This window comes from Pseudopipra pipra, chromosome 9, assembly GCF_036250125.1.
Source record: "Pseudopipra pipra isolate bDixPip1 chromosome 9, bDixPip1.hap1, whole genome shotgun sequence".
In the NCBI taxonomy this organism is placed as follows: domain Eukaryota; kingdom Metazoa; phylum Chordata; class Aves; order Passeriformes; family Pipridae; genus Pseudopipra; species Pseudopipra pipra.
In genome coordinates, this window is record NC_087557.1 from 1,619,325 (window position 1) to 1,741,220 (window position 121,896).

The following is a 121,896-nucleotide window of genomic DNA, read 5'->3' on the forward strand; positions in this document are numbered from 1 at the left end:
ACGGGTGGTGGTGCTGTGGCCTGACACCCGTCAGGAGTTGCATCATTTTAACTGATCTCCTCAGAATCCCATCCCTTTGGAGCTGAGCTGGGCCTGGATCAGCCATCCAAGTGATCTGCCTTCTGGACACACAGCACACCTCTTCCTGCCTCCCTCTGCTTCCCAGCACTCCTCAGGCACAGCAGTAGCAGCTCCCCTTGGAGAAGGTCAGACCTCAAATGTCAGATCAAATTAAAGGAGAGTCAACCCAGGGTAGGGTTGGGCCAAAAAAACATTGGGAGACTGTGCATGGCCACATGAGTTTCACCCTCCTCAGTTTCCCCCAACAAACAAAATATAAAATAACTTCAGAGTGAGACAAGGATTTAAAAATACTCAGAATTTTGGTTTTCTTTGTTAATTATTTCTCCTTGGCAGGGGAAAGGAGTTAAAAAATTCAAAGCCATTTGGACATTTTTAACTGGAAGTTTTCACTTCAAACACAGCAAAATCTTTAATATTTTTTTTAAACTGGTTAAAATTAAAATCAAAAGGTTGTCCAAAGACATCAGTGATTTCAAAATCAAATAATACGTCTTCATATGGCACAAAGTTAAGTCAAAATCATTTTTTAATGTTTTCACTAAAAAAAACCCCTGAAGGTGTTATTTTGGCTCAAAAAAGCTCTTTTTTCAAGTTTCAATTACTTGCTGAGCCACTTCTCTCTTCTGCCCAGATCTATGGAAACAGGATCTGTGCAGTCCATTCAACACATAGATTGGAGCCAATAACAGTGAGCGTGGATCAGATCAGGAGTTTTCCAACAGGAAATAAAAAAGGGTTTTTTCATTTCAGAAGTTCACAATTGGCCTAATAGAAGGGGGAGGGAAAGAGAATTAAATGTCCTTATTTAAAAAAGTCTATGTACCTAGTGTTTCTTCAGGAATCCATGATGTGCAAGATCCAGGCTAAGATGGCTGCACTGAATTTTCTTAAGATCTTCAACTTTACATAAACTCAGGTAACCTCAGAGATGAAACTACTTCTTCTTCAGAAAGAAAACAAAACCAAAATAAAAGAAGTTCTCAGAGCCCAAGTGTTTCTTTTATTGCAGAGACTGAAGTCATAGCAGAGAAGAAAATGAGGAGAAAAACAAAAATAGAAATGCCTGTTTTTCCTTGCACTGTGCTGAGGCTTCCCGAGAAAGGCAAGGGGGAAGGTTCTTTGTTGGTGTGATCCTCAGCTGGAAACATAAAATCACAGGATCATTAAGGTTGGAAAAGACCTCCGAGAACATCAAGTCCAACATTTAAAATCAATCGAGTTACGTCCTTTATTGATCACTGGCATTGTCCGCATACAAGGGTTACAGGATGAACTGTTTCCAATTTTTTTATTGGAAAGCAGCTCTTCCCCACAAGGTTTATAATAGTTCAGGCAATTTTAAAGCCCTGGGCAGGCTCAGCCGGGAGGTTTACCTTGGGGAAGATGCTGCTGACATGGTTGTCCCCTCACCCACGGGGGCTCCCTTTCCTGCGCATCCCGATGGGGCGGCCAAGCCACATGGGCACGGCTGTGCCTGCTGTCCTCCAGGGTGCTCACACTGTGGCACAGCTCAGGATGTGTCCCAGGGCACACTCACACCATGGCACAGCTCAGGATGTGTCCCAGGGCACACTCACACCATGGCACAGCTCAGGATGTGTCCCAGGGCACACTCACACCATGGCACAGCTCAGGATGTGTCCTAGAGCACACTCACACCATGGCACAGCTCAGGATGGGCCCCAGGGCACTCCCACTCTTTCACAGCTCTCCGTGTGTGGCACAGAGGAACCACTCTGGGGTTTGCCGTTCTAGGCAGTGGGAGGAGGGGTGAGGTTTTGCAGGTTCCTGCCCAGCCCTGCTCCCCCAGCCCCCACACCAGGGCTGTTTTCCCACCGTCTGGATGCCAGGAGTGGTTTGTGCCAGACTGGGCTGCGACTTTGCCTAGCAATTATCTCCTATCTCTTGGTGACACGCTGTACCCTCCTCCTTCACCCTCCTCCTTCACAGTCCAGAGCTGTCCTGACACAGTTGTTCTCTGAAGCAGCTCTGGAAACTGCTCTCCCCTCCAGTTTGGGGTTTCCATCCTTTTTCTTTAAATATTTACGTTGGAACAGCCCATTGAAATATGCAAATGTATACACAAAGAGCCTGAAACGGGAGAAGAGAGCCAGTCCTACCTCCTCCATCCACTTGTTCTCTTGCTGCAGCAGAGACAAGCCAAAATACAGGGCTGGAAGGAATCCAGACTTACACCACTGGAACATGGTAATGAGTTTTTTCCATTACTAGATAGAGTCCTACCCATCAGTTTGGAAAAGATTCTTAAACCCTACCAGTGAGAGGTTAGGGAAAGGTCAGGAAAAAGGAGAGAAAGTCTCCTTCCAAAAAGCTCCTGCTTCAGATATTTCATTTTATGAAACTACACAACTAACTCTAAAGGGAGGGAAAAAAAATGCAGGAAAAGATAATGGCCACGACCTTCAGTAACAGCTGTGGGATGTATTTAACTTGGAGAGGGGTTATGATATTGAAAAAGCTTTAAGGCATCTTCCTGGTCCCTTAAGCCCAGGCCGGATGTGCCTGCTCAGCCATGTAACACAATTCCCAGCATCCTGTTGGAATTTAAGTCAGTTTTCCATGACCCCAGGGGCTGCCAGAGACATTGTGAGCAGCAGGTGTTCCCTTGCAGTGTTGCTCTCTGTACCTGCTACCAAAACGAAAAAGGAAAGGAGGAAGAAAATGATGTCTTGTTAAAGTGTTTACTCTATTTTCAACTGCTTGTAACATTGTGATTCTTTATTACACCTGCAAAGAGCAAGATTCATTCATTTCACCTTAAGCCTTCATTTCCCTCATCCTCCTCTTGCATCATCTGCACAGTATTTCTTCATCACCTGCCTGTCACTTGCTACTTAGAAACCCCATTACCTGTAAAAGACTACATCTCTGCAGCATAATTCATTGGTATTGTCTTGAGATAAAAATGAACACTGCTCCATAAAACCCAAAAGTTCACGCAGTTTTCTCTGTTTGTGTAGTTCCTTTAGTAAATCCTTCAGTAAATTCCTTCAGCACCCCCAGTCCAAGGTGATGCTGCCACTGCCTGTGCAGCTGACAGGCTCTTCAGAAGCCCTTTGATTGGAACTATGAAAATAGATGAACTCTGACTTGACATTTCCTCTTGCTCCTGTTACAAGGGTGACAAAGGGACAGTGGGACATTAAACCCCCATCTCCCTGGACTTCTCCACTGGGAGCCTCCCAACACACCTCTACAATGTTTTACACAGAATCACAGGATGGTTCGGGTTGGGAGGGACCTCTAAGCTCTTCTTGTTCCACCCCCCGCCACGGGCAGGGACACCTTCCACCAGCCCTGTCCAACCTGGCCTTGGACACTTCCAGGGATCCAGGGGAGCCATAGCTTCTCTGGGCAACCTGTGCCAGGGCCTCCCCACCCTCATACTCAGCTTCTCCTTCACGCACAAAGATCCACGTGTGTGTCCTGGTGAGACTTCCCTGGATGTATTAACTTTGCTCAGGACACTCTGGAGTTCAGCTGTAGCTTATGAATCATGTTCATAGCAAGAGATGGATGATGTGATGCCTTAAGCACGTTCCTCTCTCATCCAGCAGCTGATGATGGTGAGCTTTTAATTCACCCACAGGATTCCATAGGCTGGGGTTTCCCAGAGGAGGCTGAGGGGGTTAGGTGGTGAGATCAGGGGGTTTGAGGGCACTCAGCACAAATACTACATGCACATCATGTGTCCTTTGGTATGTCCTGACCAGAACTGCTGTTTACAGGCAAATTCCTATCGCTTATTGTCAGAGGCTTCGGGCTCTTGAGTGACAAACAACACACAGCAGCTGCACAGACCATGCACAGACCATGCACAGATCATACACAGATCATACACAGACCATGCACAGACCATACACAGATCATACACAGATCATACACACAGACCATGCACAGACCATACACAGATCATACACAGACCATACACAGACCATACACAGACCATACACAGATCATACACAGACCATACACAGACCATACACAGACCATGCACAGCCCATACACAGATCATACACAGACCATACACAGCCCATACACAGACCATGCACAGATCATACACAGACCATACACAGACCATACACAGACCATGCACAGCCCATACACAGATCATACACAGACCATGCACAGACCATACACAGACCATACACAGACCATATACAGACCATGCACAGACCATGCACAGACCATACACAGCCCATACACAGACCATGCACAGCCCATACACAGACCATGCACAGACCATATACAGATCATACACAGCCCAGGGATTTCAAAAGGCCACCCCTGGTAATATCTAAACCTTGAGGTGGGCAGGGGCCAAGATCTCCTGAGCAAGTTGGTGTTGTTGAAGGGTTTCCAAAGCAGACAACACCGTCAGCTTGGGGATCCTACTCCAAGCTGAACGAGACCTATTTCAATATCAAACTCTTTGGGCAAAGGATCTGGTGATATCATCCAACCTGGTGATCTCAGATCCACAGAAATAGCAGAAAAAATACAGAAGCACCTATGAATAAGTCCTCCGGACCTTTTCCTCTTGCTGGATAGTGAGAATCTTTTTTTTTTTTTGTGGAAAAGAAATCAAGAGTTTGAATACTTGGGGTGATTAGCCAGGCAATCATTACTGATAAAACAATAATAACCACAGCAATAATTCTCAGCATTTCCCTGGATGCATTTTAATTCAATTGGTAATGGAAGAAATAGTGCCAGGATTGATTCCAATGTGCATTTCTACAACCTCTTTAGAAGTTGAGTTAGAAGGGCCCCTATTAAATATTGACAGGTCCATTTATAAAAATCTATAAAGATTCTTGATATGCATGACCTTAGATTTTTAAAATATTAGGTAACCAAGGATTTGTTCAGAAATTACCTTCAGGTTATTCTCTTTCCTCGGATCCAGCATTTAAACATTCATCTAAATAAAGTATCTTGATATATCCTTTAGCTGAACATTTTTGAGCAGAGGAACGTGTCACTCCCAGCATTCCCACTGTTCAGGAAATAAAATTTGTGAGAGACATTCACAAACATTAATTCTCACACAGAAAACCAAACTGCTGCAGACTTCCACAGCCAGTGAAAATAAAGAAGCTGGGTTTGTATTATTTTACATAGAAGTTTTTAGAACCTCAAGATTTTAAGGTGTGATTTTGGTTAGGTAAAGAAAAGATCCAAACCCTTGGAGGCTTATGGAAAAAGGAAAGAACCTTCAGCACAGACATGTTAACAACACATAAATCAGGCAAGAATGGGAGCCAACACAAGTATGATTTAAGAAATGCATTAGTTTAAATAACAGAGAACCCAGTGAAAGCCCCAGGACATGGAGAAAACAATCTCTTTCCCTTAAAATCTAAAATCTGGATTATAGCACCGAAGGGCACAGTGCCATGAACAGCAGACTGGGCAAGAATCCTCCTCCTCAGGCACTGATTGGCAGGTTCAACAAAGGAACTCTTTTGAAAGCCAGATGAGGTAACACAAATACCCAGAGTGAGCAGAAAAGGCCAGGGAACTGTTTATAACCCGTTCCTGTCTTTTGGGGCTTGTGAATCTGCCAGGGCAGGGAGTCAAAGGGAGCTAATCCCCCCATTACCTCGGTGGTACTTGTGCAAAGCCAAAGATTCAAAGGGTTAGATGGGATATTGGGAAGGAATTCCTGGCTGTGAGGGTGGGGAGGCCCTGGCACAGGGTGCCCAGAGAAGCTGTGGCTGCCCCTGGATTCCTGGAAGTGTCCAAGGCCAGGTTGGACGGGGCTTGGAGCAACCTGGGCTAGTGGAAGGTGTCCCTGCCCATGGCAGGGGGTGGCACTGGATGGGCTTTAAGGTCCCTTCCAACCCAAACCATTCTGGGACTCTGTGGCTGCACTGACAGCAGGAGTGACAGCAGGTCCCACTGACTGGGACCCCACTCACAACACGGCTCAGAGACACAGGGAGATGCACATTCCTTCCTTTGCCCATACCATGAAAAGGAATTGAGCATGACTTTCTGCCCAAGTTCACCTGAGCAGGTTCAAACTTGCCCATTCTGAGCAAATCCAGAGATGTCATCATCTTTGTAGACACACCTTTATTTCCTACTCCCCAGTTAGGAGTGACAGCATCCTACTACTGCTTTTCAAACCTCTCTAAATTAAAGAATGAGGCCTCGAGTTTAAGAGCCAATAATAGATTTGGCAGATTAAAGTGTTGGGATTTTTGCACTGTCCTTTCATAAAATGCCCAAGAAATACTGTAAATCAATCAGCAGCCACCACTAGCCCAGAAGCATCATGAAATGTCACTGTCATTGCTAAGACAGCTCAGGTCTTAGTTTAAAAGCACTTTGAGGAAATCCCTGTCTACTCATGAGAACATGGCCTATTAAATAAGAAACATTTTTAATTACCTTTCTCAAGATATTTTAAGTTCTTCTCTGTTGAGTCAATGAAAAATTAATTGATAAGGCCTTGGATTTAGCTTTAATTTTTAAGGTCTTTCTGCTCTAAGGTTTCTGTTTTGATCACAGAGTGGGGGGAAAAGCACTTAAAATGCTTCTGCTGAAGGTGATAGACCAACTAATCAGCAATATCTTGAAAATATATAGAAAAACCTCATTTGGAAAGTATGATTCTGGGCCTGAGATTATATTTAACATCCACTACTCTGCTGTGTGTCCCAATAAGAAAGTTGCGCTCATGCAAACAAAGGGGAGTCAGATTTGCTTAATCCCATGCACGAAAAAGAAATTTGAATCTCAAATACCCAAAGTGAAGTGTGCACAAAGGACCTAAAATCTCAGAAATGCTTTACAGATTTTCTCTCGGATCAGACATGGATAAGACACAGTCTGCTTGGATAACCCGCTGCACCAAGAGGGCTGATCTTGATTGGAAAAGTAATTTTCAATTAATTAAACTTCTTCAACTTCTCAATTCCTCCAAGGAAGCAGAAGTAACTCAAGAGCTCACAAAGTAGCACTCTGCCGTGTCTAAACGTGGGAACACAAACGTATCCAGGTGACATACATACACACACATATACATATATATATATGTTTTATGTCATCCTAGATATAGGACAACATAAACCGACATATGCATCTGAGCCAGAGATTCTTTAGCAAAAAAGCTAAGACAGAAAAAGCCCAAAATTTCAGCCAGAGGACATTTTTCAGAAAACAAAATTACAAGTTTACGTATCGGCTGAAAACCCTCGGGCGGAAGTTCCTGGGAAGCAGTAACCATGGAGCCCACACTGGGCCATTTTTTACTGTCACTTCCCAGAGTTCAACAACCTTCCTCCACAGTCCTTTTGTTTTTAAGCCTTGGACGGTGCAGCAGCTGCCAAGAAACCTCTTCCCTGGACACGACGAGCGCTTGGCCTCCGGCGGCGCAGGAGCGGCTCCGCGGGACTAAACCCTTCCATGACGCAAGGGAGCAGACCCGATGACCAACGGAGGGTTCCTTCCAAGTGTCTTTCTATGATTATGTGCTGATTAAAGGCCTGAGTGTATTGCTGGCTTACTGCCCCATTTTGCTCCAAAATCATCAGGCTTGGACCTGCATCACTTCGTGACGTGCAGTGTTATATCAGGACCTGTGAATAACTGCCCCTCTCCCTTGAGTGTCTGCCCTGCTCACATCTGCCTGGTTTTTTGTCCTTTCCTCTGGTTTTATAATGGTTTCCTCTCCTTGCTCTAACTGTAGCCCTTGTACACAGACCTCCCAGTGGCCCCTGCACACAGAGAACCAGCACAAGCAGCCTGACATTCCTGTGGGGGATTCTCCAAAGAGCTGCCAAAAAGATGCCCTTGATAAACTGCACAAAGCCCACAGCATTAGCACAGGCAATTAGAGTTTCACTGCTGCCCATGACATTCAACTTTAAATAAACTTTGGAGGAGCAGCTGGCCATTGGAGAGATAGCTGAGGAGCTTGAAGAGAGCAGCAAGCACTGCACTTCTCTGCTGCTAGAAGTGATTTGTTTGGGTTTGCTTCAAAACAGGCAAAGAGGAGAAAGCTCCAAAAGTCCTTTTCTGGGGTCTCAGCGACATTGAGGTCTCAGCCTGCCAGAGCTCAAGGGGTGTTTGGACATGGTGGGACTGTTGGGTTGTCCTGTGCAGGGTCAGGAGTTGGACTGGATGGTCCTGTGGGTCCCTTCCAACTCAGCATTTTCTGTGATTCCATGATTGCCCAGCAGTTGATGTACCACACACCAAGTGTGGATCTCTGCCATATGAGCCCTGTGTACTCTAATTTTCGGAGTCATTGTCCAAAGCAAGGGGGGCTGAACAGCCTGGCACTAGGAAACAGCTGTTTCAGCCCCAGACTCTTTGGACCAGGAACACTGACATCCTGTATCCAGACATCCACTTACTACAAGCTACTGTTGTCTTGACAATGTCTGTGTGGTAAATCAACAGCCACAGGAGTTCACCTGGACCCTAACAGGGGAAAGCTTCCTATTTGCTTTTCAATCCTTCACTGAACCCTATGTGGAGCTCTGGTTAACCCCGGGAAGGAAAACAAACACATGCACTTGGCTGTGAAAGTTTTTGCAAAATGGGGTGACTGATGCTCAATTTATTCAATTTAGTTTTGACCCTGATGCTTTTCTTTGTCAAAATACTTTAATTTTGGTACCCACGTTCACAACAGGTTTCTGTAATGCATCCTTTACGCCTTGCCCATGGCAAATGCAGCGTGGCTCCCACACTGGTAACATCCTCCAGCACACAGCACTCATGGCACCAGACTGGAACTTCATCAGATCAACAAGGCCAAGTGCAAGGTGCTGCCCCTGGGTCAGGGCAGTCCCCAGGATTGGCACAGCCTGGGGGATTAAGGGATTGAGAGCAGCTCTGTGGAGAAGGATTTGGGCATGCTGGTGAGATGGCAAATCAGACATGACCCATCCATGTGCGCTGGCACCCGAACCCCTCGTGCCCTGGGCTGATCCCCCAGCGTGGGCAGCAGGGCAGGGGGGGATTCTTCCCCTCTGCCCCTCAGGGGAGACCCCCCCTGCAGAGCTGCTCCAGCCCTGGGGAACAGAACAGCAAGGACATGGAGCTGCTGGAGAGAGTCCAGAGGAGGCACCAAGATGAGCAGAGTATGGAGCAGCTCTGCTGGGAGGAAAGGTTGAGAAAGTTGGGATTGTTCAGCCTGGAGAAGAAAAGGCTTTGTGGAGACCTTCTTGCAGCCTTTCAGTATCAAAAGGGGGCTTAGAAGAAAGCTGGAGAGAGATTTTTAACGTGGTCTGTAGTGACAGGACAAGGGGGAATGGGCTTAGGCTGAAAGAGGAGAGATTTATATTAGATGTTAGGAAGAAATCCTTCCCTGTGAGGGTGGGGAGGCCCTGGCACAGGTTGCCCAGAGAAGCTGTGGCTGCCCCTGGATCCCTGGAAGTGTCCAAGGCCAGGTTGGACGGGGCTTGGAGCAACCTGGGCTGGTGGAAGGTGTCCCTGCCCATGGCAGGGGTGGCACTGGATGAGCTTTAAGGTCCCTTCCAACCTGAATAGCTTTATGATCATATTGAGGGGTGGCAAAATGAGGGTCATACATCACTGTTGTGGAAAAACATTCATGGCAAATCGCTACGAGAAGGCAAGGGGAGAATTTGCTTCACCTCACTCTGAACTGCCATTCAATTTTAGCAAGCAAAGGCCACCAACAGGAATGAAAGAGGCACAAAAGCCTTATCGGGTGGCAATAAATTCGTGTAGAAACTGCAGCGTTGGAGAGTTGCCAGCCTGACCCTCCACCCATTGTCCTCCTGAAAGAGTCTGCTGCCTACAGAGCCAGCAGAAACCGGGCTGAGGGGAACATGCCTGTGCCTTAAGTAAGAGTGCTCCCTTCTGGCTGAAGGTTCCAAACCTGAAAGGAAGAGATCCGCATTTGCCTTGATGTAAATTGAGAACGTCCTACGTCGTGCTGTCCTATGCACTTGAGTTAAACAAAAAAAAAAAAGGATTAAAAAATTAGGATTGGGAAATTAATTAAAAAAAACCACGTTAGGGGACACAAAGCTGGGTGCAAACAGGATTTCAACTCTATCAGAATCCCTCACCCACTGCCAAGACACTTTAGGAGGGGAAAACACTTTTAAGGAGGGAAAATAAATATCAGAAGAGATGTATAAGCACCTTCAGCTGAAGATTTCCACAGCTACATTCCCAAAAGCACAAGGTGCACTGTGCTTTCTCCAAACATTTCATTGATAACCTATAAACTTCACAACGATGAATTGAACCCTAAATACTATTGAATTAAATCAATTGCTTTGATTTTTGTAGAAAAATGGTCACTCTTCAAAGAGAGATTAAGCCAATTTAATAGAGGAACACACAGAACTATTAATTAAAGTACTACTAATGGTAGTTTTTCTTTTATCACCTTGTGTGAAGGACAGGAACTCAGATTATTTTGCAGCCAGTCATGCTGCTCAACATCATTTCCAGTCATTGCACCCAGTGAGGCTGAGGAGTGGTTATTTTAGCAATCAAAGTTTCCGAAGTTTCTTAGATTATATGATAATCTAAGATTTTTATTCATTCATTTAATGAATGAATAAATTCATTTAACAAATGAAATTGTTAAATTTCATTTAACAAATTCATTTAACAAATTTCTTCTTGAAAAAGATTTAGGTGTTTGAGTAGACTGCCATGCACTCAAGCCAGGGGTGGGTTACAAATATGGTTGGGATGATAACGAAGCATGGAGCAATCCACACGATTTTACCCTCACACAGAAACCAATCCTAAATAATATCCCTTTAAACATGCTTAGGAACGTTACCTATGGTTCGTGCAAAGAACATTTGAGAAGGCAGTCCTTGCAAAATACAACCTGTGGTCATTGGTTGCTGAGTGACAGCTTTTACACTTCCCTCACTCAAAACCACTCCACAGACTTTATTTCCCAGCGTATCTTCCATAATCTCAGGCAACCAGGTCATGCTGTCCTGCTGTTACCACCTCTGACACATCCCGGGGGTGGGTGCCAGGATAAAGAGGGAGGGCTTCGTTCCACAAGCACATCACTGAACAGCTTTCATGCTCTCAGCCAGCAAATGACTGCATAAAATATATGTAAGATGATAACTACAGACACGGTTCTCACCCCGAATCATCCTCCCCTCTTCTTTTAGATATGCAAATATTTTATGAAATGTCAAGTTGTTGGAGTTTTTTTTGAAACACCGTGTTTGATCTGCTAAAATCTGTTAAAGATGGCAAAGCTAATGATGCACCAAAATACACACTGGCACCTTCCTTCTCAGTTACGTCTTTAGAAGCTCGAAAGAGATCAGTGTAACGTTATTAGCCCAGGGAAGTGGGGGGAGAGCACACCTGAGGGAAGCTGAACGTTCGGGGACAGACATTGCGGCGCTCCAGGAGCCGCTTTCCCAGGCAAACACCGACCTCTACGGGCAGCACGGAATGGTGCAAAATAAAGCACTACAGAAAGGGCAAACGAGGGCGAAAACAAGTTCGAAAAGCTTGGTGAACCTCTCTGCAAGACAGTCACTACAGCGAGGGAGGATATGGATATGGGTACGGATATGGATATGGATATGGATATGGATATGGATATGGATATGGATATGGATATGGATATGGATATGGATATGGATATGGATATGGATATGGATATGGATATGGATCCTTCCTCTGGATGCAGTGGTGAACTTCAGAGGCAGTTACATCCCTCACCAAAACGCTTCCGTCAGTTCTGTGCTGTCCTTTAGTGGAACAGATTTTGCCTGTAAAGAGACTTAATTCAACATCCAAAGCACTCCAAATGCCAAGGGGGTGGCTCACAAGAGCAGCCCCCCGTGCCTGAACCGCTCCGGATCCCAACCCCATGCAGGAGGTCCTGAGGGACCCCGAGGGAACACGGACGGCACAGCAACACTCCAGACCCTCCTCGCCAAGGCTGTCCAGCCCTGGCATTGTCATTCCAGGAGGAAGGAGCAGCTGTCAGGTGCCAGAGGCTGGCCAGGATGGCTTCTCCTCGTCCCACTTCAAAGACAGGGCAGTGCCAGCAGGTGCAGACCCGCTGCTCTGTCCACAGAGGCCGCACCGGGAAGGAAAACCAAGACACAAACCATGACCCAAAGTGTAAAACCACGGAAGGGCAACGGATGGCTGGGCAGTGGGAAGGTGGGACAAGCCTCTCCCCAGCAGCAGGAGGCTGCTCTGATGTCTTCAGTGAAAAAAAATAACTGAATGGGCCAAAATTGTCAGCTTTGCTGTGCCTTAGAACCGCGGCAGTTCCGTGACAAACGGGATGTGGGAAAGGCACTGCTCCTCTTCCTGCTCCGTATTTTAATCTTCCTTAAGTTAATGACAAGGATGCAAACAAAGGGAGTTTTCCTAATCGGTTTAGGATCAGTCTCCACGTCAAGATTTAATCCATCTTTTTGCAACAAAGGGGTTTTTTGAGCCAACCATGGACAACTGGAATTTTGGAAATATTCTTGCAAGTGCCAATTCTTCATCATTAGATATCAAACTGTCATGAAATAACACCAGTAGTCAATTTTTTACAGAGATATTTTTCTGCAGTCGTGGCACGTACACCACAGTTTACTAGAAGAGAAAATGTAATTTAAATTAAAGACAGTAAGGGCGTGTTTTAATCTAAAGCTGCAGAAGTGATATTGAAAGTAAGGAGAAAAGAAAAATATTTTAAAAACAAACAAAACAAACAAACAAACAAAAACCAACCAAACAAATAAAAAAGAGGGGGAAACAGGGAAAATCCTAAAAATTTAAGAAAACGTACCATTTGCAGAAGACAAAATTGTTTCAAAATGGCATTTTAAAGCCTGACAAAGCTTTTTGGCCATGCTAATTCAAAGGGTTTCTTCCACAAGGCATACTGGGAATTTTTAATGGGTTTTTTTATGTTTCTGTGACCTGCAGTAGGGAGAACACAGAGGGTGGTGGAGCTAAATCCTATTCAGGCCTTGCACTAAAATAATGCTGTCATTATGAACATCTCACAGTCTGAAGCTGTAAAAATGGACAAAACAGATGAAAGTAGAAGGTTTCACATTTAGAAACAGTGATATTCAGCATCCTACTCAAATAGCAAGTGCTCTCAAATTGAATGTGACCTTCTGTTTTCAACAAGTCAGAAGCTGACATGTTTATATTCAGGAATTCCCGGCCTGCCCTCTTCCCTCTGTTCATGTCCTCCTCCTGTTGGGGCCTGGAAAAGCTCCATCAGCTGTTTCATTGCTGAATTGAATTCTGCCAACATGGTGCTGTCGGAAAACAGTGATAATTATGTTTTCACAGGGTATGAAATCCCTTGGTTTGCCCTTTGGAACTGAGCTAAGTGAGCTTCTCAATTTAATGGGGTCTTCCATTAAAAATTAACAACTATCTCATAAGAGACATTTAAATAGTCCATGAGGAAGCAAAAGGAATGAAGCACCTGAAATCTCTGGCAGCTGGTGCATGTCGGGTGGGGAATAGCTCAGGGCAGGCTTAGCAAAGAGAGTCATAGAGTTATAGAATTATAGAATGGTTTGGGTTGGAAGGGACCTTAAAGCTCTTATATGGCATTAAGAAACATTAAATTCAGAGCAATTTTAAATGGAAAAACAGCCACGGGAAGGGCCACCTTCCACTAGATCAATAAGGAAACAAAACCAGGCAAACAAAGAAAGAACTACATAAATTCTAGAAGTTGAGGGGGGATGTCACTGAACTGGAATGCCTAACTTAAAAAGGAACCATTGTCATTTCAGCTTCTCCAAATTATGATTTTTTTCAAATTGGAGCACAGTGCTTGGAGCAGGCTCAAGTCCAAGCCCCTGCTCAAGCAGGGTTACCTAGAGCAGGGTGCCCAGGACTGACCAGCTGGGTTTGAGTACCTCCAAGGATGGAGGCTCCCTAATTTCTCCTTTGCCACGGTAAAAAAGCATTTTATGTTCATAGGAATTTGGTGTGTTTCAGTCCATGCCTGTTGCCTCTTGTCCTGTCACTGGGCACCACTGCCCACGTCTCTCTCTCTTCTTTCTACCCCCCCATCAGATATTTAGAGACATGGATGAGATCCCCCTCGAGCCTTCTCCTCTCCAAGCTGAGCACGCTCAGCCCTTTCAGCCTCTCTTCATCCAGCAGATGTTCCAATCCCTTAGTCATCCCTGTGGCCCTTCCCTGCACTTTCTCCAGTGAAGGCACACCAGTCTTGTACTGGGGAACCCCTGTCTGGACACAGCTCTCCAGATGTGTCTCTCCAGTGCTGACACGGGGCCAGTGGCCCTGCAGTGACGTGAGCCAGCTCCCTCAGCACCTCTGGGTACACTCCTGGGGACTCGATCCCATCCAATTTGGGTAAATGTTCCCTAACCTGATCCTCCTCCACTGTGAGAAGGAGGAGCCTTCCTTGTGCCAGTCTTTCCGAGATCAGGAGGATGAGGCTTAATGAAGGCTGGTCTTAACGAGGACTCAGACCTCTGGAGAGCTTTCAGTTTTACCAAGGGTCACTGCAGGGGGATAAAAGCAGGACTGGCTTTATCACTAATATTAGCCACAACTCACACAAAACCTTGGATAACCCAAGCTCCCAGACAGCCACTCCAGCCACCCCTCCAGAGCCACGTTTCCAAAAGCTCTTGGTACCCTGCATCTCTCCCTCACTGTTCACATGGGCCAGTAACCCTCACATCACACCTATGTAGGTTGTTCTCCTTCTATATTTTTTTTGTTTAGCTTTGTCAAATTTGCCAATTTTGGTGCAAAAACAAATGTGGAATGATAAGACATGGGGGAATGTCTTTAAGCTGAAAGACAAGAAATTTAGATTAGATGTTAGGAAGAAATCCTTCCCTGTGAGGGTGGGGAGGCCCTGGCACAGGTTGCCCAGAGAAGCTGTGGCTGCCCCTGGATCCCTGGAAGTGTCCAAGGCCAGGATGGACGGGGCTTGGAGCAACCTGGGCTGGTGGAAGGTGTCCCTGCCCATGGCAGGGGGTGGCACTGGATGGGCTTTGAGGTCCCTTCCAACCCAAACCATCGTAGGATTCTATGATCCCATGACCTTCTTGGTTGCAAACCATCCAACTACGTCACAGCCACAGCTGCAGGTGTTTAAACAGAAGTCTTCCATTTAAAACTGCTCTGAATTTAATGTTTCTTAATGCCATGTAAGACATTTATAGACTAAAATGCTCCCTCCCCATTTTTTCATTTGCACTGTCTGTACTTCATTTTTTAGCCATGAGTAACTAGGTATGGTTGGGTGATTTATTTAAATATTAGCATCATTTCCATTAATAGTTTTATCCTTTTTATAAACTGGAATCTCATCATAGTTCAGAAATATTGAAAAGGCCATCAGGGTTGCAATGGCAGCTTCCCTTCATCCAGTAAGAGGTTCTCACACTGTGCTTGTAATCCATCTGTATTTCTTCAGCATGTTTAATACACCTGGCTGTGCCATACCAAGGTGCCATCTGTAGCTCTGCTTCAGGCTCAGTTGTTTTCCCCCCTTCCCAATTAGATGTATGCACCAAATCCTTTAAACCTCTAGGCAGTCTGCAACTCCATTGGCTCAAACTAATGAGCAGAATTTTCTAATTCCCTCCTGCTAATCCTATTACCTGTCCAGAGCTATTTCTGCAAGGGTCATCATTAGAGGGAGATGTAAATCTGAGAGCAGGTCCCTCTGTGGTCAGTTGTAATCCAGCTCCTCTCCTGGAAACCACCGAGGACACCGGGGAAAGCGGGACTGAGGAACTGAGCCTCTCAGGTACAGTGATTTGTGTGTCATTGCCTCGAGTTTTATTGCAGCAGGGGAACAAAATATGGTGTTTTGAAGACGCATTAGTGGTGTATCAAAAGTTCTAATAAAGAAATGGAACTGACAGGGTCTCCCAGAAGAGCCTCACCTTCGGCATCGGGCTGGAACGTGGCTGTTGAGATAAAAACTAGTGCCAGAGTTCCAGCTGTGGGTTTGGCAGGAGGTTTTGATTAAGCTGAGAATAACAAGCTGCAAGAGCTCTCATTATTCGTGCTTTAAACAAATGCAGGTTTTGCTCTAGCATGGACAGTGAGTGGTGCTTCACTCCAGCTGGAGTCACCGGGGGGAAAAGGAAACAAGTTAGAAATGAGCCCCTGCGCTGCTGACAGTGTGTGCCCAGACTGTTGGGAGTGACACCTGTATCTAATTTAACAGAGCTTTTATATTCCTTGCATGGAATCCTCTCCCTCTCTATTAGATTTTGTCACTGATTTAATCCAAAATTATCTTTTTTAACCTGCCTTTGAATACCAACCTGGATAAGAATCTGCAAGAGACTAAAACCACTCCATTTCTGCCGGTGCTGGGATGGAACTGGGTGCTCTGGGGAAGGGTGAGTGAAGGGCTCAAACCTCTGGGATAATCTCCAGAACATTTTCATGTCTGGGTCCCTTTTGGAGCCTCCAAGAAACTCTAAATGTTAACTTTAGAATGAATCCTTCTTACCCAGGTATCTAATTTCAGCGGGGTTTTGCAAGTAATTGTTTTCTTACAAAAGAATATTTTGGTGAGTATAAATACTGGTGTGAAAGAATAATAAACCAAATGGACAATGGACAAGACATTTCCCTGTGTAGCTGGTGTGGCAGCACTAGTTTTAGGCAAGTTACAAGTATGTAAATAAAGGTATAAATGCTGTGCTACATAAAAAGATGATGAAAACCCCCATTTTTTGCCCCTGAGGGATTGCTTTGCACAGCTGAGATCCCCAGAAGATGAACATGGTGTGAATTGTACAGGTCTGAGCAGTCAAGAAATTACACCTTGGGAAAAATTACACCTTGGGTTTTTGCTTCCACCCCCTTACACAAAATATCTGATCTGATAAATCAATGGCTTTACAGGCTTTCTGCAAGTTGTTGACATTTTTTGGACAGGAGGGAATGGTTTCAACATAAGTCACCCTTGTGCAGCTGATCTGCACCAGATTGCCAGAATTGTATGTGAACACTTCATCCTGGTTCAGAATGGGATTTTAAGCTGATCTCTGTTATAAATATTAATGTCTAATCCCAGCAATTATAATTACAGCACAGCTGAAAACATGGGGAAATGCATTAGGGAATGACAGATAATCATCAAAATAATACAACTTGAGAGCAAGTTACATAGCTAAAGATGATTGCTATCCACCAGTATGTGCAACTAGTGGTTTCCACAGATAAAGGGAATTCACCTCTAGCAACAAAAGATCTCAGAGCCATCACATGGTTCCCTTATTCCTCTTTTTCAAAGTGCAAAAACCCTTCAGGTGTTTTACACCTTCAAAGTACTCATTATCCTGTTCATACCCTCAGCTCAACTGCAAAGGTTTTCTCTGGGTGAATCACAGCATCAAAGGGCATTTCCTGCCCCTTTCCAGCCTCCAAAGTAAAAAGAGCAAAGAGAGCACCAATTCTGAAAAAAAAGGGCCTGACCAATGCAAACAGTGCAGGGATAATTCTCCATAAATATTGCACTAGACTGGATCACAGGGATCAGTCAGCTCAGTGGGGTTATAAGGAGTTTCAGGAAGCTGGAATTCTCACCACGTGCAGAAGCTGAGCAACTTCAGGGGAGCCTTAAATGCAGAAGTGCAAGAACTAAGAAAAAAATCTACATCACCCTTAGATTTTCCTCCCTTCATCCTTAGATAACACACACATACACTTTTTTTAGACCTATTGTCTTCTCAGGCCACTTTCACACAGCCAGTGGTACAATTGCAGAATAATAACTCCATATTGCACAGCCCCCTGTGGACAGAAACCCCTCCAGCCTGTGCAGCACTCTGAGTCAGCCACTGGTGAGCAAGGAGAGGACAGAAAATCAGCTTGTTCTCCAAGATTTGGTTTGTTTGAGGTGGTAAAAGGACACAGGGGAACTCAGCTGCAGAGTTGGGTACCCAGCTTTCAGTACTATCCCATAACAGGCCCATTCTAATGGTGAAGTGCAGTTAGACTGAATCACACCCTTCATTCTGAACTCCTTGAATGAGCACAAAGCTTTGGCCTGAGTTCAGATACACAGAAATCTTTCTCACAGGTTTAAACATAAGCTGAAACATGCTATAAACCAATATATTGTTATATTGTGCAGAGTTATATTGTGCAACTTCTGCCTTTAATGCTCGATGCCTATGGAGGGCCAGGAGAGCTGTGGAGCCATTTTCACAGTCAGCATCCAAGTCCAGAGCAATTCCTACTGTTCTGCTTACTGGAAGGGAGATATCAAAGAACTATGAGCAGAAGAACACAAAATGAAAGTGAGAAATGGGGTCTACCCAATACCCATTATGAGCAGAGCTGGCCAAAATTAGGGAAATAGCATTTCTGGGTAAAATTGACAAAAATCAACAGAAAAAAAAAAATCCTTTCCACATATCTCAAGTGTAGGACTTGGTAAATTCGTGTCACCTCTTGTAATAATGCTATTTTTTTCTAAGCTAAAAGGAAACAATTCAATTTTTCATTGGCATTTTTTTGTTATGGGCAAACATGGAAGATGAGGGCAATGGCAAGTAGAGGGAATATGATGACCTGAAAAATAGCTCCATGTATTTGCCTGCCAAAACAAGAAACTCTTTTTGATAACTCAGAACCTTTTCCACTCTAAGAGCCATAGATAAAAGAAGAGAAAGAAGGAAAATGCAAGAAATGGCAGTGAGAAAATAGTTTTCTCCCTGCATTCTTTCAGAGGAAGGGATGGCAGGAGTGGTGATTCTTGCAGAGACAGCTGAACCTCCAAAAAGCAATACCTTTCTTTTAAAAACATTAAAGCAATAAATTCAAATGGCACCTGGAAATGAAGTTTGTTTCTATTTGCATAACCCTGCCATTTCAGTAGAGTAAGTCATTTGTAATATGGCATCTTAATTAAAATATTCTCAAATTATTCCATTTGTGCAATATCTTACTTTGCAAGGAATTAAAGACTTTTCCTCAATTCGAGGTGAAAGGATGTTATAATAAAGGCTTGACATTTTGACACAAAGCATCAAATAAAACAATTTGGGTGCTGAGTCCTGTCCTTCCTAATTGCTGGAATCCCACTAAAAATCCAGTGGGACCCAAAGATCCCCACCCATTCCCGTTTCTCCTTGGAACAGGGATGCTGTAACATAAAGCAGTAACAGTACAGCTGTTCCTTCCCTCAGAGATTCCTTAGGGAAGGCTTTGGACAATTAGAAATGAAGGGAGTGGAGGCTGTTTTAAGGAAGTTCTGGGATAACTGGCCCTCACCTCTTTGCAAGCACATGGCAGTGAAGGGCCTTCCCTGGCAATTTGGAGTTCAATCCAGGCCCAGTTCACCAGCTCAGGAGTGGGTCCTGTGGACACCCAATGTCACACACAGCTGGTGTATTTTGTGACACACCTCCTTTGGTCACAGGCAAAGAGGCTGAAAATACAGCCCAGCTGAAAATAACCCGGCTAAGCCTTAAGCCAAACAGGATGAAGCAAATCCCCAGAAAGAGTTAGGAGAAATCAGGCTCTGTGGGATGAGGAAATGAGCCAGACATGGACTGTCCAGGGTCTAAATTTAGCACCTTCAGCCCCTGGGGACTTCCTTGGTGCCCACGCCACAGCCACCTCCAGGCACCCTTTGCTGCCAGGAGACCACCTCTCCCAGGGAAAGCAAATTTTGGTCCCCTTTATGCACTTGCATCCTCTCAAGATCAGTTGAGTTCTGTAGCTCATCCAGAAAAGGGCTTCAGGCCACTGAAACAAGTTGTCTTGTAACCCACAACCTATGGTAAAGGACACATTAGGATGTGTTTATTCAGATTTTGCTTAGACGACTTAGTGGAAGTGTCCCTGCCATGGAACAGGGTTGGAACAAGGTGGTTTTAATGTGCCTTCCAACCCAAACCATTCTAAGACTTAATTCATTTCAGAAAGTGGCTATCTATTTAAAACACATTAGCAATCATTTTAGGACTTTAAAATTTGATTATACTCTTCTGTTTAGTGTGAATATTGATGTGTCACCCAAGATTCTCCTACAATATTTAAAATAAAGGGATTAATACAGCCTTGTTGTCAGACAGCCCAACCTAGTGCTTATTGACTGTTAAACAGTTAAATGGATTATGATCTGCTTTTTTTTAAGAGAACTTGTTGGAACACATCAATCAATGAGGCTCCTACAAACTGATTCACAGCTGAACTGTTCCACTGGCACAGTTAATGCTGTAACACTCATTTATCAAGTAAATCTGACATCATGGCACTCTGACACAGCGTGTTTTTTCTCTGATCTGTGATAGTCTCTGATTTTGTGTCTGAGCCTGACTGTCCCAAGGGCAGAGGGAATGCTCTCACGTGCATTCACATCTCATTCTTTAGCACCAGAGAATCCACAAGCAGAGCCCCTTGAAGTGCTGACAGCACAGCATTTTGGCAGCTTTTAGATGCCAAAATAACTAGAAAGGAAAGTCCTAGAAAAATCGGGTTTCATTATTCCCAGAATTCCCCTCCTTTCCCAAGCCCAGCACACAGTGAAGGGCTGCACCTCCATCCTTGGCCCAGTCTGCTGCAGCCAGGCTCAGGTGTAACCACATGTCACACCCGGCTCCATAAACAAAGGTGGAGGGAGGAGAAGAACCACCCTCAGAGCACCTTCAGTGTCTCATGATCTGCCTTCTCCTGCTCCCATGGCCACTTCCCGCAAGCAGAAGAGGTCAGGACATGGCTTATCTCCCCACGTCAGGGGCAGGAGCTGCTCTGGGACAGGGCAGAAGGTCCCTAAATCCTGCAGCACACAAATATCATGTTCAGGCACTTTCCGCTCATTGCTATTTTATTCACTCGCACTGTGGAGTCTATCTTGCATTCCCAGGAACCAAAGGAATGCAGGTGCCTGTGCCCACGCCCAGAAGGGCGGTATCTGTGATACTGTTATTCCCTGGGTGTCACGGGAGTTTTCCCAGCAGGCAGGTGACGGGAACTGCAGCAGGCCCTGCTCCAAATCCCAGCCCCGGGAGGTGAACTGGCACTGCAGTGCTGTGAATGGGTGAATGAATCAGAGGGGTTCTCAGCAAGAGCCTTTCTGCTCAGATCACTTTGTTCCCTTCATTTTCCCTTTCCCTTCTTTTCCCCTGCTCTCCCTTGAACAAGGAGCTTCCTGTCCTTCCTCCTGCCTGTTACAACAAGCCCTTTGCTGCTGATGCTCTTGTGCTCAGTGAATGTCAGAAGCCTCCAAGAACAGATCACTGTCAGATGGCCTCTTAGGAGGGGATACAACTGCAGCCTGAGCATGGGCAAGGCTAAAATATTTGGAATTAATTTTAGGATAGAGCCATAGCAGTGCCTGTGAGGAGGTCTTAGAAACAACAGAGTGGATGCAGAAAAACTGGCCCAGCATTTGCACTCCAGTTTCTACATGAATGAAAGCAAGTCCCTGGGAAAGGATTTGCTCTGCTGTTTATGTGAGCTGTGCTCTGGAGCAGGACAGGGAACACGTGTGTTTTAAGCCATCAGCCTTTGCTCCAAATCATGACATTTATTTACGAGTTCAGATAAACTTGTGTACATGCTTTAGCTGCTGCATAATTGCAACCCCAGCTTGCTTTGTTTGGTCTGCAAAGGAAGCGAAAACATTTATTCTCATTTTATGCAGTTTTACAAGGCATGTGTAAACATATTTACAAATCAGCAGGTGAAGGTTCCCCATTTATAATTAAAAGTCAATCACAGGATCCAAAAAAAAAAAAACCAGGAAGCCTCTAAAATGACATAAATGGTATAAAATATCTCTTCAGGAAAAGGATAAACTTTTTTATTGTTGGGGGTGACTGAGCACTGGGACAGGCTGCCCAGAGAGGCTGTGGAGTCTCCTCCTCTGGACAGACTCAAAACCCACCTGGATGTGATCTATCTTCTCCAAAGGTCCCTCCAAGCCCATCTAGTGTGTGATTTTGGGATATGAGGAAGCCACAGACCTGATGTAAACACTTTGGTGGCCACACAACCCTGTGTGCTTTGGCTTTCAGCTCCTGATTACTGAAGGTAACACGAGGAATACATCCCTGCTATCACTTTTATTTCATGCTGCTGTGGTTGCCACAGGGATGTCAGGATCATTCAGTGGAGGTGACATTATTTCTGACACTGCAAGCCAAAGAGCCAGGAACCCTGCAGGACTTCCCACTGGGAAGCTGCAGCTGGTTGGAACAGGACCAGGACATACATCATTTAATCAGTGACATTATAACTGCATTTTGTGGTAAATGGCCAAGTAAAAATAAAAGGTGAAAACCCATGCAGCTGGTGACAGCTTTACCGTTCAAGAGGAAACTTTTCCTTCTCTTTTGGCTGTACTGAGCCCAACTCCAGACTGCCAGCACCCTCCTGACATTGTAGAAACTGCCTTTGGACAAATACAGATGCACCTCTTTTACACCTGGATCCTCCCATTCAAGATAAATATGGAAATTAATCTGTCAGCTCTTCTGAGACATGGAGATGCACTTGGTAGAGCCTCAGGACACTTTACCAGGGAGATAAAACAGGATGGAGGAAGAGGAAGCAGCTGGCAGTCACAAGCCAGCCCTACAGGAGCAGTTCCAGCAGGCTGGGAGACACCAGACATTCCTGAGAGCACAGGTTGAATCATAGAAGTGAGGTTGAAAAAGCCCTCTAAGATTGAATCCAACCATCCCCAGCACTGCCAAGGCCACCACTAACCCATGTCCCCAAGTGCCACATCCACACATCTGTTAAATCCCTCCAGGTATGGGGACTCCACCACTGTCCTGGGCAGCTGTGCCAGGGCCTGACCACCCAAAGAGACCCCTCCTCCATGGATACCACTTTCCTTACCACAGCAAGGGCTTACTTCACCTGCTGTGCCTTCCTTTACACCTGAACCATTGCCACAAGACACATGTAAGTCTAATTAAACTGCCAAGAAGGTCATAAATACTCCTGGGCAGGAGTACTTCCCAGTGCCCAAAGCATTAGGTGCTGCATTCCTTTCCTTTCCCACAGGGGTGTCCAGCCAGGGTGAGGAGGCCCAGCTGCAGGAAAAGGTACCAATTCAATGGGAGAGTGTCACAATTAGAAGATAATCTACCTTTTCAAACCATGGGAAAGTAGCAAACAAAATCTTTACACACCTCAGAGGATGCATGTAGTGCTCAGAGAAAGCCAGGAATGAAGGATACACGAATATGAAAGCTGTCATGAACAATTTTATCTTTTTTTTAAATTGCTTAGCTCTCAAATTTGAGATAAAGACTGTTTAGACCCTGCATTTATAGGGAACCTGTTGGCTAGGTCAAGCCTGCCTTCTGCAAATAATGATAGCAAAGTGTAAATATGAAAAAAGGCAAAAGCACGAGTTCCTACTGATTTACTTCACAGTTCTAAATATGCATTTAAAAAAAACTTCAACCAGGCTAAAATAAAAAAAAACACAAACAAAACACAAAAAAACCACCAACACCCCCCGACAACCCTCACCAGAATTAAATATTATAATTTCTGAGCCAGAACTATTTTCTCAGCTGTTTTCTGTGGGCACTTTTTTGCATATGCAGAGCCTTAGGAGGCTTTCTTGGTCAAACCCTCCCCCAGAACAGTGGATGTTCTTCCAGCTTTGATTCCTCCCAGCCCTGCCCAACAGGCACCTTTTATCTTTTGATGGCAAGGAAGGGTAAGAATCTGTTTAAAGTCCATAAAAGATAATACCACTTCTAGATCTGTAATTAACCTCACAAAAATCTCAAGATTCTTCTCTTTTCCCTCAAACACTGACCATCAACCTCTCCAAACACCTGTCTCCAGTCACTGCTAAAGTTACAGCTCTGACAGGAGTGATTTTTGACAAATTATAGGGATTATACACATTGCAAACATCTGTTTGGGATGTTTGGGAGCTTGGGGAAAAAAAAAAAAGTCAAATCTGTGCCCTGGGCTCCTGCCATTCATCAGGACTTTGCGAAGTACAGCAATAAACTCCAGCTCTGGAGGACGTGTCGACTTTAGCAGTGATCCCTTGGAGTTCAGAAAGAAATAGGAACTTCAACATCAACTGAGAGCTCTGTCCAGACTTTTAGAGGAATGTGGGGACATGTTCAATCCATCTGACAAATCGGGCCAGGCACTGAGGTTAAACATGGATTGAGGTTCCTGCCTTCAAATAATCTGCGTTTGAGAACGTTGGCTGCTCTGCTCTCACTTCAAATAGACATTTTCTCAGTATCCAGCCATGTTCCTCTTCCACCCCACTTGATACAGCCACGCTTTTTTAAAAAGAAGATTAATGAATAATAGATTTCCTGACAGAATAATAATTATAAAAAGCATTAATTCATCACAATATTAACAACTGTGCAACCGCTCCAACAAATCTGCCACATGCCCCAAAAATTTTAGCTCTGAGCTGAAAAAGATGTTCATCACTTAATATACAAAGCTAAGCTTTTTCAAATAAAAAAAAATTGGCTAATGTTAATTGAAATTTGACATTATTAATGTCAACTAATATTTTTTTCCTGAAATAATAAAATGAATCCTGATTTAAAATATCTGCATTTTGCCTTTCCAGACAAAAACAGTAGTCCTTTGGTAGAAGCGAATCATAGGATCAGAGTATGGTTTGAGTTGGAAGGGACCTTAAAGATCACCCCATTCCACCCCCTGCCATGGGCAGGGACACCTTCCACCAGCCCAGATTGCTCCAAGCCCTGTCCAGGGCTGGGGCAGCCACAGCTTCTCTGGGTAACCTGTGCCAGGGCCTCCCCACCCTCATAGGGAAGAATTTCTCCCTAATCTCTAATCTAAATTTACCCTCATCTGAAAGCTATTCCTTGTAGTCCTGTCACTGATTGATGTGAAAGACATTGAGCTAATTTCCTGTTTTGGAGTGATATCCAAAAATAAGTGTGCAGTCCAGAAAAGATGAATAATTCCTGGTGCATAATTATAGGCCAGACTTTGAAATAAATAAAAGAGGAAGAGAAAGGGATATTTTTTTAATCCTATGACTTTAAACCCAACACAACGCTGAAGCCAGGGGTAGTCACATAAAGAATTTCCTAACTGGCCAAGCCTTAAGGATAAATGAAACATTGGACTCATCTATTTAAAATGTTTCCACCTCACAAATAAAGAACAGCATAACTCTGCTAAAGCGGATAGAGGGAATAATCCAATCCCATAACCCTCTCATCAGTCCCAGTGACGTGCAGACACAGAGGAGCTGCAGCTTTCTACGTCAGCCCAGCTTGCTTTGTGTTTTATTCCACCCATGATCTCTTCTTTTGCAAATAAAGTCCCATCCTGGTGTTTTGAAACCATGTTTTTCCCCCAAACACAGTGACCTCATCACTACACCACACATGGTGTTTTTCCTTTAGGTAAGCCCTGGAAGTTTCCATTTTTCCATACCACGAGCCTGTCCTTGCACACTGGGGTGACACAACACCGGTGTGAGTGCTCAGAGCGGGCGATTGCAGCTCTTAAATCTGTATTTAGCCACCTCCAGGTAAGGGATCTGATTGTCCCTGATGCTGAGGGACCTGCAGGTTCTTCTCTGTCCCCTGGAGAGGTGCCTGGCAGCCGGAGCAGATCACTAAAGGTGCTTATATGGCTTTGGCAAGAGGGCTGAAACTCCAGCCTCTGACCTTGGCATGGATCGTGCTTACGTAATGGTGCTAATGCCTCTTACAAACCCCAGAGCATCCATGACCAAGGGGTCTGGGAAATTTGTCCCTGCTGCAAGCACAGGAGGCCACTGACCCTGCCCAGGGTCCCTGCAGAGCCTCACACACGGGGACTCGCTCCGTTCCACTGCCTGGTGGGGGAAATGATGCTCTCTCCAGTTGTATGTTGTTTTACCCAACTCCCCCAAATCTCAGCGTGGTGAATGTTTTAATCCACAGCTGCTCCTTCTCCTGGCCACAAGGTCCATCTGGTGGCTGTTACCATTTGAGAGGGGAAAAGAATAACCAAGGAAGTCATTCTGAAACTGGAAATCAGGGAGAAATCAAGAAATCAGAGAGAAGCGAGTTCAAATCAGTGTTTGGGAAGAGGGAAATGCTGCTTGGAACACTCCAAGCACATGTAACCCAGCTGACTGACCACCCACCCAGATCTCAAAACGTGCAACCACATCCCACTGACAAACATCCCTTACTTTTCATCCTTCCTCTTCCATGGGTCCCCAAAATTTCCTACTTCCCTGTTTATCATTGTCCCACTGATGGCTGGGGTTTCACTGCTGATGTACAGCCCAAACCCAGGCACAGGGCAGCATTTTCGAGGGGATTTGCACGTCTGGAAAGCAGCAAATTTGTGCCTAGAACTGTTTATATTTTAAGGAAAATCTTTCTCATGTTTACTTATTGGACTAGTAGCAAAACCTCTTATTTTGGAACCAAGTTTTATTGGCTTTGTCCCTTGCAGAATGCAGCTTGCCTTTTGCAGTTTGTTTAGAGATTTTTTTTTTAATTTCCTTCTGCAACTATAATTTACAACTAGAACACACTATTTTTGTATTTACAGCTCCAACCTGTTACAAGGATTAAATAAGGCTTCCTTACAAGTACACGGCTACAGTGATTTCTTCCTGAGCTATCTCAGAAATTCAACATGTAAAATAGTAAAAAAAAAAAATAAAATTGTGTTTTGGGTAAACAGAAAACTCTCTGTGAAAGGCAAAGGCACAAAATTATGCTCCATCCCTGGAAGTGTCCAAGGCCAGGTTGGACAGGGCTTGGAGCAACCTGGGCTAGTGGAAGGTTTCCGTGCCCAGGGCAGGGGGTGGAACTTGATGGCTTTAAGGTCCCTTCCAACCCAAACCATTCTGGGATTCTGTGCTTTGCTGGATAAAAAGGAAACAGTCTATTAAATGTTTATATCTACCCTGTAGTAAGGCTGGTCCATCCAGTTTAATGACACCAGAAGGATGAGCAGCAGTAACAGGAACTGCTGCTCCTGAGCTACAACTGATCCAAAGCTCACAGAAATTAAATGGCAGTGTCAGGCACATACTTTGGGTTTGGGCTTTTTTCTTGCTGAAAAAGTGACTTATTGGCACACAAAGACATCTCAAATCTCCTCCACATAGAAATTGTAACTTTTGCTTTCTTCCCTCAGAAAATCTGACATAAAGACAGAAAAGGAAGAAAGTTATAGAAGTTATAGTCTCTTAAAATATGTATGTGAAGTCACCATACACATGACAAAATATGCCTTAATATATTAATAAGCCACAGACCTGATAAGGAAAATTTCTTCTCCCCATTTAAACTTTTCAGGAGCCATTTTCAGTTGTCAAAAAACAATGACAAAAGCTAATGAAAATACAACAGATCTTCTAAATCACCAAATTCCCCCCTCCCCGGAGATTGCTGTTCATCTGGAACGTCACGTGCTGTACACGTGGTGTGAAGGGGAAGCCTGGGATCAGCAGCAGTGCAGCTGATCACAGGACACCCAGGAAAGCTTGTGTTTCCTTCTGGTTAGCTGGTGGAGCCATCGCTATGATCTTGTTGATGACTCCTGTTGGAATCTGATGACATCCATCTTGCCATTTCACCCCTAAGAACTGGATCTCTCTGGCAGGTCCCTTGACCTTACTCTTTTTGATGGCAAAACTGGCTTTGAGGAGAATCTGGATAATTTCCTTTCCTTTTTCAAAAACTCCCTCTGCTGTGTCCCCCCACACGACGATGTCATCAATATACTGTATGTGTTCTGGAGCCTCACCCTTCTCTAGTGTAGCACCATGGCAAATGGTGGGACTGTGTTTCCACCCCTGGGGCAGTCAGTTCCAGGTGTACTGTGATAAGTGGAAGGTCTGTGGGTGCTTCCTTAGAACTAGGAGACATAATTAACTCCAGAGATGGCATTAATTAGCACGTTACCATCACTGCACATCATCCTGCATTGCTGTTTGGCTCAGCTCAGGCTCCCCTGCTCTCACCATGAGCTCTTACCGTGAGCAAGTTATTTATTGGGATTGAGAGACTGCATATTTACATGAAAAAAACCCAAAATAATCAGGTGCAAAGAAGTAAGGAATCTCTAAGAGGAGCTTGCAGCAGCCAGGGATGGAGGTTCTCCAGCACACAAGCCCATCCCTAATGAATCCAACCATCCCCTGACCCCTGTGCTCCATGACACTCTCAGGCGGACTCATTTCAGGGAGGCTGCATTTACAGGTGACCTTAATGAGCAGAAATTCATTAAGGTCAAAAGACAGCCCTGCCAGTCAACTCGTTAGGACCCACTTGCACCCATGTGAGCACCGTGGCCTCTCCACAGGGTTGCTGCTCTTACAAGAGCTGCCATCTGGTGCAGAGGAGGGTTCCATCCATCCCCCCTGCCGGGCACACCACATTCCAGCTCACCTGTAAAGCCAGGGAGGTGCCAGCTCGGGATCTGAGGCACCTTGTGCGGGTCACCCCCAACTGCCCTGGCCCTCTCTGCTGTGCTGACTCAGCACCACGTGCTGACATTTCTCACAGGGGCACTTGCACAACGAGCTCCAGAGCTGGCAGCACCCACATTTCCCCATTTATTAGGAAGCTCATATTTTCTTTGGAAAAATGCAACGTGCCCAGCATATAAAAGAACACCTCCTCACCACCCATAAAAAATCCCACCCAGCAACACAACAACTCCACCTCAACCCTTCAGGAGAATGTGGGAGAATTCCCAGCCCGGGTGGCTGTGCCCACACACCTCCTTCCCTGTGCTTCCCTGGCAGGGCAGGCATGTGCTCAGGGAGAGCCAGCTCAGCCTGGCACCTCCCAGGGGCCACCCTGCAGTGACATGTTCCTGTGCCTGTGCTCTCAGACACCTACCTGGGAAACACCTGGCTTGGCCAGCCCAATCCTCACAGCTGAGATAAGAATGATAAATATTTAGGAGAGTGCTTTGCCTGCCTGGCTCTGGGCTCAGGCCTGACTCCATCACAGAGCCGGCATATTCGGAGTTCCCCAGTCCATGGTCAGCTCCCAGCCTGTGCATGGTCAGGAGTGTAACCTCATGTCACGTTGCAGGAGAATGGTGAATCACAGCCTTCTGTGCTGTTATGATTCACTTAATCTTTTCAAATTTATTAGGTACAATGGAGCAAATAAATTTCACAGAGAGCTTTCATTTGTTAGGCAATCTGCTCCCATCTCTGGGCAGAGATGTTTCACCAAAAGCCTGCTCAAGTGATCTGAGTTTCATATCCTGTATTTTTAGTGCCTTTCAGGGCTAAAAGCTCTGAAAACAGCAAAGCACAGAGCGAGTCCTCCTGTTCCTCCTGGCACAAAGACAATCCGCAGCAGCAGCAGACAAGAGCTTTCTGTGGATCTTTGTGTAAGCCACGGGAATGACTTAAGGCTTTGACCCAGCATATCCACATTATCTGTCCATCCCTGACATGGCAAAGATTCTTAATCTTGCCTAGTGAGAAGGGATTAGCTTCAGATTTCTATTTCAGAACTGAGGGAGTAGCTATTGATCCAGAAATCTGGATCTATACAGCGACAAGAATTTATCTATAGATCAACCTACAGAATTTATACCAATAAAGTCTAATTCATTACCTGCTTTTCTTCCAAACTTACTTGCAATGTTTCCCACAAGTTTGGATTGATTGCCATGGTTATATGCATGGGACAACTTATTTGCATGTTTACTAATCAGCTTTGGTCCCAATACACGCAAGAATCGGATTCCTTGTGTCCAGCTCAGCCATTATTCCATGTTATCCCTTGATGCTGGTATGGAAAAATGAAGGTGCCCTTCCTCCTGTGCATACACCACTACATCACTCCAGGCTAACACCCAGTCAGCTTTTAAATAAGGCATTCAGGGCATGAGAACATCTTAGCTTAAAGACAGTATGTACTGTGAAGTCAAACAAAGCTTAACTTAGCGTACGAACAGCTAAAACTACTCTAGACTAAACAGGAGCACTCAAATCACCTGCCTTAAGAATCCTTGGTGCTCTGCAGTGCTCTGACAACACCCAGCTGGGATCATCTCCTCAGTGGGAATACTCAAAAGCAGTGGTTCTGCTGCAAAAACTCCACCTAAAGATAAAAAGGGTGTTGCTGTATCACAGTGCCCCGGGATTGCCACCTGGTTTAAAGAATGGGTGGGACAAGAAAGTGATTTTGATTTATAACCCCATCATTTCTGCTGTTTTGCAACAAACATGGCCCAACCAGCTCCAGGATGTTCAGAAGTCTCTTGCCCAACAGGTTCAAATTCTTGACTCCATATCCTGTATGTGAAACGAGCAGTTCGGGCAATAATTAAAAGTAAATACTTGCAGCACTTGGAAAATTAATAGGTTCCTGGTTCTAAGGGGGATTCAAAAAAAAAGAAAATACTCAGTGCACATTCCCATTGCAAGAAGTTTTACAGCCACTATTTCCCACCATGTCCTAGATGACTGGGAAGGAACAGTATAATGAAGGAACCCTCACCCGGGTACTTTCCGTGAGCATCTGGCCAGACGCCTTTTGAAGGAGACTGACACATATCCCAGTTGCTTTCTACGGGACAATGAGCAGCTCTATAATTATCACGTGTCTTTTGATCTCCACTGATACTCACTGCAGGAAATTGCACACTCTGTTGGACCTGCTGATCCCTTTTCCATCCTGTTATTAACTGTCCTCCTTTGCAACTCGCAGCATCTCCTACTCCAGCCACTGACATGGAAGAAAATGCCAACACCAGCTTGGAAGAAGACTTCGAAGGACAGGCGACACACACAGGCAAGGAAACTAACTGCTTTTTTTTTTTCCCCTAAAAATAAGTTAAACTGTCCCTGTTCACTGGGGAAGCACAGAATTCCAGTGGATCCAACGGATTCACCAATCCCCTTGAGCAGAAACACAGGTTCCAAACGCAGTGAGGATGCATTTTGGGGTAAGGGCAGGTAACACCAGTCTGATCTTTGTGCCAATCCTCCTCATACCTGAAGCAAACAGCCAACACAGGAGACACTTGGCAAAGCCACCAAGAGCAGTGGAGCTCCTGTGGGTTGCTCCTGAAGGATGGCCTTCCTTCTCCTGAGGAAGAGAGAAAACCAAACAGCAACAAACCCCAAACTAGAATATAGCGATAATATTTCACTATAAAGGCAAAATTCTGTTTTCCTTCTTATAGAAGGAACACTCAGAACTAAAAATGAACCTGTAAGTCCTCTTGGCAAACACAGCACAGCATTTAGAAGCTTTAAGAGAAGTCTTGCTCAAAATCATCAGTTTTTTTAAAGCAGCACTCAATCCTCAGGATTTTTATGAGTCCTGACACTGTGTTCAGCTCCACACCCAGGGATCATGTCCTGTGTGTAGAACATGGACACCAGCAGGCAACGAGATGTTCCCCCCCTGCGCTCCAAGGGCTTCCTTTTCTTGGAGCTCTTGTGCTAACTCTCTCTGGGACACTTCACCTCTGAAAACACCAAAATATTCCTTGGTTATGCCTTATAAACTAAGCTGCAGATTCAAATGCTTCATTTTGAAAAACAGCACTGGAATTCGAAATTAATTTTCCCCTCCCCTCTTTCAAAATTTAACCATTTCAGTCAACCAGCTCTGCATTACAATCAGAACTATTGTAGCATTTGCCTTATGGGTTACTCTTCCAGTGGAACAAGTATGAGTTTAAAAAGAAATGTCAAGTGCCCTGTATTCTTAATTTTACTGTGAGTTCTTATACAATTTATTTATATAAATGCACTGTCTACAGAGACATGCAAATATACTTGTATGAAACACAAGCTTTGGCCAACATGGCAATTTTACCAGGTTTCAACATTCTCATCCTTGTTAACTACTGAAATAGCTCACCAAAATCCGTTCATGGGCTCCTGATAGGAAGCAGAACCCCAAAGTGATCCAGGTTAGAAAAAACTCTTACTTTTTGGGACACATTAGTCCCAAAGTTTGAGTTCTCAGCACTCCTGGAGAGAGTTCTGGGAGGGAGAGGGACGGACAGATAAACTGAGGCACAGAAGGACAAAGCAGCAAAGAGCAGAAACTTCTAAAGAAGCTCCTTGTTGCAGTTTCTCATCCAGCTTCATCTCTCTTAGGGCCCAAAGGTGTGATCAATGACTGGAGGAAGTTTAAATTAGAAAGCGAAGATGGAGAGTCCTTATCCTTAAGCAAGAAAGAAATGCTTAGACAAATGTCTTCACCACACAGATCCTTCAGTAGAGATGATAAAGACACCAGAGAGAGATTCTGCCGTAAGGTAAGTAGAGCAAAATAAATGAATTTTGATTCTAGATAAAACATACCAGTTATAAGCTAGAAAATCCTGAATTTGCCAGACTCAATTTCTGTGTAACTTAGCAGAGCTCTCCCAGCACAGAGAGAACAAACCACATGCAAACCAACGGAGCTGGGAAGGGGCTGGAGCCGGGGGGGGGGGGGGTCGGGCTCTGCTCCCAGGGAACAAGGGACAGGAGGAGAGGGAACGGCTCCAGCTGTGCCAGGGGAGGCTCAGGTTGGACATAAGAGAAAAAACTTTCACCAAAAGGGTTGTCAGGCATTAGAACAGACCACCACCCAGGGAACTGGTGGAATCACCATTCCTGGAAGCGTCCAAAAAAATGGGGATGTGGTACCTAGGGACATGGGTTAGTGGTAGATTTGGCAGAGCTGGGTTAATGGTTGAACTCAATGATCTTAGAGGGCTTTTCCAACCTTAAAGGTTCTCTCTACCCAGTCCTCTCTCAAGCAAAAGACTCCAGTAAAACAAACTACATTGCACAACAACCTATCATAGCACAGTTTGACCTTTCTTCCTCTCTTCTCTGCCACAGTGATCTATCCGTGGTTAAGGTAAAGGAAAACATTTAACCTGTTTAAAAACCTATTAGTCAGGGACAGAGCTCTGAGCCTGAATGTCACTCATTACCACCTGCCAGGTCTGAACGGGGGGGACCCAAACCCCCAAAAACACAGGAATTAAACTTTGAGCCCACTGCAGTCAGTGACAAAATTCCTACCAACTCTGGAAGATCCAGAGGTTTTTGTCAATGTGACAACTGCCTCCAACACTGTCATGTTGACATGGAAGCGTTGAGGCAGGACCCTCACCCGTGTCTTGAGGAGACCTTCCAGAGTCACTGCAGGCAGTGACGGCTCTTCTGGGTCAGCTGGGATGTTCTTTAGACAACAGCAGGGGCTCTTCCCACCTCAGCACCGAGGGCTTAGCCCTCCCTAACCCGACACTCTCTGGCCCCCCAGATGAGCATGCAGGAGTACGAGCTGATCCACGACGCGCAGGAGGACGAGAGCTGCCTACAGCAGTACCGCAAGCGCTGCATGCAGGACATGCACCAGCGGCTCAGCTTCGGGCCCAAGTTCGGGTACCTGTGCGAGCTGCAGAACGGGGAACAGTTCCTGGAGGCCGTGGAGAAGGAACACAAAACCACCACGGTGATAGTGCACATTTACGAAGATGGTGTGAAGGGCTGCGACGCCCTCAACAGCAGCCTGACCTGCCTGGCCGCAGAGTACCCCACCGTGAAGTTCTGCAAGATCAAGGCCTCCAGCACCGGGGCTGGAGATCGCTTCTCCAACGAGGTGCTCCCCTCCCTGCTGGTCTACAAGGCTGGGGAGCTGCTGAGCAATTTCATTAGTGTTTCTGAACAGTTCAATGAGGAGTTCTTTGCTGTGGATGTGGAGGCTTTCCTGAATGAGTACGGGCTGCTGCCTGAGGGGACGCTGCCCGCCCTGGGAAATGGCAACACGGATGAGCAGGATGTTGAATAGTCAGAGCCACAGCGCTCACTGTCTCCCTTTCCTCCTCAGTAAGCTGTAAATCAATGTCAGTAACACCCATCTCGTTTAGAGAAGGCTGTCTTTGCTAACTTATTTGTAAGATACAAAGATACAAAATTATTTAACTGTTAGGATACGAATTTTACTTCAAACACACACAACTGGCAGTCCTGCACATAATTATCTCTATGCCATAAGTAATAGGAAGAACAGCAGACAATGCTGGTGATCTTTAAGATGTGAAGGTAAAAAGGATTAAAAACTAAGGGCCCATGCCTGTCTCCAAGAAGCACAAGACCTTCATTTCAGACTGATCCATCCCTCTGTGCACACAAAAAGCCACGTCCATGCCCTGGATTATGGCTCCTCAGATACACTTCTACCAACTTCGGTAGGAAAAAGCAGTTTGAAGGACAAACAGCCCAAAGTCCTCGCATTCCTAAATATTTTATGCTTCCACGTTTAATATTCGATATTCACAAAAAGAAATAAATTTCTCCCCCTTCTTGTTGTCACTTCTGTGACAACACTGCACAAGTGTTGCTCTCACAACAGCAAACACAGACACAGCATCAGCTCCTTTCAGTTCATGGGTGCTCCACAGGTTGAGCAGCAATGTTTAAAATGTCTGCAGTATCTGAAAAAGTATATTGTGCTTATGTAATAACTCTGAATAAAGCTTAACAGCCCTTGAGACCTGCCATTGGAAGTGTGAAATATATTGGTAGTACACAACCTTAGCCTTAAAATATGTGAAATATTAGTAAGCACTCATTAGACATTTCCTAAGCCCAAAGTTTTGAGTTTTGTTAAAGGGAAGCTGCTGAGAACTACAATTTAACAATCTGAGGGAAAACTCACTATAAACCCCTCCTCTCGTTCTGACAGAACACAACAAAGCATTGGACACACTTCAATGGCTTTTGCACACTGGCAAAGCTGAAGGCTGAATTTGACTCTGTATCTGTAACTTTTGATCTCAACAGCACAGTTTTGCTGATAACATTTGGGATTATCAGAAAGTTAAAGATTATTTCTCTTTTTTTGTTGCATTTTCAGAAACTATGAAAATGCCGCTGATTTTCTACTTTTAATATTGTTTTTGCAATGGATGGATGTCTTAACAGAGCTCTAGAAACCTCACCTCATGTACACTAAGCTAACAAATGAAGTTCCTTTATCAGCTCTTGTACAATCTTTTTTATAATCTGTAAAACAGTTCATGATTTTATTCCACCAAGAATTCCAACAACATGTTCTCAAAATGTTATGATTTCCGTGCTGTAAATTGCTGAGTGAGAGAGTGTCATAAGTCTTTCTGAGGGAACTCCAGGTGGAATAAAGCTTTTCCCTTGGAGCAGTGCTCAGAATATTTGCAGATCCACCATTTGCAGATCCACCCAGCATAATGGAAATCCAGTGATCTTATAAAAGATTATGTAGAAAATAATGAATTATCTCTGTCCATCACAAAAATAACCAGTTACCTGGGTAGCAGGTCAATATTTCACTTGTATTTTTTTATGACATGTCTTAAAGAAGATTAGTGAAAAATTTCTGTCCTTTGCACACCAGAAAATCTCCATGTAAGTGGTGGGAACTTAAAGTTCTTGAGAACTTTCCCTCTTTATCCAACTTGGTTCAAAAGCCATTAGGCTGCACATCAGCAGCCTTGTAACATAAACTTCATTTCTCTGAAAACTAGGCTGAAAGCAAAAAAACCACCAATCCCACCACAGAAACTGGACCCATAGCTACTGTAAGAAATAAGCTGACACTCCAGTTTAAGAGAAGGATTAAGCATGCTTAAGCAGGATTTCCTTCAACCTGTAATTTCAAACAAAAAACAAAGAGAGAGAGCAAACACATGTGGCACCAGGCCTCAACAGCAGCTCATGACTAATGAAGTTGCAAATAAAGCTCTGATCACAGCAGTTATCCAGGTTTCTGCAGGGAAAAAAAAAAAAAAAAAAAAAAAAAAAACTTAAAAAAAAAAACCAAAAAGCAAGACTTGACTCAAACATTTATTACTGTACAAAGGCTTTTTGAGTAACAAACAGTAAATGCTTCAAAAAGCACATGGGGGCACTTCCCTGCTGCCCTGGGCTATGGTTCCTCTTCCTTCAGACTCAAAGGCACAGAGACCCTGAGTGTCCCCAAATATTCATCTTATCACTGGTGTCACTGCTGATCAAACCCAGACAAAACCTCTGGTAGATCCAAGTGTCAGCTGGGGGAGTTATTCCTCTTCCCAGCATCCAGCACAGGGAGGCTGTGCTTTGGATGCAGTGGGTGGTGAGCAACTGCCTTGGGCATCCCTTGTCTCTCTGGGGTTGTATTCTTTTTGTTATGTCCCTTCTCATTACTATGATTATGTTTTACTTTATTTCAATTATTAAACTGTTCTCATGGCAACCCAAAAGTTGTCCCTCTGTCCCAACCCTCCTCCCCCTGCCCCAAGGAGGGGAGTGAGCCCCATGTGGTCCTTTAGTTGCCAGCTGGGGTCAAATCCCCCCAGCCTGTCTGTTCCCACCACATCAAATGCTGCCCTCAGATGTGAGGGACCATAAACCTCATTGACCCAGACCACTGAGGCTTTTCAAAACTACATTTGAAAGCCACATAGCCCAGAAAATAAGGGCTTCTGTAAAATTATTTTGTAACATCAATTTTAGAACTATGCTTAGAAGAGCCAGACTTTCAGCTGTTGAAGTCCAAACCATTCCTCTGGACTCTTACATATTAAAATTAAAACAGATTTCCAGTGCTGCACACGAGTTAACAAAGCTCAGTTTTCACAGACTAAAAGCTTCACAGGATTGCATAGGAAAAGGATAAACTTGTATGAAACCTGAGCTAGAGTTATGCAGTAACCCAAGAGACTTTTAAAAGGTTCCTTTTCTCTTACACACACTCTTTTCATTTCTCCTAAGCCCTCATTTTCTTATGTTCTCAATGGCCAACAAAAAAGGATGAGACCATGAAATCCCCTCTTGGTTAGTCCTGTAATTCTCAGACAAGTAAGAACTTGCTTTCTTCCACATGCCCTGTTTCCTCATGGCAGGATGACTGGAAGGCTCAATCTGTAGGTACAAGTCAAATTACTCATTTTTACTTTGACAGGGTTAAATTAATTTCTTATTGCACATATTCTTATTCTGGTATGAAAGCAGAAATCCCATCAAAAGCAATTTCTTTGCTTTCTTCCAGGTTCAAATTGGAAAACCAGACTTCCACAGCTCCTTGATACCCGGTTAGTTATAAGCTAGGGGGTTAATTTGACCATCTGTAGTAAGACCATAGAGAAAAGGATCATTCACTAAACACTGAGTGAGCTTGCAGGGGGGAAGAAAAACAGAGTTCTCTGCTAGGGGTCCCATGGAATTATACATCCCAACAAGCTTTATGTTTTACACAAGTACTAAAGGAGAAGAACCACAGGATGAGTGTTCCATGACCATTTTCTTCTCTGGTGTCAGACACTGAGCATCTCAGATGCTGTACTTCACTTCTGTGGCTGAGTTGTGTGCAACAGGCAACTACAGAAGAACTATTTTATATTTTACCTCCAAAGTGTTGTATTCTACCTCCTCATCCCACCCCTCCCCCCCCAAAAAAGAGACAAAAGACAAACTCTTTGCTTTTCATTATGCCCCTGCTCCTCCTTCTAACAGAGACTTTAGCAGAGCAATTTTTAAGCCAACCCTGCTTTGAAGCAGGTTACAAAATTAACCCCATTTTCTGGATAACCCTCAGCCTCCCCTGGAGGAACTGCTGTGCATGATGCCATCTTGCTTTTGATTCCACCCACTGGCACAGAATAAAATGCACCTATAAAGCCCACAGAGCTGAACCCAGTGCCCCCATTACAACATCCACCTTCCTCCAGCAGGCCCTGCTTGAGCAACACTGAGCACGAAAGGTCAACACTGTGTTTCAAAGGACACTCACAACACTAAAAGCAGCTCTTTTTCCCAAACATGTAAAAACAGAATACACAGATGAGGCAACACCAGTTAAGACACCTTTCTCACAGCTGCCTTTAATAAAGGTATCCCAGTACATCCTTGATTACGCTTTAGAGCCAAAGTGTTTATTTTTTCTTTGTGTTCCAGTGCCTTTAAACAAGAAAAGGTATTTGCAGTGGTATTAAAATGCCTTAAAATCTGGAACTCTCTTCTGTTGTAGCTCAGGTCCAAGTAAACATCACATTTCATTTACAAATTATCTTTATTAACCTTCCTAGAATTCTTCCCTCCTTCACCTCTCCTCATGGCAAGTAAACCTGTTATAGCCCAGTGTACCCTGGAAAATATCCTATAATGGAAAGATTTCTGTTTATAGTCTAAAAATCCTGATTAGCAATAATTTTGACAACTTGCATGGGCTGCCTACATGTAGCTGTTGCTGAAATAGTTAATATTCCAAGAGAACAATGATTGAATAAGAGATGGACAGAGAAATTTATTGATTTCTGAGTTCTCCAGATCTTGAACTAAGGTATTTACAGGCTGCCTTGGTCTAGTCTTGAAAATTCTAGAAACTATTTGTATATCTTTTATGCTAGTTAACCAGTATTACCTAAAAGTAAATCTAATTTTTTCCCCAATTAATTTTAATGAGATTTCTCTTAGCAAATTAAAGCAGGAATTGTCATACCAGGTAACTACACTAGTCTTATCAGTAGCCTAAGAAACACCAGGAGCAGCATTTTGCACTGAAGGAGCCAGCAGGAAGAAAATGAAGGTTCCATATTTCTTTTTAAGGGCTCCTTCTAGAAAATAATATTATCATTCATTTATATGGAGCGACAGGGTTGGTTTCTTGTAAACTTGATTCACTTTCTACTTGATTCTGTACCTGCATAATTCTACTTGATACATGAAGTGCATGCTGGAACAAGGTAACTGAGCCTACCATTACACTGATATTGCACATCTACCTGGGGATATTTAGGCAACAATGAATTACCAATCCATTAAATCCAGCTGTTTCCAGCTTGGAAATGGCCAACGTTTCCATGGAGCTCCAGGGGCTGCAGCTCAGTCACTGAAGTAGTTGAAAGAGAAGATGGATGCAAGGATTGCAACAGCAGCTGCCACCACCACACCTGGAATAACAGAGAAACACAGCAGTGAGGGGCCAAGGGCAGCATGGGCAGGGCAGGGGCAGGTGGATGTGCCCGAGGAGAAACCAAAGAGTCACCCCAAAAACTGCTTTTATCAGGAAAAGGTTCTTCCCCCAGAGGGTGGTTGGCACTGCCCAGGCTCCCCAGGGCAGTGGGCACAGCCCCAAGGCTGCCAGAGCTCCAGGAGGGTTTGGACAACGCTCTGAGGGACAGGGTGGGATTGTTGGGGTGTCTGTGCAGGGCCAGGAGTTGGACTGGACGGTCCTGTGGGGCCCTTCCCACTCAGGACATTCTGTGAGCCACCTAACACCATTAAGCCTCAATGTAAAGCCACAGTGTTGGATAAATAAATTATAAAAGCTCCACATGACACTTCCAATCAGAGTAGGACCCTCCCAGAGATCCAGCTGGCTGCACACTTCTGTAGTACCTTGGCCATAAAATAATGCACTGACTCCATTCTAGGAATCAAACTGGGAAAAAATAACTGAAAGTTTAAGAAACAAAAGGTATTAATTTTTTTCTTTTCTGTGCAGCACTACATGTACTCTGTAGGTCTCTGTAGCACAACAGTCATTTCCCTGTTGACTAACTTGCTCATTACTGATGCAGCTGAGAAGACACACAAGAAAACCCCAAAACACCTGAGTAATGATTTAAGGAAAGATATTTATATATCTACATCAAACACACATTTAATCTTCCAGTTACCATGTTCTACTTCTAAGAATAAATAGAAAGCAGAAGTTACTGCTTTGTTGACTAAAGTGTAACTGTATTTTAACACTGGAAGACTTTCAGCCAAGAGAACTGTACTGAGTGCAGACATATATGGGGGCTGGACAAGGGAGTATGGTGGAGAAGTTGCATTGAAAAGGAGGGTTCTGTGGCTGAATTACTGAGGCTGAAAATTGGGATGCTGTGGGAGCAAACACAAAGGGCCCACTGTGAGTTTGGCATTGCCACAGCAAAAATCTGGGAAGCAACATACCCATATTTTGTTGAACCTTCAACAGCAACGTTGCTTTTGTCAGCTGTGCCTGTTGTGTGTCCTCCAGGTTGTCAGGAACTGGACAAATATCAACTGCATGGAAATCAAGGGAAGAAGTAAATACCAGGGGGAAAACTATCAGTTGTGTTTTACAATGAACTAATGCAAAAGGCCCAACAACTTCACATCAACTACATTTATGGTACAAAAAGCAGTTTACTGAAGCAGTACATTAGCAACAACACAGTGCTAAATTGTTCTATATGGGTGTGAGAGTAAAACTAAAGAGACAAAGTACATTTGGGGAGGAGTTCCTCTTCTGAAACTCATCTTCCACACCCTGCTTCCATGGTAACATACCCAACCATATTTGCATAGCATGGGGAGAATTTGACTGCTCTGAGGGGGAACCACCAAAATTTACCATTAACCACTTTCCAGGATCAGAGTTTCCTTTCAGAGCCATCTGCCCTGAGCTCAGGCCATGTGCCAACCCACTGCCACAAGGATGAGCCCAGCATCACCTCCCTACCCAACAGCCATCAATGCATTTCTTCAAACCACAGAAACTTCTTGTTGAAGATCCCATAAAAACACCCTTTCTGAGCAGGCATAGAGGCCTCATTCTTCTTTGGAGTGATTACTAAATCCTTAGTCTGCTCAGCCAGGATGTGAGAGAGCTTGAATCTATTTCCAGACAGATGGGATTCAAACCTGTATCTATTTCCTTCCCCAAGATTTCCCTCACCACTTGGCTATCCCCAGCTTGCTAGAGACAGGGAGGAGAGAAAGAAGGGCAATAATCTCCAGTCCTCCCCCTGAACTGTTTGTGCCACCCAGAGCCAGCATGGAATCCCAGCTCAGTGCTAAGGTTACTCGATGGTGGTGGGCCAAAGGCCTTCAGTTTGCATTCCCATTCCCAGGAGGGTTTGCTAAGGCATCACCTGTCAAAAGTTTGGATTACAGTTCAGTAGCTATGACTGCAGACAACTTCTGGACAAGCAACCAGCCAGAGAAAGTGTTTGTGCTGTTGCAGTGAGAGCTGAGGGTCTCTGGGAAGAACAGAACAGGCACACTGAGATAAGAGAATGAGCCTAAGGGATTGTCCAGAAGACAAAGAAATCCCCCCAGCAGTACTAGATACCAAGTTTGAGGAGTCCATGGAACACTGATCTAAATAAAAACAGAGCTCCTGTTTCCCAGGAGGGGAAACCACCCAGTGGGGTTGTCCATCAGCAATAAATTACAGGTTACATACTTGAGTAATAAGACACATCCTTTGTATGATTCATATGCAAATGATTAACAAAATACTTTCTCTATCATTAGCTGTAGTGGAAATGTATAACCTAGATGTGATCAGAAAGGTTGTTTCTGTCATCTCAGATGACTCATGAGGACAATTGTCTTCAAAATCTTCTCAAGTTAACCTAGACAAGACCTGTTACAGCGAAGCAAACTAGACTTTTAGGATCTGCTTTAGCCATTTTTATCCCTAAACCCACTGAATTTGTATAGGATGTGCTGCAGCAGAGCAATTAATAACTGTCTGATATGAAACTTCATAAGATATTGAGATATACAGATATCCAGACACATACATGTCCATATATTAAGCAAAACATAGGTTGGAGATCTCTGTGTAAGCTGCACGTACATGTAAAATCAAAACATCAACACAACAGTTCAGTGCATTTCAAAACATTTCAAAGTGTGCTGTTTTGAAGAGAAATTATCAAATATCACTGAATCCCACTGGTCCTTAATGAGGTTTCATCAATGAGTGGTTTCATCATTATTTTTTCTGTGCCAAGGACTGTCTAAAATACGAGCAGAAATGTTCAGCTAGAGGAATTATTAACTGTTGCAATACAGCTTTTTAGTAAGTATCTTAACTAGCACAGTGTGAGCACCGCATTCTGTCCAGTTCTGAATTCCCTAAAACATACCACTTTGGGATAAACTAAGTATTTCTGGGGTCACCCAGATCCAGTAGGTTCCTTTCTGCTTTGGGTGTGATGAGCAGGTAGGATGGTCTGTGCCCTCTAACTTCATGTTTCTTCGTGCCTTCCTAAGAACTGCTGGGCTTTTCTGAAGGCACCTTTGGAAGCTGCACATCAAGGCAGCTGCACATTCCTCAGAGGGGAAAATACACCCAAAAAAAAAAGGGAAAAAGAAAAAGAACCAGCCTTGAGCTATTTAGTTCCCAAAGGCATTTCTGGAAGGACACGCACGTGTAGCAGCTGTAGCACAATTCATACGAAGTTTTAATAGCAGGTGTTTTCCAGCAGCAATTCTATGAATCCTCAATTCTTCATTAAGTCTTCAGTTCCCTAACGAAGGTGGGGAGGTGATTACCACTGCTGAAGGCTTATTCCTGTCCATCCCCACCCGCTGCACCGAGCAGGGGCAGGGATTTAGTAAAGCCAATCAGAAATGCAGAGCTTTCAGCTGCCTGTTTTAAAGCACTAAATACCTTGAAACTACAGTGTTAGAGCTATTTATGTCTCTCATTTATAAATAGCTTGGGTTTTACTCTCTATTTTCCACATAACAATTTTAAAGCACGACCCAGTAGTGTCCTCACTGGAGAGATGTCCAAGGAATCAAGGGAATAACACCGGAGGAAACAGCAGCAGAGGCCAAGCTCAGTAAGCACATAAAAGTGACCTTCTCAAAATTTCCTATGTTTTGACTAAAAGCTGTTTAAAAAGTAAATCTTTTGCCTATACTGGTAGATCCTTTTCTTCTCAAGAGCATATTTTAAAGAGCAAAAATAAAATTATTTCGAAAGCCTGCTCTTGAATTTTAGACAGTTCTTTATATCAGCAAACTTTCCCCAGACCCTCACCACAGAGAGCACTGCCAGTTAATTCAAGGTTGGTGCCTCAGACCACAGGAATTGTGATTCAAATAGAAAGGCTGGTGACAAACCAACAACTGAATATTGGCTATTATTAGTAGAGAACCACCATACGATGCCCAAATCAGAACTGGAAAAGCCTCCACACAAGGGAAACCCCCAACTGCTGTTATGCCACAAAAACCTGGTCACAGTAATACTTGGACACTTCATACCAAGGCAACCACACAAAAATCAAATTGCTTAACAAAATGTCTTCTCTTAGAATGCAGAACACTTTTCTTATGCAGTTAATAGGTCTCATTTCTAAAATGACCCTTCTGGTGGAATAGAAGTGTATAAATACACTATGATTTTAATAAACCACAAGTTAATGATGCCACATCAGTAATTATCAGAATGAACAGATCCCATTCTATGGACAATCTTTATGCTGTTCTCCAGGACAAGGCCAGGTTTTCCTAAAATCCTGTTTGTATGGTTTTCCTTCTTCTCTCCTATGCACTTACTTTAATTTGTGGGTTGGGTTTTTTCCCCCCCTAAAGAAAATAAGCACTTACTTTAATTTAGTAATTAAATTAATTTTAAATTTGTCTTTTTTTTTAAGTTAAAGAACATAAATCCCCCCCCAGACTCTACACCCAGCAAGCTACAGGAGCACCCAAGCTCATTTTGTGGCCATCCTTTCACACACACAATGTTGGCAGCAACCTTTGGGAGGCACTGCTGTCAGTGCAAAGGGGTTTTCTTCTCACCTCCAGATCACACAATAAAGCTCAACTGAATCATCTCCTCTCTCCCTCCCACGCCTACAGCCACTGCTACAATACTAATTTGCTTCCCTAAGTTCCACTGATTCCCTAAAGCTCGGGAGTAATTAGCTGTAAGAGTATTAAAGTTACTCTAATAATGCCAGAGAGATTTTTATTGGCTTTCCTGTTTTCCTTGAGGTCCCTGAGCTGTGGACACCTCTTGCTTCTCCATATAATGAGTCAGTTCACAGCTGACAGGTTTAGTTAAAGCCCTGGGGAGGAACTGATTCATTTAGAAAGATAAAAAGAATTTAGGGTGAGCTCTGACATTAAGAAACTCAAAAACCCCTCCAAGTACACAAGTGGGTCAAGGAGAATATCAATACTCACAGCTCACCCTGCACAGCAAGTCATGGCTGCACTTCCCAGTTTTTGTCCTAAATACCAACAAAAAAGTATTCTGAGCCCTTATATGAGAATTGATGCCATTCTTTTTAAATTTAAATTATAAAACTGTAACCTGCAGTTCGTATTCGTGCTGATGGAAGAGAAAAAAGGGAGAAAAATCTCTTCCATGAGATCACAGGATGCATTTCAACATCAGGTTTCACTTCTACATTAAAATCAACATCACACGGGGGAAAAAAAAAAAAGCCAACAGGGAATGATATAAACCAGAAATATTCAGAAAAAGGAAGTCAGTGACTAGATTATAGCAAAGTATCTGTTAAAGGGAATATAACAATCTCATAATCAGAACATAAACTTGTAAGACATTCAGCAGAAAATGAAAAGCCCTCTCAATTTTCTTTTCGTTTTGGGTGAATCACGTATCTTCAGGTTTGGGTACTGCATTTGTTATAAAACACTCAGAACAAAGAAACTTTTTTTAAAAAAAAGTCAGATTTAGCATGAAAATTTCCTGAAGGACACAGAGTATTTGTATTTTTTGCAATAGATTTTTAAAGCATTTTTTAATTCTGTAGGGAAGAAATAGTAGATTTGACTAAATCATTCAGCTTCTTCTTCTAACTTATTTTAAGCAGTATCAGAACTATCCAGCTCTAAAAAAACTGGACTACTGAAAGAGTAAATATATATATTAATATAAAGAAAATAAAGCTTTACAGGTTTTTCTTACAGTTTATTTGTCAATATAGGATCATCCCTAACTCATGTGCAGAGTAACCTTGTTGGACCATCTCTTTATGCACCTCCTGCAGTTCATGGGCTGCAGCCCTGAGTGCACAGACAATGCAGTGAAAAGGGAAAAAATACTTGAGAAACAAAAGTCTGTTACAAGAAACACAGAAACTGCAAGAAAGTTACTATTTGCCACAAATTTGTTATTAGATATAAACCCTTAGAGCTCTTATGAAGCAAGCTGAATTTGGGCATATCCACATCTGGATAAAACTGGCCTATGCCATCAGTCAAGGTTTTCCTAAGAAATGATCCAGCCTGTCCTGGTTGTCAGCCCCTCACCTGTGCTGATCCCCTCTGCTATGTGGATTTCTTCAGCTTGCACAGCCTGATCCAACAGCTCCACAAACCGCTCCTGGATTTCTCCAGCGGCCTCGTCGCCGAACTTGTAGTCGCTGAGCATCACACTGGACCCAGGCACGGGGACAAAGAGTCTCTGAGGCAGGACATGGTATTCCCTCTCAAAACCTACAAGGAAAGGGGGAAAAATACCATGCCAGTTATGATAAGATTCCTCCTTGATCCCTGGCCATAAAATAAAACTATTGCAAAAGAACTGCTCAAGGCCTCCATGTAAAAATCCTGATTTCAGGCATGGCTTGTTTAGCTGTTGCTGTTTTGTGGAAGTTTTGGCTGCTGTGATATTGATTTATTATTAGTTATATAACTTACATTATTAGTCTCTCCAGAAGTATCCAACAGAGCTCTAAAACAGACCATAAAATTTCAAGTAGAGCTTTTCTCCTGTTTGGAATGACCAGCAGAACTCTGGGAGAGCCTGCAGGTAAGGATTTCAATACAGGATTGCAGACACAAAGTTCGGGTGCCACCTAAAGAGCAAACTCAGAACTACATGCAAAGGAAAAGGCTTTCCTTCACCTAAGATACTCAAACTGCTATTTCAATTCACTAATTTTTTATTTAAACACAACAACGAGGTAACTTGACACCACTGCCCTTTAAACTTAAAGAAGTTTAAAGAGTCCCCAGCAGGAGTGCAGAGATCTGGTCCCAGCACACTCCTCCTCAGGTTTCAATATAATCATGATAGGCAGTTTTATTTCCATTTGCACCACACTTAGGTCCCTGCATGATGCTCTGTTCAAGACAAGTTAATGCAACCCAGCAATTAGTTATGGTGCTGAAATAAGATCCACTCCTATAAAAGACACAAATCTGTAAAATAGTATTTGGTGCAGAGCAATAAGTTCAGGGGGCAGAGACAACACAAATGATATATTTGTATAGTTAAAAAAAAGAAATCAGGATACTTCTTTATACCATAATTATCATATACAATGCCAATTTAATTTAACAGAGATGAAGTCCTGAATTTCAGGGCTCCTGTCCAGTAACACTTGTAACACAGGTGACAGAAAAACATGCAAAGCCATGCCCAGCTGTTTCTTTTAATCCTACCAAGTTTTAACATCCTGCAATATTATATGGGAATGCCATACAGTGATTTCAAAAATAAAAATCTAAAATGTGCAAGTTGCAGTTGGAACTTCGGGGACAGGAATTTCAACTGTGGAAGTTTCAAAAATCACAATATTTCCAATCAGTGAGAAAGAAGGTGAAACTGTCTTTTGTGGTCACAAGACCTGAATACAAACATGGGGTGAGAGCTGTGATGCCAAAGGACACATCTGAACTTGATACAGGTTCTCCAGATTTAGGTAAAAGTCAAGGCTGCCAAGCAGAAATTGTGCCTTTTGCTTTTTATTCTGCTCTAACCACACTGGATCTTCACTATACCAGCAGAATTTTCCACAACAACCAAAATTCACTGCAAATATAAGTTGCTGGGGGTTTTATTTTTCTTACTTTTTTTCTGAGGTCCTTCATTTAAAATCAGATCTTCAAACAGTATTTCACACCTATCACTCAATGTGTTTATTATGTCCCTTTTCAAAGCCTGCAAGGACAGAGTGAAATCATCAGTAATATAAATATAATTATCAGTAATACAAAAGCCATTTGCAAATTTTGACTAGTAAGAAATAACCCCAGTCCCTCATAGGCTTAAACCCATGGTGAAAGAATAGTTTTTCCCAGAAAATCAGAACTAATGTGAATTTTCAAAGCTCAATAAAGAGAAGCTAACATCAAAAGAATTAATATCCAGAAAGAAAGCAACAAAACAAAAATGAAAAGTTGAGGAAAGGTTTAGGAATTTTAGGATAAGATCTGTCAACTTCTAGACAATTAGCACTAAAACCAAACAAAAATAATCACAAGGCATTGACACAATAACGTGCAAGGGGACGAACATTTTGACCCCTTTGCTATCAACTATTCTGGCAAAGAAAAACCAGCATGGCAAATTCCACGTATTTCAGAGAAGTGTTTGTGCTGAACTAACCCCCTTTTCAGTACCTGAATGGCTTCTTTAACCCTTGGCTTGTTGTTATGGATGTAGGCTCTGCATTTCACAGCCCCCCTGAGGTTTATGGAACCACTGCACACCTGCACTGTGGCTGTCGATCTGTGACTGGAACCCTGGCACTGAAAAGCAAACATTTCAGCTTTATCTGCTCACCAAGGCACCTGCACCACCAGCAACACAGAACAGCACTAGGAAATTAATAGCACACCTTCAGATGTTCACGTACAACCCGTTTCCCTTTATAATTTATAACTCTAATTTTACTTTATCTTTTAGTTTGTTTAGGTAAGACTCCAAGTCTCTTTTGTGTTATGGAAAATGTATTTATTTTCCCAGATGTTTCAAGGATTTGTGCGTACAAGCCTTCTAAAACTTTCCAGTATTGTAATCCATAAAACTTTTTAAGCCTTTCTTTTTTCAGCAATGAGGTTTTAATGTTTACTGTGTAGTCAGTGTAACCCAGGGTGCCCTGGGAGTCACCCCATCAGTCAGTACTAAATTATGCACGTGGCCACATTTAGAACTGCATCGAACTGTTGCCCAGCAATGCTCCCCCTAATTACCACAACAGTGTGTGCCTGCAGGCAGCACTCTGGGCCAACACCTGGAAACACAGGGATGCACAACTCCCACACCCACTGCACCAACTACTCCTGCCCAAATCAAGTTCTCCGTTCCCTGAGGCAATTAACCTGAGCACAATACACAGGAACAACAGAGAAACAACACAAGAAGCTGAGATACTCAACAAACCTCTAAAATGGCATCTTACAAATTTCTAGAAGTTTTTCTGAACAAAACTGAAGAGAATCCAGGAACTACCTGATGAAACAGGATGGCCTGTGCTGTGCAAAGATGCCTACAAAGTAATGCCTGGACACATTTGGGCTTCAGGACCCAGGCTGGGGCACCAAATTCAGGGCTCATCACGATCTCTGGCACAGAGGAAACCCCTGACACAGACCCAGGAGCTCCACACGATGATCCAGCTCACAGGATCTGTGCCCTAACCCAGAGCTGGTGACAGCTTCTGACAAAAGCATCCAAATGAATGTCCCAGGTGGCCAAGGCAAGTTGAAATGTGGGGCAACTGTGAACTTCAGATGCAAAGTCACCCTGAAATCAATGTACACAGGTACATACAGGTATCCTACTACCAAATGAATTAGTTTGAAGGACTTCTTTTTCCATAACCTGTTTTCCAGTCTTTCCAAGTTATGCAACTCACTGACAACGTGGTTTTCACACCACGAGAATTTCTAAAGGCATGAAATATGCAGGTCTGTCAGCAAACAGCAGGATCATATCAAACACTATCCTCAGGAGCAAAAACAGTCTTATGAATAAGTAAGCTGGATTTCTGGACAATAATTCAGAATGTTTTTTTAGTTTTTATTCTATTTTATAATCTAACAGCAAGGTTATGCTTTGCAAACCACTAAACGCTTACCAGCTGTGTCAGCACCTTGACATCAGAGAACTGAGTGCTGGACTGAGTATTTCCTCTTGACTTTTTCTGAGGGGAAAAAAAATTCTTTGTGTCATGAAACTGGAAAGAACGCCACTGAATCAAGTCTCCTCACTATGGCATAAAATGTGCCCTAGTTTATAGCCTTCAAGAGAGAAAAATGCCACATAGAAACCAGCCATGAGAATATAATCACAAAACTAAAAGGAGAGATGGATGCATCAGCCAACCAAGGTGCTTCCACTCTTCGATAAACATTCAGACAGATGCAGGTCTTTGAAACCTCATCACCTACATTCACACCTGACTCATGTTCTTTAATAGCAACATTTTAGTCAGACTTCACATATAGTTATTGTGTGCAAGTTGCCAGAGGAAGAACATGGAACCTGCAGCAAAGAACACAAGCAGTCCTGAGTATCAGTGACCTGGAACAGGTCAATTAGATCAACAAATACTGTATGGAAGGTGTCTCAGTCAATGCTTCATCACACTGGAGGTTCCAAAAACACACCTATTAGAGCTCAATTCCTTGTTGTTTGGGACTCACCTGCCCTTCCAGTAGCTCTGTATCATCATCTTTAACTTGCCCATTGATGAGGAAAACACTGTCTTCTATCTGCCTCGACCACCGGTTTAACCCGTTCTTTGAAGTAAGTGAAAACACAAAAATCTCATCAGAAAGAGGAAAGAGAATTTCACTAAAGGGTTGGGCAGCATCACACTGAATATTACAGAAATACATGTTTCAACAGTTACTCCAAGGGAGTTTTAAAGTCTGTGAAAAAACAGTCTCTATGTTTTTTCCCCAAAGGTAACTCTTAGACCCACCATGTTCAGAACACAGCCATTAAGAAACAAGAATTACAAAACACTGAAGGGCCACCCCAGGGATCTGAGGTTTTTAGGAAGGGTTGCAGGCTACTGAAAGTCAATTCATACTAAAAGCACCCCATGCCCTCCTCTAATTGGGTGTAACCTTTCACTAGGTGAGGCAGCAGAGACGTTATTTGGACTGCGCATGACAATTGTTAAGTAATTTTGAGCCACGGAAACTTCTGACTGAGCACAGCAGAAGAATTACATTTACAAGAGGAATAACTGCTAAATATTCTCCCCCGATTAGTACTACTTCTCTATGGCACTATTCAAATCTTTTCTCTCATTTCATTTTCAACAGAGTAATTACTGTAGTAATTGGTGCAGTAACTGCTGCAGGCAGCTAGTTACCTTGGTATTCTTCTCCAGGTCATGGTTTGGGGAAGTAGCAAGAAGTGGAATGTGAATATTAACATTTACTGTGCAGCCCAAAGCCAGCCAGGAGGCAGACAGAGAACTCTGGTATTTCCAATCTGCTGGTTTAGCTGAACTCTGAGAGCAGAGAAAACAAAAAAAGCCATAAAGCATCTACACAAAGCACTGTATAACTCAGAGGCCAATGTATTTTTGGAATATTACTTGCCATGCACTAAAAGCTGCCCATGGCACAGGAGGATGAGCTCACCTTTGGATCTTGCACGTCGTAGGTTCTGCAAACTACTCTTTGCTACTTAAAGAAAAAGATTCAGTGAAAAGCAAAAGAAGTAAGAGCAACTCACAATTAACTTTGTCCTTTACTAAACTTCCCTGTGGAGCTAAGTGATGCCCTCAAGGAAGTTCTCACCTTTCATGAGTGTAAAAAAGCGGAAAAACATTTGCCTGTAACTCCAACTACCACAGTGATGCTGCCCCAGCTCTTACAAGTAAATTAAGATCAAAATGTACTGCCAGGGAGAACCACCAGGGCACCAATTCGTAATCTGTCCTTGTCTCTCTCGCCTCTCTAAGATCCTCCTTTCTCTCCTTGCACTATCTCATCACCAACAGACCCTGTACTTTTCTGCAGCACTACTACTGATCCCAATGCCTGCTGCTTCCCTAATTCCATGGAAGTACCATTGGTAACAGCAAGATCAAGGTGCTAAACACTATTTTAGATGTTTTCTTCAACTTATGCTAATCAAGACTGACTGGGGAAGGCATAATGTGATGCCACCACACAGACAACCCTAACAGTAAGAAATTATGGGAATTTTGCAAGGATAAAAGGGTCGACAGCCTTACCAGAAAACTTCACAATTTCAATCTGATCTCTGTCTGTCTGAACTCAGATAACTCACCCCTCCCAGTTTCTCACTAATCAGTAATGACACAGGTCAGGGGTAGCAGCCTCATCCAGTAAACCTTGCTCATAAAGGATACTTCTTTGTAGCAGAGCAGATTTGAAGAGCTGCTCTGTCTGAGACCTCCTCCTCAGCAGGTTTCCAGAGCCTTCTTTTAGTCAGGGACTTTTCCACTGAGAAGATTAGCTGAAGACCAAAAAATATTAGGGACTTTTCCACAAAAATACACGCTATAATTTCTGGAACATAGTCTTGTACAAAAGTTTGAAGTCCCAGTGATATCAAAATTATGTATCAGCAGGAAACACAGCTTATATGTCACCAAAATGTCATGTTAAAGGAACGTTCCACAAGGATTCATAGGCAACCTCTCCCAAAGTGAAAGTGGCTTGTGAAATCTTAATTCAGCTTCCTTATACACCAAACAAAGTAACACACATTCACATATCCAACCTGTATGGTTTTCTGCTTACAGGAAAATTACAGCTTTCTGCCTATCCATCAAGGATCAAGAAAGGCAGCTGTGCAAAATAATTACCGATTAAGAGAAACCAAACGACTAATTTAAATTCAGCAGCCACTGATCAACTGGACACACCTTTTTTTAGCCAGCTCCTCGTTTCAGTAAGCACAACTGAGGTGCCAGTGCACTGAACTGCCAGAATTGAGTCCTGAACCTCAGGCTACCAAACCTGCTCATGGGTAAATCACTCAGCATGCTTATCTCACCAAAATGATAAAATGAACATACATCTTCAGAATGGACACTAAATGTAACACTATACACCCCATATTGTAACAAAAATGTATTTCGAGTCTATCAGACAGTTTTAAATTTAACCCCATACACCCAAGGCAAATACACTAATTCTAGACAAGATATTTCTTTTAAATGAGTAAGAATTATAAATTTTTCACTACTGTAAACATCTCTAATCTGAGCAATTCATTCAGATATGGAAACCTAACATCACTAACACCTGTGTCACAAGGATTTAGTTTAATATAAACCTTGAAGATGCTTTTCCTATATTTTTATTTTCTGACTTAAAACAACAAAATATACTCGAGTATATACTCAAGCCAGTGATGGGGAATTCCTCAGCCAGGCAGAGATGCTGCTGCCTGCCCAGCAGGAGTTCTGCTCACCTTGCGCAGAGCGTTCTGCCCGTCCTTTGCCAGCTCTGGGCTCGCAATCAGAAACACACCAAGAACCAGCAACCCCCCAGGGAGCATCCTGGACACCTGCAACGTGAACAGGAACGTTTATTGGCAGGACTCAGGGATCTAGAAAACTTGCAACTCAGCAAAAAGGAGACAAGCAGGCAGAAACAGGTGAGGCTGGCGTTCACTCATAGGATCCTTTGCAGTGTAGGAACACACCCCACAAATGTTCTCCCTTCAGTGCTCTCAAGGCTCCTTTCATCAAAAAATCTGAAACCAATACAGGTATTTCTGGTTTAAAATATCTGTGCCCAGCGTGGTGAGGGAGGTTCTTTCACTTGGAGAAAAAGGCTGGAGAGGACACAAGTGATGAGATACTCTGTGACCATCTCATTTCCCTTTTGTTCCACCCACCCTTTTGTTGTCCCAGAGGGTGAGTTCCTCACCTGGCTGGCGTGTGTGGTTATCCACTCCTCATCCAGGGATGCCAGTTTTGGAGGGATGTTCTGCTCTGTGTGCTGGTCCTTGGGAGGGGTGCGGACAGCCCGGATGACGTAGTCCCGTTGTGGGGAGCACTGTCCACAACATCCACGTGAGCAAACACACCGTGAGCGACACCAAGAACAGGGGTTTCCCAGTTCCCAGGAGAGACTGGAGCAGAACCAGCCACGCCACACTCACCTGCCCTATCAGCAGCCCAGTGACATAAGGCTTCACCGCCGCGCTGAGCTCAGACAGGTACTGCCCGATCCCCTCCTCCACAAAGTAGGTCCTACCCATGGCTCTGGGCTAAGCTCGAGGGTTGTGGTTCCAACCTACAAAACAAATAGTGCATAAAGTCAGAGAAGGTGGATGTACTGCAACAGAAAAACAGCCTCACACAAAGAACCTCTAGAATTGCTCAGGTTGGAAAAGCCCCCTGAGATGATCCAGTCCAACCATCCCCCAGCACTGCCAAGGCCACCACTGACCCGTGTCCGCAAGTGCCACAGCTACATGGCTTTTAAATCCCTGCAGGGATGGGGACTCCACCACTGCCCCGGGCAGCTGTGTCAGGGCTGGACAACTCTTTCAGTGAAGAAATTTTCCCAATATCCAACCTGACCCTCCCCTGGCACAGCTGGAGCCGTTCCCTCTCCTCCTGTCCCTTGTTCCCTGGCAGCAGAGCCCGACCCCCCCCGGCTCCCCCCTCCTGTCAGGGGGTTGCAGAGCCAGAAGGTCCCCCCTGAGCCTCCTTTTCTCCAGGCTGAGCCCCCCTCCCTCAGCTGCTCCTGCTGCTCCAGCCCCTTCCCAGCTCCCTTCCCTTCCCTACACACGCTCCAGCCCCTCAATGTCTCTTTTGCCATTAGGGGCCCAGACCCGACCACAGGATTTGAGGAGTGGAACAACTCCAAACAACCCTTTTGAGCTGCATTTTGTCTCATCAGAGGCCAGAACGTAAAGGATGCACTTTTCCATTCACACGGGGACTTGCTAAATTCCACACTTGTACTTAAACGTGCCACGCATCATTTCCATTCCAATTCCCAAGGCATCCCAAGCACAGCATCTGTGGACATTCCACACAGCCACCTTTGCAGCTCCCACCGTGAGCCCAGGAAAGGGAACTGCCCCAAACCCCCCTCCTTCCATGCAGGGCTGCTCTGAAAACTCCTTCACGCACCAAGGGCTCTCACAAAGAATCACCACGAGACAGCTGCAGCCCAGAGCACTGGGTGAGGAAGCAAAGGGCCTCCTGAGCCTCCACCTGGGAGGCTCTCACACACCTCACCGCAGCCCCCACAGCCTGGGCCGCGGGTCCCCACACCCGGCTCAGCACCTCAGGGCTCAGCCTCCGTGCTCAGCACCCACTGCATTCCCGGGCTCCCCAGCCCCCCGCGCTCAGCCCCGCCGGATCCTGGAGCTCAGCACTGTCAGATGCCAGAGACCAGCCCCTTGTTCAGCCTCACCGAGCTCGCCGTTTCGGCCCAGCCGAGCCCTGATGTGTCCCTCCCACGTCACCGCCGGGGCGGCGCGGGCCGATGACGCGCTGCACTGCGGGGCGCGGGCCGATGACGCGCTGCAATGCGGAGCGCGGGAAAAGGGCCCGGCGGGGGGGCGGGCACGGCCCCGCCATGGCGGGAGCGGCGGGGCGGCCCCGGCCCCGCAGCATCTCCCGGGAGCACCGGGAGCCCCGGGGGCACCGACGGCCTCCCGCCCGCCGCGGACACGAGTCCCGGGGCTCTCCCGTGCCGCTGGCGCCGCCCCCGCGCCGGCGGCGGCGGAAGCGGAAGCGCTGGAGGGCGGGCGCGGTGAGGCGGGGCCGCGGCCATGGCGGCCGTGCTGCAGCAGCTCCTGGAGCGCGCCGAGCTCGCCAAGCTGCCCCGCGCCGTGCAGGGCAAGCTGGAGCGCTTCCTGGGCGACCAGCAGGGCGAGATCGAGGGGCTGCGCGCCCGCCACGAGCGCTTCAAGGTGGACAGCGGTGAGTGCGGGCCGGGGGCGCGGCGGGCCCGTGGGCCTGGCTGAGGGGAGGGAGCGCGGCGGGGAGGGGGGGGCGGCTTCCAGGGGGTACTTTGGGGACTGTGAGGCTGAGAAGGGGCTGGGAAGGACACTGCAGTGGGACCTGGTCGTGTTTGGTCTCTCTCGTTGGCTCCTGGAGTCTCTTTCTTTTTTCTTTTTTTTTTTCTCTTACCAAGAATGTTCAGGGTTAAAACTATTTGGAGCGGGTTTAAAGAACATTGAGGGACTGGAGCGTGTGCAGGGAAGGGAAGGGAGCTGGGAAGGGAAGGGGCTGGAGCAGCAGGAGCGGCTGAGGGAGCTGGGGGGGCTCAGCCTGGAGCAAAGGAGGCTCAGGGGGGACCTTCTGGCTCTGCAACCCCCTGACAGGAGGGGGGAGCCAGGGGGGGTCGGGCTCTGCTGCCAGGGAACAAGGGACAGGAGGAGAGGGAACAGCCTCCAGCTGTGCCAGGGGAGGGTCAGGTTGGATATTGGGAAAATTTCTTCACTGAAAGAGTTGTCCAGCCCTGGCACAGCTACCCAGGGCAGTGGTGGAGTCCCCGTCCCTGGAGGTGTCCAAAAAACGTGTGGCTGTGGCACTTGGGGACACAGGTTACAGGTGGCCTTGGTAGTGCTGGGGGATGGTTGGACTCTGACCTTTCAGGTCTCTTCCAGCCCAGATGATTCTGTGCTTCAGCCTGCTCTGATCCTTGTCGTGGAGGAGAAATAGTTTTGTTTTCCCACCTGCCAAGCAGCCTCAGGTTTATAGCTTTGTGGTACATACCATGTTGAAAGCCATTCTGTGAAATGGTCCCGAGAGAATCAATGTTTTTATGTTGATTTGGAGGTTACTTGGTCACAGAACAATAGTACCAGGAGAGAACAGGAGAGAAGAGTGTAATGTTGGGAATGAGTTCATTTATTGGGAATGTGACATGCTTCTGATGTGAAACTTTACTTCCACCTTTCTTTCAGCCTCTTTCACGACAGAAGTCTTGCTAAATGAATTATTCAAGTGCGGTGTGAATTAAGGGAGCCCACCAATTTTAGCAGGGTGCTCTTCCAAGTCCATTCTTCTCATGTGTGGCAGGAGGGGCAACATTATTTGAAGCTGAGAGGTGTGAGAGGAAGCAGGAGATAGAGAAACATCTCTCAGGACTTCCTTAGGAGTCTCCCCAAGAGACATTCTCCCCAAGAGTTCTGCTTCTACTGAGTATTTTACGGTGAAGCTCCATGACACAGTTACTGTTTCAGATAAAAGAAATTCAAGCCTAATCATTCTTTTCAGTACTCAGGGAATAGAGCACAGGAATTCATTTTAGGAAGTGTTCATTACAACTTTTCCCAGTCAAACCCCTTGATATCTGGGATTATGTGGGGTTTATTGTACATGCAGATAAATACTTCAGAGGTAAAAGAAGTTGTAAGCTGATGAAAGCACATTGCATAACTGTGCTGCTACAACATCTGTGGCTACATCAGAAATGTTAAAGAACTATTCAGATTCATTAGGCTGTTATTTGATGGATCATTTCATAGAATCACAGAACAGTTTGGGTTCGAAGGGACCTTAAAGCTCATCTTGTTTCAACCCCCTGCCATGGCTGGAACCTCCCACTAGACCAGGTTGAAACATATCACAATTTCTGGAAACTTTTCATGCTAGCAAAATATTTTAAACAATGTTAATTCAATGTGGAAGTGCAGCTTTTTGCTTTTAAAAATGCTTTTTTTTTCTTTGAATTCCACTACAGTCTTAGTATTTTTAGATATTTTCTTTATAAATGCCTTTCTTTGGTAGAAATGTCTGTTAATAAGGATTCTTGGTAAAGGTGAGAAAGAAAAGGAAGTGTTTGTGAAATGCAACTGAGCTGACTTTGTTACCCTGCAGAACAACAGTACTTTGAAGTGGAAAAGCGACTGGCTCAGAGTCAGGAGAGGCTTGTGAATGAGACCCAGGAATGTCAAACTCTGCGGGAGGAGCTCAAAAAGCTTCGTAAGTGAACTGTGCATTCCTGAAGAATGGACAGAATATCCATCCTTTAGCCCAGTTTCTGCTAGAATTCCTTAGGAGTTGAAAATCCATCAGCAGCTGCACTTGTGTTCCTGCTCGTAAAGAGGTGTTTTGGTTTTGTGGTCAGGTCGGCCTTTTTAATGAAATTTTTTGTCCTAATGGAAAAAAACCCACCTTGCTTTGTGATTTTTGTAGTAGTGAATTAATGTGCATAATAAGTGGTTTACTCTAAAGATTGCCTTAGTCTGCCACACCACCACCCTGTCCATTCAGAGGGAAGTCTGGAATTGTTTGGGGTTTTTTTTTTATTAAAGATTTTAAAGGGAATTTTTGACTCGGTTCCATTTGAAGAATGAATGTTGTCATATTCCAGTGGAGATCCCTCACTACTGTTTGTTCTCACCCAACAGATGAGCAGCTGAAGTCACTCAGTGAGAAGAACAAGGAGCTCGAGGCTGCCCAGGACCGGAATGCGACCGTTCAGGTACTGGGGGAACGTGGCCATGACCTCAAATCCTGGGATTCACCTGGATTCTCTGTGCAGCACAGAGTGCAACCAGTTCCCAACTGGGCTGGGCCAGTATGTCCCTATTTACATGTGCACAGGAAAAGCATGTGGGCTTACATCAGTAAAAGCTGGTGTTTTAGCAAACTGAGTGACAGGTGAGCAGCTCCTTTTGTTTCAGTTGGGGTGGATTGTTCCATTCTGGCTGAAACCTGTTGGGAAGTGACTTTAGCCAAACCCTGAAAATTCAGACAAAGGTATAAACAAGAATTCTGTTTTTCCCCATTCTTTCCCACTCTCAGGCACAGTTTTCCTTTTATGCTCAGTGTTATGCTCTCAGTGTTATGTCTGGGGTTGCAGGATGGGTCATTGAGCTGACTGATCCAGCAGACCAGTAATTTTGGAGCAGGAAGCAAACCCAAGATTATTAGATTGATTTTTCCACAATAACAGGACTGACCTGATTGTTTCCCCAGGGGGGCTTACCTAGGCCTGACTGAGGTGCTTTGTAGTGGCATCTTGAAGGCACAGGCACTGCTGTTGTCTATAAATAATCCAAGATCATTGACTTTGATTTGATTTTTATTTTGATTTTTTTTTTTTTTACACAGATTCATTTCTTGCTTACTCTGTTACCTCTTTTATTGAACCAACTAAAACTGTTTCAACAAAGTCTTGAGTATCAAATCTGTCTTTCAAAGAATACTAAAATTAAATGCAGTTTTGAACAGTTCCTATTGTTAGACTGATTCAGCTCCCCACTCTGTAAGCCTCTTATCCCAGTTTCCAGTTGTCTAGAGTGACTTACTGAGGTTTAGCTTGCTGCTGTGTGATCCTGAGTGTGAGTGGTGACTATAAACTGTTGCAGAGAGCTGGTCACGTTTCTTTATTGATTTTTTTCCATTTTTTTCAGAGCCAGTTAAGTAGAGAGAAGGAAGAACTGGAAGCTGAGAAGAGAGACTTGGTTCGAACAAGCGAAAGGCGATCCCAGGAGGTTGAACATTTAAATGGTACAGCCAAGTCATAAAATACTGAATAAAAAGACATGCTTGAGCAATTGAATTAAGTGGAGTAGCCAGGCAGCACCAAGTAATGGATTAGCAGGAATCAGTATTTAGAGGAAAGGAGAGAAGGCAGGAAATAACACACTAATTGCAGAAAACCAGCAGTTTGGTGCTTGTTTTTGTAGATTTAAAACCATACCTTACACGGTATCTTACTGCCCAACATACAATTACATACATTACGTCTTGCCTGTTCTCATTCTTTACAATTTAGTTATGTGAGTAATCAAAGCTGTTACACAATTAAGGTGTTTTTAACACTGATTTCCCTCCTCCAGAGGATGTAAAACGCTTAAATGAAAAGCTTGCAGAAGCAAACACAGAAAAGGCCAAACTTCAGTTGAAGTTGGATGAGCTTCAGACATCAGATGTTTCCATGAAGGTGAGCAGGACTCGGTGTGCACAGTGTGTGTGTTCTGAGTTGTTTGGGTGTGATGTAATCATCTGGGCATGATTCCCTCTGAAAGTAGGGCAAGGGAGCTCCTGTTATTTATAGCAGATTGCTTTATTATGAAGTTGGTGGCTGTGAGTGGAAGTGAGGTGTGTATTCACAGAAGACAAGGGGTATCAAGTTGGGCAAGCATGTCCAAGCCTCAGTGGTGGTAGTGGTGGCCTCTCCTACCCACTGGGAAGGACTCCAGGTTCAGGAGGGCAGGTAGAGAGGAGAAAAATAATTGGTTGTGAACCTGCACCCTTTCTCTGTGGGCAGAATAAACTCCATAAAGAGAGGGGGAAGGGAGAAAAAAGGAGGAAAACTTAAATACGCTAAATAATTTCCTTTAGCTAGGTATTAATCTAGTTAATCCAGCTAACATAAACTTTGAGGAAACTAACTGAAGTAGCAAGAATTTCTTGGTAACTTATTACCAATGTAATAAAGACCACTGCCTGTCATTTGGTTTTATTTACCAAAGTACAGTACATTTTTGCTGCTTCTGCTCCGATCAGAGTAGTTTAATTTGTTTTCTGGGGAACCAGCACAATTTCACTGTGCAATTTGCCTTCTTAGTACCGTGAGAAAAGGTTGGAGCAAGAAAAAGAGCTGCTGCAGAATCAAAACACGTGGCTGAATACTGAGCTGAAAGCCAAAACAGATGAACTTCTGCATACTGCCAGGGAGAAAGGCAATGAAATCTTGGAGCTCAAATGCAGTCTGGAGAACAAAAAAGAGGAGGTAATGTAACTACTGAATGCTTTTGTCATTTATACCACCTGGTTGTCATTTTGTCAATTATACCACCTAACTAACTGTATTAAACAAAGCCAAGTACTTTAATAACTGTATTAGAGTTACCATTTATGTTCTTCCTGCGAGTTCTGGGGTTTTTTTTAAAGTAAAAAGCAATGAGATGGGTATTTTCCAAAATAAACTGGACTAGAAAGAAAAATATCTGTATGGTGTTCTCATTTCTTCTTTGAATAGGTTTCCAGACTGGAGGAACAGGTGAACAGCTTGAAACAGTCAAATGAAAACCTTCAGAAGCACGTGGAAGAACTTTTGAATAAACTGAAGGAGGTGAGACAACTGGAATATATGTGAATATATGGAACAGCATTATTGTTGCTTCTACAAATGGAAAAATAAAATGTGTGAAACAGAAGTAGTGGAATGCTCCCCTGCCCTGTCTCTCCTTTAATTTGCCAGGCAAAAGAGCAGCAGGCAAGTATGGAGGAGAGATTCCACAACGAGCTGAATGCCCACATGAAATTATCCAACTTGTATAAGGTGAGTTTATTGATTCTAAGTGTACATCTGGGGCTGAATATCAGTGTTAAGTGTAATCAGGCCAGTGTGGGGTTTCTTCCCCACAAAGGGTGGATGTGGGAAGGACTGACTTCCATTGCAGAACACTGCAAAGCATCCAAAATGTTGTTTTTTTGCTGCTGTCTTAGTCAGCATTTGATATCTGACATTGTTTGGATTATCTTGTAGATTAAGCAAAACTGGGAGTGAAATATTAATTTTATGTTCAGTGTTTTGAGGCTTCCTGTAAGAATGTGGTTATGCCTTGGGATAAATTAGGGTATAAAAGTTTGTGTGTGACGTGTGACTGTGCAAGTGATGTTTGGTTAGTAGAAGCTGATTTCAGATAACACAGTGACCTGATTAAGACACAGCTGAATGTCCTGGATTCTGCCAAATAATGACACACTATCTAAACAAATAACTTACATTTGTTTTGTTGGCTCAAAGAGTGAAAAACACCCTGTAGTGTATTGACTAGGACAAGGTCAGCTAAAGCAGACACCTGCTTGCTCTTTGTTTTACACAAACTATGTTCACAGCTTGCTGAGCTCTGTTGCTTGAGTTTTCTTGCTTAAATACCCACATAAACATTGTGGTTTGTGCTTGCACTTGTGAGATCTCTAACTGGAAGCAAAGAAACATAAATTATTTACATAAAATTGCCTCAAAATACCGAATTTTTCAGACTGACCAAAATTGAGTTCTCAAAACTTCTCCCACATTTCTTTGGTGAAGAGAAGGACCAAAGCCAGAAGCTAAAGGCCAGACATTGTATTGGGAATTTTCATCTCAAATCCATGTTTGACACTTCTTACTCTCAGATGTGCAGTTTGCATCAAAGTGAGACTTAATCCAAGTGGAAAGGATTGTCCAGTTTAGTTGAATCTGTTAGCATTTTACTCAAAAAACTGTGTGTTCCTAATTTTTGGTCAGTTTAAGCTTCCTTATAAAGATCCAGTTGCTATTTCTGCGTACTAAAGGTGGGCTAAAATGCTTTTTTTAGAGTGCTGCTGACGACTCTGAGGCCAAGAGCAATGAGCTGACAGGAGCAGTGGAAGAGCTGCACAAGCTCCTGAAGGAAGCAGGGGAAGGTAAGCTGGGAACGAGATGGCAAAGGGAGGAGAGCAGTTGTGCTCCTTTTTGGTACCTTGATGCATTGAAAAATGGGGTTTGTGTGTTCAGGGAAGGGACTGCACTGGGCTTCTGGGATGATGAAAACAGCAGTCACTTCGTAGTAAAAATTTTAGCTGACGAGTTGAATTTACTCGTGTTTGGGAACTACTTTCAAATATACCTGGAATTTTACTTTGCATTTTGATGAGAGGATCTAATTTTGCAAAATATGTCTTCGCTTTAGTTTCTTATTTTAGATTCCCTTTCTCTAATAAAAGGACAGTTCAAACTTTTTACCCTTTTCTAAGCAAAGGTGACAGGCAGTGATTCTTGCTTCTCTCATGCTACTGTATTTTTAATCACATGAGCTTCTGCAGATCATATACAGTTAAAGTAAAATTTAAGGCACATAGGTGAATTTTGGTATTTTTAAAAATAAAAATAAATAAATGAAACCAACCACAACACACAACCTGCCTGTCTGATTTAATTGTAGCTAATAAAGCAGCCCAGGAGCATTTGGCTGAGGTGGAAGAGTCCAAAGCTGTGATGGAAAAGGAACTGAGAGAGAAGATCAGTAAGCTGGAGAAGGAGCTGGAGAATGCCAACGATTTACTGTCTGCTACGAAACGCAAAGGTGGGATCCTGCTGGGACTGAAATACAGAAAATCTCAGCCTTCCTGTTCTCTTGCATGAGAATACTGTGCTGAAGGATGGAAGTGGAAATGATAAACTATTCATATTTTCCTCTTTTTAAAAAAACCCCAAATAACAGAAAACAAAGCTTTAACGTTAAATCTTACTCAGTGCTCGCTGTTCTGGTTTTGTCTTTGTTGTTGTTTGCCTCTTATCAGTAATTTCTAAAGGAAAAAGAGCAGAGCAGTAAGGAGCAGAAGAATGAAGTATATTTGCTGTATCCCTATGTTAATTTAATGAAAATAAACCACTGTTCTGCTGCTCTAAAGCTCTGGCAGTGTGATAAGAAACCTGAGGCTAAACTTCGCTCCAGCTTTTTCAATTACTGATGTTCTGAAATGATCTCAGTTTGAAGAGTCCTAATAGTAAAAGCTTTTCAGCATTTCCAATTAAACTAGACAGAGACACTGATAATGTATGCCTTGGAATATTGTAGGTAATACCAGTCACTTGCACGTGAATGTGTATAATAGAGATTACAGAAAGCTCTTAAACAGAAACTTTAGGGGCTTAAAATAGTAATTGAAAATACAGGAGTTAGAAAGGTGTATGAGACATGGTTTAGATTAATAAAGCATACTTATGGAGGGAATTATTGCAGCTTTTTAATGGGATTGTGTCTCCAGGAGCCATCCTGTCTGAGGAGGAGCTGGCAGCCATGTCTCCCACTGCTGCAGCTGTAGCCAAAGTGGTCAAGCCTGGAATGAAGTTAACTGAGGTGAGTGAGGAGAAATTCTTCATTAGCAAGGCCCTTGAAATGCCATCAGAGAGACACTAATAAAATAAAGGTGCAGCCTTGGTTCACTAGTTTGGATTTGGTGTGATCCCTGAAGTCAGTGAAATCTTATTTGAAGCAGACTTTGCTTGCTAAGTTACTGGGAGTTTTTTCAATATACCTTACAGTTTTTGTTAAGTAGATCAAATTCAGAAATAAGTGGATTTTGCTAAAATAAACTTATTTTATATATGCAGACTTTTTTTGCTTATTTCCATAATTGTATAATCTGTACTGCTGTGCTTTTGGCTTATACTTGCAAAAAAAATTAATATAACCATAGCTCATACGAATTCTAGGGAGTTTTATGTTTCTATTTATGTAATTTGTGTTTTCATTATTTGCTGCTGATGGTCTGTCCAGCTATTAAATTACTTTCTTTTGTGTTACTAGTTTTGATGTTTCTGTTGTCTTAAATTTGTTTAAGATTTGTGCCTTTTACATCGAATTCTTTTATTGCAGACAGTTGCACTATAAAGCTGGCTATTTTTAAATTAATAACTGTACCTGTTTTGCCGTGGTATGAGCCCTAAAAACATACTGTTTTGAAAGTCCAACTTGTTTCTCTGAATTAACTGGTGTAGAATTATATAAAATTATACTGCCTTAAGGTATAAATTGTATAATGACCAGTGGTTCTTTTTAAGAGAACATCTATCGATAACAAACCAAGAAACCTTTTGTTGCAGCTCTACAATGCCTATGTAGAATCTCAGGATCAGTTGCATATGGAAAAGCTGGAGAACAAGAGAATCAATAAATATTTGGATGAAATAGTGCAGGAAGTGGAAGCCAAAGCCCCAATCCTGAAACGTCAGCGTGAGGAATTCGAGCGATCCCAAAAAGCTGTTGCAAGTCTGTCTGCAAAGCTTGAACAAGCTATGAAGGTCAGTGGAAAATAAAAGAGCATGTAAAATGATGGAAAAAAATAATTTTTAATTCTTTAAGCCCAATTGCTGTTGGAAATGTGTAAAATGGGTCTCTCAGTCCACTTCTGTTGTGGGAAAAGACCTGTGGAACTTTGTGGCTTGCGGTTTATGGGACCGACAAAGAATTTTACAAAATCAACATAATTCGTAGTTTTTTATAGTGAAGATTTACAATCTCTTATTTTCTGAGCAAGTAGTTTAGTATTTGTCTGTCCATTGACATAAAATTGAAGTTCAGTGCTCCCTTCCTGTTAATTTTCATCCATGTAGCAGTACAGCATGAAAGAGTGTGGCTTTTGATTCCAAAACACCTGGAGTTTAACCTCGGGAGTGTAACTTTAAAGAGCAGTTTGGTTCACAAGGCATGTGTGCACATGATGTTATCTGTCCTTAGAGGAATGTGAGGTGAGTGGTGATGTGTTCCTTCCTGTTTGCTTGCAGGAGATCCATTGCTTGCAGGATAAGGCAGATCAAGCCAACAAACACGCCTCTTTCTTTGAGAGAGAAACCCAGAGACTGGAAGTTCGAGTAAAAGATCTTTCCCAGCAGGTGAACCAATGTTGTTATGGTTAAATGTGCTATTTGTGATTGATTTATTAATATGGTGCTGTATTTTTGATGTTTGTTTGGAAGTTGTGTTCAGCCATGTGTAGACTTTGGTTGTCCTAAGTGCCTTGGTGATATTAAAAGCTTCTCCTTAGAACATCATGGTACTGCTATTTCTGCTTTCACAACTTCAGTAAGATTAGCTGGGTAGAAGTGATGCTGCTGTAGGATAATACTGTTAAATATCTGACATGGGAAACTCACATATATACCCTTTTGACTGAAATGTCCTGTTTCCTGTTTGCAAAACTGAACACAGATTATCCACTTCTGATCTTGTTGCCTTTTGTCAGACTCATTTTTCTAGAATATAACTATCTTACAAGGATTTATTGGTTGTAATTGTATATTGTAGAAAAAAACCCTGAATTTCCAAGTACTTTATTTTTCACATGTTGTTTTTCAGAGCAAACTTTTGAGTCTGTGTGCAAACTTCACTCTAGAACATTCTCTTTCAGATTTGTGTGCTGCTGATGGAACTGGAAGAAGCCAGAGGCAATCACGTGATCCGTGAGGAAGCAGTGAGCTCTGCTGACATCAGCAGCTCTTCTGAAGTGATCACTCAGCATCTGGTCTCCTACAGAAATATCCAAGAACTTCAGCAGCAGAATCAGCGTCTCTTGGTGGCTCTTAGGGAGTTGGGAGAAGCTAGAGAAAAAGAGGAGCAGGAAACAGCATCATCTAAGTAAGTCACCCCTTTCCTTCTAGTAAATTGTTTCTCTGCTCATGCTGCTGACTTCTGTGAAGTTATTCCCAGGAATAGAATTGCCTGTATTCTGCTTTTCATGGAAGAGGGCTACTTTTGTTACCATCTACAAATGGCAGCCCAAAGGCCTGTCTTCCTAGAAGTTTGCAGGACTGTGTCAGAGAATCACAGGATCGTCGAGGCTGGAAAAGACCTCATGGAATCCCCCCTGTGCCCCATCCCCACCTTGTCCCCCAGCCCAGAGCACTGAGTGCCACGGCCAGGCCTTCCTGGGACACCTCCAGGGCTGGGCACTCCAAACCTCCCTGGGCAGCCCCTGCCAAGGCCTCACCACACTTTCCAGGAGGAAATTCCTCCTGATGTCCCACCTGACCCTCCCCTGGCACAGCTGGAGCCATTCCCTCTCCTCCTGTCCCTTGTTCCCTGGGAGCAGAGCCCGACCCCCCCGGCTCCCCCCTCCTGTCAGGGGGTTGCAGAGCCAGAAGGTCCCCCCTGAGCCTCCTTTTCTCCAGGCTGAGCCCCCCCAGCTCCCTCAGCTGCTCCTGCTGCTCCAGCCCCTTCCCAGCTCCCTTCCCTTCCCTGCACACGCTCCAGTCCCTCAATGTCTTTCCTGAAAGGAGGAGCCCAGAATACCTTGATATCCGTGAACACCTTGCTGTGTGTGTTACTGAAAGCCGCTGTTGTTCCAGGATTTCTGAGCTCCAGAGCCAGCTGGACGAAGCCCTGGGTGAGCTCCACCAGCTGCGGGAGTCACGGCAGCACCAGCTGCAGCTCGTGGAGTCCATCATCCGGCAGCGGGACATGTTCCGCATCCTGCTCACCCAGACCACGGGAGCCATCATCCCTCTGCAAGGTAACCCCATTGCAGTGGGGCTGTGTGATCTGCTTCGGCAGGAATTGTTGCCTTTAAAATCCCCTCTGTGTTTCTTTAGCTTCAGGTATGTTACCAGAGGAGCTCTGTCTCACCTCCACTCCCAAGCGGCCCAGTTTACCTCCGGCCATGTCAACTCCTGCCCCCGTGTCCATGAGCGAGTCCGTGGAGACTGTGGAGGCTAAGGCTGCACTGAAGCAGGTACATTTTTCAGCAGGCACTAGAAAAAGCTGTCACTGTTTCTTTTTACTCTTGGTAACACTTTTGTATCTGTTCTTTGTCATAGTTGCAGGAAGTTTTTGAGAACTATAAAAAAGAAAAGGCAGAGAACGACAAGCTACTGAATGAACAAAACGAAAAGCTTCAGGAGCAGGTCACAGACCTGAGGTCCCAAAATGCCAAGATATCCACACAGCTGGAGTTTGCCTCCAAACGGTAAATCAGCTGTTTTAACCCAGCCTTAGGTCTGGGTTCTCTGGCACAGAATCATGTTGGCTGCTTGATATTGTTTGCTAAGGAAGAATTGCCAGTTAAACATCAATATTGTCTATTCTGTGTAAGAACACGAAGTTAATAGTGAAGGTGGGAGCAAGAGTATAACCTCCAGCAGAGTGAGGCACTTCTGAAAACTGCTGCATAAAACCATGAAACAGCTGTGTGCGTGCACCTCCTGCAGTTAAACAGTTGGATGTGGCAAACACGTGCTTTGCTTTGTTGTTCCCTGTGAAGGTATGAAATGCTGCAGGACAACGTCGAAGGATATCGCCGGGAAATCACCTCTCTGCACGAGAGAACCCAGAAGCTCACAGCCACCACTCAGAAGCAAGAGCAGATAATTAACACCATGACTCAAGACCTGAGGGGAGCTAATGAAAAACTGGCAGTGGCAGAGGTTAGTAATTGTTTGTGGCACTGCTGGATATTTCAAGCGAGTACTAGAGTTTTTCTTATGATTATCTTGAAATTACTAAGTGAAGACAGAAGAATAAGGTGTTTCAGTTCACAGAGAAAACAGAATATCCAGCAGCTGTATTCTTACTCTTCTTAGTTAAATTCACATGGATTTTAATATGCCATCTATAATATGAAAACCTTTTATTAACATAATATTAACTGATCATAAAAATAAATTAATGGGTAGATTTGGGATTGATAACAAAGTTCTTATTACTTGTTGTCCTAAAGGTACGAGCAGAAAACTTGAAAAAGGAGAAAGATATCTTGAAGATGTCAGATGTGCGTTTGACTCAGCAACGGGATTCTCTGTTGGTGGAACAGAGAGGACAGAACTTGCTGCTCACTAATTTGAGAACAATTCAGGTATGTGGTGTTGAGTCTGTCCAAATTGAGTCTGTCTGTCAGAGTTTTCAGTGAATACCCATCAAAATCAAACAGTCATGGGATTGGGTCTCAAACTGGATTTTTGTATGGTTACAAATCGACACTGAACATAAAATGCTTGAGCAACTTGTTTCAACAAGGTTGTGATTCCTATCCTACTCTTTTATTTACCTGGGCAAAGTCCTGAGAATTTTGAGTTGATGAGAAGGGTTGTCTTAATAAAACAGAAACAAAACATGTGGAACAAAGTGAAAGGAAAAAAATCTGTTAATTATTAGCAAAATTTACCAGTGCCTGCCTTGGTAGTTTATTTTCCTATTACATTATATTTACTTTTTTACTTTTATATAATTTATTATAAGGTATATTGACACTTATTGTGTATTTAGGGTTGCACATATTATCGTGTGACTGAATCCTATTTCTGTAGTGGATCTTTTGGGGGAGTTTTAATCCATGGAATTAGACTGCATGAATAATAGATTTCCTTACAATAATATTTATTATATCAGTATTATTAAAAAATTTTTCAAAACTAAGTCAGACATTGTAAGTGCTACTTTTCATAACATTCTGTATCTGCCTATTATTTATTTTGGGGATAGGAGAAGTGTTGTGACAACTTTGTATGAAGTGCTGCAGTAATTCAGAAGAAAATCATTAAAGTGATTTTAAGCATAGTGCATCATGCTCTTTTATCAGGGAATACTGGAGAGGTCTGAGACAGAAACAAAGCAAAGACTCAATAATCAGATAGAAAAGCTGGAGCGTGAGATATCTCAGCTGAAGAAGAAACTGGAGAGTGAGGTGGAACAAAGACATTCCCTCACCAAAAATCAAGAGGTGAGTGGAAATGTGCTACACTTGTTTTGGGGAAGATAAAGTTCATGGCTTCTGCCAGCTCACAGCGTGTTCCTTTGTAAACACATTTGGTCTTTGTGTCATTGGGAATAATTACAAGTTGAGGAACCTTGTGTTTGCAGGTTCAGATCCTGGATCTTAAGAGGCAGCTGGAGACTGAGACAAACCGTCACACTAACACAAAGGAGCTCCTGAAGAATGCCCAGAAAGAAGCTGCCATGCTGAAGCAGCAGCTTAACAACACCGAGGCTCAGCTGACATCTCAGTCATCACAGAGGCCTCCAGGGAAAGGTAAGATGTTCTTCTGTATTTAATTTCTCTTTATGGGAAATACTGCTGCCTGCAGAATAGTAAAATTCATAATCCATAGTAATTTGGAATTAGAGGGCAGTACACTAAATAATAAACCTCTTGGCTCATCACATATTCAGACAGATGATTACAGGATGATTTGTTAATGTGAAACTCCTGTCCAAGCAGTCTTTGACAAAGGGGAAGAATAAAGCAAAACTTATTAAAGGAATGCCTTTTATTTTTATTTGAAGGAACTTAAGTCTGTTAGGTTAGGTATTTTTAAATAGTCAACAATGTTTATTGTAAGCTCTTATTTTGGTTAGGGGTGACAGTTGTATTTAGGGAAGCTTTGTGAAGGTGATTGTTTTTTCCATATTATTATCCTAAAAAGACTTCAGTTTTTGACAGAACAGTGGTTTAAAAAAACTGAATTAAACTTCCATTAATGAATGTGCTCTAATATTGCAGGTCAGCAGAGTCCAAATGAAGATGTGGATGATCTTGTAAGTCGACTGAGACAAGCTGAGGAACAAGTCAATGACCTGAAAGAGAGACTCAAGACTAGTTCTAGTAATGTGGAGCAGTACAGGGCCATGGTTCTTAGTCTGGAGGAATCCCTTAATAAGGAAAAACAAGTAAGTAGTTACCATTGTTTATTAGTGCCATTATTCATTGCTCTTTGTGATTCTCCATATTTTCAGTGTTGTTGGTCTAAATGAGATGCTCAGAATACCTATTCTGGCTTTAAGTTGTTAATAAATACTGGTTTTATATCAGAATAATGTATTCAGTGGGGGGAAAATTGATCTCCTGATGGATTTTAATGCAGGTGACAGAGGAAGTTCGTACAACAGTCGAAGCTCGTCTGAAGGAGTCCTCAGAGTATCAGGCACAGCTGGAGAAGAAGTTGATGGAGTCAGAAAAGGAAAAACAAGAAGTGCAAGAGGAGAAACGTAAAGCTGTGGAGAATATGGAACAACAGGTATGCACTGAGCACCCTCTTCCCTAAATCCCCTTTCAGAGTCCACAGCAATGTGCTTTTACAGGACTTCTTGGTTTTCACAGTATAGTAGTGCCCAGAACTAAATGTTTCATAGTGCACATGGGGCTGACTGAATTTGGGAGAGAGTTCCAAACAGGAGTAGTACCTTAACCCTGTCACTTCGTTGGGGTGATTGTGTGTTCAAAGCTGTCTTCCTGAACTTTGAGCACAGTTTGCAGAAAAACATGAGTAAAAGCCTTTGAGAGAGGTTTCAGAAACAAACAAGATGACTGTAAGTAGAATTACTACAGGCCCAGCTCTGAAAAAACACGAATATATTTTTACCAGGAAAGAGCTCTTTATATTAATAAGTCCAAATATTGGAAGTATTTCTCTGCTTTTTTAATACTAACTTTAATTTATAAGTAACTAATTACCCTTCAGTTCTACATTATTAATGACTGTGTTCAGTACTCTGTAAAATACTTTGTCACTTAGTGTTGGCTTTGTTTTTGTTGTTCCCCTGTCCCTGCAGCTGTCAGAGCTGAAGAAGAGTCTGTCAGCTGTGCAGTCAGAGGTTCAGGAAGCTCTTCAGAGAGCCAGCACAGCCCTGAATAATGAACAGCAGGCCCGTCGTGACTGCCAGGAACAAGTACGTTGGTAGTATTTGCCTAATTTGAGCCAGGGACAGTAAACCTCATGTTAGTTTTGTAGCTGAACTCAAAGCTGAACTGCTGCTCAGAGGCTGGTGGAAGCAGGAAAAGTTCTGCAAGAGCACATTCTCTATTAAATAAGCAACTGCTTATTTAATGCTTCGTTCTTCTGCTTGATCAGTATTGTAATATCAACTGAACTGACTCTGTGTTGCAAGCACAGTTTGTGTCATTTAAGAAAGCAACAGATGGTGCAATAGATTTCTGTTTCTAAAGCCTGTTTCATTATGTAAAGAAATCGGTTGGGCAACGTAATTAATTGGTTTTAATTAATTACTACCTCAGTTTCCTGAGGGGGAAGCAAAAAAGAACCCTGAATTCTCACAGCAGGACAATGGGGAAAATATCTAACCCAAAATGTAATTGTCATCTTTTAAAACTGTGGGGCAATGTGATATTTAGCAGCAGCTGATAGGACTGTCTTGTTACCAGCTAGTTTTTTAAAGGGAATCTACTTTTCTGGAGGTGAAAATTCTGGCAACACTGATCAATGTCAAGGATGTAGAAAAATTTGGACTGTTTAATCCAACCCAAAATGTAGTAAATGGGCGTGGCCATGATTTCTGTGTTTGAGAATAGCAGAGGTTTTGACCAGTGGTTTTCTTTCTCATTAGTGGCCTCTGATTTTGTCTCTTTGTACATATCTAACACACAACACTGAAGATAACAGAGTTTATTTTTGGTGGTTTCCTGCAGGCAATGATGGCTTCTGAAGCTCAGAATAAATATGAACGGGAGTTAATGCTCCACGCTGCCGATGTCGAAGCTTTACAGGCCATTAAAGACCAGGTTGCAAAGAACACAGCAGTGAGGCAGCAGCTGGAGGAGGCTGCTCGGAAAGCTGAGTCTGAGCTGTTGGAATCCAAAGCCTCCTGGGAAGAGAGAGAGAGAATGATCAAGGTACGATGGTTTCAGTGGCTTTTGTTCAGCGAACAGAAATTCAGCTGCAGAAATCAGTCACTGAACGATTTTGTTGTAGGATGAAGCTTCCAAACTCGCATCCCGCTGTGAGGATTTGGAGAAACAGAACCGGTTGTTACATGAACAGCTGGAGAGTATGAGCAACAAGATGGTGACTTCCATGAAAGAAGCCATCCCAACTGCAGCCAATGTTTCTCTCAATGAGGAAGGCAAATCCCAGGAACAAATCTTGGAAATTCTTAGGTAACTTCAGCTCTGGGTTCCTTCTCTCAGGGGTTATAAATCAGTTGTGAAATTAAATAGTTCTGTGTTGCTTTATATTTGAAGGACAGTGTCTAAAATTGAAGCACTTTTTTACTAGGTGGGAGGTGTTTTGCTACATGAGTAACTAGCACAGGAGATTTCTTTCTGCTCCTAGGAAAAACGAGTCAGTTATGACAGGAACCTGCACATGTGATTGGCAGACAAGTTAGATAAAGGGGATCTTTTTTCTCATTGCGGTTTTTATGGAGTTTACGTCAATGTTGAAGAATTTTTGATCTTCCTGACCCAATTTCTGTACTAAATAGGCATAAGATTCCTTGTCCTGCCTTTCCCCTGGCCTGACATGGTGTTCATTTCCTCCCTGCAGGTTCATCCGGCGGGAGAAGGAGATTGCAGAGACGAGGTTTGAGGTGGCCCAGGTGGAGAGTTTGCGTTACCGGCAGAGAGTGGAGCACCTGGAGAGGGAGCTGCAGGAACTGCAGGACAGTCTCAATGCTGAGAGAGAGAAAGTCCAGGTATGGTTGGATGTTATGATTGCAGTGAGTGCAGAGGGCTGTGCTCTGTGTTCTACTCTTTGTCTTTGCTGCCTATGCCCAAAAATGAGTTTTTGAAAGAATTCAAGCGTTTTTTAAGCTGGGGTGGCTTTTAGCCAAATGGAGCAACTCACACTTATAATAATAAAGACAATAAAAAGAATTTATCTCCCATTTCTTAAGCTGTATTTGCTTGTTTTGAATGCCCATGTGGAGTGTTATGTGCATGTGCAAGCAAAACAAATGACTGAGTTCAATCTTTCCAAAGGTAACAGCAAAAACCATTGCACAGCATGAGGAATTAATGAAGAAAACTGAGACCATGAACATACTGATAGAAACTAACAAGATGCTGAGAGAAGAGAAGGAGAGGCTGGAACAAGAGCTACAACAAATTCAAGCAAAGGTTAGTACTGAGCTTCAGGTAAACTTCTCAGATATTCAGTGGACGAGTTAGTGTCTGGATATACCACTGCTAATTACAGTCAATACATTATTTAGCTTATGATTATTCCTTTAAGTCATACACTAATGAGTGAACTTCCCATTTAGAATTTTAAAAGACATCGGTCCACCTAGAACATTGAAAAGAAGTTCAGTTCCACTTCCATGAAACAAAATCAGCATTTATATTTGGCTAGAGGTATCCAGGAACAAGGATATTATCAGCAGTTAAATGAAAATTGGTATAAGAATACATAAAAAGCAAATCCCAGCTTTATTAAGAGTTTAAAAGGGGGGTGCTGCTTATTTTAATGAAATCCTGTGCAGTGTTGCTTGGCTTCTAACATGACATTAATAATCTGTTTCCTGTACCAAAGTACAAGGAGTGAGAATCCACGATTGTGAAGTCGCACCAGTATTTTTTTGCTCCATAGGATCATCCCCTGCTCTTGTCCTCACCCCACTGGAAGGCAGAAAGTTAGGAAGGAAGCTATGTCATGACTTCTGCTTGAGGGATTCCTTCAGTCTCACATGATCCAGAGTTTAATCCCCTGCTGTGCTTTTCCAGGTCCGCAAGCTTGAGGCAGACATCCTACCTCTGCAAGAGTCCAATGCTGAGCTGAGTGAGAAGAGTGGAATGCTGCAGGCAGAGAAAAAGCTGTTGGAAGAGGATGTTAAACGCTGGAAAGCCCGGACTCAGGTGGGAGATTGCATTTTTTCAACAATGTTGTGGGGGAAAAAAAAAAACCAACAACCAACCAACTGAAAAAAAAAGTTCTAAACAAGAAACTAAGAAACGCATTTGAATTATAAAGCATTGTTTCTGTAGCTTCAAAATTGGCTGTTCCATATCAAAATGCAAAAGCAGCAGCTTAATTCAAGGAGATATTCTGGCTATAACTGTATAATCATCTTGTGAAAAAGGAGACTCTTTTCTCACCCTTCCAGCATTTGTTGAGTCAGCAGAAGGACACGGATCTCGAAGAGTATCGAAAGCTGCTCTCGGAGAAGGAGGCCAATGCCAAGCGTGTCCAGCAAATGAGTGAAGAAACAGGCAGGCTTAAAGCAGAAGTAGCCAGGTGTGGTATCAATTAATAAAAGATTTTGTGCAAAGCAAAGTATTTTAATTAGAGCTGTATCTGGAAGTGTGATTTCTTAACTGTCTCCATGTAAGTATGAATCCTTTTGTGTTCTTACCGTAGCTTGATAATAAGCAGGTAAAACAAAGTGAGAGTTGTTTTGGAACCTGTCATTTAACTGAATTTATTCTAAACTAATGTATTGTAGAATTATTTCTATTCTGTACTGCAGAATCCTAGAAATCAGAAGTCACTACAGATAATGCCTGTGATATTGCATAAATCAGCAATATTGAAATGTGTGTATGATTTCAAGCATCTCATTCGCATCTTCCTCTGGCTTCGTGTTATTTAGAACTAATGCATCCTTGACTACAAGCCAGAATCTCGTTCAGAGCCTGAAGGAGGAAGTAACTAAAATAAGAACAGAAAAGGATACTTTGCAGAAAGAACTAGATGCTAAAGTGGCTGACATACAAGAAAAAGTGAAAACTATAACACAGGTCAAGAAAATTGGTCGCAGGTACAAGACTCAGTACGAGGAGCTGAAGGCACAGCACGATAAGGTAGGGAGAACTGAACTTTAGCCTTCCTTGGAGTTCCTGGTGTTTGCCCAGGACGTTTAAACTGACCCCTTAGTACACAAAAGCATCTTGTGAGACAGTATCATTCTGATCAGATGGTCTCTTGGTACCTTGATACCTTTCAGATGGTCGCTGAAGCGTCAACTCAGTCTTTGGTGGAACAACAAGAAGACCAGGTTTCTGCCCAGGAGGTACAAGAGCTGAAAGACACTCTCAGTCAAGCTGAAGTGAAGACAAAGAATTTGGAGACTCAGGTTGAAAGTTTACAAAAGGTAAGAACAGAGTGGGCAAGGTAAGAACAGTGAGTGATTTCAGAGTGCTGTACTCCAATCAGTCGAAAATGTGTAACGGCGAAGAAGGTGAGGGTGTTTTTCTGTGTGTGCACAGAAATATGTGAAGTGGCCTGTTGTGCCTCTGCCTTGTTGGGAAAGACAGACCTTAAACCTGGTTTAAATCCTATGTCTAGTGTGTCTCGCATTATTTCTTGGAATAATAAGCTGTTACATTCAGAGAGGACTGGACACCCGATTATTCGTTAGAAGCCTTTTAGCCTTAATCCAGTGGCCAGCTAATACTGGATCCTTGGAGCTTATTGGGTTTTGTATTTGCTGAAAAGCTGGTTGTGGCCAACAGCTGCAATCTCTCTCTCTCTCTAGACTATAGCAGAAAAGGAGACTGAAGTTAGAAATCTTCAGGAGCAGATAATGCAGCTACAATCAGAACTGGCCCGTTTTCATCAAGATCTGCAAGAGAAGACTACACAGGAAGAACAGCTCAGGCAACAAATCACTGAGAAGGAAGAGAAAACTAGGAAGACCTTGCTTGCAGCCAAGCAGAAAATTGCACAGTTAGCTGGTATTGTAATTTTTTTTTTTTTTGTCTCTAGGGATTTTTGATTATTCCTGTGGGAAAAACCTTTAGACAGGATGTTTGGGAAAATATGGCCTACTTCATATTTTACTGAAAGATGTTTTCTAGATTAGATGTTACAGGAATTGTTCTAAAACTGAAATTTTTTCAGGGGATGATAAAAGTATATAACTAACTGTACACTGGAGGTAAAAAAAGTTTTGCTTACTTTTGGCCAACCAACATGATAACCCCCATTTTTTAATCTTCTGTTGATTAGAGCAGATTGACCCTACTAACAACTCAGATAATTCCCCCCTTCCCTAAATGTACAGGTCCAAACCATATTGCCTCCTCTATTTTTAGTTGTCATTGAGAGGAATGATGGTGTAAGAGCTTGCTGAAAACACCTCGTTCTTTTGTGTACAACACAAAAGTACACCAGCTTGTACTTCTTTATTATTAAATATATATTTATTACACGTTTTTATATCTTGTCATTAAATAGAAAAATGGCACGTGGAAGTTATAACTGCCTCTGAGAGTTCCTTTGATAGCTTAACATTAAGGTTTCAAAATCCTTCAGTGACGCAGTAAAACACCAGGTATCCCACAGGCAGACTTGGGTTACAGTGACAACACCGAGTCCCTTCCTGCTCACCCAGGTACAAAAGAACAGCTGACAAAGGAAAATGAGGAGTGGAAGCAGAAGAGCAGCTCGTTGGAGGAGCAGAAGACGGAGCTGGAGGTGCGGATGAGTGCCCTGAAATCCCAGTACGAGGGGCGGATCTGCCGCCTGGAGAGGGAGCTGCGGGAGCAGCAGGAGCGGCACCACGAGCAGCGCGATGAGCCCCCGGAGTCCACGAACAAGGTACCAAATCCTGAGGGCACCACTGTCCAGCTGGGCTTGGTCAACAAACTGGGCTCTATTCATGTTCCACTGTTCCATGGTTTTGGAAGTACACAGGTTGGTTTTAGCGAGGGTTCAGAACTTAATTTAAAACTTATTTCTTGCCATAATCACAGTTCCCAGTGCTAACAAGCAGATGGTTCTGTCATTAACTGAATTGGCCAAGGAGCTATTTGCACTCTGCTCTCTATTTTTGCATTTTACTCATACATTGAATATAGTGGGTTCTGACTGCCATTATCTCAAAGCCTCAGAAAATAACAGAAATTACTGAGTCAGTTTAAAGACTTGGTATGGCTGGTGTAGTTTGGTTTGGAGAACTTGGTTTTGAAGAATGGTTTGCAATAGTCGTGAGGTCTGACCAGGTAAAGGCTAGCAGGCATTTCTCTAACAGACTTGTTTGCAAAGAGATCTGCTGCTCAGGTGTTTTCCAACTTGCTCACTCTGGTTCATGTGTATTGACAGGACACTTGTGTTTCTTACTTGACAGGTCCCAGAACAGCAGAGGCAAATCTCACTCAAGTCCACTCCGGCTTCAGGTGAAAGAGGAATGTGAGTTCAAGGGTGTGGGGGTTTTGCAGAGTTTCCATTGTTGATATTTCTTAGTTCTGTCTTTATGTAGTTGCTCTTTTTAGTAAACCATAATTTTCATAAATGTCATGGCTTCTCATAATTTTTCTTAAGCAGCTGAAGATGCTGATTGACATATGTTCTTCCTGTTTCTCAGCTACATCTAATCAGTAAAGCTTTTAAATGTTAGACTGTCATATAAACCACCAGGAACATGGTTTCTGGGAAGCATAAAAGATTTTTTTAAATGTTTTCAGACGTTCCTGAAGTTATCTAACTTTGATTGTTACCTTTAACCTTTTTGGGTGTAGGGAGGATTTTCCTTGTGCAAGAATGTCAAACCTGAGAAACGGACTGAACAGATAGCAACTCTTAATAACAGATAAAGTGGTCAAATACCTAAGCTTTGAAATGGGAAATATTGCTGTCATTATATAAGTTTGGATAACAAAGTCCCTCTCCGTTTTTATGACAGCATCCTTTAGGTAGCAAGGCTTTCAAAAATGCCTCCTAAAGTTTGGCTGATCCTTGTCTCAACCAAAAGGTGATGTTGCTCTATACTGAGTGAATCACTTAAGATGTATTACTCACTGTCATAAAGTCCCAGCACAACTAATAGTATGACCTACACCCTCCTTTTGATCTGCTTTCAGATTTCTAGTTGGTTACCTTTGAAAAAACCTATCAGTCCTCTAAGCTGCACAAAATGCTACTGATGGCATAGTGTGTCTGTCTTTTTTCAGCTATAAAAAAGTTTGGAAGACAATTCCTTTGGCTGTTATCAGGCTTTCAAATTTTAAGCCTTTAAGATTTAGTGTCTGTGGCTATGAGAATATATTTACACTTGGTGTATTTAAAACCTGCTTTCTGCAGCACCATGGTGAAAGCAATCTCCTGTTTTTCAGTGCCAGCACTTCAGATCCCCCAACAGCAAACATTAAGCCAACTCCTGTCGTGTCAACTCCCAGCAAAGTGACTGCTGCTGCAATAGCTGGGAATAAGTCTACTCCAAGAGCCAGTATCCGTCCAATGGTCACTCCTGCTACAGTCACCAACCCCACCACTACCCCTACAGCCACAGTTATGCCCACAACACAGGTGGAGACTCAGGAAGGTGAGCTTTTTGATATAGTGTAAGGATCTGCAGTGCTCATAAATGCTGCCTTTGCCTTGAAATCTGGTGGTTCTTAGTTTGGAAGCACCTCACGTAATGTCGTTGTCCCGCAGCAATTTTGAGTGTTTCGTGACCACTTCTGTTGCAACAGAGTTCGTGATTCCTCAGCTGAAGATGTGTATAAGCAGTGTTAATTCATCTACAGAACGTTGACTCTGCTAATCTAGAGCATTCTGAGTGTGCTGCTCTTTGCCTTCCAGCCATGCAGTCGGAAGGGCCCGTGGAGCACGTTCCCGTCTTCGGCAGCACCAGCGGGTCCGTGCGCTCCACCAGCCCCAACGTGCAGACCTCCCTGTCCCAGCCCCTGCTGACTGTCCAGCAGCAGACACAGGCCACTGCCTTTGTGCAGCCCACTCAGCAGAGCCACCCCCAGATCGAGCCTGCTGCCCAGGAGCCCTCCCCTGCCATCATGGAGGTCGTGCAGAGCTCCCAGATCGAGAGGCCCTCCACCTCCACGGCGGTGTTTGGCACAGGTTGGTGGGGTTTTGTGGGCCTGCCTTTTGGAATAGTTCCTTTAAAGTAGCTCCAGTTGAACCCTTGGCAAACCAGGCCTCACTTCGGTTTGGGTTTTTTCTCCCCTCCCTTAGTTAAATGCCCATTTTAAGAACTTCTGAGTTGAGGCTCCTTTCTTGAACCATCAGAAACGGTGCCTCTGAAATGCTGTTGGCACTGCATTCCTCAGAGCAGAGAATAAACCTTATGTGTGTGTTTGTTTATTCAGGGCAGCTTTGGGGTTTAATACATTAAACCTTGCCTCTGTTTCCATGGTGCTGTGGGAGCAAGGTTCATTTTAGGAGCCACGAGTAAGCTACTTAAGCTTGAATGTAAAATATAGAGAAGGACTCTAAAGCTACTCACTGTAATACATTGTTGCACATCTGTTTGTCCTATGTAATGTAAATAGAACATTTATTCTCCAAAAACACCCTTTTGCAGACTCAGTTTTTTTGTTTTCCAGATTATCAGTTTTAGGTCTGTTTGTCCAAAGCAAAGATGTAGGAAGAAATATTTGAGCTGTACCCTGAAGTTTACATTTGGGGTCAGTTAGGACATGAATGTAGGCCCAAGAGTGTAAGACTTGTAATTAAAGGGGCTGATGTTTTCATGGCTAGGAAACAGCACAAGGTGATTCTGATTCTGCTTTTTATCATCCAGTGCAGAAATAAAGATGATATTCCAGAGGAAAATACGAAATTTAATCTTCTGGTTTGTACATTTATTGTTCTGAAAATAACTGAGAGGCTCTTTAAAGTTTCAGCTACCCCGAGTTCTTCACTGTCCAAACGTTCCCGAGAGGAGGAGGAGGACAACACTGTGGAAAACTCAGACCAAATCTCTGAGGAAACAGTGGATGCACCTACTTCGAAAAAACTGAGAATCATGCAGAGAGTTGGACCTGAGGTTTGCAAGAAGATAAAATGCTACTGCTTAATCTGCTCCTTTGGAGGATTTTAATGGGAAAAGCAAGTGTATTACTTAAGAGCAAGTCAGTTAATTCTTAATGTGACTTTCTAATCTACTGAGGAGAAAGCATTTGTGTCTGGTATCTTTAAAGGTAGAGGTTATACCAGTTGCAATGAATGATGCAAATCCTAAAAACTGTAGGAAGAGAGAGGGCCATATCCTAGTATTGAGGAGGAAGAAGGTAAAACTTGTTTCAGTTGGTCTGGAAGGTCTTTATCTACAGTTATTCTGGTGTGTACTTGAGGAGATGAAAGTAAAGATATGTTGCTGGAAAAGCTTACAGAAGATGCCTGTGAATATTGGTGTGAGGAATTGGGATGTCCTGTGAAAAAGGGATGAACTTGAGAGAGAACCTCACAGCAGGCAACTCATGAACAGTGTTAGAGAAGTCAAAGATGTTTTATTAACTCTGTGCAAAAGGGATGCTGCAAAGGAGAAAAAAAGAAAGATTGTGTCAGAACATTATCACTTACTTAGCTGAGAGGCTGGAGATGGAATGGGAAATCTTGAGGGTTCCTTTGTGGTCCTGAAAAGATTGAGAGTCCCTGAGGTCCAGTGGACTGGAATGGGGAAATTGTATTTCTCCAGGGCAGAGAAGTGGGATGTTAGATAGAGGCAGAGCTAAGGAAGGACAAGAAAAGGTTGTCCATGCTCTTTGTGGGAAAAGATAATTTATTTTAAAGAAGTAAAAAAAAAAAATCCCAAACATGTTAAAGAACCTTTAAGGTTAATGATGTCTTTTAAACAAGAAAAAACGTTTGTTCTTTCAGGAGGAAGTGACAGCAGAAGAGAGCACTGATGGAGAGGTGGAAGCACAAACATATAATCAAGACTCCCAGGACTCAATTGGAGAAGTAAGCATATTTGAAAAGAAAAGCTCTTCAGCAGAAATAGCCATCTTCCCCCCAGAACTCAGTATTTTTAGAAGTGAAATCTCAAATTGGATCCTTCAGGTTTCCTGTGGAAACCACTTACAACCTTTTGAAGTTTAGACTTGCACTGTTCAGTTGCTGACAGACACATTGTCTTTTGTCCCCAGCAGTAATTAGTGTTTCTCCTCTAAGCCTCAGAATCTCGTTCACTTTTTGTTGTATGTGTTGCTTTTGATTTTGTTTGTTCTGGTAACTTCTTTGATCCTTGGCAGGGTGTTACCCAGGGAGAGTACCCTGCCATGGAGGACAGTGAGGAAACTTCCCAGTCCATCCCAATAGATCTTGGATCTCTTCAGTCAGATCAACAGAACACTTCTTCATCTCAGGATGGTCAGTCCAAGAGAGATGATGTCATTGTGATTGATAGTGATGATGAAGATGATGATGATGAAGAAAACGAAGGCGAGCAGGAAGTATGTATATATCATGGAATTAGTTTATGAGCTACTTTATGGTTTTTGTCTTTGATCAGATATAAAGCTCACCAGGCAGGACTAATTGAATCAGAATAACTTTTTGACTGTATAAATAGTTTATATGCATGTGGAGTGAACTTGCAGTGTTTTTAAAACATCTGCTAATTCGCCTTGGAGGGGTTATTTTTGCCTGCCTTTATGTTGACCCTCAAGTTTTCCATCTGCTTTCCCACCCTTGTCCTTGTTGAAGAGGGAGTGAGGGAGTGGCTGGGTGGGTGTTGGTCTGTGCTCCACATTCAACATTCCACTACCCTTTCTGCACTTCCTTAGAGCTCTTTTATTGTCTTATCATAGGACTATGATGATGAGGAGGAGGAAGATGAGGATGATGACGAGGACACAGGGATGGGAGATGAAGGTGATGACAGTAATGAAGGAACTGGTAGTGCTGATGGTAATGATGGATATGAAGCAGATGATGCTGAGGTGAGATTTATACCTTCCTTTAAACCCTTTAAATTTCTTGCCTTAAATCAGTGCTGTAGTGCTTCTGCACAGATGTGAATGCTTGGAAGAGAAAACCCTGCTAGGAATTAGTCCCCAAAAACCGAGGCTGCTACTGGGTGATAGTAATTTCTTCTGAATGGTGTTTTCATGAAAAAAATCGATTTTAAATGTTTTAAGAGGACTGAATGAAAATACAAAATGCAGGAGCCAGCAGAAAATAGTGTAGTTGCAAAGTTGGTAAGGCTTCTAAAAAACTGGATATTTCATTGGTATTATTAAATGATGATGGATCCATTGTCCCTGTTTCTGAAATCTCATAGAGTTGTATATATTTACCTAATTTTGTAGATATTTACAGAAATATTTTAAGATTGTCCTATATTTGACTTTGTTTACTTTCTGAATACTTCTGTATTACTTTTATAGATCTCTTTAACAACCTATAATTTAAGTGCTATGTCATACTGTGCTTGTGTGGGTTTTTAGGGTGCTGATGGTACAGATCCTGGAACAGAGACCGAGGAGAGCATGGGAGGAGCTGAAAGCAACCAGAGGGCAGCAGATTCCCAAAACAGTGGTATGGTTATTCCATGTCTCTTCAGTCTGTGCATGTGAGGAGAAATATAGAAGCTATTTTGCATGTGTTAAAATACGTAATAATACACTTAAAAGGAGGAATGTAAGGTGAAGTACTAGAGGCCATTTTAACCTGAAATGTGGATTCTTTTGAAATGTTCTTTCTGGGTTTATTCTAATGCCTTTGAAAACCCTGAGAGCTCTGGTTGCTGTGGAAACTTAATGGGTCAGTAGATTAATCTCTCTCTAAACAGCACCTGAATAATTAATAGTTTTGTTTTAGTGCTGATTTTGTTACTGGCACAAGTCCTCTTTTCAGTGATTTTAAATACCAGTACTGAGCTGTCCTTGCTGTTGCAGGGGAACAGAAACACGTTAACATGTAGCCGAGCTTGAAGATTTGCTTTCGTGTTTTTGACATGGTTTGTAGGGCACAGCTTTACCCCTCTGTGCTTGGTGTTTTAGGAGAAGGGAGCACGAGTGCTGCAGAGTCCACTTTTCCTCACGAGAGCCCAAGGGAGCAGCAGCCATCCTCTGCCTCCGAGAGACAGCCCCCCCGGCCCCCCCAGTCCCCCCGCAGGCCTCCCCACCCGCTGCCCCCACGGCTCACCATCCACGCTCCTCCCCAGGAGCTGGGGCCTCCAGTACAGGTAGGAACCAGCCCTAGCAGTTCATGAGACTTTTAAAGAAATTACTGTATTATTTCTAATAAATAAAACCTACCAGGGAAACGGTTGGCATCTGTTTAGCATCCTGACAATGGGAGCTGAGCAAACCGACTGCACGTGGCTCGCCCTGCAGGTTGTGGCTGGACAGGGAACACTGAAAGCAGTGAGACACTCAGGGTGGATTTATGTCTTAGAATTATTATTACATTATACCAGTGCTCTGTCAGTCACAGTGACTGCTGGTATTTCCACTAAAAAAGAGTTGGGTTTGAGCAGCTTGTAACTCAGATTTGGAACAGTTTTTATTAAGTCTCTGCCCCAACCAATACCAGTGGGCAAAGGGATGTTGCCATTCATTTTCCAAGTTAAACCTTTCACAATCAGTGCCTGACCCATGATTATGCTTTGACAAAGACCTACACAATGAGAATTCTGCAAAAATGTCCTGACTGAAATGATCCTTTACCGTTAACCAGTGCTGAGGCTTGGGGGTCACAATATTTCCGTGGGCAAGTTTTCTGTCCTCAGGCCAAAGTTGAGTAAAATACTACTGTCATTTACCCAGAATGTACACGTAAAACCCCAGAGGGTGGTTGGGCACTGTCCAGGCTCCCCAGGGCAGTGGGCACTGCCCCAAGGCTGCCAGAGCTCCAGGAGTGCTGGAGCACTCAGGGACAGGGTGGGATTCCTGAGGTGTCTGTGCAGGGCCAGGAGTTGGACTGGATGGTCCTTGTGGGTCTCTTCCAGCTCAGGATAGTCTGTGATTCCGTGGTAATCACTGCACTTACTCATTTAGCTGCCGTCCTTGGCTCTGCTTGAACACTTGTGTGTCACTAGAATTCCAGGCCAGCATTCACACTCCTGCCTTTTTTCTTTCCTGTGAAGAGAATCCAGATGACTCGAAGACAGTCGGTGGGGCGAGGGCTTCAGCTGACCCCTGGGATAGGTGGCATGGTAAGTGTATTAAAATCTACTGCTAAAAACCTGCTTTGAGGAGCATTCCTAACTCTTGGGGTTTGTTTTGGTTTTTATGGAAGTGCAGCTGCTGACTAAGGTATCTTTTCTGAGATCAAAGGCATCAGCTCAGATTTTTTGTTGGTGCTTTACTTGCTTTACCTGTCCCTGGATTTCTGCTTGGACCTGGCCTCAGAACCAACTGCCCTTTGCCTGGACAGTGACTGAGCACTTGGGAGGGACTTTTGGGAGTACCTGGGAGAGAAAGGTTCAGAAGATTCAGGAGGGAAATGCGGGGAATGCCTGGTGAGGGAAGAGGGAGCTGAGGTTGCTGGCTTTGTGGGCAGTGCAGGAGCAAAGGACACAAGAGAACAGGGAATTTATTCACACAGGGGAAGATCCTCTGTGCCAGGTACCTTACAGCAAGCTGTGTTTAGGCAAACAATTCCTGTCTGTTTAGGAATGAGTCACCTTAAGATTCCTTTGCAGTGGCACTTCAATGGTAGGATGATCTCATGGAATAGATGTCTAAAAAATCTTTGGAAAGATGGGTGCCTTGCAAGTTTATGGGGCTTATTTTGGTTTGGTTTGGGTATTTTTTATCAACTGTAAGGACCATCTTTATAACTATCTCAGATTTAGATGTCTGAAATTAGACAAGAATTTTGTTAGGGCTGAATCTGTCTTTGTTTTGTTGGACTGTGTGGAAGAATCAACCTTTAACTCAGCTGGTAGAAATTGGAAATACATTGTAGGCTCTCATATCAGTCTCTTTTCTTCCAGCAGCAGCACTTCTTTGATGATGAGGACAGAACAGTTCCAAGCACACCAACTCTTGTAGTTCCACATCGTACTGATGGATTTGCAGAAGCCATTCAGTAAGTAGATTAAATTAAAAAAAAGGCTTTTCCTTATTCTGTTTTTCAGTGGAATGAAAATAAATTCAAATTAAATGAACTTGTGATTGGCTAAAAAATGCTAAGTAGTATGATAGAAAATCATTGTTTGAACTGTATGTCATATAACTGATCATCAAATTAGGAGGTGGATAATCTCCAGTGTATTCACTGTATTAAGTCAGTAACTTACTGACTAAAGAAGAGATTAGACAAACAGAAGAAAGTTCCATCTAATTTCCTTCCTCAGTCTTCCCCCCCTACCATTAATATTACCAATAAAAGTAGGGAAAGTTACCCCCATTTTTTATTTTGGGATGTTCTGGACACATTCAGGAATCCAGTTAAAATTGTGAGAATTCAGAGGATGGATATGTGAAGAGTATTCTCTTCAGGACTGTTCTACTGATTTTGAATACATTCCAAATCATTTAAGAAGATGATTGTTATTCATTTAGCAGTAGTTTAGCTGATTTTTACAGTCAGCAGGAATTCATTTTGTCTCATGTATAATTTGCTGTCTTGGTTTGGTTGGAAAGTTGTCTTCCCCCCCACCCTGCCCTGATCATGGGGGAAGCTGCAGAATTCCTTAAATCTTTATTTTGACAGTTCCCCCCAGGTGGCTGGAGTTCCTCGGTTCAGATTTGGACCCCCTGAAGATATGCCACAAACTAGCTCCAGTCACTCTGATCTGGGTCAGCTTGCGTCCCAAGGAGGTAAACCAGCTCTGTGCTTCCTTTGCCATGGATCTTGGAGTGAAAAAGAAATAATTCAGTAAAAAAACCACAACAGTTCTACCTCGGGAAATTGTTAAAAGTGTGGAAACTTGCAGCTCTTAATTAATTGTAAGCAGAGGGAGACTTAACAGAAAGTGAAAAGGAGTTTCCTTCAAGCTGCAAAATTTCTACTTGTATTATGATTTTAAAATGAAATGAAATATTGAAGGAATGGGGTTTAACTTTAATTTTGGTTGTAGCTTTCCTCTCGTAAAAAAATAGGGGAAAACAGCAAAACCAAAGAAATCTTTGGGATATATCCTAAGCTGCTGAAAAGTGTCCAGGCAATGTGTCTCTACTGTCCTGATTCAGTCCCTTTCCCCTGTTCCCTGTTGACATGGAACATACACTGCTCCCTGAAGAAAGCTCATGCAAAATAATGGCATAAGAAAAGGATGACAGTAAAAAAACCAAGCAGTAATATTTTCATCAAGTTTTTACCTTTCAATAAAATACAATCAGCTCTGACATTAAGCCAATAAAATTATAAAAGTCTCTGTAAGTAAGGACAAATTGCTGGATTTCAGCAGGGGGAAGACATCAATTATATTCTGGGTTTTAGCTGGTTATTTTGATGATTGTCACTGACCCTTTGTGTTGCAGGCTTAGGAATGTATGAAACCCCACTGTTCCTTGCTCACGAGGAGGAATCTGGGGGTCGGAGCGTCCCCACAACCCCGCTACAAGTAGCGGCACCAGGTGAGTGGCAGGAGGTTTGCAGACCAAAGTAAAGGCTGCAAACCTCGACTGCTCAGCAAATAATGAAATTGCAGTAGTCCTTTCCCTGCCCTGCCTGTGGTTTCCGTGGATTCTGTGCAGGGAATGGGGACTGACAGGCTGTTTGTTGCCCCGAGCAGTGACGGTGTTCACGGAGAGCGCCTCGGCCGACGCCTCGGAGCACGCGTCCCAGTCTGTGCCCATGGTCACCACGTCCACTGGCAACCTGTCCACCACCACAGAGCCTGGGGCTGGGGACGATGGGGATGAAGTGTTTGCAGAGGCAGAATCTGAAGGGTAAAATACAACTCATTTGCTTCACTAGCACATTTAATGATTTGTTTTCATCCCGGTGTGTCTGTGAGTCATTGGCAGTTTAACCTGTTCTGGTAGGAAGGACAGCTCAAACAGGATTTAGTAAGCTCTGAAGCAGTAGAATCTGACCTTTTCATTCAGAAACAAAGGGTTTTTTCTGATTTTCTTGTGGTTTAACAAAGCTCATATAAAAGTCACAAAAATAAAATCTTTAAAAATATATTTCTGTATTTTTTAGAGAATGCAGAGGGATCTGCAGTAGTCAAAACTGATGGTAAAGGGCCAAGTTGAAGGATGGGGGTTTGCTGAATAAAGGCTAAAGCATTTCTGTTTAATGTAGAAAATCACTCCTCATTCAAAACACAGATATGTAATGAAGTCAGTTAAGACAGTGCAGGTACAAAAGATCTAGCGGGGGGGGAATATGAATTTCGTAGACAAATGGTTTTGTCTTCCATTTTACGAGTGCAGTTTTTAATATTTCTAGTAATTGCTGTATTTTGTATTGTGATCAAATGCATTACAGATCTAAAAGGGGATAGTTTATCATTTTTCCCATATTTTACTTTTGATTTTCATTGAATCTTTGTGTTCCAAGACAGTGCCTTTTTTTCCTGAACGTTTTGAAAGTATGTGAATACACTTCCATGGTTCTCCTCCCCCTCCTTCTCTCCTAGCATTACTTCAGAAGCAGGTCTAGAAATTGATAGCCAGCAAGAAGAAGAATCTGTTCAAGCATCTGATGAGTCAGATCTTCCTTCAACTAGTCAGGATCCTCCTTCGAGTTCATCTGCAGGTACAGAATAATTGTTGGGAAGAGCTGTTTCATTCCATTGCATTAAGTGTGGGAACCTCTATGTCCAGTAGCATGGCTGGTAGCCAAGATACACAAAGTAAGAGAAAACTCTTTGAATCACAGACTCATGGAATGATTGGGTTTGGAAGGGATCTTAAAGCCCATCCAGTTCCCATGGGCAGGAACAACTTCCATAAGACCAGGTTGCTCTGAGGACAATTCCAGGGATGGGGCAGCCACAGCTTCTCTGGGCAACCTGTGCCAGGGCCTCACTGCCCTCACAGCCAAGAATTCCTTCCCAGTATCCCATCTAACCCTGCCCTCTGGCACTGGGAAGCCATTCCCCCTTGTCCTGTCCCTCCAGGCCCTTGTCCAGAGTCCCTCTCCAGCTCTCTTGGAGCCCCTTTAGGCACTGGAAGGAGTTCTAAGGTCTCCCTGAATTCTCTTAGAGCAGGATCATGTTTTGCTGCCTGTAAATTCTGTGCTTTGGCAAACCAGTTTTCCCTGGCCCGCAGTAACTGGAGTAGGCCGAGTAAGAATAATGCTTCAGGGAGCAGAAGTTACTGATACTTTGCTGATTTACCCACTGGTATGTTTGATGTCAGCTTTAAAGCTATTTTTCCTTCAATTAAAACAGTAATGTAAATCAGTGAGTTACCCATTTACCCCCTTGCACAAGTAACAAAAGAAGTGCCAAACTCATTTGTCTTCAGGCTTTTATTTATATCAGAGGACATGTCAGTGAGATAAGGAGGCGCCTTCATGATTCTAAAGTAAATTAGAGAGCATAACTCCTATCAAATCACATAAACATTGAGAACCTGCCAGGCACAGACTTCCTCTCTGCATTCCCCCCTCTCCACAGACACGAGCAGCAACCAGCCCAAGTCCCTGCGCCGGGTGCGGCTGCAGCCCCCGACGCTGCGCACGGGGGTGCGCGGGCGCCAGTTCAACAGGCAGAGGGGTAAGTCCTCGGGGGCTGCAGGCTTTGTGGGACTTCCTTCCTGGGGGGACACTCTGTGAAGTACTTTATAGGCTGTGTTTGTTCTAGACATGGAATGATGCCCTGCCCTAGGTTCTGGTATGTGACCCTAAAAGCTCTAGTTTTGTTTAAATGTGCCTGAGCAGTTTTTAGGCAGGCAAACTTTCTTCTTCTCTGGCACTTGGTTCTTATCAGTGGAGAGAAAGTAAAGGGCAATAGATCTTACACTTGCAAATGTTTTAGACAGAAGTCTAGAAATCTTTGGTTTTAGTTACAGAGCAGTTCCCATTTGGCACTTTTAAGAGTTCCAGTTATGACATCACTGTGTCCTATACTGATTTAAAAAAAAGTTTCTGGAAGTATTAAAGATTTTTTATAGTGCAAAATAGAGTTCAACCACAACAATAAGTTCTTGTTTGCAACTTCTGTATTAAGAAAATCTTTAGATGAATTGTATTCCATTTGTCATTATTTTAACATTGTAGAAGACTCGATTTTAACACTGAAATATAGTTTAGCTGGTATTTTAAAGGAAAAAAAAAAGTGAGGAGGTGGGCCTAGGATAGATTTTCTTTCATCTGTCACCATAATTTTAATAACAACAGCAACAGCTGATTTCAGGTGTGGTAAGAATGCTCTGCTGGTTCTTTCAGCACCCAGCACAGGATAGTCAGCCCCCCTTTTACATAACAGAGGTGACCTGTGTGTCACCAGGCTCAGGGGAGAGAGGGGAACTTGAACTCAGTCAGAAAGGATCTGCTCCTCTGCAGTGGCCATTCCTTAGGGAAGGATGAATTGTCACAATGGCTGATTAACTCTAAATCCTTTCATTCCTTTAATGCATTTGTTTTCTTTCCCAACACAGGTGTAACTCATGCCATGGGAGGCAGAGGAGGCCTGAACAGAGGAAACATTAGTTGAACGATCTGTAAAGTAATTCCAGCTGTGTATACAAAGTGCCAGTTTGCCTGTGGTTGCTTTAGTGTAATGAAGCCAGAGCTTAAAGCAGCATTTCATACTTAGAGTTGTGTGCACACATTTCATTGTCTTTTATTAATAAAATTAGAAAAAATGGTGACGTTCAAATGGCATCTCTTTTTTAAAATCCTCTGCTGTGCATCACTTGCTGGGACAGTTGTACCAGTCTTTGGACACAGTCTTTCCTGTGAGAGCAGTAACAGGTCTTGCTATTCTTTTGCCAATATCCAAACTGTAGTACCGATCTGGAAGGAAGAGAGGTCAGGATTAAATTCCAGAAACTACATTTAATACATGGAAAGAATCCAGAAATTAAAGCCTGCATTTTAATGGCATTTAGGCCCGAATAACAGATTTTTCATTCCACGTGCATGTGTGGAGTTGGGAGGCTCTAACAATAAACTTCTGCTCTCGCCTTTATTTTTTACAAGACCTGGGTTGTATTAAGTTTTATAGTACTGCTAATAATTAAATCTGTCCCAAGAACAGGAGTAGGGAAGAATACTTTTGTACTGGTTGAACACAGAAATAGTCTTGAGAATTTGGAAATCAAACAAGCTAAAAACAAAACAATCCTGCACTGACTACAAAAGTGGGAACTCTGTGGTCCCCAAGTGTGAATGGGTGTTAAGGTGAGGAACTGAATCATCCTGACAGGGACTTTAGTATCCTGTATTTGGATAGTTGTTAGAGCTTTTTTCCTGAATAATCCACTCTGAGGAGTGCTTGTACATGATCCTGGCTAGAAAGAAAGAATCTACCTAATCTGGGATCATAAATAATGCTTTCCTGGGAAGCAAAGTTGTTCATGTCCTTCCCTTTTGTCAGAAACACAGAAGCCAGTGAAAAAAGTATTGCTGTGGGGTGATCCAAGGATTTCAGTCTATCGTTTATATAATTCTGCATTTAAATATTGAGGGTTTTGTCATTTTACAAGCCTGGACTCCATGGCAATACATTCCTCATCAGGCTGGTTTGAACCACTGTATTTCATTGCTGCTCGCTGTCCTGTAACTATTGATTCTTATTAGAAACATCTCTTGATTACAGGCAACATTTGAATTCTCAGGACATTTTAGTATTGCTTAAAATCAGTCTTGTAGATCCACAAGTGATAACATGGGCTTCTTCCTCATCTCTGTGTCTTTTGAGATCTATAGCAATGTGCTTTAGCTTTAACTTACTGTAAGAGAAGGCATAGTAATCGTAGCCATCGGGCTTGTTCTGGTTGGGTATGGAAAGAGTTGAGTGGACAACTTTGGGGAGGCCTCTCCAGTAGGTTTGCATTCGGATTTCCTTGCGCAGAACTCCTGCAAGCAAAAGAAACCCTCAGTGAGGAGGTGTCAGTGTCTGCTGTGGCTGCCGTGTGCTTGTCAGCCGCAGCGAGAGCCGCTGCGTTAAAAACATCTAAAAGTACTACATTTTAAAAAGGTGAACCAGAATGTTGTTTCAGAACCTACTAAGGTTACAGCAGTTGTATAAAAGACCCTTAACAAACATGAGTTACCAGTCGGGTGCGGGTTGACTCTGACAGTCCGGATGACGGTCGGCATTCGCACGGCACGTTGGAAGCGCCTCCGGATGACAACTCTTGGCACAAAAGCTGGGTATCTGATGGTAATCCGTGCTCTTCTCTGACACTTCTTGGCTGGTTCTTGTCTGTACACATACTGCTGCATGTTCCCATCTAAAGGAGGCATTTGTTTCATTAGTTTAAAAACAAAACCCCAGGAAACACCCAACAGTCACTGATCAGATATGAAGGTGTCATTGGTATCCATATTACACACACAAAATAATGTTATGTTGGTAGTACAGCATTCATGTACGAGAAGGAAATGACATTAATTTAAAACACAAAATAAGAAATAGGGACATTTCCATACATAGTTATGAACTAGTAAGATTAAAACCTCCCCTCCTCTAATTAATTTGGGACTAAAATAGTTTTACCACCAGGTAGAACTTATTTTAATGTTTGGCCACTGCAGTGCTGGATTCTCTCCTGTACAGACCTGTTTTAAAATGCACTGAAAGACCTGTAAGTACTAAGAAATGTTTTTACATCTTTAGGCTATTTTTGACCACCTGGAACACTGACATCAGTTATGTCTTTGTTTTTGAAAGAAATTGGTCTTTGGGTCAAGAGAAACGGTGTTTTATTCCTGACTAAGGTAATTCAAGCACCTTTTGATGATCCCTGGACTTCAGAAATAGGAGACATACCTCTCTTGATAAAATAAACAGATTCTGGTCTGTTGTTGAATCTTGCCACAGGTAAGGTTGCTACTATTCTCCCACTTAGCCCTGCAAATCCATTGGCAAGAGGTTTGGGATAGCCTGGATCCATAACTCCATTAGTGAAACGCCAGTACAGGGGGCCCTGAGGATTCAAGGGGAAAATGAGCTTTAGAGGAAATTATTCTTAGTTATTGAACTTCAACACAAACCTGAAGAGTAATCCATAAATAAACAGTAGGACTTTGATAGGTACATTATAAATCTGACTGGAATCACTCCTGCATCCATTACAAACAGGAAAAAACTACTGCTACTTCATAAAATACCTTCTGCAGTCTTTTAACATTTGAGTCAGGCTAGAGTATGTTAGAAACTAATTTTTAAGAGAGGTTACTGAAGAAAGGGATTTGTTTTCTAAATCTCCTGATTTTCATTAATATAACAAGCTGCTTGAATTCCAGGCCTGAATGATTCCTTGGGAAATGACTATATAATATCTTTAAAGAGATGTGGGCATTTCATTATTTTCTCTCAGGAAGGGAAACATACTAGGAACAAATCTGGGTCCAAGTTTTCCCAATATCCAACCTGAGCCTCCCCTGGCACAGCTGGAGGCCGTTCCCTCTCCTCCTGTCCCTTGTTCCCTGGGAGCAGAACCCGACCCCCCCCGCTCCCCCTCCTGTCAGGGGGTTGTGAGAGGGAGAAGGTCCCCCCTGAGCCTCCTTTTCTCCAGGCTGAGCCCCGCAGCTGCTCCTCATCAGTCCCGCCCCGGGCCGGGCCCGCGCCCACCTTGATGAAGAAGGTTTTCCCATCGCAGTTGCACCTGGAGAAGACGGAGTCGATCGGGGAGGGGATGCCCCAGCCGTCGGTGATGCGGCGGGGGTTGGTGCTCGGCGGGCTCCGGCCGTTCAGCAGCCAGTAGTAGTGACCTGGGGGGCAGAGGCGTCAGGGGCGGCGGGGACGGCGTGTCCTGCCCCGGGGACATCGCCCTCCTGCCCCGGGGACATCGCCCTCCTGCCCCGGGGACAGTGCGGGGACACGGCCCTCCTGCCATGGGGACAGTGCGGGGACACGGCCCTCCTGCCCTGGGGACAGCGGCTGAGGCGGCTCCGGGCCCGTGAGGGGCTCAAGCGGCCGGGACAGCTGAGGGAAGAGGAGGAGGAGGAGGAGGAGGAGGAGGAGGAAAGGGGAAGCGGGAGCAGGGACAGGTGAGGGAGAAGGAGGAAGGGGGCCGGGGCAGGTGAGGGAAGAGGAGGATAAGGGGGGCAGGGGCAGGTAAGGGAGGAGAAACAAGAGGGACGGGGCAGGAGCAGGGGCAGGTGAGCGAAGAGGATGAGGGACGGGGACGCGGCAGGTGACGGAGGAAGAGGAAGAAGAGGGATGGGGCAGGAGCAGGGGCGGGTGAGGGAGAAGGAGGAAGGGGGACGGGCCAGGGGAGGGAAGAGGAGGAGAAGGAGGGCCAGGGCAGGTGAGGGAGGAGGAGAAGGAAGAAGAAGAGGGACTGGCACGGACAGGTTGAGGGTGGGGAGGAGGAAGGGGGCTGTGCCAGGACAGGAGGAGGAGCAGGAGCAGGAGGACGAGAGATGGGGACGGTGAGGGAGGAGGAGGTGCGGGGCAGCCTCACCTCGGAAGACGGCCAGGGTGCCGTTGGGCAGGGCCACCATGCCGTCCGCCGGCCTCCCGCTGCACAGGTCCTTCTCGTCGTCCTTCCTCTCTGCAGGACACAGGCAGGTGGACTCGTTCAATGTTCGACAAGGATTGCATTAATTTTCCCCCTTACCCCCACCGGGAGCCGGGGTTTAATCACTGCTTGGAGGTGTGTTCTGGGAAAGTTTGGCTCTCGTGTTGCGGCCCCAGCGGTGCCCAGTGACCACGTGTGGTGTCTTTGCTTATTTGTCACCTACGTACCCGTAATTCAGAAAAATACCCACAAACAGCCCTCATGTAATTTCTCTGTGCTCCAGGATTTTATTTGATGTTTCCCCAAGCTGCTCTAGTGAGCTCTCTTCCCTCTCCTTATTTCTTTAAAAAAGCATTTACACTTACTTTCAGTTAAACATAAAGGAAGGATGAGCTCTTTTGGACAGAAATCCAAGTATTTTCCCATATAAAACACTTTTTCCCCCCTCCAAAATATCTTTCAATATATGACTGAAAAAAATGCCCAAGAACCTGCAGGCTATATCTGATTAAAATAAATAGTGAGGGCATGAAAAATGTTGTGGTAAAAAGCACAGAGGAAAGAGAATACAAGGAAAAAAATCTTGTCTAGCTTATGTCTTATATGTTTTGGATGCAGCTACAAAATGCCAGGTTAGGTTCCATTAGTGGTAGATATTCAGCCTGACTCCCTAGTAAGAAATTTATCATCTTTTTTCCTTGACTTTTTCTCTGTTTGCATCTTCGATTGTACTTACAGCAAACATTTTTCAGCAGGGCCAATTACTGAAACCAGTTAATTCAGATCACGTTCTAAACTACCCAGAGAATTGATTTAACTGAGGTTCCCATTTTCAGGACAGTGGCAGCTGTAGTGCCATGCTTGTGGCTGGGCACCGGGACAGTGCCATGTCCTGGTGAGTTACTGGTGATTTGTATCTGCTGGAATGCAATTACCTTGTGTTTCTCCAGGTAACATTGGCAGGTCCCCAATTGGTATTAAAGGCTTGTTTATCTCGGGTTCTTTCACAGGCAGAGTTTCAGGGTCAGTAGGATGAGGCTCCTCTCTGCTCTCAGTGACCTCCTGGAAATGTATTGTTGGCTTGGATGTCCCGTTAGAAACAAGATACATTTCTTCTATCGTGTCTTTTTTATCCCTGGTAGTGGTTTCTTTGGCAACTGTAGTTACCTCTGCTTTGTCAGTACCAGGGGCCTTTTCAGTGACCTGTTCCAGTTCTCTGCCAGGTGTGGTGCTCACTTCTTTGGTGGTTGTTACCTCTTTTTTGCCAGCTGCTGTCATCACCACCACACAAGTAGCACCTGCGCTCTCTGGAGCTGCTGCAGCCTGCTCCGCTTCTGTACTTGTCTCTTTTTCACTGGGTGTTACCACCTTGCTGGGTTCAGGAGTTGACTCTGCTTTGGTGGTTGCGGGCTTGGGCAAGGGAGCTGTGGCTGCTGTTGTTGCTTCTGATGCAGCTGCTGCAGTGACAGGTTGCTTGGCTGCATTTGGAACGTCATCTGTACCTTTAGGAGAGTCACCTGGCTTAGCTGTTGTCGCCACAGCTACAGTAGCCAAGTCTTTCCCAATTGTGGCTGTTAAAATGTCTTTAAGCAGAGTAGTTCTGTCTTTCTTGGGTGTTGTTACCTCCTTGATCTCCATTGTGGTATCTGAAAGCATTGTGTCTGCTCCAGGCGTGGGAGTGTCCTTCCCAGCTGTAGTGGCTGCAGCACTGCTGGGAGCTGCTGTGTCTTTATCAGCAGCTGAGACTAATCCGGGGGCAGAGGTTGTCACTGCAGTGGGTGTTGTTGTCTGTACCACGGTGGTGTCAGCCTTGGGGGCTGCAGGGGTGGTCGGAGAGACTGTGTCCTCTGTTTTAGGGGTGGAGGGGCTGTCAGCCTTGGTTGTGGCTTCCTCTGGAGTTGTCTCCTCAGGCTTGGGAGTGGTGAGAGAGTCTGCCTTGGCTGTTGTTTTCTCTGGGGTTGTCTCTTCAGGTTTGGGGGTGGTGGGAGAGTCTGCCTTGGTTGTGGCTTCCTCTGGGGTTGTCTCTTCAGGTTTAGGGGTGGTGGGAGAGTCTGCCTTGGTTGTTGTTTCCTCTGGGGTTGTCTCTTCAGGTTTGGGGGTGGTGGGAGAGTCTGCCTTGGTTGTGGCTTCCTCTGGAGTTGTCTCTTCAGGTTTAGGGGTGGTGGGAGAGTCTGCCTTGGTTGTTGTTTCCTCTGGGGTTGTGTCTTCAGGTTTTAAGGTGGTGGGAGATTCAGCCTCAGTTGTTGGTGCCTCAGTTGCCTCAGGGGTTGTGTCTTCAGGTTTTGGGGTGGTGGGAGATTCAGCCTCAGTTGTTGGTGCCTCAGTTGCCTCAGGGGTTGTGTCTTCAGGTTTTGGAGTGGTGGGAGATTCAGCCTCAGTTCTTGGTGCCTCAGTTGCCTCAGGGGTTGTGTCTTCAGGTTTTGGAGTGGTGGGAGATTCAGCCTCAGTTGCCTCAGGGGTTGTGTCTTCAGGTTTTGGGGTGGTGGGAGACTCAGCCTCAGTTGTTGGTGCCTCAGTTGTTGGTGCCTCAGTTGCCTCAGGGGTTGTGTCTTCAGGTTTTGGAGTGGTGGGAGATTCAGCCTCAGTTGTTGGTGCCTCAGTTGCCTCAGGGGTTGTGTCTTCAGGTTTTGGGGTGGTGGGAGATTCAGCCTCAGTTGCCTCAGGGGTTGTGTCTTCAGGTTTTAAGGTGGTGGGAGATTCAGCCTCAGTTGTTGGTGCCTCAGTTGCCTCAGGGGTTGTGTCTTCAGGTTTTGGGGTGGTGGGAGATTCAGCCTCAGTTGCCTCAGGGGTTGTGTCTTCAGGTTTTAAGGTGGTGGGAGATTCAGCCTCAGTTGTTGGTGCCTCAGTTGCCTCAGGGGTTGTGTCTTCAGGTTTTGGAGTGGTGGGAGATTCAGCCTCAGTTGTTGGTGCCTCAGTTGCCTCAGGGGTTGTGTCTTCAGGTTTTTGGGTGGTGGGAGATTCAGCCTCAGTTGTTGGTGCCTCAGTTGCCTCAGGGGTTGTGTCTTCAGGTTTTGGAGTGGTGGGAGATTCAGCCTCAGTTGCCTCAGGGGTTGTGTCTTCAGGTTTTGGAGTGGTGGGAGATTCAGCCTCAGTTGCCTCAGGGGTTGTGTCTTCAGGTTTTGGGGTGGTGGGAGATTCAGCCTCAGTTGTTGGTGCCTCAGTTGTTGGTGCCTCAGTTGTTGGTGCCTCAGTTGTTGGTGCCTCAGTTGCCTCAGGGGTTGTGTCTTCAGGTTTTGGAGTGGTGGGAGATTCAGCCTCAGTTGCCTCAGGGGTTGTGTCTTCAGGTTTTGGGGTGGTGGGAGACTCAGCCTCAGTTGTTGGTGCCTCAGTTGCCTCAGGGGTTGTGTCTTCAGGTTTTGGGGTGGTGGGAGATTCAGCCTCAGTTGCCTCTGGGGTTGTGTCTTCAGGTTTTAAGGTGGTGGGAGATTCAGCCTCAGTTGTTGGTGCCTCAGTTGTTGGTGCCTCAGTTGCCTCAGGGGTTGTGTCTTCAGGTTTTGGGGTGCTGGGAGATTCAACCTCAGTTGTTGGTGCCTCAGTTGTTGGTGCCTCAGTTGTTGGTGCCTCAGTTGTTGGTGCCTCAGTTGCCTCAGTTGTGTCTTCAGGTTTTGGGGTGGTGGGAGATTCAGCCTCAGTTGCCTCAGGGGTTGTGTCTTCAGGTTTTGGGGTGGTGGGAGATTCAGCCTCAGTTGTTGGTGCCTCAGTTGTTGGTGCCTCAGTTGCCTCAGGGGTTGTGTCTTCAGGTTTTGGGGTGGTGGGAGATTCAGTCTCAGTTGCCTCAGGGGTTGTGTCTTCAGGTTTTGGGGTGGTGGGAGATTCAGCCTCAGTTGTTGGTGCCTCAGTTGCCTCAGGGGTTGTGTCTTCAGGTTTTGGGGTGGTGGGAGATTCAGCCTCAGTTGTTGGTGCCTCAGTTGTTGGTGCCTCAGTTGTTGGTGCCTCAGTTGCCTCAGGGGTTGTGTCTTCAGGTTTTGGGGTGGTGGGAGACTCAGCCTCAGTTGCCTCAGGGGTTGTGTCTTCAGGTTTTAAGGTGGTGGGAGATTCAGCCTCAGTTGTTGGTGCCTCAGTTGCCTCAGTGGTTGTGTCTTCAGGTTTTGGAGTGGTGGGAGATTCAGCCTCGGTTGTTGGTGCCTCAGTTGTTGGTGCCTCAGTTGCCTCAGGGGTTGTGTCTTCAGGTTTAGGTGTGGTGGGAGATTCAGCCTCAGTTGTTGGTGCCTCAGTTGCCTCAGGAGTTGTGTCTTCGGGTTTTTGGGTGCTGGGAGATTCAGCCTCGGTTGTTGGTGCCTCAGTTGCCTCAGGGGTTGTGTCTTCAGGTTTTTGGGTGGTGGGAGATTCAGCCTCGGTTGTTGGTGCCTCAGTTGCCTCAGGGGTTGTGTCTTCAGGTTTTTGGGTGGTGGGAGATTCAGCCTCGGTTGTTGGTGCCTCAGTTGCCTCAGGGGTTGTGTCTTCAGGTTTTGGGGTAGTGGGAGATTCAGCCTCAGTTGTTGGTGCCTCAGTTGTTGGTGCCTCAGTTGTTGGTGCCTCAGTTGTTGGTGCCTCAGTTGCCTCAGGGGTTGTGTCTTCAGGTTTTGGGGTGGTGGGAGATTCAGCCTCAGCTGTTGGTGCCTCTGAGGCCTCAGGGGTTGCGTCTTCTGTTGGGGGGATGTTGGTAGAGTCCAGTTCAGTCACTGGTTCCTCGGTGGCATCTGGGGTCATATCTTCTGGCTTCTCTGTGGTGGGAGGGTCTTCTTCAGTCACTGGTTCCTCAGTGGCCTCGGGGGTTGTGTCCTGTTCCTTTGGGGTGGTGGGCGGGTCTCTCTGGGTAGTCGGTGGCTCTGTGGCTGCAGGGGTTGTCTCTGCCAGTTCTGTAGTTGGAGCAGGAGTGGTCTCTGGGTTTTCCAGTCCAGTGCCAGGATCTATAAGGTAAATACAAATGAGTTTCAGCCATTGGCATTGCTGTGCATGTGACTGTGGTGTATAAATGTATTGCACATCTGGGCAATAGGTAGTATTGTTGAATAATTGTATTTTTTTAGAAGGGCAAAACTCCCCTGGGCAGGGTTCCACACGAGTCCCTGTGGTCCCTGGGGGACTGTGCAGCAGCCTGGCTCAGCTGAAGTCATCCCTTTGCTAAGCTGTCACTGCCCCAGGGGCAGTGCTGCAGGGTTTGGTTTGGTGCTTGTAGGTGAGGCTGCCTTGTGGTTCCTACCTTTTCCATGGTGTGAAATACAGTTCTTCTAACAAGGCACTGCCCTTCTCAGTCTGTTATTTTGATTTATCCCACTGCCCTTCAACATAACTTTACACCTATGAGCTGAACTTGGAGGAGAGAGGTTGGGAAACAGGAGGAAAATAATTCCTGAATACAGAGCCCTGACTATCTCCTACGGTGTCTTTATATCTTGGATGGTTTTCCTCTTTGTGATTTATGGCTTTAAGATTCTCTTTACTTGTATTTATATAGTTACATTGACTTGGGTCAAATTATTTATGTTCAGCAAAAAGGAACAGTAAATGTTTCTGCATTTCAATCTTCAAGTATTCTCTCTCTGAAGTTTTGCTGTTTAGCTCTGTTTTCACACGGGTTTTGTGTTTGGTATGAGCAGAGCATTACAGAACAGGTTTTACTCCCACCCAGCAAGTCTGAAATACCATAAGCCAACTGGCATTCTGCTAATGGTTATTTGAATTTCCTTAATTTTCTTTCATTTAACCCAGTATATTGATCTTTTTTTTTTTTTTCAATAGGAAATTGCAACAGCAGAAGCATAAATACTCCAAATTTAAAACAATTAAAAAAAACAAAAGGGGAGGTGTGTTAAAATATTGGCCAGCCAGTACTGACTTCTGGTCTCATTTTGTTCTTGTTACTTCAGGTTTCAAGTTCAAACTGATCTCCTGAGTTATCACTTCAAATGCTGAAACACGATACCAAAGAACACAGCAAAGCAACATATTTTCCAGTTAGAAAAACAAATCAAGTGTTCTCTGAAGTTGCATAAGGCCTGGCTTGATTAAAGCTAGGGAAACCTGCTTAGGACATTTTCCTGTCGTGGTCCTGACAGTTCATCACTGTCCCAAAACACAACACCCTTCCTGTTCCAGCCATGGACCTTGTCCAAAACTGACAATGGCCTGTTACACATTTTGGGAAGATGTGTGTGAAAATCCATCAGAGGCACCGGAGACATCACCACACTCCACCATCTGTGCTGGGTGAACTCTCCGAAATCCTGAGGGCTCGGTGAGGTAATCAGTTTATAAACCGAGTGGTTCCAAGCTTGGTAACTGTCTGGTAATGTCTAGGATTGGCTTCCTATTTCCAGGGCAGGAAAATGGTCTTTAATGTTCCTTCAGGTAACGCCCATCCTGTTTCATCCATACCCTTGCCTACCTTCCACAGCTTCCTCTGGCGGCTTGTCCTCATCGGTGGATGACCTTTTAGATGTTGCTTTGTTTTCGGGGGGAGTCTCCGGGGCTGGCTTTTCTGTGTGTGCTGAAAGAGATAAACACTCCCATTAACAGATTGTTTTTTCTTTGTGGGTACTTGGGGTCAACTGCCTGAGAAGAAAGTGATTACAAAATGGCAGTGACCATCTTCCATATAAATCTAAGTTTCTTCCTATCTATAGGATTCTTTACACTGTTATTTATATGAAAAAGTGCAAAAATACCCTTTGGATCCCCAAATGTTTCATCACATATGGGAGTGTTGTTTTACCCAGAAATTTGAGGTGAGGCATTCTTGGCTAATGGCAATTTTGAGATGGGAAAAAGGTGAATTCTGGAGTTCTACATTCTGAAAATTTGTCTTTTTTTTTTGACTACAGATGACTTGGGACTAAGTCACTATAGTGGAACTTGAAGAGTTGTCATGTTAGCCAAGCATTTACTTTGATAATCCCTTAAAGATTCAGTTACATTGTAGTCCTCCAGATGTGATAATTCTACACAAATGATCTTTTTTGAGAGACATCTCAATAGAAATAATTTCCTTGAAGGAGACAGGCATGGATCAAAGGAAAAACACAAGGTATCAGTATTAAGCTAACTTCTAGTAGGCTGAGTTTTAGGAGAAACAGGAAGTTGTGGTCAGATTTTCCAGCTCTGAAAAATGTGTGGGGTTTCACTTGCAACCAGTAAGAGCCAGATAACATTTTGTAATTAATTGTTGGGTCAAATTGTACAATTGGAAATGAGCTTGTAGAACTTGTTAGTTGTGAAGGAAGTGTGCTGGAGCTCAGGGAACTGGCTGAATTTTTTTATCCAGCTGAAGGAGTTGGTAACTGCCAGAGGTGTGTGTAATCAGCTTTTGACAAAAAGAATGGGTTTTTTTTGTCTCAAAGTGATGACCATGGTGTCAAAGGATTTATTTTCACAGCAAACTCAAAGCAAGGAAGGTTGGGTGTTGGACTATATCCTGAAGCTTTTATTGAGGGAGAAAAACTGTGGTTGTTGAATAAAATCATTTAGGGAGCTGAACTGGCTTTCAGAGCAGTCAGTAGTGGTGGAGGGGAATGTTTTGGTTAGTCCTCAGCTGTGCATGTGTGTAGTCAGGGAATAAGGGGCTTCTGGAGGGTAGGGAAGGTAATGGTGATATCTAGATAGATGATGTACATTTGACTTTGCTGTACAGAACAAAATGTTGAGAGGATGCTAAAACAGCAAATCTATTCCAAGAGGTTTAGCAGGTTTCTCAGTTATTCACACATAATATAAATTCTCAGATATTGAGTACAGTGGTAGGCTGGCTTTGAGGTATTTTTGTTGGGTTTTTTTTCTTTTTTTTCAGAAATTAATATTAGAGCTTAATAAAATACAGAAGAAACTCTCTAAGTTTAGGAACAGTTGCTTAATTTTTCATTATATTTAACTGAAGAAAAGAGAAATGATTTAATAGTCTTTTGTGAGTGTTTGGGTGTGTTAAACTCGGCAGAAAGGGGGAGACATTAAACAACTTCAAAGGCAGGAAATTCACCTCAAGACACTTCCAAGACACTCATCCTCCTCTAGACATTCAGTCAAAAATGCTGAAAGCAGACTCTATTTCAGTCTAAATTACTGTGTAAGTGCATGGCAAAGCCAAGCCACTATCCTGGGACTGGGAGTGGTGGGTGCAGTGCACCAAATGATAATCCCTAACTCCGGTTGTTTGTCACACCGCAGGCTTTGGGAATTGGCTGCCGTGGAGGTTGTCTGGTCTGTGAATGCAGTGACCCAGTGCCAGGCATATCTGCCAGGTGTGCTCACAGAAATGAATCCAGGTCTGTAGGTAGACCTAAAAAAATTTAAGGACATGATGAAATTAAACATATTCATGTTTAATGGTGATGGCTTCCAGTATATCTCCCTATATGTGTCCATAGTGCATCCATGCTTGAGAAATTGGCCAATTTACCTTTGAAATTAGATTTTAATATTTTTTCAGTATTTTTTTTTGTTATCCTTAACATCTCGCGTCTTAAGAAGCCCGCAGAGTTTGTTTTCTGAGAAAGCAAAGCACCTCTATTTAAAGATCTCTTCGAAAAACACAGTAATAAAGCAGTTGCTTACCCTCTTTGCAGTGTTTGGCATAGTCTGGGCAGCATTTGCCGTATCGTTCGCAGTCGGCATCACAGTCACACTGCCGTCCTCTCTCGAAGGCTTCAAAGCACCGTCCTTCACAGGAGAGTCCTGCACGAGGCACAGCAGCAGGGTCAGGGTGTTTGCCTACCTCATGCTGAACGCTGGCACCTTCCTACAGTGAAGTCATTTGCTCTGGATGGCATAAAGAAGAGCCCCATAAAATCAGGTGCTTATTCTGGTGTGATCCAGGATTTGTCTGTGGAATTGTGGGGTTTGGATCAGGCCGTGCAGCCAGAGCTGCGCTGTCACACTGCAGTGTGTTGAAACCACTCAAATTTGTGGTGGAATAAAACGTGATGCCCACGTTCACTTTAGCCAGGTCCCACCATAGCGGGCTTCCATTCCCTCACCGCAGAGCAGTGACCTCAAAATTAGATTTAAATTCTGGGTTAGGTTTGCAAAAAGGTGTTGGATCAAGAGTGATGTGTCTGTCAAAGCATTTCTGAAAAATAATTGGCCTAATCAGGTCACAGCCAAGTGTACCTGGTGTGCCTGGCCAAATACTGCAGTTTAATTGTGGGAATGAGTTAACTAAGGTACCCAGAGTGACTAGAACTGTTTAACACAGTTCTTAAATTATTAATGCTGAAGGAGTATCTACCATGTTCTGACATGATTAATACCCACATGGGTTTAATATTTTATTATTTGTTAACTTCTGACAACTTCAATCACTACAGTGCTTCTATTTCGCATCAAATAATGACCAAATTGTTTTGGAAAGAGTGTGCACAGCTATTACAGACTTCAGAAAAAGTACTTTCTGTACATAAATCCCTATCGAAGTCATTGTCTCTGTGACACCCAGGGCACAAAATCATGTTTTACAATTAAATCACTATCTAGCAGAAGAGGATTACTGTGTAGGCAGATTCTGAGCATCTTTTGATTACTGTAGATGTGGAGTCAGTCTGTTCATGCCAGTGGATTCATTCCACATGCACAGGTGAGGATTTTTTTTTATTTTATGATGTTAGGGCAGTTTTTGTTCATAAATGATGTCTGGCATTTCTCTAATTTGGTCAGCATTGATGCCACACTAACTGGGCAGCAATCCTTAGTCAAACTTCCTGCATCCTTTCAGGATGACACCTACTGTGCTTGCCTGAACTCACTGACTTAGGGTAGAACAGGGAAGACTTTTAGCCTTAAATATTTGATTAAACGTTCTGTAGAATCCGACCCACAATAATAGCTTACATAATAAAGTGCCTCAGGATGTACTTTCAGCTACGAGCAATGCTGATGTTCCCTCACAAATCAAAATGAGGATGGAGAGGACTGAAGCACAAAGTGTTTCCAGTGTGTGTCAGGGCAGCAGAACTGGAATTTTAGGGAGTGCTGTGTCTGAATTTTGAACAAAACTCGACCCGTGTTGCTGGATCTGAGAAGTCTTATGTCACCCTGTAATCCTACTGGAACAACAGTGTAATGTAACAAACTGCAGTTATCCAAATAACTGATATTTCTGATATTGGTGCTTCCCAAGAAAATGGTTTTTAACTCTCAATAAACAATACTTGTCGTTATTTACACTGTATGGTTTTGTAAATATATAAAGCATAAAATAATACTCATCCAACCATCTTTTCCAGCAAGCTCTGGACAAGGTTCTGATCCAGAGTCAGTTTCTGTCCATGGAAGGACACCCTCAGGCTTTGGGTTAGACCCTACAGCATCCATACTTCTTAAATTTGAGTCGGAATGTGCCAGAATTTCTCCCTGCAAAACCCTGAATTTGCTTTTACCACTTTTTTTTTTTTTTAATAAGACAGACAGATACAGTAGAAATGCACGAAGGAACAAAAAACAAGCAGTAAACTGTTTCACCCCCTCTTGCCTAACTCTGCTGTTGTGAAAAGCAAAATCCTTTGCTTGGGAGTAACCTGTGGATACACAATTTTCTTTGGATTGCAAGAGGTTATCCCTGAGTTTTTGAGGAGGAGAACAACACATGTATGAGAGGGAACAAGGACACAGCGAACTAACACACATTGAAGCATTCAGAGAGGAGACCTGGTGCGGTGGGGAGCTGGGAGGGGGATTTTGTGGAGAGGAACTGGCTGTGTTTGGGAACTTACCCACTGTGCAGACTTTCCTGAAGTCAGGGCAGCACTCCATGTAGTGGTGACAGTTAAAATCACACTGGCAGTCATGCTCTCTAGAATACCCTGCCCCACATCTCCCTGTACAGCTCGACACATCTAAAATCACACAACACTGGTGTAAGCATTGCCAAACCACAGTGGGGCCTAAGGGAATGCTGGGCTGCAAAGGAGTAAAGCCTCTCTTTCTCCCCTGCAGAATGTGCTTTCTTGCCTTGGTATTGCAGGAGCTGAGGGCCTGGTGTGACCCCTCCTGAAGGTGTGTGGAGCAGAGGTTTGCCCTGAGCCAGCCTGTGGACCAGCAGGAGCATGTGTTCAGGTTAGAGGGGCGTTCCCCTGGGGCTGACTTACCCTGTTTCTCCTGAAAACTAATGAATCCTTGGGGATTGGTTCTGTAGCATGGCCACAGGCATCCAAACCAGCCTGTGCAGTTTTACCTTAGGCAGCACATCAGCCACTCACTTTGCTGCTTTGCTGACTTATTTTCCATCTTAATTCACCCTACCTATGGTTATAGGTGTGAGTGTGCAAAAGTTTCCCTGGCAGACCCATTAGGGATCTGATTTTCACTTTTGGTAACGTTCTTCCTAATAACCAAACCTAATCAGGTTAGCTTGCAAGCTGGAGAGCACTGTCATAATAAATACAAAGCCCCGGAGCCATTTCTGCTGGGAGTTTCAAAGTCTGCCTACCCTCTACACTCTGTTTTTTCCCTGCTGTCAGAGAAGAATTTGGTATCAATACTGAGGTTAGGAACAGTTGGGATCTAGTCTTGCAGCCTTCTCCAAAGTGCTGTCTGTTTGTTAATTAAGAGATTACTTATTAGCAGGCCAGTATAAAAGCTCATCCCAGGATGGCTTTACTGCCAGACTGCTGCAGTGCTGGCAAATGCTACATGATAATATATGGTGCAGATTACAGTTGGAAAAGCAAGACATCAGGAGGTCTGCTTTCAAACTGTGAGCATTCAAGGCTGGCAGTGCTTTGCTACCCTTCTACTGCCAGATATTCACCCTGCAAGTAATCCCCTTCCTGTGCAAAATCTCTGCTAACATGACATGCTAACAGCTTCTTCTGGAAACGAAACATGCAGGGCCACAAGTGAAGAGTCCCTAAATACAAACAAAGAAGCTGAACAATCAGCAAGCTCAAACAGAGTCAAGATAATCAGCTGACACATTGAGGAACTACGAGGAAATAACAACAAATAACATGTAACACAACACCAAAGACAATTTCTAACAGCACACACTCCACAGCTGTGTGTATGAAGGAAGACCACAGGATAACAAATAATTACATATATTGTGATTTTCAACAAGTAGTTATAATGCTTGTTACCACTTCTTTGCAAACAGCAAAATGGGACTAGGAAGTAACTGGAGACATTAGTGGACTGAAGTTAATGGGCCCTTAATACAGGAGTTAAAAAAAGAAGATGGACACCTTCCTTTATGACATGTGCCCTACAAATTGCACCCTTCTTCCCTTATGGAAAGAAAGAAAGTCCAAAATACTATACCTCTTCATTCACTTATTCAGTTAAGTTTATGACTTGTAAGGTACAGAGTTACTCCTAAGGAAAATGCCTGAATGGTTTAGTTTGCTGTTGGTGAGAGCTTTGATTTTTGCTGAAGGCAGAGGGAAGGCTCCCATCAATGAGCAAGGGGTCAGTGCCAGCCTGCTCTGCCCAGCAGGTCACATCTGGCATCTGCTGTGCCCTGGTGAGCTGCTCACATACACGATATTGTCCCTTCTGCTAGCAAGTAGTAATAATAAATTATTTCCAGCCAGCAAGGAATACACAATATTATCCCCATAACAACTTGGTAGCTACCTGAGAACTGCAGAGGACTGACCAGGCTGCAAGTTCTGCTTCTTCACAACAGTGCAACTTTAGTACAAAACCAGTTATAGAGCTTGGAGAGTAAATAAAAATCTGTATCATTAGACAAATGATTCCCAAAATTACCTCAGTGGTGGTAACAGTGCATTTAATAGCAAAGCACTTAGCAAGGTATAGACAGTCCTCTCCCCGAGCCTACTGAAATATTTCTGACCGACTTATGTGGATATTGTCATTTTAGATTTTCCTTGAATTACCCTGCAAATCACGGCGGCTAAAAATGTCCTGAGGGCAATGGGATCTGTAGAATATGTCTACAGAAAAACAAACTGGTTCATATGCAGTTTGCATTACATGTATGTTTTTGTATAATTCCTCCTAGAAGGAGGACCATGCTGCAGTCAAATTTGTTTAGGAAAATATTCACTGATGATAAAACTGAATCATATTGCCTGGCTGAATAAATATAACATTCTAGAAATTAGTATTTTTATAAGGATTCTTTTGGAGCATTCTCAGTGTGTGTCAGATATCCTGGAAACCCTCCCTTCTACTTTGTGTGTTACAGTACCTTGAGAAGACACTTCTTGAATCAAGGACAGAGAAAGGAGCACCAGGGATATGCAAAGTATGTTCCATATGATCATTACTTTCAGGTACGACATCATTCCTGAAAAGAAATAATCTCATGTCACTATGTGCAATTCAATTAGTCCATAAATAAAAAAAATGCAGTGCCTATCTTGTTATATAATACTAGTTTGATAAAAACATAAAATAAATAGTAAAACTGTTCAAGGCCACGTTGCTAATTTAGAATTACTCTATAAATTCTCTTGATTATTAGTTGATTAGCCTGTTAAATTTTGTACTAAGACTATAAAAATTCATTATTAACAAGTAACAGAAGTAATTTTATGCAGAATTTTATTATGTGAAGGCTGCAGTCAGTCTTCTCCTTCTAACATGGGTATACTTCAGCTCAACAATTTGTCAAGTTATAATATTGATAAATATAAATCTAAAGTAAAAAAAGTACAGAATGTTAGTTATTAAGCCACATAATTTTGTAAACCTTACTGTATCATTGAAATATTAGTGGTCAAATATAACAAATGGAAGGGTAGGCTAAAAGTAAACCTTTCAAAAGGAAAACTTTGGGTTTTCTGTTTCAGTTTTCCTTTTGAAGGAGAGCTCTGAACAGAAATCAGTGTAACACTTACCTAACAGAGAGTGTGTCTGCTCCCTGGGATGCTCCAGATGCCTTTTATATTGCTTTGTAACTGTGCTGGGGGTCAGTAATTAGACAAATTAAACCCAACCGCTGATGACAGCTTATGACAGCAAACTTTCCACAGGAGTTGGAGGAGGTCCTGGATGACTGGACTAGCACAACATCTGGAAAATACTCCCATTAAAAAAAACGATTACAGAAAAACTAAATAGGGACTTACTAGTCAAAACACATTTTGATTTCCGAGTGAAGTGAACAAATTGTCCTGAATTCAGCTGGAAGGACTCAGAGTGTATTGCAGAGCAATAAAAAATTATCCCAGGCCAGTGCTGAGGGTTTTTTCTTTCCTGTCACACGGAGCTTAGGTGACAGTAACCTGAAATTGTGCAGCTTTATCTGCTACTGATGGTGTATCTTCTCCAAAAAGCTGTGGGAGCTAATTCATACAGACAGAAGTAATTCACCAATCCTACAGTGAATATGTAGTGCTTTTCCCTGAACTGAATGGAAATGTTGCCAAGGTGTTGGCTAGAAATCAAAGAATTTAGTCAAATCTCACATTTATTGAATGTGTGGCACGTAACACATCAAAAATGAATGAAAGAGCCTTAAATTGTTTCAATGGTCTTTGTGTTTATTGGTTCCAGATCAAGGATACTGGAAGTGGTTCTTTGTAACTCCCAGAGCTAAAGGAGGTTTTAATTGAAACCTTTAATGGTCCTGACTCTCAGGGCTTGGGAGAGGAACTGTATGAGAAGCTGCACTAAAGGCCTGAGAACTTCCATATGTCTGTCTTATAATATTACTTGAATCCCAAATAGTTCTGTTAGCCCAAAATAATAGATATGGCATAATATCTATTATCTATCCTATCCCAGCTGAGGAAAGGAGTTAAAATGAGCACGGGTCTCTTAAGGAAAGTAAAGAAGACACTTCTGAACAGGAGTGGGTTTAGGCATGTGCTTGAATGTGTCCCTCACTCGGTCCAATGACTGTGCAGCTTTAGGGTTTTTATGCTAGATTTTCTTTCTAACTTTGTGTTATCACAATAGAGACAGTTTCATTCAGCCTTTCTGCATTGTGTGCTTAATGGAGTACTTATTGCTCTACTTTGTGGAAAAGGAGAGGCTCTGAGATTTCATGGAGTTTGTTCAAGGCAATATATAAATAAATGTATATTACATGTTTTACAATAAGAGTTGCAGTGCTGTCTTTAGAGGAGCTGACTGTAAGCTTGATAAAGAACCCCAGGTTTGAGAAGAAAGGTACCTGTCTATAGGTATTTAAAGCCTGGAGAAGTAGTACTGTTTAGAGGAGATAAATAGGATCAATCTGATGAGATAGCTTTCCTAGAAAAGTACTAAAATGCTTATTACTTAATTAATTTATAATATGATAAAGCAAATCATTTATGACTACATTACTGAGTATATCCTTGCTTTGATATCCATGATATGGAGGAGACTTGTTGTCTCTTCCATCATTCCAGAGCTGGTGCTACTGTGAGCCCCAGTTAATACTGGCTGGCTACCTGGGGTGAGAATATCTGTATAAATTAGTAAATAAAAAGTGACAGAAGATCAAAAGTATTCTGTTAACAGGCCAGGACTCAAGTCATCCAAGGACAATTAGGTCCATTCACAACTTGAAATATGGGTAGTCGTGACTGGCTGCTTCATTTATTGTGTTGTGGATACGTTCATTTTGGTAGGGTGGTATTGGCTCATTTCTCTTGTGAATTAAGTTTTTGGGTTGTTAGAGGTGATGTAGGGTTGCAAATTCTGAGTGACAATAATTCCATAAGTGGCTCAACAGGAAGTGAGCAGCACTTCAGACACGTTTGAATTGTAGTGTCACAGCGGGATTGAGGTGGTGCCTCTGCGGGCACTGCACAGAGTGCGGTCAGACACAGCCAGATGGGGCTGGATCCTCACCAGCTTCTGCTGCTCTCCCCTTTGTTTTCAGGCATAGACTTTGAAATCCCGCTTTAAATTATTCTTATGGATTCTGGGAGGTGGCAAGAAATACTCTCAGGGCACTGGTGCTGGGCAGAGTGTGCTCACTGCTGTTGTGCCAAGGTTAGCGTGCCAGGGAGAAGGGCCTTGAGAGGAACGGTGGAGCAGGGGCAGGTGGGGACACATCCCAACCATTTGTGGGTTGAGCTCCATCTGAAACAGAGCTATGAAATAGGGAAAGCAAAAAATGTCCCATTTCCTTATTTTGATTTCAGCTGCATTTAGGGAAACAGGACTCATTATGTTCCTGGTGAGTAAATAAGGATGCATGGCTTCACCAGCATTTTAATTTGTCTTGAAGTAGCACAAGGGACCTAATATTGTGGTTAGTCACTCCAACCAGAAAGAGAGAACCCTATATTTCATCTGATTTCATTGCTTCAGTTATCTTACCTGTATTTCCCAACTTCAGTAGTTGATTACATTTTTCAAAAGAAAATGTAGAAAAGAAACCTTTCCTTACAATCCCTGCTCTGTTTATGTCCTGAGATCATCCCAGTTACAGTCCTATTGCTGTTATTTTTGATTTCTGGACTAACATTCCTTAAATTGAGGCCCATGACTTGGCTGTGCCTTTTCAGGCCTGGGCTTTTTCCAAAGCACATTGGTCAGTCCCATTTATGATGGTGGGTTTGGGGGGTGTTCATATGCACTGGGATCACATGGAAAATGTGTGCCAGTGAAATCCCAGAAAACAGTTGTAGGGATAATGTGGGTCTGGTCTGACAGAGGCCCTATTGCTTTTTCAGTCCCATCATTGATCCCCACTGTGAACCCATCAGTATCCTCAAAATATCCCTTAATTTTCCTGTGAAAACTAAGTTACCTTGGAGTGCTCTGAATGCCTGTTAGGGCTCAGTTGGCTGTGAGATCTGCTGGAGTGTCCCAGAAGTGATACAGAGAAACTGAGCTGAGGAAGGGGAAGAGGTAGCTGGAGTAGTGTTGGCCTGTTAAACATTCACTGAGTAATGAACCTTTATTTCATCTTTAACTTTGCAGGAATCACAGCAGGGATGTAACTGCACGTTAAATGAGAGTGCTGGAAGCGTCATTTAATGAGTTACTAAGAAAAACTATCAAGAATCACAGATAATTTTTGGTCTTGCAGGAAGGACTGACACATTTTCAGGGTTATGGTCTTTAAGGGGCAATGATGTAGAGGAGGTAGAAGCCCTAATGTGGGAAGGGCATGGGATGGCAATAGGTTTTTCTGGGACAACTGCTAATTGATCTAAGATGCTTCCTTGTGTTGCCTTCTACAGCTGGTCGTTTTTTCCATGCACAACTGGCTGCATTATAGTGCCATATTTTATTTAATTGATTTAATTGTAACAAAAAAAGTAAATTATGAAGAGCACTTAAATATAGCGACTTTTCAGACCGAGGAATATTAACACCATTGCTTTGCTTTGATTTATGAGTAGAAGTAGCATTGCAATGAGTTCTGTGGTAGCAAGCTGCTGTAATAAGGGTCAGATGCTCACATGCATCATCCAGTTGATGTAAATATAGATTTATTGTATTTACAATCCCTAAAAAGTTCAGAGAGTTGTATAATAGCAAGAAGTAGAGAGAAAAATCAGACTCAGGAAATACATTTGTCCTCTCAGAGATACCAGGTGAGCCCATCACAATGAGTGGAAGATGAAGGATAGAATCTGCATGTTTGGGATATTTTTATAGTACTACCAAAATCAGTAGGAGAACTGTTTTTATTCCAGAAGAGCCTTTCAATTCAGTCCAGCTGCAGATATTACTGAGGATCTTGAAGAACGGGAGGATGTATGGAACTGGACTTGTCTGGAGCCTTGGCCCCACCACCATCACTTTATTGCTGTCATAATATTTCTCAGTGGGCCCTAATGAGTTCCTCTAAGAGAATTTTAAAGGTTTGCATCCCAAAGCTAGAGCATGGACTTATCTGAGCTAGACTGGAGTCTCATTTTATATGGAATCTGTGCTCTGATTCATACAACAGGGCAGATTTTAGTGACAGACAGTTACAGGGGAAAATCTTTTGGAGGATGTCTGGCAGAACAAGACCTTACTAAACAGGAAATATTCAACTTCTCTTTCGTTCCCACTATAGGAATTATTCCTATCCTAGTTTGGGCCTGGAAAATGGGTTTTGCTTTGGATCCAGATAGTCTGACAAAAAGTGACTACTGTTTCTTTAAAATGTCTCACTAAATGAAGTACATTCCACATTGTTTGTTCTTTTTTTCTCATGCAGTGTATGGGCTCATTCTGCTGAATCATAGCTGGAAGAAAATGAAATTTAACTATAGGAAGAAAAAAATCATACAAGATTTGATTAATGTGGAGGATGACAGAGAATAAGAAAAATAGAGAAAATGAACATGAGAAAGGTAAGAGCATGAATTTTTTTATGTCTCTTTATAACGTAAGAAACGATGAGTTAAACAAGAATTCTCAGTTAAACAGTAGTAGCTGAATTAGCACAGGCTAATTTGTGAATAAAAGATGCAGCAAATTCTTTCAGATTAGTTACTTCATTGCCCCTTGGGGACAGTTAGAGACTCCCAGAAAGAGTCACCACTTTTTATATGGCTGACAAATAACACCCTCAGTTTGGCAAAATAGCAGTGAAAAGGTGTCAGACAGGGGTTTTTTTTCAGACTTGGTATGAAGTAATTTTCTTGTAACATGAAGAATCATCTTTCTTAGACATCACACTCAGGCTACTATAAATAATCCTTTTAACACATTTTCAAGCTTTCATTTTGTACATATTTAAGGAAAAACTGTCTGTTTAAATGTGTATATTCAAGGGGGAAAACCTTTCTGGGTCAGTATAATTGTAGATCATGTACATCAGGTAGATTTTAATGTGCAGTGCTCTGAGAAGATTAATTTTTTTTCTTTATTGGAACTTTGCTGCTGTTGCTTGACTTCAGAGTGAGAACTGAACAGTAACTTCTGATGTGAATTCAACAGGAAGGTCTCAGAGGTTAAATAATAAGTTAATGTACAAAAAACTCTCTTGGCAGTATTGAATACTGTATATTAATGGTAGTGGAGAAAGCTTTGGGTAAAGCTGCCAGAGGCTTGTGGAAGCTGCTTTTTTCTTATTGCAAACACCTAGGTTTGATCATTCATGAGTTTACAGAAGTCTGAAATGTTCAGTACTTCTGCCTATTAGGATTCTGTTGTTTAAAAGACACCTACAGTGAACAAGGGTTGCCTGGGTGTTTGGCAGAGTGAATTGCCTCAGCATGATAAATCCCCTTTCCTCTGGCAAAGCTAAAGGTATTTAAGACATGGAAAAATTCTCATTTCCCCTTCAGCTTCAATGACCTTTGAAATAGTTGTATTCTCTTTTAAGTGCTTTCACCGTGAACTCTGCCTCTGAGAAATCAGTTTTCTTCTCCATCCTCCCACAAGAGTTGCACAAGCACAGTGTGACTGCCCAGCTCAAAGCAGGGCACTGAGGCTCAGCAGCCTGTTTGCACTTTGAATATAGCAGGAATTTTCTGCCACCAAATAAAATGAGGGCAGGAATGTCAATTATTCAGCAAGGCTGTGGTCCATCAGACACTGTGCAGTGCTGATCTGAAACAGGAGTGATCTGCAGCAAAGGCAGGATCCTTGAGCTGATCTGCTGAGGCAATAATGAGGCAAAAAGAAATTAAAAACCCCAGTTTAAGTTGTTTACCATCCAAATACGTTTCTGCTATATCAGGAGATACTGGCCTCTGTTTGTCTATAATTAAGTCTGAGGTTAGAACAGAGCAGTAGATTTTAGAAATCTCAAACTGAATGTCCACTTAATTAGCTGTTTCTCAGGGGCACAGGTAGCAGGGAGCATGGATGGAAGGAGCTCCCTTCTGGTAGGAAGTGAAGTTCTTTACCTCTCCTAAAAATTCTCCTTCACAGCATGGACTGCCATCATTAACAGCTATCCAGATTTGGGATCTCAATCCCATATCCCTCCTTGAAGCTGGGGTCAAGGTCAAGCTTTGGAAAGATGAGTCTTCAAGAGCTCTTGACATTTTACAAGTCCCAAGAGTTAAAAGGGGGCTGGCAGCTTTTCTGTTTAAATGATTCATCCCCCTTCTAGACTTCAAATTAAGTTTATGACTTGAATGAAAGTTAGATTATAGGACTAGTAATTCAACTTTGTGGTGTCCAGTTTTAGGGAGGGATCTGGCAGGGCCCCTTTAGGGATTGATCAATATACTGATTTACTAAGCATTTATTTGGGCTCAGAGTTAGGGCTTCTCATGTTGAAGCTCAGGTATTAAGGGGTTAAAAGGAGGGCTGAGGACTGATGAAGATCTTATATTCTGTGTTATTGGAGAAATTCATATCCAAAGGAAAACTCAGGGGTCCACTCTATTAAGATTTATGGCTACATTCACTATACACTTACTAATAGCACTTCAGTGTATTTCGTTAATGTTCAGTTTATGTTTCAATCTAAATTTTCAGATATTTGTGTGTTTCTGTTGCTTCCCATGTCCCTCACTCACTGCAGAGACTGGCTTTGTTCTTGTAATTGAGGTTTGCCTGAGGATGTGAGCTGGAGGCAGTATTTAGGCATCTACAGCATTAAGAACCAAAAAATGTGGGCAGACATGACCCAAAGCCACATATTTTACTTTTATAGAAGGATTAACCTCTGGCTATAAAGAAGATTGGATTTAGGTTTCAAGGATTTAACAGTTCAGCACATCAATATATATGTTATCTGGGGACTTCAGAGACAGGGTTAGAGTTAGGAAAAAGCTAATTTAGTACTTAAACTCAGGGTTAGAGGCTATAAATTCAGATTATGAAATTTGGAGCCCTCTCTGGTGCAGGCTCTGGGGTGAAGTTTGCAGATTTTCCACTGCTGACACATCTGTCCCTCAGTTTTAGCTGGGGATTGCCTTCGTGTTTGGAGTCTGAAGTCCCAGGACTCTGGTTTTCTGGTGTGCTTTACAGAGCTATAATTTACACTGATGTCAATCTTTGGCTGTAAATATGTAACGTTTAAGTATGTAATAGTATTTTTTACTGCACAGATGGGTATGTTACAGTCTGGTTTAATGGTTAGGAAATCACAGTGTCAGAGACCATTTTATTGATTGCTGTTATTGGTATTACTTATCCTTCCCAGGGCTTAGACTAAACCCAGCACAAAGTGTAGCCTTAACAAGAGCCAGCAAATCCCTGTAATGTTCCCAGAAAAAGAAAGCAGAAGCATCTTTCCATCCCAACTCCCTCACCCCCCGTGCAAGATACGAACATGCTGCATGTCTAGGCAGTGGAAGGGCTCCCAGTTGCTGTGCTCTGGGACATGATTAATCTCCAGTTAGCAACAGGAAGAGCCCTGTTTCTCTTCCCCAAGGCCCAGCATGGAGGTGTAGGTACATCTGACAGGTCCGTGCACCTCAGTGGGCATCACTGTGAAAGGATGAGGGACAGGGCACCAAAGTCTGGCAACAGATTCCTGTGTTTTCTGTAACCTCCATCTGAGGATGAATCAGCAGCTCACTGTCACCAAACATGGCCTGCTCTGGTTCTGGCACAGTGTTCTCTTTAACTCAGCTCTCTGAGGGACTCTGAGGTGTAATGAGGATTGCAAGTAGAAGAAAATCTCTCCGGTGTGTAGAGAATCGAGGATTTTACATCACTCCCTGATGAGTTGACAGGTTTATAGATAATACCTGCCTGCAATAAAAGCCTAGTTACAAAAAATTGCTTATTTGCCTTGACTGGACTGTGAGGATTCCCTTTCTAGCATAGACTGGAAAGAATCTCTTCTCTTTTTTCCCCAGAAGAGTTAGAACAGGCTTTGGAAGTTGGATTCTGGAGCGAGGAAGGAGGTACATTTGCAAAGGGGATTCCAGGAGAGGTGTTTAAGGGAAGTAGCAGGTCACCCTTAGAAGCTTCTGTTCTTCCACAGACAGTCTCATTCATGGCTTTTCTGCCCCTGACAGAGTATTCTTTTGCAGGGTCTCCTGTGCTGGGCACTCCTAAGTTGGTAGCCAGTATCTTCTTTTCATATGTGGCTGTGTCAGCCAGTGTTCCTGAGTACATCAGGTTTTTCAATTACAATTGTTTCATAATTTGCATCACAACCAGGTCTGTTAGGTGCTTTTCAGAACAAACAAGAAAAAGTCCTCACCCTGTGGATGTAACAATCTCATTTTTCGCACATCATCATCAGAGACGTGTCTGGAGGATGGGACTTTTTACGGGCAGCCTTCTTTTATTCTCCTCAGAATGAGTCATATGTTTTTGTGAGCAAAGCAGTGGGTTTGAAGATGAAAATCACAAATAATGCACCACCCTTAAGACAATTCTACTCCAGAAGGATTGGGCTCAGGGAATTGTCAACATCCGTTGCTCAAAGTCAGTTTTCAGAAAATAAGAGAAAATCCTAGGGATGCTGGTAAAGAATATGGGTTGACATCAAAATACTTTTACAAGAAGACACCATTTCTCCCGTGTTTATGGGTGCTGGCCTGAGAAACAAATTTAATACAGGCTCGGTGAGACTGGAAAGAAAAGAATTAGCATAATCATAATAATATATAATCACTGTGCTGCTTAAAAGACATCCTGTCATTAACAAAGTGGCATATTGTGAATTGTTTCCTGTTCTGCTGAGGAGGGAAAACCTTGAGCATGGAGTGAGTGTAGGTGTGTGTGCTGAAATATTGACAAGGGACGTTACAGCCCCTGCTCTGCCTGTGCTCCAGTGAGTGAATCAAACCAGTTATTGCTGCTGTCAAATCCAGGACATGAGACATGGGCAGGATGGACAGACATTTTATGGGAAAGCTCAGTGTAACAGATGCCAAACCCAGCTCCTGTGGGAGCTCAGGGACGACATCATGAAGTGAAATAACAGTGAGAACTCTCAGATGGATGTGGGGGCCTCATGAGGACAATCAGCCCAGAGAAAGATGCTACAATGGTCATTTCTTGGTGACCTGATCATCAGTTCTTGGTAGGTCTGAACCCACTGAAAGGAAAATGAGTTGGAAAGGGAAGCTTGCTTAGCCTTTCATGCCAAGCTCAATGGACATTCAGATCTCTTGATGTTTTAATTCATATTTTTCCTTTATTCTTCTTTTCAGAAGAAGAATGGCCCTGCTATGCCACAAGTAGGCACAGCAAGTATCTAAGAATATAGCATATATTTCAATTAAGGGTATGCTACAAACTCACAAGTCTTTTTAGGAGAACAGCAACTCCTTCTGAATGTTTATCTTAACTTTTACATTAAAATAATTTCATGTAAGTGTGATATGAGCTCCACACCTTCAAAATGAACTTCAGAATCCTTGGAGTTGACATCCACTAACAGGAAGAATTATTAGGAAAGGGGTAAGGATGGAGAAGCCGAAGCAATGGGACTGCAGACAGTCTGTCAAATTCTGGGAAACTGTTTTCAGAATGCCCTGAAAAATGCAACTTGGGTGAGCAGATAAAGAAAGAGTTCCTGTGAAGGCAGAGTATTTTAAACTAAATGAACCTGTTCTCATGTGGAATTATAAGATGTGTTTAAACTAGCAAGTTGTAAACTATAAATAGAGATAAGGTGCTGCTCCTCACATTTTGGGCAGAAGTTTGTGACCTTTTCAGCTGGGTTATTGTACTGCATACTCTTATCTGTTTCTATGAATTTTTTTTTAGCTCCATTGAGTCTAGAGAAAGATAAATTCGTGACTTTTGCTTGAGTAAAATTAGTTTTACAAGCAAAGTGTTTAAGACACAAATATTTAAATTCCAAATCCATTTGATGCTTACTCTTAATGCATGGCAGTGACTTTTCTATCCAAATACTGGAGTTGTGAGAATAGGACAGGTTAAAGGGTTATATTTCTGAAAAAATCAGAGCATTATATAGGATATTTTTCCAAGCTTATGTCACTTTCTGTAAGGAAGACAGAACAAATTTGCACATTATTCAACCTCTGACGAAGCTTGAACACTTATTCCTAGAAGTACATTGCAAAAGAATGTGTAAATATAGTGCCTGATTTGCAGAGTGAGGAACAAAGAGGAGAACTCAGTTATTTGCAGTGCTTCATAAATATTTCATTTAGGACCTTGCAACAAATAATTACTAAATTATCCTATTTCCATCAGTAAAATATATACCTAAAATAATAGGTGTTATTGTCATGTATTCCAGTGAAAAACCACAAAACATCCAAGCATTTTTTCCCCCTCTGTATATAATAAATTTTAACTTTGCAATGCTTTTAAATTCCCAGGAACTTCACAGAAAATAAGTAGGTTCAGAATATATACAAATACTGAATATTGTCTTGAAGGTTTATTGAGATCATTGTGGTGGTTCTTTCCGGTATTTTTGATGAGGGAAACAGGAAGGACAGCCTGGCACTGTCCTGGTTTTTGGTGGTGTGGATATGGGATGAGCCCTTTTGTTTGCCCTCAGTTTGCTGGAATACATGGGGATGGTGGTGCTGGTTGCCTTGTGTTTTAACCAGCTGCATTATTAGACCCAGTGACAGATTGGGCCAGTTCAGGTGAACTTTAAATGCCACGTTAAGGAGAAGCTGAGCAGGAGGGAGGTTGGACCTGGAGCAGTGAAGGTCAAGGAGAGCCTGTCAGCAGAGCCTGAGCGGCTCTGGGAGCACAGATGAATCCTCAGTGTTGGTGGAGATGATGTAGTGGTTTGTTTAGCCAGTGTTGATGGGAATGGGCTGGGCTGCAGACACAGGATGGCAGAGAAGTAGAATTTGGCCTCAGTGACCAGCTACCAAACTGTAGGAGCAGGGACTGCCTGGAATACTCAGTCATGGAGGGAGTGGGAATGGCTCTCACTGCCAGCAGATAGGCTCGTGTGTTTTTGTCTTTGGGAATCCTGAGGGGCTGGGGGAGATGGCTGTGGAATGTGCAAAGATTGCAGAGTTTGGCACCGTTTGCAGGTGGATGTTACACTCATAACATTCTGTTCCAGGGCTCTGGCTGGGGCTGATGACTCCGTGTTACCTCATGGTAACGCCCTGGTGAAACGCTCCTCGGGGCTCGGGTTACTCACTGAACTCAACTGTATGGCCAGATAAAACTTCACCATTATTGGGACATGCTGCTGAAAGTTTTCTGGTGACATTTAGACCAGCACAGTTCAGAAATTCAGGGCCTGAATTCAGTGAAAGTGGAGAAAGTAGTCTAAAAATATTAACTGAGCCCCATGGTCTGATAGGGAATACTGTGAGTGTTGCTGTCTGTGCTGAAGCCACTGAGGGTACTGACACTAAGACAGATGAAAAGAGAGGCTGCAATAATAAATAAAGCAATGGAAAGATGCAGGAGGAAAGCATAGAGGTTTAGTTTGTTAATTCTAGCAACGGATGGCTTTGATTTCTGTGTGTAAATACCTCCAGGCATCCATCTGGGGGACTGAAAGAGAATTACTTAAACTTTTAACTTAATAAAACCTTTAGCAACAGCAGACAAAAGTCAAATAATTTTAAGCAGTTTTTAAGAAAGATTATGCTAGAGTAAGGTTCTTAAGCATTGTATCACTGAGGTTTTGAAACAGCTTTCTGGCCAAATGAGCTTTAAGAGGGAGTTGGATGCAGTTTTGAACGAGGTGGTCGAAGGATCTCAGTGAGGCAGGAGTTCCTTCCCTGGCTCTCCTCAGTCACTGGAGGAGAACAGTCCAGTGGAGGCTGTGGCAGTGCCCTGGTGTGATTTTGGAAGGCTGTTACTGTAGGGCAGCAGAGAGGACAGTCGTTCTGGAGACGTTACTTCACCGTAACTGGGTCTGATCTGTGTCCGTGTCCTGAGCCGGGGATCGCAGCCGTCTGCTGAGGAGTCTTATTTGGGCAGGCAGGAGAACTTTGCCATGACATAAGTACATGGAGAGGTGACAACAGTCATTTCCTGGGGCTGGGGCACAATCACCAATGGCCCCAGTGTTTTCCTTCAGTCCTTCTGCGGGGGGTAGTCGCATCTTTCTCAGTGGTTTGGGGTACCTGGGGTGAGGGAGGAGAACTCCTTAGTCGCCCCTCTGAAATTTGTCCTTCCACCTCTGTGAACCCTCTGCTTCACTTACTGGCTTCTCTTGCTAATTGTGAAATTTAAGCAAGTTTTGATGAGAATAAGAATATGAAAACCCATCACAGTAGTCATAAAAGATAAAGTGTGTACCACCTGCAGCTTTCTGTGTTATATGAAGTTGTGAAAAATATTCATTCCTGCTTCTCAACAGTTTCACAACCAGTGGTTTGTTGCTTTGGTTTGGGTTTTTTTTCATATCAGGAGGAATGTTTAAGTAGATTATTATTGCTGCTGTTAGAGCATCTTGATCACAGTACCAGGCTGTCTTTCAATCCAGTTTTGAAACCAAAGCTAAAAATTTAAACTTGTATCTTAATGACAAAGATGATCTCTCTGAAAAAATATCTCCCTGAAAAATCAGATTAGATTAATACAAAATCATTTAAAAGCAGCAAAATCACATCACTAAATAGTGAAGAGTGAGAAAGTGTAAATATTTGCCATTAGTTCCTCCTTGACTGACAGGAAATATTTGTATTGGCCTAGCCATAAATCATATTATGGTCATGTTCTTTTAGTCCATTCCAACCTTGTATTTGTTAATGAAAGCAGTTTAATTTAATCCTCTCGCCCTTAACTGTCTCAGTTAATCTATGAGCAGTCACTTGGACAGCAAAGAACATGATAAATCTGCAGGTTTTGCTCCATCTTGCTTTTTCCTTTCTTTTCCCCCCCGTGAACATCAGGCATGTTCCCCCTCTGGGACCTTTGGCTTCTGCCAGGACAGTAGTTTGCTTGTGATTCATATGTGAGCTTCAGAAAATATGGGCACTGGGTGATGATTTCAGGGATATGATGTTACTTCCATCCTTTTTACATTTGTGTGATCACTGTGTCTGGCATAATATTAAAGAGCATTGCAAATAACACTTAGTTGGAGCGATTACTCTTGCACAAGACTGTCTGGCAGATTGCAGGCCTTTACCAGATGTTCTCATTTACAAGTCCTGTTGCTCATCTTATTAAATTTGTTTTAAATAGAACCAAACCAGCTTAAAAATAAACAACCACTGCACAATAGGTGAACGCAAACAAAGGTTTTCTTTACTTGCAAAATGTACCTATGGAAAACTGGAGTAGAAAATCAACTGAATAACTGTCATATCAGTGCTGCTACTGGCAGCAGAAATGACAATTTTTATAATATTTGATTGTTTTGTTGTTGCAATGCATCAGATTTAATCTAAAAAATATATATTGTTGTCTTCTGAGAACATCTAGCAACAGAAAAGAGCCATCTATCCTGGGACAATTCAGGAAGCAATGGTTATTTTTCACTTCAGGGTCTCTCAAAGGGGATCCACAGCTTGAAACAGGGACAAAATTAGACATGATACTCCAGGTGAAATTGTATAAAAACTAATAAAAAATGAAACTAAATACATAGTATGTCTTGCATGCAATGCTTTTGGTCAGGTACCTGTAGGAATATTTCTCATCTCTGTGTGAAAACATTAACTCTCACTTTATATATATATATATGTAATTAATATAACCTAATTTCTGCTGGCAGTCTTATAAATATTAAAAGTGCATATTCCTTCCATGCTTGACACAGTACTGAAAAAACTAGAATCTCACTCCAGAAGCTCAGAATTGAGGTCAAACCTGTAACTGAAGGTGTGCTTGCTAAGTAGCAGAGCTTTTTGATGCTCTCTGTGTGTTCTGCTCTCCTCAGAAAAGTCATAACAAAAGAGCAAAATCTCAAATATATTTACAAAAAATTCCTGTCCATGGTTTCAGCAGGTATGGACTTAAATTCTGGTTTCTGAGTTGAAGTTGTCCTGGTGTGCTGTGAGAAAAAATTGGAAAAACAACTCAGTAACCAATCTTTTCATAAGGCAAATAACTATAAAAGTGCTGTTTGCCAAAGTGATGTTACACTGGAAGATGTTTCATACCTTCCAAAACCAATTTTTTAGATAACTTGTACAGAAAAGATGTTGGACTCCTTTCCTGTATTCCTGCATTTCACTGTCTTTGCTGTGTTTTATCTCTGGTGACACCCTCACAGAGGAGCACTCTGGGGAAAGAGCTCAAGAGCAAAATGAAGTGGTTCTGTGTGAGGAGGAAACTCCTGCCAAGGGAAAAGGTCAATATGAGAGGAAGAGCAAACATACTTGGAAGTCTAGCAAGACTGATTCTTGGCAGTAAAGGAAGGCTGGAGAGGGCTTGCAAGTAAAGAAGTAGCTGCTTATGTTATTAGACTAAGATAGAGGTGTTTGTAGCAGCAGTTACTGTGAGTGGGGAAAAAGGATTTGCTGTGGTGTCACCATCATTAAGAGGTGGTTGAGAGGTTGATGCTCAGGCACATAAAGCTCTGACTTTGGCTTCAGTGTAATTGAGACCAGTTGGCCAATCTGAAGATGTCTGTGTTGTGTATCTGAGTGTCAGAAGTGTTTGTTGGAAGGCACAAAGGCTGGAGGAAAAGCCAGCAGGAGAGTTTCGGGTTTGCCAGGTGGAGCAGACATCAAGTCATCCACCATGGGGTGTCAGGCTGAGGTTTATTCTTGCTAGAAGAACAGGTTAGGTTTGTTGGTTTGTTTGTTTGTTTTTTGTTTTGTTTTGTTGTTTGTTTTTTTTTTCTCAGCTCAGCTTTAGGTGCTCAAGGGACTTTGTCAAAATGCTATCAATGTTTTCATCTTCCATTTCTAGGACTGTCTTTGCTGGAAAACTAGAGCAGGCCATAGCACTGAGGGGTATTGTTGAGCATGGAATAAATCAATTTAGAGACTGTGACAGGCTGTGTAAGAGGCCCCAAGTAAAGTCCTGCCTTGTGGGAGACAGTACAGCACATAATACAACACATAGTACAGCCAGAGTGCTGTGTCACCCCTGCAAAGACTTGTAAAAATGGTCAGTTAACTCACATGGCTGTGGATTGTGAATATGTCTCAGACTTTAGCATGGCTGGTTTATGCTCAAGTTTCAGGCCCGAGATTCAGTGACTGTTATTTCTTTTATTTCTCTTATTTCTATTTGTTTCTGTTATTTCTATTTTTTTTTCCTAGCACACAAGGTGAGAGCAAAGCCAATGCTATGTGATTTATTTAGATAATACTAAATATATAATGTTTATAAACAAACAGAGGCTAGTCTGACAGTGCTGAACTTCACTGCTGAACCTGCCTGCTCACAAAACCCCTTTACTTCTCCAAAAAGCTGCTTCTCAGCTAAATGCAGACTGTTTTCACTGGCTGCTCTTTCAGTCTGTGGTAATTCGTTCTGCAATATATCCTTTTTGTCATGTTTATCATTTTCAGATCTCTATCAGGAAAATTCTTTTTACATCAGCTTTAAATAAAACTTAACTTTTGCTATTACTCTTAGTATCTGCTGAGAAATTTTATATGATTAAGAGATATTTCGATTAGCTCAGGTGTCCAATTTGAAGGTAGTCAGGGGTTGTGACTGGCTTTCCTTTGCTGTGGCCCTTTGATAATCACTGATGGCTCTTTGCTGGTCTGTAGTAAAGCTACTCCAGATGGTAAAAACACCATGATATTCCCCCTCTGTGCGCTTGGCTTGGTGAGCACAAACCCCTTCTGTGCTACAGCCTCGTCTGTTAAAGGACAGCATTGTTTATGCATCCAAAGAATTTTCAAAACATGAGCTGAGAAACTTTAGCAGTAATATTTTGGCACTGGCTTTGCAGGGTTACACCCAATTTGAGGTTCTCTATCAGTCTCCACATCGCTGAGAGCACTGCAGAGGCACCAGTGAGCAAACCACCAGTGCTTCCTTTCCAACAAGGTCAGAGCAACTGAGAACAGCAAACTGGCCTGTAAATAGTAAAATGTTGGAGACTGCTGAGGTAATTCTGCCGGCAGACGGGGACGAGGAAGGATGAGACAGATGAAGGATGAACACATTTGATGTAATCACAGTTATTTGCCAGGCTTGTGTTCAAAGTCCAGCTCCTTTAAGTGGAAGAAAGATAGAAGAGGTCTTGTTGCAGATTTTTCAGCCCACCTCCCGCCCATAAGCTCTCGAGCATTTAGGATTTGCCCACAGGTGTTGAACTGCCAGGACCTCTCTGCAGGAACCCTGCAGGTCTGGTGCAAGGCAGCTTTGCCCTCCCCAGCTTATCCTAAGGCTCCTGTGCTCCCTTCAGTGTGTGTTCTGTGTTGCTTTCTCATGGTAGTT

At 43.3% G+C, this 121,896-nt stretch overlaps 4 protein-coding genes and 1 long non-coding RNA gene across 10 annotated transcripts; 2 read left to right on the forward strand and 3 right to left on the reverse strand.

Moving 5' to 3' along the window:
* Positions 1 to 25,322: 25,322 nt before the first annotated feature.
* LOC135418620 (uncharacterized) lies at positions 25,323 to 30,591 on the reverse strand. Its single transcript, XR_010432575.1, has 2 exons — positions 27,109 to 30,591; positions 25,323 to 26,077 (listed from the first exon to the last, which is right to left on the reverse strand). It is a non-coding gene; the product is annotated as an uncharacterized LOC135418620 (long non-coding RNA).
* Positions 30,592 to 30,780: 189 nt separating this feature from the next.
* Positions 30,781 to 33,854, forward strand: PDC (phosducin). The gene is made up of 3 exons (XM_064664073.1): positions 30,781 to 30,842; positions 32,165 to 32,325; positions 33,327 to 33,854. The coding sequence occupies exons 1-3, from the start codon at positions 30,782 to 30,784 to the stop codon at positions 33,852 to 33,854; spliced, it is 750 nt and encodes a 249-aa protein (XP_064520143.1). The 5' UTR covers position 30,781.
* Positions 33,855 to 35,874: 2,020 nt separating this feature from the next.
* Positions 35,875 to 54,226, reverse strand: ODR4 (odr-4 GPCR localization factor homolog). Of its 4 annotated transcripts, none has more exons than XM_064664066.1 (14): positions 53,933 to 54,226; positions 52,665 to 52,798; positions 52,430 to 52,558; positions 51,969 to 52,064; positions 50,899 to 51,005; positions 50,162 to 50,198; positions 49,888 to 50,028; positions 49,208 to 49,303; positions 48,640 to 48,705; positions 47,180 to 47,308; positions 46,628 to 46,718; positions 45,083 to 45,268; positions 39,983 to 40,075; positions 35,875 to 38,973 (listed from the first exon to the last, which is right to left on the reverse strand). In XM_064664066.1, the coding sequence occupies exons 2-14, from the start codon at positions 52,761 to 52,763 to the stop codon at positions 38,906 to 38,908; spliced, it is 1,338 nt and encodes a 445-aa protein (XP_064520136.1). In that variant the 5' UTR covers positions 52,764 to 52,798; positions 53,933 to 54,226; the 3' UTR covers positions 35,875 to 38,905. The 4 variants fall into 4 exon arrangements, with proteins under 4 accessions (XP_064520136.1, XP_064520134.1, XP_064520135.1 ...); XM_064664064.1 differs by having other exon boundaries at positions 53,835 to 53,968; XM_064664065.1 differs by having other exon boundaries at positions 53,831 to 53,968.
* A 52-nt stretch (positions 54,227 to 54,278) lies between these two features.
* Positions 54,279 to 88,088, forward strand: TPR (translocated promoter region, nuclear basket protein). Of its 3 annotated transcripts, none has more exons than XM_064664044.1 (51): positions 54,279 to 54,444; positions 56,350 to 56,454; positions 56,883 to 56,956; positions 57,891 to 57,987; positions 58,320 to 58,423; positions 59,051 to 59,215; positions 59,465 to 59,557; positions 59,687 to 59,767; positions 60,792 to 60,879; positions 61,398 to 61,538; positions 62,224 to 62,315; positions 63,062 to 63,259; positions 63,743 to 63,850; positions 64,366 to 64,592; positions 65,303 to 65,466; positions 65,546 to 65,685; positions 65,771 to 65,919; positions 66,214 to 66,376; positions 66,670 to 66,804; positions 67,528 to 67,668; positions 67,809 to 67,977; positions 68,449 to 68,615; positions 68,810 to 68,962; positions 69,498 to 69,614; positions 70,372 to 70,575; positions 70,655 to 70,839; positions 71,228 to 71,375; positions 71,662 to 71,799; positions 72,406 to 72,537; positions 72,786 to 72,916; positions 73,272 to 73,482; positions 73,626 to 73,772; positions 74,157 to 74,355; positions 75,015 to 75,220; positions 75,750 to 75,811; positions 76,735 to 76,943; positions 77,204 to 77,476; positions 78,256 to 78,404; positions 79,238 to 79,321; positions 79,612 to 79,812; positions 80,170 to 80,301; positions 80,809 to 80,899; positions 81,364 to 81,548; positions 82,452 to 82,520; positions 83,289 to 83,398; positions 84,026 to 84,132; positions 84,796 to 84,891; positions 85,050 to 85,206; positions 85,902 to 86,020; positions 86,886 to 86,984; positions 87,868 to 88,088. In XM_064664044.1, the coding sequence occupies exons 1-51, from the start codon at positions 54,294 to 54,296 to the stop codon at positions 87,921 to 87,923; spliced, it is 7,122 nt and encodes a 2,373-aa protein (XP_064520114.1). In that variant the 5' UTR covers positions 54,279 to 54,293; the 3' UTR covers positions 87,924 to 88,088. The 3 variants fall into 3 exon arrangements, with proteins under 3 accessions (XP_064520114.1, XP_064520115.1, XP_064520116.1); XM_064664045.1 differs by having other exon boundaries at positions 83,304 to 83,398; XM_064664046.1 differs by having other exon boundaries at positions 83,307 to 83,398.
* On the reverse strand, positions 86,723 to 105,141 carry PRG4 (proteoglycan 4). The gene is made up of 10 exons (XM_064664047.1): positions 105,023 to 105,141; positions 100,429 to 100,548; positions 98,270 to 98,371; positions 92,838 to 96,791; positions 91,846 to 91,935; positions 91,011 to 91,150; positions 90,207 to 90,363; positions 89,488 to 89,667; positions 89,165 to 89,290; positions 86,723 to 88,225 (listed from the first exon to the last, which is right to left on the reverse strand). The coding sequence occupies exons 1-10, from the start codon at positions 105,117 to 105,119 to the stop codon at positions 88,122 to 88,124; spliced, it is 5,070 nt and encodes a 1,689-aa protein (XP_064520117.1). The 5' UTR covers positions 105,120 to 105,141; the 3' UTR covers positions 86,723 to 88,121.
* Between the last annotated feature and the right edge of the window lie 16,755 nt (positions 105,142 to 121,896).

Excerpts from the sequence above, each read along its gene's own strand:
- ODR4 (XM_064664066.1), bottom strand. The coding sequence starts at position 52,763 with ATGGGTAGGACCTACTTTGTGGAGGAGGGGATCGGGCAGTACCTGTCT. Across the intron at positions 50,029-50,161 it reads ACGACGTGCAAGATCCAAAG|AGTTCAGCTAAACCAGCAGA; the intron begins GTGAGCTCATCC and ends CTCTGCTCTCAG. Across the intron at positions 45,269-46,627 it reads TGAAGGACCTCAGAAAAAAA|GTTTTGAGAGGGAATACCAT; the intron begins GTAAGAAAAATA and ends CTTTCCTTGTAG.
- PRG4 (XM_064664047.1), bottom strand. The coding sequence starts at position 105,119 with ATGATGTCGTACCTGAAAGTAATGATCATATGGAACATACTTTGCATA. Across the intron at positions 96,792-98,269 it reads GCCAGAGGAAGCTGTGGAAG|ATCCTGGCACTGGACTGGAA; the intron begins GTAGGCAAGGGT and ends TTTACCTTATAG. Across the intron at positions 91,151-91,845 it reads CACCCTGGCCGTCTTCCGAG|GTCACTACTACTGGCTGCTG; the intron begins GTGAGGCTGCCC and ends TCTGCCCCCCAG.
- PDC (XM_064664073.1), top strand. The coding sequence starts at position 30,782 with ATGGAAGAAAATGCCAACACCAGCTTGGAAGAAGACTTCGAAGGACAG. Across the intron at positions 30,843-32,164 it reads AGGACAGGCGACACACACAG|GGCCCAAAGGTGTGATCAAT; the intron begins GCAAGGAAACTA and ends CATCTCTCTTAG. Across the intron at positions 32,326-33,326 it reads GAGAGAGATTCTGCCGTAAG|ATGAGCATGCAGGAGTACGA; the intron begins GTAAGTAGAGCA and ends CTGGCCCCCCAG.
- TPR (XM_064664044.1), top strand. The coding sequence starts at position 54,294 with ATGGCGGCCGTGCTGCAGCAGCTCCTGGAGCGCGCCGAGCTCGCCAAG. Across the intron at positions 65,467-65,545 it reads AGCCATCATCCCTCTGCAAG|CTTCAGGTATGTTACCAGAG; the intron begins GTAACCCCATTG and ends GTGTTTCTTTAG. Across the intron at positions 86,021-86,885 it reads TCCTTCGAGTTCATCTGCAG|ACACGAGCAGCAACCAGCCC; the intron begins GTACAGAATAAT and ends CCCTCTCCACAG.